This window comes from Pongo abelii, chromosome 10 (genome assembly GCF_028885655.2).
Source record: "Pongo abelii isolate AG06213 chromosome 10, NHGRI_mPonAbe1-v2.0_pri, whole genome shotgun sequence".
Lineage (NCBI taxonomy): Eukaryota > Metazoa > Chordata > Mammalia > Primates > Hominidae > Pongo > Pongo abelii.
The window spans coordinates 124,796,022-124,940,200 of record NC_071995.2 but is presented as its reverse complement, the minus strand read 5'-3'; the positions used below and the strand labels follow the sequence as shown (position 1 = coordinate 124,940,200).

Below are 144,179 nucleotides of genomic sequence, written 5' to 3'. Positions count from 1 at the left end.
CCTTTTCTCTGACCAAGACTGGAGGCTGATTCTGTCTTCGCCTGCTACTTATCTCTAGGCTGCTTCATAGAGATTTTCTCCAATCCCCACAGAGCCAATTTCCTGACAATGACACTAGTAATAGTGGCTAATATGCACTTCATAAAATTGCAGAGTGGATCCCAAGCTGTAAAGATATCATATTCTTTCTTCGTCTTACAGAATAGTTTAAGCTGTGAATCAACCAGAACCCTCAGGGTTCAACAGCGTTCCTGGTGGAAAGTGCCCTTGTGGAATGAAGAATCACTTACAGATTTTTGACAACTTGCAACTGACTCCACTGGGGCCAGAGAATGTCCTTGATATTTATGTTCTTAGACATGGAATAATCATGCCAATAGGATTAGGAATGAGTCCTAATATATGACCCCTTACTATGTGCCAGACATTGGGCATTTTCACCTTTAATCACGGCCTCTGCCCTGTACGGAGATGCTATTATCATTCCCCTATTACCAATGTAACAGCAGCTAGCTGGACTCTGTGCTGGGCATTCTTCTAGTTACTTTTTGTCTTTGAATTTATGTGATCTTCATCATATTCCCGGAAGGTGGGCTCTTGTCATTCCCATTTCACAGATGGGAGATTCATGCTTGCCCATTGTCCAAAAAACAGGATGTAGAAAAGCCAGGGATCTCCATTAAAGACCCTTGCTTCATCTGTGTTGTAAGCAGCTTCATATGATCTAAAATGCTTTAAGATTCCCTTCTAAGTTACTCAGAAATCAGAGTTTAATAAACAACAAAAATGTAAACATGAAGGCTTTGGAATTTTACAAATCCTATAGCAGAACTATTATTTTTCTAATTGGGAGGCTCGTAGATGTTACCTGGAATGGGAAAGATATTGTGCTGATCTTCAAAGAGCTACACCATCAGTCATAGTGTAGCATGAATGTGCAGTCAGGCAGACGTGGAGCTGCACAGGGACTGCAACTCAGTGTTGGAATCTATACTTACACATAACACGGTGAAGATTTGCACATAAACCAAGGGGCGGAATTAATACTCATAGGGATTTCTTTTCTTGTATGATTATTTTTCACAAACTATGAAGACCCCAAGGATCCTATCACCTTACTGAGTGTAAAGGAAGTGAGATGAAGAAATTACAAAAGTATTGGATAGGAAAAGAAAGGGTCGGGGGGAATGCAGAAGAGAGTGGACATAGAGGTGAATACAAGGTTGAGAAAAGAAGAAAACAGCACACACCCACGGGAACCTAGAGTCTATCACTACATTTCCCACCATAAAACTCAACACAGGGCTTCCTGTTAAGCCTTTACGTTAACATGGATATTAATGTAAGCTTTTAGTAACAGAGAAAAATGATCTGAGATTTGTTCCAATATATTATTCATAAGTTGCGCTTAAGCGACCAAAGGAGTGAATGTATTTTCTGTCACAAACAGAAACTCAAGGGCAGAAGAACATTTAGTGAAGCTCTCTCACTGGGCTGAATGGTCACCACACCACTGATAAATGCCATATTAGATAACGTTGGCCTGGCACGGTGGCTCAGGCCTGTAATTCCAACACTTTGAAAAGCCAAGGTGGGAGGATCGCTTGAGGCCAGGAGACCAGCCTGGGCAACACAGTGAGACTCCGTCTCTAGCAAAAAAATTTTTAAAATTAGCCAGGCATGATGGTGCATGCCTGTGGTCCTAGCTACTTGGGAAGCTGAGGTGGGAGGATTGCTTGAGCCTGGGAGTTTGAGGCTGCAGTGAGCTATGCTCACACCCCTGCACTCCAAGCTGGGTAACAAAGCAAGACCTTGTCTCAGAAAACAAACAAACAAACAACAACAAAAAAAAAAAACAACTAAAACCAAACCAAAACAAAAAAAAAAACCACGATAACATGAAATTTCTAGGACACATTGCTCTCCTCCTCCCCGTGTTATCTTACCCCAAGACCCTCTTAATGATTTCAGTTTGAACATGGAACATCTTTTTTTTTCATAAGTTATTGGGGTACAGGTGGTATTTGGTTACATGAGTAAGTTCTTTAGTGGTGATTTGTGAGATTTTGGTGCATCCATCACCCGAGCAGTATACATTGCATCATATCTGTAGTCTTTTGTCCCTCACTCCCTCCCATTCTTCCCCCTAAGTCCCCAAAGTCCACTGCATCATTCTTATGCCTTTGTGTCCTCATAGCTTAGCTCCCACATATCAATGAGAACATATGATGTTTGGTTTTCCATTTCCAAGTTACTTCACTTAGAATAATAGTCTTCAGTCTCATCCAAGTCACTGCAAATGCTGTTAATTCATTCCTTTTTATGGCTGCATAATATTTCATCGCGTGTATATACCACAGTTTCTTTATCCATTCATTGATTAATGGACATTTGGGTTAGTTCCATGATTTTGGAACTGTGAATTGTGCTGCTACAAACATGCATGTGCAAGTATCTTTTTTGAATAATGACTTCTTTTCCTCTGGGTAGATACCCAGTAGGGGGATTGCTGGATCAAATGGTAGTTCTACCTTTAGTTTTTTAAAGAATCTCCACATTGTTTTCCATAGTGGCTGTATTAGTTTACATTCCCAGCAGCAGTGTAGAAGTGTTCTCTGTTCACTGCATCCACACCAACATCAACTGTTTTTTGATTTTTTGATTATGACTACTCTTGCAGGAGTATGTGGTATCACATTGTGGTTTTGAGTTGCGTTTCGCTGATCATTAGTGATGTTGAGCATTCTTTTCAAATATTTGCTGGTCATTTGTATATCTTCTTTCAAGAATTGTCTATTCATGTCCTTAGCCCACTTTTTGATGGGATCGTTTATTTTTTTCTTACTGATGTGTTTGAGTTTGTTGTAGATTCTGGATATTAGTCCCTTGTCAGATGTATAGATTGTGAAGATTTTCTCCCACTCTGTGGGTGGTCTGTTTACTCTGCTGACTATTCCTTTTGCTATGCAAAAGTTCTTTAGTTTAATTAGGTCCCAGCTATTTATCTTTGTTTTTATTGCATTTGCTTTTGTGTTCTTCGTCATGAAATACTTGCCCAAGCCAATGCCTAGAAGGGTTTTTCCAATGTTATCTTCTAGAATTTTTATAGTTTCAGGTCTTAATCCATCTTGAGTTGATTTTTGTATAAGGTGAGAGATGAGGATCCAGTTTCATTCTCTTACATGTGGCTAGCTAATTATCCCATCAACATTTGTTAAAAAGGGTGTCCTTTCCCCACTTTATGATTTTGTTTGCTTTGTTGAAGATCAGTTGGCTGTAAGTATTTGGATTTATTTCTAAGTTCTCTATTCTGTCCCATTGGTCTATGTGCCTATATTTATACCTTTACCAAGCTGTTTTGGTGACTATGGCCTTATAGTGTAGTTTGAAATCAGGTAGTGTGATGCCTTCAGATTTGTTCTTTTTACTTGGTCTTGTTTTGGCTATACGGGCTATTTTTTGGTTCCATATGAATTTTAGAATTGTTTTTTCTAACTCTCTGAAGAATGATCATGGTATTTTGATGTGGATTGTGTTGAATTTGTAGACAGATTGCTTTTGGCAGTATGGTCGTTTTCACAATATTGATTCTACCCATCCATGAGCATGGGATGTGCTTCCATTTGTTTGTGTCATCTATGATTTCTTTCATCAGTGTTTTATAGTTTTCCTTGTAGAGGTCCTTCAACTTCTTGGTTAGATATATTCCTAAGTAGTTTTTTTTTTTCAGCTGTTGTAAAAGGGGTTGAGTTCTTGATTTGATACTCCACTTGGTTGCTGTTGGTATATAGAAAAGCTACTGATTTGTGTACATTATTCTTGTATCCAAAAATTTTGCTGAATTATTTTTTAAGTTCTAGGAGCTTTCTGGAGGAGCCCTTAGGATTTTCAAGGTAAACGATCATATCATTAGCAAACAGTGACAGTTTGACTTCCTATTTAACAATTTGGATGTGCTTTATTTCTTTCTCATGTCTGATTACTTTGGCTAGGACTTCCAGTACTATGTTGAAGAGGAGTGGTGAGAGTGGGCATCCTTTTCTTGTTCCCTTCTCAGAGGGAATGCTTTCAACTTTTCCCCATTCAGTATTATCTTGGCTGTGGGTGAACGTGGGATATCTTATTAGTCATGGAGCATTGGACAAATTGTCTAATTTTCTGTGCCTCTAAGTCAGATAATGTGTGTGATGTATAAGGCCCAGCATATGTTTTAAGCCACTAAAAGTTGTGATATTTTTTATTGCACCAGCAGGAAGCTAACACACATAGTGTCCCTCACTCACAGCCCTCTATGACTCTGACTGTAGCCCTGATAGTTAACAATCCTCACAGTGAGACACCTGTCATCCCAGCAATGATGCCTGCAGTCTGTATGGGGGAAATAAGCAGCCAAATCCATTGTCCAGAGTCATTTTGAATTCATAAGATATTACATTTCTCCATATGCAATCATAGCCATTTATACCTGTATATTACTTCAAAATGTACAGCTTTTATACATAGAATTGCATGTCATATACCCAAGATAAGCAGGGATTTTAATTCCCATTTTACAGGTAAAGTGGTTGAGGCCATGAGAAGTTAAGTGGTTTCCCAACTCAAGTTCAAGCAAGTGGAAATGAAGGGAGACAGATGTGAACCGGGGCTTTCTGACTACAAGTGAACATAGTGGTGTCTCTATAGGAGTGAGAGAGTCAGCAGCATTTATTGCATCTACCTGTATGCAAAGCCAAGGTGTATGAAACATCCAAAGTGTAGGTGCCAAGGTATCATCTCTCAGGAGCTTTCCATGGGTTTGGAGGTTAAATGCAAACATTCTAGGGAAAGACAAGAACACTGTGCAGCCCTACACCATGGGCTCCAAGGCTCTACATGACCTGGTCTCTGCCTTCCTTGTTGACTTCTTCCTGTCCCTCCCTCCCTCTGTTCAATATGCTCCAACCATACCCGACTGATCTTTGGTTCTCAAATATGACTCTTGCTTTGCATTTCGTTTTGCCTGGATCAATATTCATCTATATTTTTGCACAGCTGGGTCCGTCTCAACACTGAGGTTTCAAATCAAATACCATCTCCTCATGGAGATCCTGCCTGACTTCCTATCTAACTAGAGTCAAATATCCTCCACTTATTCTAAATATCTTGGAGATGCTCTCTTCTATTCCATCATCCTGATTTCATGTTTGGAATAATACATCATTTGTTAAAATTATTTTATTTTATGTGTTTGTGTATTGTCTATACACTTTCTGTATTGGAAGATGAGCTACTTGTGTGCAGGGATCTTATATCCCATATTTACTATTGCCCCAGTCACCTGGAACAAGGTTTGGTACAGAAGGTATCTGTATAAAATGCTTGTCAAAATGGGCAAGAAGACAGATGCACAGGACCCTAGGATGTACATTACCCTAGGTAAGGACACTTTAGGAGAGCAAGACATGTATGACTCTGGAGTCAGAAGATAGTTGGGTCCAATTTTCAGCTTTTTCACTGACTAACACTGTGCAGCTCTGGGAATTTGCTTTAAATGCTATGAAGCTCTAACTTCTCATGAATAAATGGTGCTATACATTGTGCTTTGCTCCACTGTTGCTGTGAGGCTACACCAAGATAAACCATGTGCTGTGCTTAGCACAGTATCTGGCCCATATTAAAGGACCAACATGAACTCCTATCACTGCAGGATGCTGTACACAGGGAACGCATGCCAAGCTGGAGAGAATAACACACTGCGGTAGATTGGATCATTGTTCCCAATGCCTCCTGCCCTCTCTGCATTTATTTTGTACACACTAATCCTTTGCCATGTGGCTTTGCAGCTCCTCATGCTAGAGGAGAATTGCCTTTCCCCATCTGATGCCGGACATGGCCATATGGGTTGCTTTGGTGGATGGAATGTGGACAGAGCAGCAGGTTTCTGATCTGGATGAGACTTCAAGAAGCACCACAATCTCAACTCGTGCTTGTTCTCCTGTGATTAACAGAAGAGTTAATCCTGGGTGACAACTGCCCCTTCAGCCTGCATATCCACCAGCATAAACATTACACAAGTCAGTACATACAACATTTCTATCACCCAGGAAGCTGTTCCTTCCCTTTTCCAGAAATAGCCAACTCCTCAGATGCAACCACTTTTTAAATTCTACCATCTTAGATTAACTTTGCATGTCTTTAGACATCATATAAATGAAATCATATTTTTAGTCTTCTCATCCCTAAAGTAAGACATTTCTCTTCACCAACACAAGTCCAGATTTCATGGAAGATGTGGGAAGATGTTACAATTTCTTTCATTTCTATTGCCCTTGAGGAGCATCCATTCTCTGAATCTTAAACATTTCAGGGTTGTATTTTCCTTTCAGTCTTCCATTCTCTTCTTAACTGTAAAAATCTTAAGCAACCTTTGTTGGCAGGAGAGTCTAAGTAAGCCCTCCAGGAAAGTTTGATATGTCAACATTCAAATCATGCACGTGTATGACTTTCCTCATGGTGACTTTGATTTACTGGCAACCTAGTAAAGGAACTAGTTTACAAGCTATGACAGTGTCAGGGACACTTTTGTAGTCTCACACCACTTTCCCGCCACTATACAGCCTATCATAACTTTCGTCTAAGGTAGAGATCTACAAACACAGTCATACCTCTGAAAACAAAGGGATGTTGCTCTCCTTCAAATGCAGCCCCAAGTATGCATGCTGCTATCTGCCTTCTCTGTCACTGATAAATTACACAAGCAGCGCTTATCAGATGAAGCACCTACTTATGTCAGAATGAATGGCAGCTTCCTTAAAAAAAAAGAGATTTGCATTAAAACACTGATACATCTAGAGTTTCCACTGCATGGTAAATGGTTGAACTGGTTGGTATTAGCTGTCATTGGCACCTGTGAGTTCTTCGTGTATTGTTGAATGAAGTTGAAGTGCTAAGTTCTTAGGGATGTTGACAGATTTTTATTCCTGCTCTTTATCATTGGATAGCAAGCTCATGTTTGATATCACTTTTCACCCCCATATTCATTTAACTTGCACTCCCAATTTTCATTAACAGTTAAAAAGTGGCACTTGTGATTATTTTGTGAGGCATACATCCTTCAAATTTAGTTGGAGTGGAAGTCAATATGAAGATGGAGGTGAAAAGTACCTACTTACGTCAGAATGAATTCCAGGTTCTGATGGCAACTTCTTTCCCCCGCCCCCCCAACCACAAAAAAAAAAAAGAGTTGCATTTAAACACTGATACATATAGAGTTTCCATTGCATGGCAAATGGTTGAACTGGTTTGTCTCTAAAGATGCTCATGATTGCAGCTGCACATTTCTTTTAACAATTTGAATGAAACTTTCCTCCAATAAAGTTTCCTTTTCTCCAAGCCTCTTTAGGTCTGAAGAGTTTAGACACTGATATTCTTTGGCCTGCTTGGAATCCTATTTCTCATCCTCTTCTCCTTTTGTAAAAACAGCATTGAGGTTTTTCTTTGAGGATTCCTCTCTCTGCTCCTCTGGGGTTTTGTGGTCTTGGTCAGGAGAACCAGGCATAGGACCCCAATCAGTCAGGGCACTAGGTCCTCTAGGACCACAGTGATGGGTTCAGGATGGACACACAGATCCCAGCTTTGAGATTGTTGTTGCTGGGATGTTGGAAAAGAGGCCACCTTTCTGCTGTGCAAGTCACTTTTGGCTGAAGCAGTTTCTTTCCCCTGGTTTCCGTGAAGCAACATCTGTCTGTCATCCTGTGTGGGCTGCAGGTTTGCCTGTGAAGTCATTTCCGGTGTGTATACCCAAGCACTACCAAAAAGCTCTGTGCTCAAAGCATGCAGTTCTGTGCTTCAAGTCTGCTGGCATCTATCTGAGTACAAAAGACTTTCATAGGTGACCAGCTGTTAGGGACTGAATTGTGGTCCCCGAAAATTCGTATCTTTAAGTCTTAAATTCGAGTAACTCAGAAAGTGACCATGTTTGGAAACAGTTTCATTGCTGAGGTAATTAGTTAAGATGAGGTCGTTAGGGTGGACCCTAATCTAATATGACTGGTGAGACCAGGTGCAGGGGCTCACACCTGTAATCCCAGCACTTTGGGAGGCCAAGGCAGGATTGCCTGAGCCCAGGACCAGCAATGAAGTGGTCCTGAGACCAGCTTGGGTAATATAGTGAGACCCCTTCTCTACAAAAATGAAAATAAAAAAATTAGCCAGGCATGGTGGTGCATGCCTGTAGTCCCAGCTACTCAGGAGGCTGAGGTGGGAAGATTGTTTGAGCCTGGGAGGTCAAGCCTGCAGTAAGCTGTGATCCTGCCACTGCACTGAAGACTGGGCAACAGAGCAAGATCCTGTCTCAAAAAAAAGATGGGGTCGGGGAATGTTGGAGACACACACACACACACACACACACACAGAAAGAGAGAGAGAACACTGTGTAAAGATGAAGGGCAGAGATTGGGGCTGTGCTTCTCTACAAGACAAGGTATTTCAAAGGTTACCAGTGAGACACCAGAAGCTACAAGATTCTCTCTCGAGAAAGAACTAACCCTGTCAACACCATGATCTCGGACTTCTAGCCTCCAGAACTTTGAGATAATAAATTTCTGTTGTTTTAAGCCACCCAGTTTGTGGTGCTTTGTTAAAAGATCCCTAGCAAACTAATACTCAGACGCAAACCTGGCTGTGAGATGAATAAATTCCCAGGGTCAAAGTGCTGACAGTAAATCCAGTGACCACGGTCAATTATCATAAGTCTTTGTTCTCCTGACCCTTGCAGTATATCAGTGGAAACTGGATACAGTGAGGTTATTATACAAGAGCTAGTAACATTTAGCTGCATATCAACTGCCATCGTGTGTCAGTGTTTCTCAAAAATGATTTGTGATTAAGAAAACAATTGGGGGATGTAGGTCAATATGAGCAGCTTACAAAATGAGGGTTTTGCAAAATACCATTAAATTGTCACAGGCCAACTGTTCTCACAATTGTATACGATAATTCTGTGTTGTTAGTCCAAACTGGGAAAAATAATCTCCTTATGCAAAATATATGTGATTAATAAAAGATGAACATTTTTATTCAGAAGTTCTTGCCCTTCCAAATACTAATTATATTTATTCCTTTTTATTCAGCTTTTTTATATAAATGTAATTATTGTTTAGGAAATTCATAAGCATTTGCTGAACAGCAATGCCGATCACATCTCTTCAGTTATGACTTGCAAAGCATTTCATTAAAATGAATTTTGCACCAAGCTTCACCCAGTGAATTTAACTGTGACAACAGAATACAGCCACACATATACCAGGTACTTTAAAAATACTTCTTTACATATTATCAGCCAATGTTGCTGAAAAAATTACTTGTTTCCAAAGAAATGAGGAAAGGAGGTGAGGATGATGATGAACACGGAAACACTTCAGAACGGAATCTACGCAGACTTTGGTTTCAGCTTTTTTCACTTTCTGGTTTGTATGAGAAAAAGTAATGAAAACATCCACCTTACAGAAATAGCTTGGGTGAAAAAAGACGGCTTTTGAAGAACTCTTGTGGGATTTCTTGTTGACATTGCAGTCATTTGGCCAGGTGCAGTGTTTACAAACACTCACCTGCACCAGTTCCTCCCCTGAACTCAGTGGGAGGAAGCACTTGTGAAGAGGGCTGTGAGAGCTGTACAAAAATTGTTTATGATGCATAAAAGCCCTTGTGGAGAAAAATGGTTTACCTGCGGCATCTTACAATGTTTGTGGTGTACACTTCAGCAGAGTGAGGGAACTGTAACATATTCAATTTCCCTGGAAGGAGTGCAGAAAATGCCACCCAAAATATGACACTTTGGTATGACTAATTACTTTGAACCAAGGGAATTTTGTAAACAGCAGGTGCAGGCAGAGGCTTTCTTTTAGCTTGTCTTATCTGCTTAAAAAGGGATCCTCCAAAAGGAACTCAATTGTCTTGAATTCCCTCCCTAGGAAGGAATCTTATCAACCAGAGAAGATTAACTTGGATTACGGGAGAGAACACTGGAGGTCGACAGCAGCCTGGATACTTTTATTACCTGAGAGAATTTTTATCTGCATGATATGGTTTGGCTGTGTCCCCACCCAAATCTCATCTTGAATTGTAGCTCCCGTAATCCCCATGTGTCATGGGAGGGTCTGGATGGGAGTAATTGAATCACGAGGGAGGGTTTTTCCTGTGCTGTTCTCATGACAGTGAATAAGTCTCACAAGATCTGATGATTTTATAAAGGGCAGTTCCCCTGCACACACTCTCTTGCCTGCCACCATATAAGATGTGCCTTTGTTCCTCCTTCCCTTTCCGCCATGATTGCGAGGCCTCCCCAGTCATGTGAAACTGTGAGTCCATTAAACCTCTTTTTCTTTATAAATTAGCCAGTCTCAGGCATTTCTTCATAGCAGTATGAAAATGCACGAATACACTGCATAACAAGATGACCCTACACTTCTTCCTCTCACTCTCCCAGAACTTGTGTCATCACCTCCCTCTAGAAGCCCCAAGCCCCTATTCCTTTCTGTAGCTCAGGATGCTACATAAGCTTCAATCACCTGTCTCTTCTACTCTGATGTTTTGTGGGACTCCCATGCGTACATGCATAGTTCAATATGGTTTTTCTCCTGTTAGTCTGTCTTACATCAGTTTAATTCGTAGCCTAGCTAAGGAACTTACAAGGATGGAAGGTAGCCATGTCTTTTTCTGCTACATTCTCTAGTTTAAAAAATCATTTGCTATTAATTCCTCCAGTTTGACTTTATTCTTTCCAAAGTACAATATTGTGCAAGGAGATCACCAAAGAGCTTTCTCCTTGGAGCCCATCTCTCTAGGAGCCTCGGGGCCTCATTTGAAAGTTTCTTTTTTTGTTTGTTTTTGTTTTTGTTTTTTTTGAGACAGAGTCTCACTGTGTTTGCCCAGGCTGGAGTGCACTGGTGAGATCTTGGCTCACCACAATCTCCGCCACCTATGTTCAAGCAATTCTCCTGCCTCAGCCTCCCAAGTAGCTGGGACTACAGGCGCACACCCTCATGCCTGGCTAATTTTTGTATTTTAACAGAGATGGGGTTCACTCCGCCAGGCTGGTCTCGAACTCCTGACCTCGTGATCCGCCTGCCTCAGCCTCCCAAAGTGCCAGAATTACAGGCGTGAGCCACTGTGCCCAGCCTGGAAAGTTTCTAACTAATTTTTCCCATTCCTGTGCCTACAAGACCCTCCTGAGCAGAAAGTACGCCGGACACTTGCTGATGGAGGAGAGCATTTTTTTCTCTCTCTCTTTGTAGAGAGTGGTGGAAAGCACTAGCTGGCACTGCCTTTTAGAAATGCATCTGATTTACAGGCAGGCCTAAAAAGAGAAACCTCCAGGACAAAGGAGACTTCTGCTTCTGGCTAAAGTCAGGTCATTTACACAGTAGTGAAATTCCAGGATCAAGTCAGCAAGACACACAGTAGGATAACTGTCAACCATCTAGCTTATATCAAACACATTATTCTGCAGAATCCTCTTACCATACTTTTCTCTCACAGACACTTGCACATAATCACAATGTTACAGATCAGCAGATCTTGGCACTACTAAAATAAACACTTTTAATATTCAGAGAATTTATTTGCCCTTCTTAGTAAATAGCTGGAGAGAGCAATTCAATTTTATGTTGATAAGATACAGAACAGGTATAGCTGTGACCTAAGTTTTATGGCATGTAAATATTCACCAAAATTGTCATTCTCTCTCTAAGACAGTGTAAAGTCCAGCCCTGTATTTTCTCCTTTCTTAAGGATTTAACCTAGCAGGCCTGGGACTGCATTTGTCAGTAGACCCTGGCTGGCACCTGCTAAAGGTGGCTCACTATGCCCAGACATTTTGTACAAATAATACAATCCCTGCCATACACCTGCTTTCCTTCTGGAATTTTAGAACCTGCCAGGAAGAGGGTGCCTATGGAATCAGCCCCTAGTAAAAATCCTGGGCATTGAGTCTCTAATGGACTTCTCTGGTATACTTGGCAGATTTCACACACATTGTCACATGTATTTGCTGGGGAATTGTGTCCTGTGTGACTCCATGGGGAGAGGTTGAGGCTTGTCTTCCCCAGACTTCACACCATCCACCTTTTACGTTGGCTGACTGTCCTTCATATCTTTTTGTGGTAGTAAAACTTAGCCATAATTATAAACCAGCAGATCTTGGCACTACTAAAATAAACATTTTTTAATATTTAGAGAATTTATTTGCACTTCTTAGTAAACAGCCTGAGAGAACAACTCGATTTTATGTTGTTAAGGTAACTTCTCAGCATAACACTACTTCTGTTTTTCGTTAAAATTCATAGCCAAGATTAATATAAAGGATGCAGGAGAAGGGGAATTGTAGTTTTCAGTTTCCCACGAAATATTTTCTAAGTTAGTGAAAAACAAAATCCAGCTCACATCTCAGCAAACGTAACCCCACATTTGCAAAATGCCCTGGTACTTGCTGATACAAGGCTTTGTCTTCCTGTGCAGTATCAGGGTCAGGGGCATACACGTGTCATTCAGGTCCTGGCTTCCCTTCTTACCATGCGACCTTGGATCCTAACAATAAATTAGACCATGATGTAAAGGACGTAGCTCACTGCCTCATGCTAGATATCGCTCACTAAAAGTTATTGTGTTGTTGCTATCATTATTATTATTACCTGTCATCTTCCAAGCATACAGCCTCTGGCCCAGGTTTAGTTATCAGAGTGACCTAAAAGGCCTGTGTTCACTGCGGGTGGGCTTCCTAAGCCCAGGTATTAAAAACAAGAGATAAAGACTCCATTATTTGACAACAGAAGTATATTAAATATTTGCAAATAGAATTTCAAAAATCACCTTTTATTTGACAGTTCTTAATTATTCTCAGGGGTTCCATTGAGAAAAGTGCCTGAGAGAATTTCTTGGTTTCTTCTTCTTCTTTTTTTTTTTTTTTTTTTTTTTGAGATAAAGTCTTGCTCTATCGCCCAGGCTGGAGTGCAGTGGCACAAATTGTGCTCACTGCAACCTCCGCCTTCCAGGTTCAAGCAATTCTCCTGCCTCAGCCTCCCGAGTAGTTGGGATTACAGGTGCACACCATGCCCAGCTAATTTTTGTATTTTAGTACAGACGGGGTTTTACCGTGTTGGCCAGGCTGGTCTCGAACTCCTGACCTCAGGTGATCCACCTGCCTCGGCCTCCCAAAGTGCTGGGATTACAGGCCCGAGCCACTGCACCCGGCCGATTTCTTGGTTTCTCAAGAAAAATGGAGGATATGTTAGGCATATTCCTCAAGTTGATAATAGTAATGAATTCAGTGGAGTATGGAGTGAACAACACTGTCACATCTGAGAGCTTGGACAGATCCCATCTAGGGAGAAATTGAAGGAGTACCATGCCCTAAGAAACACCCAACAGGCCTGAAGCAGGAAGGTGCCCCTCCACGTTCAAAAGGAAGGAAAGAGAGCGGCAGATGGTGTCTCTTATTCACTGTGATTGAGAGACAGTGGCAGGTAGCATTCCTCATTCAACATGGTGTAGAGACAGACAGGAGATATCTTTCATCTAATATAGCAGACCATTAAATCTGCTATAAGAATAATCGTTGTTCACGTTTTGGCCCCAGGTCTTACCAAATGAGTGACTTTCACAAATCAGTTCACTTACCCTTAGATCATCATAAAAGATTGATAAATGTGCTAATTAACCTACTATTTGTGAATTTAGTGACTTGATTCTGAAACTTCACTATCTTGTGAATGACCTGACTTACTTGTTGGTATCTTACATAGACTTTTGGTGTATATATGTCACTGGTATTCTGACACATTTTCAAATGATTGCTACCAGTGTTACTTTTCATTCTTAAACGGACTCAAATTTGCCAGGTCTGCCCCGCAAATCCTGGCCAGCAGATGAAATGAGTACTCAGACACAAGTATGTAGCGTTAAGAACAGCTGGGTGACTGCCTGGCTCTAGTGGCCAGAGACCAGCCCCAAGAAGCTGGAGCTGCTTGCTTTTATTCAGTGCAGGCACAATGCCAAAAACCTGGAGCCCACACAACCTGTAGGTAATTAACATTTATTGTTTCCCCTTTCAGGAAGAGTCATGCGCGTGGATGCGCGTGGATGATCAAAGGTCAGTTCCTGGTCAACATAAGTAAACAAGCTTGTTTGAGATAAATTCCCCCACATTCCCTTGTAGCTACTCCTTGCCCTTTGCCTCAGGGTTATAGAACAGCTACCTTCAGCTATTCTCCCCTGGGGGCTCTGCAGAAAGTTCCGACCTTTCAGAAGGTTTGCGTCCTTTCCCTATAGTTTTCCCACCACTCTGAGCAATCCCCCACATCTCCCTCTTTTCTGTTTTTTTGTTTTTTGGGGTTTTTTTATACTACGTTTTGTTGATTGAAGCATACAGATGTGCACAGCAACAGTTTTGACTGGCACAGCAGTTACAGCTTGTGTTCCGGCTTTGCATCCCAGAACCAGTAAATAACATAAGAAAAACATGAGTATAATCGTATTATTCTTTTCCAATTAAGGTGTGATATGTAGTGTTACTTGACACCTCAGTCCAATGTGTGCCATTACTGAGGGACCCCACTGGGGGTATGTCAATCCCTCCTAGCCAATCAGTCACGTTATTAGAGCCTGGGAAGGGAGTGTCTGCCCAAGTAACAGGGCGGAAAAAAGGCAGATGTAGAAGATGGGCCCAATAGAGTGTAGCAGTTACAGGTAGCAGGCAAAGTGAGAGAATAAAAAAGGTTAATACCCTACGAGAGTTGCAATGTACAACAGCATAGCAAGGAACACATTATCTGGAGTGAATGGTGTCTGTGTCTGGAGCAGGATTCACTCAGCCTCCTGAGTTGTCTTCTTCAGCATCCCCCAGGTAATGTCCAGGGCCCGTGTCATCCAAGGAAGCCACATCATCCAGGGTTGTGGGTCCTGCAGGGTCATTTTCTTCATTTCTGGTACCGGGTTGGGTCCTAGCCACACCATGGTATGGTTTGATGCCTCGTGCTGGAATCCAAAGAGGACCTGAGGGGGTGTGAACACAAGCATATCCTCTTCCCCACGTTAGCAAATCATTTGGACCACACCATATATTACTATTTACATCTTTCCATAAAACTGAAAGTTTTATATCTTGAGTGATTTTTGCAAAGCGCTTTTCTATACCTAATTGAAATTTATCATCAAAATTGAAGAAATTAAGGGTAAATAAGGCTTGTGCCAATAGTGTTGCAGGGTCCTTACTCACATTCCGCCTTTTTTGTTTTCTGAGCATATTTTTAAGGGTGGAGTGGGCACATTCTACTATGGCCCGTCCTTGGGGGTTATACGGGATACCCATGGAATGCTGGACTTCCACGTGTGACAAAATTTTGAAATTGTGAGCTAGTGTAAGCCAGACTGTTATCAGTTTCAATCTTTGTGGGCTGTCCCATAAACGTAAAGGTTAAGAGAAGATGTTTAATGACATATTGGGCAGACTCTCTAGGAAGATCATGAGCACTAATTAGGTGGGAATAGATATCAATGGATACATGTACATATCTCAGTTTTCCAAATTCAGGGACGTGCATAACATTTGTTTGCCATAACTGATTAGGTTCTAGTCTTCTAAGGTTAACACCTGTTGAAGGAGGGGATGTGCCTGTGAGCTGGCAATCTGGGCAATGTAAAATAATTTGTTTAGTCTTTGGGTAAGTTGAAATTGTTTAGATAAAGTTCTCCAATTCTGATGAAAAAATAGATGTGATTATGTGGCTTGGTCAAGTAGTGACCTCATGACCTACAAATCTGCTTGATCATTGCCATGAGCCAGTGGGCCAGGCAGCAAGCTGTGGGCCCAAATGTGTGTGATAAAAACAGGATGTGTTTATTGATCCAACAATTGCTGAAATCAGACAAAAAGGGCACACAGGGTAGGCTCAAGAGTGGATTTAATGAGAGCTGTTTCAAGGTTTTGCACTAAATAAACAGAGTAAGCAGAGTCACTAACGATATTGATGGGCTGAACAGAAAAGGTTTCCAGGGACAATATTAGGGCTCCAACCTCAGCTCTCTGGGTGCTAGTAAATCCAGATCGAGTGAGGGAGTTATGCGGTTCCCACCAGATAGCTGCTTTTCCTCTGATTGCCTGCATTGCCTGTAACAGTCTATATTAGCATTTTCATAAGCCAATTGCAACAATAAGATATCAGTGGCCTGGGCATGACTAATTTGTCTCTTAATTGCCTGGGTTAAACGATTGATAAATTCAAAAAATGGCTCCTGAGGCCCTTGTCAAACATTTACAAAAGATCTCTGTTGAACTCCACCTTCGGGAATTTGGTCCCAAGCCCTGCAGTCACATAAGGACACTTGTGCACAGGCTTGGAGGACAAAATATAATTGTTGTACATTGACATAGGGACCCCTCCCCTGGAGCATAGCAGCCATTACATTTTGCCTGGCCAATTTATTTTGGTTGGCTTGTTGTTCACACAACTCATCATATTCTGCCCTCCAGAGGAGGTATTGACTGGCCTTTAAAGTTGTTTTAGCTAGCACTGACCAGTCCCATGGGGTTATATGGAGATTATCTGCTATGGCCTCAATTAATCCTTTCATAAATGGGCTAGCAGCTCTGTTTTCTCTAATGCTTTTCCTTATCTCTTTATAAGTGTTGAGAGTAACAGGTTCACGTAACTGATTCCCTTGTTGATCTCGCATCACCAGGCAGGACAAGAGTTCCCCTTCTAATGCCACTTGCCTAAGACAGGGTCCCATAACTGTAGTGCATCCCTTGCCTTTTTTCCAATTTATTGGAGGAGAGGGCTCAGGGAAAACCTCTCTCTCCTCTGTGGCACCTTTACCCTGTAATGGAGGGGCTGAGGAAGGAGGAGGAGGCAATAAGGTAGATGATGGTTCTTCCTCCCCTCCCTTTTTAGGCTCTTCTGTGTAGAGTGGGGCCAAAGCAGCCCTAACTAAGGCCCATAACATTAAAGATGTTACTGGGACCTGTTGCCCTTGCACATGATGTTGTTTAAGATTTCTTCCCACTTGTTCCCAGAGCACTAGGTGTAACGTGCCTTTTTCTGGGAACCATGGGTTATGGAAAACAACAGTTTGCATTAGGTCCCTTAATTGGGGCTCTGAGACCAAGGCTCTGCTAGCTTTAAGCAGCTGTTTCAATACTTTTATATACTGTTGCTGTTGAGCTGATAATTGTTGTCCCATGATGAAACCCTAGCTTGAAAATCCCCTCGAACTTGGAAATCCCCAGCGGGCACCAATTACTTACTGCTCAGTCACTTCACATTTGTTTTCGAGGGTTCCCTCACAATCCATTGCAGCGTTCCTCACATGGGGCACCGCCTGCCTGGTCTGTCTCACAGACCCTGGCTGATGGATTAAGTGAGTACTCAGACACAGGTATGCAGTGTGAGAGCAGCTAGGTGACTGCCTGGCTCTAGCGGCCAGAGAGCAGCCATGAGAAGCTGGAGCTGCTTGCTTTTATTCAGTGCAGGCACAATGCCAAAAACCTGGAGCAAACACAACCTGTAGGTAATTAACATTTATTGTTCCCCTTTCAGGGAATGTCATGCAGATAATCAAAGGTCAGTTCCTGGTCAACATAAGTAAACAAGCTTGTTTAAGATAAATTCCCCCAAACTCCCTTGTACCTACACCTTGCCCTCTGCCTCAGGGTTATAGAACAGCTGCCTTCAGTTATTGTCCTTCGGGGCTCTGCAGAAACTTCCAAACTTTCAGAAGGTTTGTGTACTTTCTCTATAGTTTTTCCTACCATTCTGACTGATCCCCTACACAAATTGTTGGGCAACTCTCAATAGCAAGCAATTAATGTCACTACAAACAATCATGCCAGAAGGTTAAGTAGTTCTTTCAGCACATTGAGCTCTCCCTTTCCAGAAGTCCCTTATTTAATTCACATACACTTTCACTAAACTTCAACTGAGTGTCTGCTCTCCCCATAACCCTGCAATGGTCAGAGAGTGGAGAGAGGGGCAAGTCATTGCTCTTGTCTTCATGGGACTCTATGGACAAGATCCATAAAAGCTGGCTCAGTTTGTGAGAGGTAGTGGCCAGATGCGGGCTTTTTTGGATAAGGTGCCTACTTATGCTGATATAGCCATATCGCTACATAAGAGACAGGACACACTTTTTCATTTCAATTCAAATAAAACTTTAAATTTTCATATAGGGCTTCCTTTGTTGTAGGAGGAACCATTTGAATATCTTCAGTTACTTTTTAAGTGAAGGAGAAGGAAACACCTATTTTTTCCCAATGCCTGCATTTAGAATTTTTCAGAAGAAATTTAGAAAAAATTTGTATAAGAGCCAAGGAGCCTCCAAAGGGAAACCATTATATAGAAATCCACTTGGATTTTATATTGATCTTATATCCTGAAATCTTATTCAACTTGCTTATTAGTTCTAGTAGCTTTTCTGTTGGTTCCATTTTTAAATAAATAATCATATTATCTGTAAAGACAGTTTTCAATTTGGATATCCTTTTTTTTCTTACCCTACTGTAATGGCTAGAACTCCCAGCACAATATTGAAGAGAAGTAGTGAAAGTGGACATCCTTTTCTCATCCCTGTTTCCAGTGGGAAACAATCCAGATTCTCATCATTTATTATGACATTAGCTGTAGTTTGTCATAGATGCCATTTATCAAGTCGAGGAAGTTACTAGTTTGCTGATGGTTTTGATTAGGAATAGGTGTTGGATTTTCTTAAATACTTTCTGTGCATCCATTGAGATAATCATGTGTCTTTTCTCTTTTAGTCTGTGATATGGTTTGACTCTGTCCCTACCCAGCTCTCTTGTTGAATTATAATTCCCAATGTTGGAGGTGGGACCAGGTGGGAGGTGATTGGATCATGGGGGTGGTTTCTAATGGTTTAGCTCCATCCCCCTAGTGCTATTTCATGATTGAGTTCTCACGAGATCTGGTTGTTTAAAAGTGTGTAGCACCTGCCGCTACTCTCTGCCTCCTGCTCCAGCCATATAGAACGTGCCAGCTTCCCTTTCACTTTCCACTGTGATTCTAAGTTTCCTGAGGCCTCCTGCAGCTCATGCTTCCTGTACAGCCTGAAGAACCATTAGCCAATTAAACCTCTTTTCTTTATAAATTACTCAGTCTCAGGTAGTTCTTCATAGCAATGTTAGAACAAATTAATACAGTTTGTTAATTTATTGCATCACATTGATTGATTTTTTTACTTTAAACCAACCTTGCATTCCCAGAACTTCACTTTGTCATGATGCATTTTTCCTTGATATATATTGTTAGCATTCTATTTGATACATTTTTTTCATCTATCTCTATATTTTTGCATCTGTGAATGACATTTGTTTTGTAATAGACTTTTCTTGTAATATTCTTTTCTTGTAATATTCTTGTATCAGGGTAAATACTGGACTTATGAAGAAGTTCATAAGTATTCTCTCCTCACACACAGGCAGTCATTAGTACTTATCTGTTTACTCTAAGTCTCTTCTCCACAAATCTCCAGCATTCTATATCAGTGTAACTCTCTATACTCTGGTACTGTTCACTGCAATGTCCTCAAGACTCCCAAGTTCTACCTGGGTTCTCCTCTGCACCATGGTCTGGAATCTCTCTGCAAACACTAAGCTAGAGCAATCACAGAGTTCATCTCATGTTCCTTATCTCAGAGATCATTATTCATTGCTTCATGTTCAATAGCTTGAAAACAATCATTTCATATATTTTGTGTGACTTTCCAGCTGTTTCAAGGGAGAGGGTAAATATTACTTTTCTCACTTTATCTTGGCTCCAAGCAGAATTGGGATCCAGAATTTTGAGTCTCAAGTCTTTTCTCTGACTTAACCGTCCTCTCCAAAGCAATGAGTGTGTCAGAATCCAAATCTTCAAATACAAGTAGGATCATGAGATGAAGTGAAATACTTAGAAGAAATATCAGTTAATATTTTTAAGTGTCATACCAACACAAATGCCTTTTATTTTCACACTTCGATATTGATCAGAAAGCCAAGCTATAAACATAGAGATAAGGGGCATTCCTACGATGTTTCCCAGCAATACATATGGGGAAAGCTCTCAATGACTAATGTAGATTTTGCAATAGACTTACACGAATTAAGATTGCTTAGAAAAGTATTGTCCTCTTACCCAACCTGTTCTGTCTTCTGAAGCTGTGCACCTTTGTAGTTCAGAGTTTGAAGAAAGAATTTTCCAAGGTCTTCTTTAGCTTTAACATTATATGACCCTATATTAAGCTCTAATCAGAATTGCTAAGTTACAACAGTTTTAATAAAACCAGGAATACAGACTTAACTGATGCAGTAGACTGAATGGTCTCATAAGATTAACTATGTGTTTCTTATGGAAAGATTCACAAACCTGTGATAATAATCCTAGCATACAAGTGCAGGAGACTTTACTGTGTCAACAGTAAGTTGGGCCAGTGTAGTGACCTTTGTTGGTAACCTTCCCAGCAACGATCATCCTCTTTTGCTCCCAATAAAGTCAAAATTTTGTTCAGATGTCTGCTCCTTTTGCACAGAACCATGAGCCTTGGGGTTATCTTCATGGATGGGTGTGATGGTAATCCATCTCCTTGGCATTGATTGGTTCATACATGGATAGATGACTTAGTATTTTCCAAAAAGAAGGAAGTTCTTCTTCTGGGAAGTACTTAGTGAAAAAAAATTAATTCCATAGAAAGTTATAGGAAAGAAATAACTTCTCTTGTTCCATGTCTAGATGTAATACCTGATACCACTACAACAGTCCTGCTGCCTACTTGAGGTTGAAGGAAATGCCCAGGATGGTAGACCAGAGAAAAGAAAAGAGCCTTAATATCACTGAACTTCTGAATCAATCAACTCGGTGGCCTTTTGTAGGCTGGACTCTGTTATGAAGCAAGAGAAATTTCCTTTTTAAGATGATTTGAGTTGAGATTATATTTCTTTATTTGAAATTATTCAATCATACAAATATTGGTAACATTCTCATTTCTAAAAAATAATCTGAGTTACTTATCTGACCCAACATAACTTCTAAGTGATCAAGCTAGTGACAGAACTTAGTTTTTCTGGCTTCAAGATTATTGGAGGATGGAGGGGAGGAATATCTGAAGTAAAATCTTTAAATAAAATGGGGGTGAATGACTGAAACAAAATTGCATTATGTGCTGGTAAATTTTTTTAGAGCAATGGATAACATCTAATCCTTTATCTTATCTTTTTTCTTAGGCTTCTGTCAGGCTCTCGTTCCAGTTGTTAGATAGAATTTTCAGAAAGGAGGCAAATTGAAAAATGGAATGCTAACACTTTTTTAAAATTTAACTCTCACTGTGTCCTTCTTCTCCTTGATATCTCTGATTATTCGCTGGTTTTTAGGGACTAAGGTTAACTAAGGTTCACGAATGTGACTTATATAACCCCCACATGGTTTCTGGCAACATTAAGCCCTCACTTTTACTTGGAAACAGTTGCCTCTGGTTTAGCCCTGATGTTCCTTCATAGACAGAATGTCAGTTCCCTTGTTCACTCCATTACTCTCTAGAGTCTTCTAAATGGCCCACTCTACTCACTGGCTTCCCTGGGTCCTGTTGCCATTTGAGTTTACTGCTTGTGGATGTCATTTGAAATCACAGTTCAATTTCTCTTTTCCTAATTTTAGAAATTTTCAGGCCAGGCATGGTGGCTCATGCCTGTAATCCCAGCACTTCGGGAGGCCGAGGTGGGTGAATCACCTGAGGCCAGGAGTTTGAGACCAGCCTGACCAACATGGTGAAACCCCATCTCTACTAAAAATACAAAATTAGCTGGGTGTGATTGCACATGCCTGTAAGCCCAGCTACTGGGGAGGCTGAGGCAGGAGAATCACTTGAACACAGGCAGTGGAGGTTGCAGTGAGCTGAGATCACGCCATTGCACTCCAGCCTGGGCAACAAGAGTGAAAATCTGTCTCAAAAAAATAAAAATAAAATAAAATAAAATAAATAAAATTCCAGTCACCAGATAGCCAAGATAGTGAATTCCTGATTATATATGCTCATATATTTGTGAATGGCAAATTCAAATTGTAATAGAGAATTAAGCCAGACGATTCTTTCATTTTTCTCCGTGTAATGGAAAATTCAGAAAGATTCTACATGCACGAGATGAGGGTAGTGGGGGAGAGTTGATTAACATTTTCCTATCCTATTTGCGAATTGACATGTTTTCCATAAAATATTTCTCATTTCTGAAGAAATACTCATATTTGAGCAAAATAAAAAGTTATCTTTTGATTCTTAATCATTTTTACTCTTTAATTTCCTGAAACTATCTTATGTTCATGCTACAAACAATTTAGTTCGTTTTAAGAATACATTTATTTACGGAAGCAGCAAGTACAGAACATTGATTTGCAATTTCAGGAGCTTGAACTGAAAGCTGTTGATTACCAAGCCCTGTTTGTAACCCAGAGGAGAATTTTGAAACCTAATTTTTGGAGCTTTTGAACACAAGTCACTCCCACTAACTTCTACTGCCAGTGAGATGTTGGGAATTAAGTATGCATAGGAGTAATCTAAATTTCCTTCTGATAATGAATAGTAATTTAGTCTGTGTCTTCCGGGTATGGCCCCATGATGTGACTTAAAGCAGAGTTTACAATTCATAAGCACGCCATCTTAAAAGTGTCTTCCCTAAGTTACAAGTTTCTGCTCTTCAGTTCTAATGCGGTCAAACTTGTCTCAAGTGAAAATTCCTTTAACCCGTATTCCACTTTTGTTTGACACTCAGTGACATATGATGGCCCTGACAGGTTTTCCTCAGTAACTGACAGCAGGTAAAAGGGTCTGCATGGAAACTTCTGCTACTTCAAAGTTATAAAGTTCACATGAGGAGGCTGATTAGGGGCATGAGAGGGCCAAACTCCACAATCCAACAAGTCCCCTGAGGTTGAGATTTGGATTCTGAAGGGATTCTCTCAATGCTTATCTGTATACAAAGAATATAGCCACCTGAACTCTAGAAGACAGATGAGAAAAATAAAATTCACCGTAAGTTATTTCTAACTTCAAAGACTATGGAGTGAAAGCCCAAGCATAGAATAATGGGGTTGGAATTGAAAATGTCTTATGTCTAGAAATTTATGCTTTTACTCTAGTTCTTTATTTCTCTTTATTTATTTACTTACTGACTTATTTTTTGAGACAAGGTCTTGCCCTATCACCCAGGCTGGAGTGCAGTGGTGCGATCTTGGCTCACTGCAGCCTTGACCTCCTGGGCTCAAGTGATCTTCTTGCTTTAGTCTCTGCAGTAGCTGGGACTACCTGTGTGCACCACCCTGCATGGCTAATTTTTTAATTTTTCTCTTTTTGCGGGGTGGGGATGGAGTTTCACTCTTGTTGCCCAGGCTGGAGTGCAATGCTGTGATCTTGGCTCACTGCAACCTCCACCTCCAGGGTTTAAGCAATTCTCCTGTCTCAGCCTCCCAAGTAGCTGGGATTACAGGTGCCTGCCACCACGCTTGGCTAATTTTTGTATTTTTTTAGTAGAGACAGGGTTTCACTATGTTGGCCAGGCTGGTCCTGAACTCCTGACCTCAGGTGATCCACCCGCCTTGGCCTCTCAAAGTGCTAGGATAACAGGCATGAGCCACCGCGCCCGGCCTACGTTTTCTTTTGTAGAGACAGGGTCTCACTATGTTGACCAGGCTGGTTTCAAACTCCTGGCCTCAAGAGATCCTCCCGCCTTGGCCTCCAGGGTAGCTGGGACCACAGGCAGGAGCCACCATGCCCAGCTAATTTTTGTGTGTGTCAGGGGCAAGCAGTTTGTAAAGATGGGGTGTCGCTATTTTGCCCAGGCTGCTTTCAAACTCCTGGGCTCAAGTGTTCTTCCTGCTCCGGCCTCCCAAAGTGCTGGGATTAAAGATGTGAGCCTAATTTATTTCTTAAAACAGGAACACTGCATTACACTGTTAATAGAAATCCAGTAGTACCTACCATCATAGGAAGTAACTACAGGAAATAAGTATTGTGCAAATTAATGTGATAAAATGTTACAAAATCACAGCTATTCTTTTCTGCAGAGGCTTCTCAGTCTGGGTTTGGCTCTCTCTCTAAAACGTATTACAAATTCACTGATGCCAAATAGTCTCTCTCTTTTATGTAATCAAAAGGTCTGAAGGACAATTGAAATGGAAATATGTGATTTAATGTTATTTAAAGAGGTATCTGGTGCCACCTAAAACCTAAAATCGCCCAGCATTGATGCAGGTGTGTGTGTCTTCTGCCCTGGGAAAGACTGATATGGTCTATCTAACAGATTCATTTTACTGATGAGATTTTAGCACAGACAGAGGATGTGATTTATTCAAGGTCTTTGGCAAAAGAAGCACCAGAACACAAGTCTTCAGTGTCTAAGTTCACAATCATTTAGCTATACCTCATCAATTTCTAAAAATACCAAGAAGGATGTGAACAGACACTTCTCAAAAGAAGACATTTATGCAGCCAACAAACATGAAAAAAAGCTCATAATCACTGGTCATTAGAGAAATGCAAATCAAAACCACAATGAGATACCATCTCACACCAGGTAGAATGGTGATCATTAAAAAATCAGGAAACAACAGATGCTAGAGAGGATGTGGAGAAATAGGAATGCCTTTACACTGTTGATGGGAGTGGAAATTAGTTCAACCATTATGGAAGACAGCTTGGCAATTCCTCAAGGATCTAGAACCAGAAATACTATTTGACCCAGCAATCCCATTACTGGGTATATACCCAAAGGATTATAAATCATTATAATATAAAGACACATGCACACGTATGTTTATTGCAGCACTATTCACAACAGCAAAGACTTGGAACCAACCCAAATGCCCATCAATGATAGACTGGATAAAGAAAATGTGGCACATATACACCATGGAATACTATGCAGCCATAAAAAATGAGTTCGTGTCCTTTGAAGGACGTGGATGAAGCTGGAAACCATCGTTCTCAGCAACACAGGAACAGAAAACCAAACACCGCATGTTCTCACTCATAAGTGGAAGTTGAATAATGAGAACATATGGACACAGAGAGGGGAACATCACACACTGAGGCCTGTTGGGGGGTGGGGGCTAGGGGAGGGAGAGCATTAAGAGAAATACCTAATGTAGATGACGGATGAATGAGTGCAGCAAACTACCATGGCACATGTATACCTATGTAACAAACCTGCACGTTCTGCACATGTATCCCAGAACTTAAAGTATAATTTTTAAAAAAAGAAAAATGAACTAATAGAAAAAGAAATCCTGAAATCTTGAGATCAGAATACAAATTACATGGATGTGTGCTAGAGCAATCTATGTACCTGAGCATTCTATGTATACCTATGTAACAAACCTGCACATTCTGTACATGTATCCCAGAACTTAAAGTATAATTTAAAAAAAAGAAAAATAAGAAAAATAAATTTATAAAAAAAGAAATTCTGAAATCTTGAGATTAGAATACAAATTACATGGATCTGTGCTACAACCATCTATGTACCTGAGCATTCTATGCCCGGCAATGTGGATAGACATCAGTTTATAGAACAGAAATGGGTTGGCGCTTGTAATCCCAGCACTTTGGGAGGCCAAGGTGAGGGGATCACCTGAGGTCAGGACTTCGAGACCAGTCTGGCCAACATGATGAAACCCTGTCTCTACTAAAAATACAACAACAACAAAAAAGTAGCCGGGCATGGTGGCAGGCCCCTGCAATCCCAACTACTTGGGAGGCTGAGGCAGGAGAATCACTTGCACCCAGGAGGTGGGGGTTGCAATGAGCCAAGATTGCATCATTGTACTCCAGCCTGGGCAACAAGAGTGAAATTCCATCTCAAAAAAAAAAAAAAAGTACAGAAATGGTACATGCCCTTGTGAAGTTTATAACTTCACAACTAGTAAGTTATAAACTTATTACTAAATACATCATTTTAAAACATTGATTTGTTAATTTCAGAAGCTCTAACTGAAAGCTGTTGATTCCTGAACCTGAACTTTGTTTGTAATCCAGAGGAAAATTTTGAAACCTAACGTTTGGAGCTTTTGAACACAAATCACTCTCACTAACTTTTTTTTTCTTTTTTCCTCTCACTGAATAACCAACCACCCTAAACTTCACGGTATAAAACAGGCGACAGCAAAGAAGGCCCCAAACCAAAATCTGATTGGCCGTCAGATTTTGTAAATAAAGTTTTATTGAAACACAGCCACACGCCACACCCATTCATTTACTATTGTATATGGTTGCTTTTTCACTATACTGGCAGAATTAAATAATTGCAGCAGGGACTGAATGACCGACAAAGACTAAAATATTTCCTGGTTCGTCCTTTACAGCAAAAGCTTGCAACCCCTTGGTGGAAAACAATAAAATATGTTTGAGCCAACTTAAGTGCCCAGTACTGTGCCAGGGTAAAGACAGACACTGATATATAAACAGACCTAACGTCCATCCCTGCAAAGTGTACACTCAAAGACCCAGTTTTTGGGGCATTTTTTGTTTGTTCATTATTCTTTTCTTAGCACCATCACCAATAAATACATGCAAAACTAAGAACTTAATTATCTGATGTAGAGAAACATGTTGCTCACTCCAAATGTAATAAAAGTCCATTGCCTGGATGCAAATGCGTCTTGTGGTGTTGATTCATGATTTTCATTCACTAAAATGACCCTGCACCTTTGCCTCAGTTTCTCCACTGTGAAACAGAATCCTTTCTTTCTCTGAACATGTTAGTATTTGGAACTGGCAGATCATGGTAGTACCTGGAGGTGAAGAGAGACTTGCTTCATTTCTGCCTATAGAAAATCGTTGTGTCTTCAAGTAAAACTTGATTTTTTTTCCTTATATTTCCAAACAGACTTTATGAGTGTGTTTAGGATTAGAAGTCATCACATAAAACATTAAAACGATCCTGACTTCCTAGTCTGATACAAAGGCAACTTGTCTATTCATGGACTTTGTTTGCATATATAACTCCAATTAGTTTAATGTGAATGGCGTCCACGCACCATTACTGAATCATGGCCTCCAGCCTTTCTTGGGAGAAAAAAATTATACTTTCTTTTTCCCTATCATTGGTTTCCTTCCTAAAATTGTAATTCAAAGCTGCAGTTTTAATTCCTTGAAGAGCTGAGACATTAGTGGTGGGTGGAAAGGCATCCATCCATCTTAGGCTGATAATGCCCTTAATACGCCGGGGGCTTTGTGAGCCATGGCTTATGATCAATTATGCAAGTTCATTCTTCCACACCTCTAGGTTCAGACGTGAAGTCCATGTCGTAAGTAGTGAGAGCTGGTCCCTATGGTGTTAAGTTGAAAGGTTTGCTGAAAACACTAAGAACCAGCAGCCACTGGCCCACCGAGCCAAAGGCACGGCATGCAGACTACTCCTCTGGAACACGTCAGTGCAGCTCAAATCCCAGATCAAATCTGGAGGTTTTAGCCTGATGTCTGTAGGTTACATTGGTTCTCAAAGTTCTGTTTCTGAGCCTTTTTGCTTCTTTCAGTGTTGATTTACACAATGTTAAAAACTCAATTGAAACAGTTGCTAACATAAAAATAAAGAGATTTCAAATCAAATTTAAGATTTCTGGTATCTCTTGAAAAAATCAGAGTATCTGTTAATACAAGGACCCCACGTCTTAATGATGACAAGGTCGCTCTCCTTTTGCCTTTGACATCCGGCCACTGTCCCTTCCTTTACCTGAAGCTCGCAGACATTTTCATACCCAACGCCTTATTCTAAAGTTGTACACGTGCATAACATTCATACTTACTGATGTGGTTTGGCTGTGTCCCCACCCAAATCTCACCTTGAATTGTAATAATCCCCACTTGTCAAGAGTGGGGCCAGGTGGAAATAATTGAATCATGGAGGCAGTTTCCCCCATACTGTTCTCATGGGAGTGAATAAGTCTCATGAGATCTGATGGTTTTATAAATGGGAGTTCCCCTGCACAAGCTCTCTTGCCTGCCACCATATAAGACATGCCTTTAATGGACTCAAACATCTTTTTCTTTATAAATTATTCAGCCTCAGATATGTCTCTATTAGCAGCATGAGAACAGACTAACACACTTACATATCTAATCAGAGCCCATTTATTTTTCAGTAACATTATTTACAATGCCTTCCTTCAAAAACAAACCAATAAGCAAACATCATTTGGGGATGCCCACAGCCACTGGGCAGTTACTCCCCATGTTGACAGCAAGCATTCTGGGGTCAGCCTGCCTGGTGTAAAACCTGGTCCTGATGCTCGTACATCTGTGTGGCAGCTGGCAAGCCCAGCTGCTTCTCTCTGCATCCGTTTCCTCATCTGGAAAATGGGGATAATATTAATATATACTTTGTAGAGTTACTGCGAGGGATTCATGGGATAATTTGTATGAAGTGCACAGGGCACAGCTTGGAAGAACAGAACCTCATGACACAGGTTGGCAGTTTCTACTATTATAACCACGACTACCTTACCACAAATGACCTCCTGCTGGTGACTGCTGTTCTCAATTCTTCTGTCCCATGACTGACTTTCGCCTGCACTCTGTTGGGCATTGAATCACACTCTAAACTGCTTTATAGACTCTAGCTGAAGTGATTTCACCACAAATAAGATCATGTCATGTAGACACTTCAGCAGCTTTAGGGTCTTTCTTTTGCTCTTTTAATGAAGACAGTGCAACCCAGTGGAGTCCATGATGCCCAGTGTGGTCTGATGCCTGCCCCTCTCCAGCCTCAGCTCCTCCCTGCCCCAGCTCCCTTTGTGTTTCCATCTGCAGGGACCTTCTTTGGGTTCCTGGTATTCACACGGACTCTATGCCCCAGGCCTTTTGCTCATGCTGCACTCCTTTTATGGATGCTCTCCTCTCCCCTCTTCACCTCCTAAACATCTATTTGTTCTTCTCTTGACATCTCAGTAATGTAAGATATTTCTCCTCAGTCCTTTTGAAAGCTGGGGACCTCCAGCTGGCGATGCCTCACCAGGCCCCACTCAGCCATGCTGGCATGCCCCTGCTCACCTGTGTTATAGCTTGTGCCTGCATTCAGTGGTTCCCAAGCTCTTGTCCCACACCCAAGAATAATGAGGTATATGTGGGACATTGAAGGGAGGAGGGCAGAGAAGAATTTTATTGAGTGACAGAACAGCTTTCAATGGAGAAGGCATGTTGGGGATGGTCCCTGACCCCAGCAGTTGGGTGATTCTCACCTCCCCGTGTAGCTGGGTCTGGGGCTTTTTACGGCCCTAGGTAGTATTGGAAAAGGCAACATTCGATTAGTTAAAAGGCATTATTCAGAAAGAACCAATCGGGAAAGGGCAGGCAAACAGGAACAGAAGTTCTCACTCTGGGTCATGGGTTTCATTTGGGATCAGCAGTCTGGGCTTTTGGCCTTCATTCTGTTTTTGGCTTTAAGGTGTGGTTTCAACCGAGATCCATCCCTGTCTGTCTCGGCATTTTGCTGCCTCCTGTCACTATCATTAGTAGACACATTCCCACAGAAGCCTCCTTGACATCCCAAAGGGATGCAATCTTCCCTCTTCTGCTATTAGGGACCATGTGCTGCTCCCTAGAAGCTCTTGTCACTAATAAAAAGATAAGTTTTATGTCTGGCTCTGAGATCGTTTGCTTATTTTTCCTTCATTATACTGGGGCAGAGGCCAAGTCAGGTTTCACACACTCTTATGTCCTCAGGACCCAGCACAGAGCTGGGGCCTAGTAAACATGGGACCAAAGGAACAACTGACAGGGGCTGACTTATATTTAATTAAATCAGTTGAACTCATTTAAATCCTAAAGTGAAGCGCTTTGTAATGCAAATCACTGCCCCTGATTTATTTGTAATGTTAGTTTCATTTTCGCATAGCAAGTTACTAGCAGTGAATTATGTCCCCAATGCTAGTCTTTTGGGAAATAAATGAACTAATTCTAGTTTAGTTGGGGTTTCTCACCTTAAAAATAGCTCCACATTTCATGTGCCACTAACAGTTTTAAACAAAGTAATTTGGTTCTGTGTTTGCCCTGAAGAGAGCAATCTTATTCTACATGACAATCTTCTGGAAGAATGATCCTGGTGAAGTGATTTTTTTTCTCTTTCCCTCCTTACCCCATGTACCCCAAAGCCTAGAGATCTATAATTGAAATGACAAGGGTCCCCCAAAAGTCTTCATGTCCTAATCTCTGGAACCTGTGATTATATTACTTTCAGTGGCAAAATGGGATTAAGGTTGCAGATGGAATTAAGGTTTCTAACCATCTGACCATGGGATGGGGAGATTATCCTAGGATTATTCTAATTAAGACCAGGTGCTGTGGCTCACATCTGTAATCCAGCATTTTCAGAGGCCAAGGTGGGTGGATCACTTGAGGTCAGGAGTTCAAAACCAGGCTGGCCAACATGGTAAAACCCCGTCTCTACTAAAAGTACAAAACAATTAGCTGGACGTGGTGGCAGGCGCCTGTGATCCCATCTACTCAGGAGGCTGATGCAGGAGAATCACTTGAGCCTGGGAGGTGGAGCTGCAGTGAGCCAAGATCTTGCCACTGCACTCCAGCCTGGGTGACAGAGCGAGACTCCATCTCAAAGCAAAAACAAAATGATTATTCAGGCAGTCCCGATGTAATCACAAGGGACCTTACAAGTGGAAAGGGAGGCAGAAGAGAGAGAACAGAGAGATGGCAGCATGAGACGAACTCAGCTAGGAGTTGCTGGCTTTGTAGATGGAAGGGGCCAGCAGCCAAGGAACACAGGCAGCTGCCAGTGTAGCAGCCTTTCTCTCCTTAGCTCAGCTAGGTCCAAGTTCTTGTCTCACGACCAGGAAAATTTAGGCTCATGGACACCAGAGAGTAAGTGGAGTAGAATTTATTAAGCAAAAGGAAAATTTTCAGTGGAGATGGAATAAGAGGGGTGGTTCTCCCACCCAAAGGCAGGAAAGTGCCCCATGTGGCTGCATCTGGGGCCTTTTAAGGACTCAGAATGGAGAGTTTGTGCTGATTTGTTTGTGAGTGTGCAAAAAAGGTTAAACCAAAGACACCATTCAAAAGTGGGCAGAACAGTGTAGAAAACCAATTAGGAAAGGGTAGGTATATGTAAAATAGGTAAAGGGTGGGGATCAATCCGAGGAAAGTTCACCAAATAAGAAGATGAGTTCTCAATCTGGTCTGAGGATTTAACTTGTGGCTTGGTTTTTAGGCCTTACACTGTCTTTGGCTTGGAGATGGGGTTTCACCAAGGACCTGCCCCTATCTGCCTAGGCATTTGGCTGCCTCCTGCCTCTCTCACTACAAGCTGGAAACCCCAAGAAAATGGATTATCCCCTATAATGTCCAGAAAGAAACACAGTCCAGTGGACACCTGAGCTTTAGGCCAATGAGCTCTGTGCAACACTTCTGCCTTTCAGAATTGTAAGTTATAAAGTTAAGTTTTAAGCCACTAAGTTTGCAGAAATTTCTTACAACAGCAATAGGAAAATAATCCAGGTACACCACATGTTAGTGCATCTCACTTTATTATGAGATGTTGTGAGATGGGATATTGTGCATATTCCCAAATATGCATTTTTTACAAATTGAAGGTTGTGGTAATCCTGCTTCAAGCAGTTCTACAAGTGTCATTTTTCCCAACAGTGTGTGCTCACTTCAAACTCTGTGTCACCTTTTGGTAACTCTCACAATATTTCAAACGTTTTCATTATTATTATATCCATTATGGTGAGCTGGGATCAGTGATGTTACTATTGAAATCGTTTTGGGATGCCACAAATGGCACCCATACAAGATGATCAATTTAATTGATAAATGTATATGTTCTGACTGCCTCACCAAGCAGACATGTCCCTGTCTCTCCTCCTCTCCTCAGATCTCTCTATTCCCTGAGAAAAACCAATCCTGAAATTAGGCCAGTTAATAACCCAACAACAGCCTGCCTGCGTTCAAGTGAAAGAAGAGTTGGATGTCTCTCACTTTTAATCAGAAGCTAGAAAAGATTAAGCTTAGTGAGGAAAGCAGGTTGAAAGCCAAGATAGGCTTAAATCTAGGCCTCTTATGCCAAACACTTACCCAAGTTGTAAAACCAAACAAAATGTGTTTGAAGGACATTAAAAGTGCTACTCCAGTGAACACATGAATGATAAGAAAGCAAAACAGCCTCCTTGGTGATATGGGAAAAGTTTTAGTGGTCTGGATAGAAGAACAAACCAGCTACAACATTCCCTTAAACTGAAGCCTAACACAGGGCAAGGCTCTGACTCTCTTAATTCTATGAAGGCTGAGAGAAATGAGGAAGTTACAAAAGAAAAGTTGGAAGCTAGCAGAGGTTAATTCATGAGGTTTAAGGAAAGAAGCCATCTCCAGAACTTAAAGGTGCAAGGTGAAGCAGCAAGTGCTGATGGAGAAGCTGAAGCAAGTTATCCAGAAGATCTAGCTAAGACCATTGATGAAGGCTACATTAAACAACAGATTTTCAATGTAGACAAAACAGCCTGCTATTGTAAGAAGATGTCTTCTAGGACCTTCATAGCTAGAGAGGAGTCAATGCCTGGCTTTGAAGCTTCAAAGTAAAGGCTGATGCTCTTGTTGGGAGCTAATGCAGCTGGTGACTTTATGTTGAAGCCAATATTCCATTCTGAAAATCCTAGGGCCCTTAAGAATTATGTTCAATCGACTCTGCCTGTATTCTATAAATGAAACAACAAAGGCTAGGTGACAGGACATGTATTTACAGCATGCTTGCTGAGTGTTTTAAGCCTATTGTTGAGACCTACTGCTCAGGAACAAAAAGATTCCTTTCATATTACTGCTCATTGGCAATGCACCTGGTCACCCAAGAGCTCTGATGGAGATGTACAAGGAAATTAATGTAGTTTTCATGCCTGCTAATACAACATCCATTCCGCAGCCCATGGATCAAAGAGTAATTTTGGTTTTAAAGTTTTATTATTTAAGAAATACATTTTGTAAGGATATAGGTGGCTTAGATGGTGATTCTTTTGGTGGATCTGGGTAAAGTAAATTGAAAGCCTCTGGAAAGCATGCACCTTTCAAGATGTCATTAAGAACATCTATGATTCATAGGAGGAGGTCCAAATATCAACACTAACAAGAATTTGGAAGAATATGATTCCAACCCTCATGCATGACTTTGAGGGATTCAATACTTCAGTAAAGGAAGTAACTGCAGATGTGGTAGAGATAGCAAGAGGACTAGAATTAGGAGTGGAGCCTGAAGATATGACTGAATTGCTTAAATTTCGTGTTAAAACTGTAACAGATGAGAAAAATTGCTTCTTACAGGCGAACAAAGAAAATGGTTTCTGAGATGGAATCTACTCCTGGGGAAGATGCTATGAATATTGTTGAAGTGACAACAAATAATTTATAATATTATATAAAGTGAATTGATAAAGTAGCTGCAGGGTTTTACAGGATTGACTCCAATTCTGAAATAAGTCCTACTGTGGGTAAAATGTTATCAAACACCAATGCATGCTACAGAGAAATTTTTTGTGTAAAGAAGAGTTGGTCTATGTGGCAAACTTCACTGTGGTCTTATTCCACAAAATTGCAACAGCCACCACCCTGATCAGTCAACCACCATCAACATTTAGGCAAGACCCCCCATCAACAAAAAGATTATGATTGGCTGAAGGCTCAGATGAGCATTAGCATTCCTTTAGCAATAAAGAGATTTTTAAAATTAAGATATATTTATTGGTTTTTTTTGACATAATGCTATTGCACACTTCATAGACTAGAATATAGTGTGAAGACAACTTTTAAATGCACTGAGAAACCAAATAAATTTGTATAACTTGCTTTAATGCAATATTCAGTTGATTGTGGTGGTCTGGAACCAAGCCCACAACATCTCCAAGATATGCCTGTGCAAGGTCTACACCAACAACTCACACAGCAAAGTCATGAAATCCACTCTGTAGGTCAGATTAAGGTTTCCCTGTCACGTGATTGTGCCCAATGAAATTAATTCTTTCTTCCTTTACAAAGGCTTTATAGCACATTGTACATCTAATATAGCAGATTCTCTAAACTGCCTCTCCAACATTCCTCGTCTACTTTTTTATTGGCTTTACAGAACCCATATTTTCTGCTGAACATTATATGCCTAGCTTAATTTTTTTCCATCACCTCATTCTTCCTCGCACATGGGGTGGCCAGTTGATCCCATTCTGGCCCATGAGACACTATCATAAGTTCATGGAAGGGTGGTAGTTCTGGAAACGGTTTTGCTGTCCTAATAAAGGGCAAGACATGACTGTCATTACTCCTTTTACATTCTTCTTCTTTTTTTGGGGGGGATGGGAATGTGATTGCTGGAGCTTCAGCAGCCATTTGCAACTATGAGGAAAATGTCCATAAAACTGAAAAGGCATTCACCTAGATTATACTGAGGAGCTGCTAAAGTAAAGCCAAAAAATCTCTACATTTATTGATATAAGAAAAATAATTCTCTATGTATGCTATTATGGTTATCCAATTGCAATTGTGATTGATACCCAATAGCAAAGTACAATACTCACCACACTGTGCAGTCATTACAGAGAATAATGCAAATGTCCATCTCTTCTAAGTTCTTGGGGGGCATTCTCCATTCCTCTGCATTGCTCGAAGTCCTCAGCACAGTGTCTGCTCTGCTTTCTTAAGTCAATGGTGAGAAATATCCAAGTTGACTATCTATAAGAATACTGAAAATTATCCTAGGAATCTAATTCAACAAGAATTTATAAATTCTTGCTGTGTGCCAATCATTGTTCCTGATTCTGGACTTAACAGGGGAATAAAGTACTGCTCCTACCTTAAAAAATTCACAGTTTCCTGGAGAGAAAAAACAATTTCTCAAATACAAGGTGATAAGTGCTGCAATAAGGATAAGTAAAATATAGCAGCAACACACCATTGACAAAGGTGTTTGTCATTAACTGCTTTCAGCTACAGCAAATGTATTCTCAACATGCTTATACAAAAGAGGTTGATTATGTCCATTAGGAAGACTACAAACCAAGTGGGTCCCCAAGTGTATTGACTCAGTGGCTAAACCACAACAACAGGGGCTGAGGTCCTCAGTTTCTCTATTGAAGTTCATGATGGTTTCCTCTACAGGTTGGTAGCCAGAGGGTGGCAGAAGTTCCAAGAGCTCCATAGAGATATGGCAATATTCACAGAACTGTTTCCTTCTTTCTCTGGCTGTACCTCAGGACAAAGGAACATTCTCCTAGAATTCCATAGCAGAATTCCCCTCCCATCTTATTAATCAGAGTTGGGAGTTGGGTGAGGAAATGGGATTACCTTGGTACAAATCAAACTCATGCTGGTGCCAGATTGAGGGGTCAGGTCCCCAGAGGCACATGGATGGGGTCAGAAAGAAGGGTTGCCTTCAGTTAGGAAGAAAGACAAGAGTGATAGGTTGTGGGAAGGCAACTCACACTTTCCACTATGGACATGCAGTTCCATAGAGATTCAGCATTTGATAGTTGGGTAGTTTGTTTAAATTACAAACATTTAATAGTATACTTACAGACCGGGCATGGTGGCTCACACCTGTAATCCCAGCACTTTGGGAGGCTGGGGTGGGTGGATGACTTGAGGCCGGAAGTTCTAGACCAGCTTGGCCAACATGGTGAAACCCCATCTCTACTAAAAATACAAAAATTAGCTGGGAGTGGTGGTGGTCGCCTGTAATCCCAGCTACTCAGGAGGCTGAGGCAGGAGAATTGCTTGAATCCAGGAGGCCAAATTTGCAGTGACCTGAGATCATGCTACTGCATTCCAGCCTGGGCAACAGAGCAAGATTCTGTCTCAAAACAAACAAATATAGTACATTTACATTTAATAGTTAGATAGTTTGTTTGAACTACAAAACATTAGGGAATGAGTTATAGTGAGTCACCCAAAAGTTACAAAGCTGTCTTTTGTTTATACCTATTTTTTAGTATTTTGGACATTTTTGTGCTGACTCCTCATTTTTCAGTGTTTCTTCTTCTTCTTCTTCTTCTTCTTCTTCTTCTTCTTCTTCTTCTTCTTCTTCTTCTTCTTCTTCTTCTTCTTCTTCTTCTTCTTCTTCTTCTTCTTCTTCTTCTTCTTCTTCTTCTTCTTCTTCTTCTTCTTCTTCTTCTTCTTCTTCTTCTTCTTCTTCTTCTTCTTCTTCTTCTTCTTCTTCTTCTTCTTCTTCTTCTTCTTCTTCTTCTTCTTCTTCTTCTTCTTCTTCTTCTTCTTCTTCTTCTTCTTCTTCTTCTTCTTCTTCTTCTTCTTCTTCTTCTTCTTCTTCTTCTTCTTCTTCGCCTTCTCCTTCTCCTTCTCCTTCTCCTTCTCCTTCTCCTTCTTCTTTCTCTCTTTTTGAGATGGAGTCTTGCTCTGTCACCCAGACTGGAGTGCAGTGGTGCGATCTCAGCTCACTGCAACCTCCGTCTTCCAGGTTCAAGTGATTCTCCTGCCTCAGCCTCCCAAGTAGCTAGGATTACAGGTGTGTGCCACCACACCCAACTAATTTTTGTATTTTCAGTAGAGACTAGGTTTCACCATGGTGGCAAGGCTGGTCTCGAACTCTTGACCTCAAGTGATTTGCCCACCTTGGCCTCCCAAAGTGCTGGGATTACGGGCATGAGCCACTTCGCCAAGCCCTCAGTGTGTTTTTTAATATAATAAAGGACTGAAGATGTACCACAGTTTTTAAGAGAAAAAGCATTTTCAAATGGAAACTAAAGATTATTTCAACATAATCCTGTCTGCTTCTGGAAGAGTGTGAAGATTATTCTAAAAAATTCAATTAAGCAATTCAATTAACCAGTGTGTATTCAGTATTCACTATGTACCAGACAAGTTGGCATTTGAAAATTTAAACATAAGGAAAAGGGTCACGCTGATTGTCATTTCTTCCACATGCACAATTTAGAAAATTGATGCCACTTTATCAAACCACAGCTATTTACTGCATCCCTACTATGTGCACGGCATGTTCCTAGAAGAACTGACAATTTAAGAAATCATTTCAATAGGGATAAATAAAAATGATTTTTAAAATGTATTTGCTTTGATGGATGAGTTGATTATCGATTGAGATCAAGTTATTTAAGATTCAGTTTAAGGAGGAAGCTATAAATATTTAGGATTCTTGAAGTTGAAAGTGCTTGAGCACATGGAATTGAAAGGAAGGATGAGGAGTCATTTAGCTCTTATGTAGGAAAAAATAAGAATTAGACGCTATCCCAGCAGTATCAGTTCTCCCAGGAAAAACTACCAGGCTTGCTCCTTGCCCCTGAGGTTTGTGGTCTCCAAAGTGTTTCTTCATCCCTAATAATTCAATTTCTAAGGGGCTTCCTTTACATAAAACATAATGTGACGATGCCCCTAGAGTCACATAACCAAGTGACCTGCCTCTACCACACCAAAATGCTCTAAATTCACCTCCCTGGTACGGAGGTATTGAAGGAACCTACAATTTGCCACCTGGAATCCCCACAACACCAGACTCGCAGCTAGCCCTGACCTGACCTCATTAAAAACACTCCAGTAAACGGATTCCTCAATCAGCCACCTGACCTAGACCTCAGCGTGCTGCCGTGTCCCTTGTGCTTGCCTCTCCATTTCGTTCGGTTAATGCTAACCGAACGAAAAATCCTAGGCTATACACAACTACGCAAAGGGCCTAACATTGTAGGCCCCTACGGCCTACTACAACCCTTTGCTGACGCCGTAAAACTATTCACCAAAGAACCCCTAAAACCTTCCACATCAACCATCACCCTTTACATCATCTCCCCCACCCTAGCCCTCACCATTGCCCTCTTATTTAAAACCCTGCAAGGACTGCAGCTTTCTAGGAAGGCAGCAGCTTAAATGCTTCCATAGCTTCTCCATTCTGAACCCAATACCAGACACCTCTTTTGCACTTAGCAGCTGTGAGGTCCTCAGGCAGGTGGGTGGAACCCAGAGGGTGCAAGTAGAAACTGAGACTTGTTAGTGTCTGGTTTTAATATTGGGAAAGACCCCAGATGTCATGCAATAGCCTCTCATTCTGATTCAGAGAGGAGACATGGGGAGCCCAACCTCACAGCCTCTGCCTCTGAATTACAATTCGGAATTCTTTCTACTACTGCTGAATTTCCCTATGCAGGTAGGCAGTGGGGGAAGTTCAGGTGTCCTGGGTAAGGGGACATGATATTTTCATTTCAGCCATTGGACAGTTTGTTTTTCAGCAAACATCCTGTGTCTCTGGGACAGAGCACTTGGGCTGTGCTCAGAAGAAGGGCCCAGACCTTCTACACATGGCTTCAGGGAGAGATGACACTATTGATCCGGTCACATTCTGCCTTCTCCTCCCTTTTTCTTTCCTTCTTTCTTTCTTTCTTTTTTTTTTTTTTTGAGATGGAATCTTGCTGTTTCACCCAGGCTAGAGTGCAGTGATGCAATCTCGGCTCACTGCAGCCTCCACCTCCCGGGTTCAAGCGATTCTCCAGCCTCAGCCTCCCGAGTAGCTGGGATTACAGGCATGCACCACCACGCCCAGCTAATTTTGTATTTTTAGTAAGGACAGGGTTTCACCATGTTGGTCAGGCTGGTCTCGAACTCCTGACCTAAGGTGATCCACCCACCTCGGCCTCCCAAAATGTTGAGATTACAGGTATGAGCCACCGCACCTGGCCATCCTTCCTGTTTCTTGAATTTCCACAGAAACAGATTTTATTCAGGTCTTATCTAGGGACTTTTTGAGATATAGAAGATAGGTGATGTCAACAATTAGTTGTGATTTGGATCAGGGACTAGTAAGGTAAAGTGACATTCTCTCAGATTCAAAAAGTGATTCAGAAAAATACACAATTGCAGGTGCTGGGTCTCTAGGCTCTTCCCCAGGTGCCTGGATTCCAACTTTTGTAGCCTAAATGTTCAAATGACAGAACAGGCCATCTCTGTGAAGGTTTGCCAGGGAAGAAAGTACAAAGCCAGGCAAACATTGTGGTTGCTCCCACTTATGTTTTTCCTAAAATAGTATTGCAAACTTAATGTGTATGTGAACCAGGCCCTCCCCCTTCAGCTCCCGGTTCCATTGCTATTGGGGTCTGGGGTTTCTGGCTTGAAAATGAAGTATCTTAGAATTAAACAGGGGCAGTCCAAAAGCTTTTCTTACTAGCAGCCTAAATTAACACCCTGGCCAAAATCATTCTGCTATTTTTCTAATATATGCTTAGATGCCATATTCCAATGTACTCCAAACTCTAGAACCAGACAGTACTAGTCAAATCCCTAACACCAAGGTTTCTTTACTCATATAAATTCACGCAGGTATTGTCAGCATGAGGTTTGATTTTGAACACCTGGGCTGGTGGGGGCAGGGAAGGGGCTTGTGTGACTATTTTCCCTAACTGTCCATTTCAACTAGGTCTTTCTGGATCCTTTAGAGAAATCAACAATTGTTACAGTAGGTGCAGATTGAGAGACACAGGGCACAGAAAGTTCTGGAGAATGTCTAAGTGGAGCCTAGTCATGGACTCTTCAGGAACTAATAACATCAGCCACATGGTGATTAAAAGGCCTTTCCTCTGACACCCGCTCAGTCAAGTAATTCATAACCAACAAATCTCCAAGCTCACTGCAAACACTACTTACTGCTTAATTTTTTAAAAAAAGAAATACTGTGATGGTAGGGAAGATGGAAAATGCAGTCTTATAATAAATATATTCTGTAAACACAGGTTTGTAGCTTTAAAGACTTTTGTAAAAGATCTCACCAGGTGGTGTGGTGGCTCACTCCTGTAATCCCAGCACTTTTGGAGGCCAAGGTGGGGGGACTGCTTGAGCCCAGGAGTTCAAGATCAGCCTGAGAAACATAGTAAGACCCTGTCTCTTCTAAAAATTAAAATTAAAAAAAAAATAGCCAGGCGTAATCGCACATATATGTGGTCCCAGCTACTCGGCAAGCTGAGGTGAGAGGACAGCTTGAGCCCAGGAGGTCAAGGCTGCAGTGAGCCATGATGGCGCCACTGCACTCCAGCCTGGGCAACAGAGCAAGACCCTGTCTAAAAAAAATGTTTATATATATTTATATATAAAATGTGTGTTTATATATATATAAACATTATGTAAGTATGTATGTAAGTATGTATCTAATATGTGTATATATGTGTCTGTGTGTATATATACACACACATATACATATATATGTATATGGCCAGGAGCTGTGACTCACACTTTGGGATCCCGACATTTTGGGAGGCCCAGGCAAGTGGATCCCTTGAGCCCAGGAGTTCAAAGCCAGCTGGGGCAACATAACAAAACCCTACCTGCACAAAAAAAATACAAAAATTAGCCAAGTATGGTGGCACGTACCTGTAGTCTCAGTTACTCTGGGGGCTGAGGTGAGAAGATTGTTTAAGCCTGGGAGGCAGAGGTTGCAGTGAGCTATGATCATGCCGCTGCACTCCAGCCTGGGCCATAGAGTGAGACAATGTCTAAAGAAAAAAAAAATTCACAGTGAAATATAGTAGATGATTACTCTGTTTCCTAAATTTAAAATGAAGTATTTAAAAAGTAATTTCACGTGACTCCAAAGTCAGATCATTACTAGCCACAGAGCAGTTAAAACATCTGTGTCCTCACTCTGAGAATAAGAGAGATAAGTGAGAAGATGTTAACATTCACTGAGTGCTTTATTTGTACCATGCGAGCTACATGTACCATTTCATCAAATTATCACAACAACCCCGTGAATTAAAAACTATTCACCCATTTTACTGATAGAGGAATTGAGGCACAATTAGAGCACCAAACCAGGCCAATCTGACTCCTTAGCCTGCAATGTTGAGATCTGTACCTCCTGTATTTCTAAATATAGGACTGATACAGAAGGGCTCCTGACTGAACCCCACTATTAAGCCTGGAACCGCAGCCCTAAGTGAAAACAGCTGACCCTGTTTTTCCACCCAAATTTTGCCTTTTTGGTCTACCATGCCCCTATCCTGTACCCATAAAAAGACTTCAGCTGACACAGCAACACAAGTGGCTGAGTGTCAGGGATATAAGTGGCTGAGCACTGGGGATACCAGTGGCTCAGCAGCAAGCATACAGGTGGCTGAGTACTGAGGATACAAGTGGCTAAGCAGCAAGCAGAGAAGCAACTGAGTGTCAGAGACTGGATAGACACAGCTAACCTCAGATGGTGCAACTTTGGAGAGGGCCCCAGCCAGAGATGGCTGGACTTCAGGGAAAGATCACCTTCTTCCCGCACCATCCCCTTTCCAACCCCCCCTACTGCTGAGAGCCACTTCCACCATCCAGTAAAATCCTCCACATATGCTACCCATCAATACATTCATGTGACCTGATTCTTCCTAGATGCCGGACAAGAACCCAGGTGCCAACAGGGCAGGGGCTGTCGCCCTGACCCTCCACTGAGCTGGTTGGCACTTGGCCAACCCTGGGTGATAGAGCTGAAAGGGCATTGGTTGTAATACACTTGGATACTGCTGCAGGGCTGCACGGAGCCTGCTCCCACCAGAGAGGAGCGACTGGCTGGTTCCAGTATTCAATCGCTCCAGTTCCCACACTTGCTCCCTCACACATTCCCTCTCAAAAGGGTTTTGAGCGTGTGGCAGCTGAGTAAACGAGCCACACCCCTGTCGCAAGTTCTACAAAGGGATCAAGGGAATTATCCCATCTCAGAAGCAGCCCTTTATGTTTGCTGATGAGCTTTTCTTTTGGTTTGAGTTCTTCAGGAAGCAGGCCCTATGTGAAGGATTGCAGTGCCTGTGATTTATGAAAGGGTTAATCCCAGGACAACAAGAAATAAGAGGGAGAAGAAAAGCAAGGATGTGATTCAAGGTAAAGTCTCAACCCTGTCTGATCCTACAGGATGTATGAAACCACACCTCAGTTTATACTGCCTAGAAACAAAGGGGCCGGGGCTTCTGTATCCCCACACAATTCACCCACTGGCTATGGGTTGCTCCAGGGGTGTGTAAATGCCCAGGTGCTTGTCCTGTCCCAAGGTGAGGCTTCCCTAGTAGCTCAAGGCTCTCCTTGGAGTGCCACTACTCTAAGGCATTCAAAGAGCACAGAATACCAGCAAAGGGAACTCGAGAGGACCTGGGCAGGACACCTGTTCTGAGCACTTTCTATTCATCCTGCTGGTGAGGGAGGGAATCCTCACCCTAAATAGAAGAGGGGTGAACACATAGCACCTGAAACTGCACAGATGAGGTAGACTGTAGTTTATGAGTCACATATACTCACAGAATGGGAGAGGTCAGTGAACACCAGACACCCCTCAGGGGAACACAGAGACTGCAATCAAGAACCCTGCAGCACCACTCACAATAGCAACACATGGACTCAACCTAGATGCCCATCGATGAAGGACTGAATAAAGAAAATGTGATACAGATACACCATGGAATACTATGCACCAGGAAATACTGTGTATCTATGTAGCTATGAGATCATGGCCTTTGCAGCAACATGGATATATCTGAAGGCTGTTATCCTAAATGAACTAAGGCAGGAACAGAAAACAAAATACCACGTTATCACTCAAAGTGGAAGCTAAACATTGCATACACATGGACTCAAATAAGGAAGCAGTACTTACTGGGACCTATTGAGGGTGCAGGATGGGAAAAGGGTGAAGAATGAAAAACTACCTATCAGGTATTATGCTGATTACCTAGGTGACAAAATTCTCTGTACGCCAAACCCCTGAGACATGCAATTTATCCATGTAACAAACCTCCACATGTACCCTTCAAAACTAAAATAAACGTTGGAAAGCAAAAAAAAAAAAAAAAAAAAAAGGATCCAAGTGAACCATCAGGAGCTGTAGGAGGCAGGCTTTGTACTAACAAAAGAATGTGAGAATGTGGTGCCCCTGGTTCTGACAGGAGGATGTGATGACTTGATTCAATGATTCTGTGAAATAGCAGGGAAGTAAAATTGGTTAGGTTGAGGACATGGTGGAGTGCAAGCAGTCCAGCCCATAGATGAACTAGCTGGGTAGGGGGCATATCTTTTCAGCTGGGTAGGAGGCATATCTGATGAGAGTAGAGAACACCCAGTTAGTCTTGGAGGCCCTCCAAGGCCCAAAGATGTCAAGACAACCCATGAAATAATAAGCCCTACACTACAGCATTCCTAATATAAATATAGTCAATTACACAAGAAGTGAGTGGAGGAGAGGAGACTGATGCAGGGGGCATTAGGCTGTTCTTGCATTGCCATAAATAAATACCTCAGACTGAGTAATTTATAAAGAAAACAGATTAAATTGACTCATGGTTCTGCAGGTTATACAGGAAACAGTGCCAATGTACGCTTCTGGGGAGGCCTCAGGAAGCTTTTAGTCATGGCAGAAGGTGAAGCGGGAGTAAGCACTTTACAAGGCAAAAGCAGGAGCCAGAGAGAGAAGATTGGAAAAGGGAGTTGCCACACACTTTCAAATAACCAGATCTCATGAGCACTCACTCACTATATGAAGACAGCACCAAGCCATAAAGGATCCATGCCCATGATCCAGACGTTTCCCATCAGACCCCACCTCCAGTATTGGGGATTACAATTCAACATGATATTTGGGCAGGGACAAATATATAAACTATATCAACCCCAGCCCCTCCCAAATCTCATGTTCTTCTCACATTGCAAAATACGATTATGCCTTACCAACAGTCCCCCAAAGTCTTAACACATTCCAGCATTAACTTACAAGTCCAAAGTCTCATCTGAGACATGGCAAATTCCTTTCACCTATGAGCCTGTAAAATCAAAAAGTAGTTAGTTACTTCCAAGATACCCTGAGGTTATAGGCATTGGGTAAACGTTTCCATTCCAAAAGGGAGAAATTGGCCAAAAGAAAGGGCCACAGGCCCCATGCACATTTAAAACCCAGTAGGGCAGTGATTAAACCTTAAATCTCTGAAATAATCTCCTTTGACTCCACATGTCCCACATCTAGGGCACACTGATGCAAGAAGTGGTGTTCCAGGGCCTTGGGAACCTCCACCCCTGTGGAGTTTTTCCCTGTGAAAAAGCCATGAAAACCCTGTGCCTTTTTCATACTGAAGCTACAAGTTGCCAGTGGATCTACATTTCAGGGTATAGAGGATGGTGGCCCCCTTCTCACAGCTCCTCTAGGCAGTGGTTCCATTAGGGACTCTATGTGGAGGCTCCAACCCCACATTTCGCCACCTCACTGCCTTAGTAGAAGTTCTCTGTGAGGGCTCTTCTCCTACAGCAGACTTTGGTCTGGCCATCCAGGCTTTTCCATACATCCTGTGAAATCTAGGTGGAGCCTGCCAATCCTCAACTTCTGCACTCTGTACACCCACAGGACTAACACCATGTGGAAGCTGCCAAAGCTTATGGCTTGCACCCTCTGGAGCTGCAGCCCCAGCTGTAGCTGAGCCCCATTGACCTGAGGCTGGAGCTAGAGTGGCAGGGATGTTGGGAAGAAATGTCTTGAGATTACACAGGGTAGCAGGGCCCTGGGCCTGATCCATAAAACCATTCTTCCTTCCTAAGATTTTGGACCTGCAATGGGAGAGGCTACCACAAAGTTCTCTGAAATGCCTTGGAGTCTTTTTCCCGATAGTCTTGACTATTAGCACTTGGGTCTCCTTTAGTTATACAAATTTCTCTAGTAAGTGGCTGCTCCACAACCTGCTTGAATTCCTTTCCTGAAAAAGCTTTTTCTTTCTCTGCCATATGGCTGTGCTGCACATTTTCCAAACTCTTACACTCTGCTTCTTGTGTAAATATATGTTCCAACTTTAAGTCATGTATTTGCTCTTGCATCTGAGCATAGGTTGTTAGAAGCAGCCAAGCCACAGCTTGAATGCTTTGTGGCTTAAAAATTCATTCCACTAGATACCCTAAATCTTTAGTCCAAACTTCCACAGATCCCTAAGGCATGGACACAATACAGCCATGTTCTTTGCTAAGGCATAACATGTGTGACCTCTGCTCTAGTTCCCAATAGGTTCTTCATTTCCATCTGCGACCTGTTCAGCCTGAACTTCATGGCCTATATCACTATCAGCATTTTGTCACAACAATTTAAGCAGTCTTTAAGAAATTCCAAACTTTCCCCCATCTTCCTGTCTTCTGAGACCTCCAAAATCTTCCAACCTCTGCCTATTACCCAGTTCCAAAGTCACTTCCACATTTTTAGGTATCTTTATAGCAATGCCCCACTTTTCTGTATTAAGCTGTTCTTGCCTTGCTGTAAATAAATACCTGAGACTGGGTAATTTATCAAGAAAAGAGGTTTAATTGGCTCGTGGTGCTACAGACTGTACAGGAAGCATAATGCCAGCATCTGCTTCTGGGGAGGCATCAGCAAGCTTTTACTAGTGGCAGAAGGTAAAGTGGGAGCAGGCACTAAACCTGGTGAAAGCAGGAACAAGGGCGGGGGGGGTGCCACACATTTTTAAATGACCAGATCTCATACGAACTTGGAGTGAGAGCTCACTTATCACCAAGGAGATGGTCCGAGCCATTCATGAGGGATTCGCCCTCCAGAGGGAAACACCTCCCACAAGACCCCACCTCCAACAATGGGGATTACATCTTACCATGAGATTTGGAGGGTAAATCCAAACTGCATCACAGGGTTTCTCATCTTCCTAATTACAGAGCATCACAGTGGATGGTTTCACCCACCCCTGCCATGATTGCCTTTTCATAATATTAATGCACAAGTCACTGCACTCTCCATATCTAAGTCTGTGGCAGAAAAGCAATATTCAATTAGAGTATTTAATAAAATATAGACACTATTTGTAAGATTCCCTTCGAATAGACCTCAGTGATTTTTCTCCCTCAGTTATAATGACTGACTGAGTTCAGGATTCCCCCAGATCATGAGAGTTTAGAAACTACCATCAACACTCCACACTGTTCCCAGATACTAATGAGGGGCTCCTTGTATTGAGCAATTTGTTATAAATCTGGTATGAATCTGGGAGTAGAGCCAAACAATATGATGAAAGTGAGACAGTGATCAAAGGAAACTTGGGGTGACAGAAGAGCTTTTTCTTATTTCTCTTCATTTACCGAGAAGTCCTGTTAGAATCACTGGGCAGATTTCAATGTGAAATGAAGATTAAAATAAGCAGAAGCATATTATTCACATATCAGTAAGATAAATTGCTGATGATTAAAGTGTAAATCTTGGTGCCCTAAACTGATGATCTCTGCGGGTTTTGTGCACCATTTGTAAATAGCATTATCTTGAAGCCTCAACTTGGATTTTGGGCAATTTCTTTTCTTTCATTGAGCAACAAACAACATGGCTCTTCCAGGCAACTAACTTGCTACCTAGAGAACGCCTTTGTTCTTGAATTCTAGGAACCAGAATTTGGAATGGAAGCACAAAATTGCAGTGTCTAATAGCCCTTTTCCAAGTCTTCATGAAGTCCTGTCACATGAATGAAAGCCCTTTCTTACATTTTCCTCTGAGGCGTTCTCTCCTATCCCTTCTCACAGTTGACCATATAAGTCCAGAACCAGGTAAAGATAATTTAATTGATGAACTTCCCCTTAAGGAGCCAGGGTGAACACTTAGCGGAAAAACAAAACAAAACAAAACAAAAAACCTTGGACTTTGGGTGATAATGATGTGTATCTGATGTAGGTTCATTGATTTTATCAAATGTCCCACTCTCGTAAGGGATGTTGAAATTGGGGTGTTGCATGTGTGTGGGTACAGGGGGTAGATGAGAATTCTCCATACTTTCCATTCATTTTTTTCTGTGAACTTAAAAGTGCTCTAAAAATATAGTCTATTAATCTAAAAAAAAAAAGATTTGACAATGTCTTGTGGACTAATATAAAAAGTGGAGACTAGCCAAAACTTCAAAAATGTAGGAAAGGCTGGGTGCAGTGCCTCATGCCTCTAATCCTAACACCTTGGGAGGCCAAGGAGGAAGGATTGCTTAAGTGTAGGAGTTCAAGGCCAGCCTGGGCAACATAGAAAGACTCTGTCTCTACAAAACAAATTTTAAAAAATTAGCCTGGCATAGTGGAACACACCAGTAGTCCTAGCTACTCAGGGGGCTGAAGTGGGAGGATCGCTTGAGCCCAGGAGGTCAAGGCTGCAGTGAGCTGTGATCACATCACGCACTCAGCCTGGGCTTCAGAGTGAGACCCTATCTAAAAAACGGTCAAAGAATATAGACTAGAAGGAGACTTTCTCAAGAGATGTATGGGAGAGGAAGAAAAATTACTCCGAAAAATGCTATTTGATATAATTTTCTCATTTTTATTTTTGTTGGAACCATCATGACTACAAAAATTCCCCACCCTCATAAAAATAATTATTCATTCACTTGCTCACTCACTCATTCACGAATTGTTTTTGAGAAGCTCCTATGTGTCAGCACTCTTGCAGATACCGGGATTGTTGAGGTGAACAAAACAAATATAGTCCCCACCCTCAGGCAGGTGCATTCTAGTAAGAGAAGACAAGAAAACTAATACATAAACAATAGTTTAGATGCTTGTAAGTGCTGTTACAATCATAAAACTTGGAAATAGCTGTGCAAAGACTAAAAGAAGAGAATTCCAAGCAGAGGGAATGAGAAATGCAAAATTTCTGAAGCTGTCCTTACCTTGACAAGATCATGAAAGAGAAAGGCCAGTCAGGAGTGTGCCAAGCACTGAGCTTTGCATGCACTATCTCATTAAATACTTCCAACAATCCTAGGCAACAGGTATTACTATTATCCTCATCATGTGGTTAGGAACCTGAGGCACAGTGAATGAGTCACAGAAATCTACTAATTTTGAGAGAGACTCTGTCTCAAAATAAATAAATAAAGTCATTCCCACTGGAAGAAGAAGCACTTGAGTCCTTTCTCAAAACTGTTCAGGTTTTTTGTCTAATATCCCAGAGTCGTTTGCACTCTTACACATGACAAACCTGTATTTCAAAAACCATTTAGCTCCCCAAATATCTCAGAACAATAAAAGATACTGGGAGACGTGATGGTGGTCCTTGTCTTGCAAATGCCTCTCTCTTGGTGAGTTTCTGTGCAGCGTGGGCATTCTGGAGGAGGTAAGTTAAACAGAAGTCAACACTTCCCTGACAATTAATAAAAAGATAATTTAGGGACAGAAACAGGCAGGTGTGTACAGAGAAATCATAATTCAGCAGTGGAGAGAAGTGTGTTGATAATTTGAAATTATTTAAAGCAGATAATAGGGAATGATTGGACTAAATTCTTTCCTATTTCCATCTTTTACTCTCTCCCCCAATTCTGTGCAGGGTAAACATGCCCAAGCCCCTTTGTTCACCTAAACTTCATCACTCAGGTTACTAAATGGATAATTTTTGGCCACACACTGGAACACTGTCTATCTGACCTGGGTTTTTATTATCTAGATAACATATTTCCGATCTTCTTAATTTACGGCAGAATATGGCATGAAGGCTCAAGAATGAAAGAAAGAGATGGCTTTTTAACAAAAACTATTAGATTGGTGCAATGATCTAGAATTCTGATGCTGTTTCAGGTTGCCCGAAATTGGCGATCACACTTGTTCTTCTGTCATCCCCACTCGGAGATGCATCTGCCAAGTTGACTTTGGTTTTGTGAGGCATGTGTTTCCAGAGTGTTTTGAATTAAATATCATAAGAATCCAGCAGGGCTTTTAGGAATTCCACATAGATGGAAAGACAAATATTGGGTCCACAGCTGCCAAGGAAGCCAACACTTGAGGGGCCATAATCCCGAAGAGCAAGGAGGTACTGAGAAGTAAACACTACCCTCCAACTTTGTTCTCAAAACATTGCCAGGTTCTTAAACCACACAGGGGAGAGTGCTGTGCATCTAAACAGAAAGCTGCTAAAAAGTAGATCAAAGTTCAAAGCACTCTCAAGGTGCTAAGAAGGCAAAAAATGTGGAGTAGGAGCTTGCCAATTCTAAATGTGAGAGCATCTAATGATGTAGCCTGAAATATATATGAAGCAAAACTGAGAACTAAAAAGAGATATAGACAATTACACATACATAGAGAGAAACTTGAGCACCCATTTTTTTTATGAAATAAATAAGGAGTTATTACCAGATGGGTGCTCTGGGATTCAAGACCAGGTTTGTCTGACCCCAGACCTGAGACATAATAACTCTGAGCATTACTTTGCCAAGTTTACATCATCTTCACCTCTTGAACCTACATCATTCTCTAACTTGGATTTCCTTTGCTTAATTTTCATTTTGTGTTTTCGAGATCACTCTCAGTGAGTGGTTCATCATCACATCCTAAATAACCTATTTTATAGTTCCTGACATACCACAGGTATTCAATAACTATTTGCTGAGTGAACACCATCAATGTCTTATGAAAATAATTTATGAGGGTAAAGTCAGCATTGTTTTGTTGTCTTCCGACATTCAGGCTTGTGGTCTTTGAACCACAATTCTGAGCCCTATTTTAGAGTGAAGTGAAACTTATCACATCTGATATTTTTAAACTGTCACCAGTGCATACGCTTTGACCACTTCTTGCTCCTTTCATTATTATCCTGATAAATTGTTTGTATCCAAATCCGCAACCATTTTTGGCTAAATTGTCTAATTACACAAGTTATACACATCCTTCCAATTTAAATGGTCCTCTTTTATTTGTTCATTTGTCCATGACCCGTTGTTAAGAACATCTTACATTACCTGCAATGTTGATATAGAAGAAAATAAAATCATTAACCCCAGAGCTAAATCTTCTGAGTCCTTTTTTGTACAAGCAAGTCCTTTTTTTGTACATTTATGAGTCATAAATTTATCCTGTTACTAAAGATAAATAAGTTAGGGTATTGGTATTCTCTTCATTCAGCTGCTTAATCAATAGGTCAATCACTCACTAAATAACTTGTATAATTAGTTAATTAAGTCCAAAATGGTTGTGGATTTGGAAACAATGAGTGGAGTCACACAATATTCATTTTAGCCAAGGATTCATCCAATGTATCTTATCTGAATATCAATTATATGATAATATGTAATTTTACTATTGGTCTACAGAATTTTATAGTAGAGATAAGTTATGGATTACGTGATCATTTTCATTCAAACTCAGAAAACCGAAAGCTGCATTTAAGGGATGACAGTATTCCATTAAAGGTTGATGGCTGCTTCCCATTAATAGACTCTGAAACCTTTTAAGAGAAAGTAATTGATATTCAATTTTAAGAAAGGCGAGAAATGTATAAACTCTGAAGCCATTTTCTCAGAAATGGAAGTGATTTTTAGCATCAAAAACTAATATAAAACAAACTATATGGGTACAGAGAAAGATTACCCTTTTTCTCAATTTTAGGAGAGGAAGCATATGAGAATATAAGAGAGAACACATATGGCCCATTTTTGTTGAACTTCTGCAAAGGTTTCTTCTCACCTACCTTAGTTTCACATTAAAGGCAATTCTGAGGAAATCCCTACATTGGATGTAGGGATGTGTAAATTAGAAATTAGGCTGGGCACGGTGGCTCACACCTGTAATCCCAGCACTTTGGGAGGCCAAGATGGGTGGATTACGAGGTCAGGAGTTCAAGACCAGCCTGGCCAAGATGCTGAAACCCCATCTCTACTAAAAATACAAAAATTAGCCGGGCATGGTGGTGCACGCCTGTAATCCCAGCTACTCAGGAGGCTGAGGCAGGAGAATCGCTTGAACCCAGGTGGCAGAGGTTGCAGTGAGCCGAGGTCGCACCACTGCACTCCAGCCTGGGTGACAGAGCAAGACTCCATCTCAAAAAAAAAAAAAAAAAAAGAAAAAGAAGAAAAGAAATTAATGTATGTTCACTTTTCTCTCATAAACACTTCTAGAATTTTTCAGCCAACAATTTTATTTCAGCAAGATATTCAGGTTGGTTGATTACTTTAAAACTTATATCCCATTATGATGTTTTGGGAACAAACAGAATATATGAAGACTGTGATGACAAGATTTGTTGTGAGACAATATCTCACAGTATCTTAAAACCCTCAGGAATTAAGACTGAGAAGGGTGTAGATTTACAATGTGGTTGTACTCTATTGTGAATCTGCTTAATGTCATTGAACTGTTTACTTTAATATAGTTAATTTTATGTTATATGAACGTTACCTCATTTTAAAAAAAAATACACTGTAGCCTTTTTTAAAATTGGATCTAATGTTATTTCATTTATTTTTGAAATTTTTATCTGTCATTTTTTAATTGACACATCATAATTGTACATATTCATGGGATACATAGTGATGTTCAATACATATAATGTATAGTAATCATATCTGGGTAATTTTGTACCCTTTAATGAATCTCTCTCTATCCCTCACTTCACCTAGTCTTCCCAGCCTCTGCTATTCTCTGTTCTACTTCTTACCTCTTTGAAATAAACTTTTATTTTAGCTACCACGTATGAGTGAGAACATGCTGTATTTAACTTTCTGTTTCTGGCTTATTCTGCTTAACATAATGTCCTCCAGTTAGCCAAGTAAGCTCTCCACGCTTCCATTTCTTCGTTTATAAATGTTTCTAAATATCTAACTAAAACATTTTTATGATGAGGTTCAATTGTGATTTAATAGACTACAGCATTTGTAAATGATAAAGCATTACAGAAATACTAGTTGCTGTTTCTGTTTCTGCTCATGTTGTTCTTGATAGAATTGTCACCGTTTCTGCTTTTAGCTAAACTATAGGAAACTGTCCCCTATGAAGCAAGGAAGGGATTGTGCAAGCTATTTTCATCCATTGAGAAGTAGTTAGAAAAGAGTGTGCAACTATATTGGCAATTTTTCCTCTTATTTATTTGTGTTGATTGCATGCCCATTATAGCTGAGTTCATGAAGACGATTGTCCTCTGGGTTAGATAGTTCCTACCTCTCCCTCCAGATGCACTTTTCACCCTTCCCCGCCCTCCTCTGTGCTCTGAAGACTGACTTCTTTGTACAGCATCACCTGGCTTCCCTTTCTCTCGACTTCTGATGAGGTTTAGTCAATGGAGACACCAGCAGAATTGTGGAGGACAAGAGCACAGAGAGATTGGGGAATTTATTTTGCTTACTCCCTCACTGCTGGTCATGGTTTGGTGAAGTCTGTTCATCTGGGGAGGCCCACAGTACCACTGGATAGCCAGTCTCTCATGGCCACCACTTTCATGGGGTGTGACAATCTCGCCCACTTCTGCCCTTCCAGCCCGCATGTGAAGACAGCTCCACTGGAGAAGTTCCAGTGTGTTTTGACCCCTCTCACTGGTTCCCTTAATTTTGTCCACACCTATGTGAGTATTCCCTATATTAACTCACTCCATTTACTGTCTTTGAATGTGCGACTTGTTTTCTGCCCTTCTGACTGATACACCTTCCCTAACAATATTAATAGGCAACATATGCGTGGTCATATGAATTCAGTGCTATTATTATAAACCATTGATTATACGTGAGGGACACGAAGCCCAGTGAGATTAAGTAACTTGCCCAAGGTCATGCAGCTCATAAATTACAAAGTTGATATATGACCTGAGGCAGTTTGGCTGCACCATAAAAGCTTTTACCCTTATGCTTTACTGTCCTCACCTATAAAATTGTTATTGGTGCTGCTTCCAAGTTCCTAAATAAGGGTTGTTCGGGCCACTGACTTTTCCCCTTACACTACCAGTGATATGATTTATTGTACTATTTAGTTTTCATTAGTCACTATTAATTGTGAGAAGTGCTTACTCAAAGTCACAAGCCAATGTCCTCCAATCACCAAGTGATACTTTCAATTAGTCTAGTAAAAGAACCCCTCTTGCTACATCTAATCTGCCCTTGTTAACATGCTATTAGTGTGCAGCATCCAATTTTCTCTTTTCCAGACACTGAAATGAGGCAGGAGCAGCAATAATTTAGATACAATCAGAGTGGGTTATACAACCTCATCTTCAACTTAGTAGGAATGATAAAATACTTCACTACACCACCAAAGACTCCTCCATTTAACAAATAAAAACAGGAAGATATCTCTCACATTTGTTATGTTTTAAAAGCGACCTTTAGTCTGCATGTATGCTTAGGAGTCTAGGGTAGGATTAAAAACAGACAAAAATACTGAAGGGAAACAGGCACCGGTGACCACTCTGGAAGTTTTGGGTATACATATGAGATACATGTGATATTGTACACAAATAACACTGTTTAAAATTACTTGACTGGGGGCCATTTGTTCACATGCTTAGGTTTAATAGTGACCATCATATAATATGAACTTACTGCAGGCAGCAGACTCTCCTAACGTTTCGCATGTCATAATTCATTTAATCCTTACCGAAGCCCCATGTGGTAGGTGCAGATTAATAAACCCATTTTACAGATAAGGAAACTGAGGCACAGAGACATTATTTAACTTGAATAAACTCAGGATTATTTGACGGGCTTCAAAGTCCAGGCTCATATGCCTTTCTTACTTCCCATTTGGTTTCAGTGATAGCTCCTGGATCATCATTTCCAGTTGTGCTATGAACTTACTCAAGCCCAAGTAGAGACACTGTCCCAGGTGGCCAGCTGCGCAACATCAGCTTGAAGTGAAATGACCAAGAACAATATTCTCTTTAGCTTCCTTAATATGTGTCAAGATTTTCCCTAGAATTCACATTCCTGGGCTTCTGAACAAAGCACTGAAGTATCAGACTCAACTCCCTGGTGAGAACTGCAAAACCAAGTAACCTTTGATATATTTTCCTTCCAATATTTAGAACAAAATGAAAGAAAACAAAACCCTGAGACGGGCATTTCAGAATGTGGGTTCCTAAAACCAGCCCTTGAAATACTTCCAGGAATGCCAGCCAGAACAGAAAGACCACTGGCACCAATCTCCGAAGCACACTCAAAAGATCCGCAGGTGGCCAGATGGTGCCATGACACAGTCAAGGCTTCCCTGAGGGCCCCAGGATGGAAGAAAATACCAGGGCTCTGTCAGAGACAAGCCTGCATCTGCCAGTGTAAAGAACCTTTCCTAACCAAGTTATGACAATAGTCATGGGAACACGTTCCTGTCTTCCACTGCCTTTCCTCAGATGTGCACCTAATGTCCAAGACAAGATTTATTGCAAATGCCTTCACAGTCATCAGGATAGAGAGGGAGTACTCAGGGTCTGGGCTTTGCTTTTCTCATAAGAGGAAACTCTGTTAGAAATAGAGCGTTCTACAGGATATTGATTTTCCTCTTTTTTTCTTTGAAAAAAAAAAGACTTTTTCACATTCTTTTAATTTTATGGACATGATGATGCCAGAAGTAACATTTGCCTACTTATTATGTGCTGATCATTGTGTTCCTCATTACATTTGTTTTCTCATTTGATAATATAACAGCCCAAAATAGACTGATGGTAAAGAGAGACAGCCAGACAGAGAGAGAAAGAAAGAAAGAGAGAGTGAGAGAGAGAGAGAGAATAGAAGATAGATAGGATAGATGATAGATAGAGGATAGAGAGAGAGAGAGAGATAGATGATAGATTAGATAGATAGATGATAGATAGATAGATAGATAGATAGACAGATAGATAGATACACTCACAAAGAACTATACATGTACAAAAAAAGGAAGAAAGGGAAAAATAATCTGTAATTCCATCATCCTTAATCTTACAATTTTCTTTTTTGCCTACCATGGTCTGGAATCCCATGTACATATGTGTCTTACTGCATGGACATTGGAAATGTTCTTGGAAACAGAAATGGTCAAAAAAATCCCCCCATGCCTAGAGTTTACTGCAAAGAACGACCCTTCCCCAAATGACTTAGATAAAATTTACAAATGACCCTCTATTTCCCCATGACAAAGACAGACACAGATCCTCCAAATTCCTATTCATTGTCTGGCAAATGATTAGTCAAGTCCTTTGACCCCACCAACCAGTCTGGATAAAATTTCGATTAATTTGACTTGATCAAACTTTAGTCGGGTTTCTCTCCTTCCCCAGGGTCACAAATTTTGGCTCACCTTCAAGCACTGGAACTCAGAACAACCCCTTCTAATATCCCCTCCTGAAACTCAGCTGACCTCAGGAAAAAAGTAATTCCTAATCAATCATCCAATCAATCCACTGGCTCGTCCCACTCCATGACACCTAATTATTTCTAGCCTTGTTTACTCCTCAGTCTAAAACAAGGGTCCCCAACCCCTTGGCCATCCATGGCCTATTAGGAACCAGGTCTCAAAGCAGGAGATGACTGTCAGGTGAGTAAGGGAAGCCGCATCTATATTTATAGCCTCTTTCCATCGCTCACATTGCCACCTGAGCTCCACCTCCTATCAGATCATCAGCAGCATTAGATTCTCACAATAGTGCAAACCCTGTTGTGAAGTGTACATGCAAGGGATCTAGGTTTTGCACTCCCTATGAGAATCTAATGCCTGATGATCTGTCACTGTCTCCATCACCCCAAGATGGGACCATCTAGTTGCAGGAAAGCAAATGCAGGGCTCCCACTGATTCTACATTATGGGAAGTTGTATAATTATTTTATTCTATATTACAAGTAATAATAATAGAATCAAAGCACATAACAAATGTAATGCACTTAAATCATCCCAAAAACATTCCCCCACCCGGGTCAATGGAAAAACTGTTTTCCCCAAAACCAGTCCCTGGCGCCAAAAAGGTTGGGGACCACTGCTCTAAAAGAAAAGCCCCCTTTCTGCCTAGCCTTTTTCTTCTAGCCTTGTTTTCTCCTCCCTTTAAAAGAAAAGTCCCCTTTCTGCCTGGCCTTTGAGATTTGCTTGCAAATCTCATATGGGAAGATCCTCCCTATTGCAATATGCATTTCTCCCTCATCTGGCTGGTTCTTGTTTAAATCCTCATTTTCAGTAAACTCTCTTTCTACCTAAGTTTAGATCTATTTTTATTTGATACTATCTATCTAGAAAAAATAATAGTTGATGAAACTGGGATTGGCCTCTATTGCATATGCTCATTTACAGAGAGGCAGCAGTGTGCCACCTGAAAGTTGTGCAAATTTGGTCGGGTTGCTCACCTTCTCCATACTTCATATGTCATCACCTGTTCAATGCAGATGACAGTACCTGCTTCATGTAACTGTTGTGAAGACTAAAATTTTAATATTAAATGCTAAGAACACTGCCTGACACACCATAAACACCATACTAGTCTTTCCTTTTGCTGTTATTATTATAGATTATTTTTTAATTTAATGGTTTATTTTGAATAAATTCTTAGGTTTTTAAAATTACTTTTCAATAGAGTTTTAATGATGACTAATATTCCATTATGTGCTAAGGTCATAATTTGCTTAATTAATCTCCTATTATATTTTATTCTAATTATTCTCTAAAATATACAATGTTCTTGATAATTTCCAATCTAATATCATTACTCACATCGCTTATTATAGTCCCGGGAATAATTGTTAGATCAAAGGATATGTAAATGTTAACATTTATTTTGAAAATATGTATGATCAAATATCCTCCAGAAACACTGGGCAAATATATAGAACAAGTGGTAGTGTGTAAGAGTACACAATTATTTGCACATTTTTAGCATTTGTCCATTTTTTAACTCATGGACAATTTTAGAATTTAACATTACATGGAATTTTTTCTTAAAATATTTTGATATGGCATAAACATGCAAAAAATGTGTATGAACAAAAATGTATTGTCCAACTTATCACAAAGTGATATTCACAAAGTTTACCCATGTAACATAACGGTGGTGAATATTAGTAGCACCGTAAAATCTCCCAAAGACCACTCCCATTTTTATGGATTTTTATAAACAGCATATAGTTTTTTTGTCTCTTTAACTCACAGTGAAAATCAATATCTTTAAATTGAACAGTTCAGTCAGTTCACAGGTTATATGTTTGCCAATATAAACTTATACTGCTATTTTATTATGTGCTTTGTATCTGTCTAGTCTGTTTTGTTTCGTTTCTTTTTTATCCTTGTTTTATAGGGCAAAATTTTTATTATTCTGTTTCCCGTCTTAATTCTATTGATTCTAATATTCCCTTCTAAGTTCTATTGCTATATTTTTAATTGTTAACCTAGACATTAAAAATCATGTTTGATTTATGGAAGTTGAATATAATTTGATAATTTTCATATCTTCTAGGACCATAAAAGGGTCTTAGAATAGTTTATATCCATGTACTCACCTCCTGACATAAATGCTGTTTATGCCTTGTATTTTAATTCTACATGTATTTAAATCCCACAAGTCATTTTGATTTTTGTTTTACATGGTCAATACTCATTGATATATAGACCTGCATTTTTACCCTTTCTACTCTTTGTTGCTTCTTGCGCCTCTAACCTAAAATCTGGGATCATTTTTCCTTCTGTCTTCAGTACACTTTTCATTACTGTGGGTCTGTGATACATTTTTATCTGTTATTTGTCTAAAATGTGTTCATTTCAAAATTTTTAAGGATATTTTTCACTGGTTACAGAGTTCTTCATCGGTATTTTTTTCAGCCATGTAAAGATATCATCTCACTATTTACTGTCTTTCATTGTTTATGTTGAAAAGTCAGATGTCAAGTCTATTTGTTGTTCCTATGAAGGTAATCTGTCTTTTCCTTTGAAACAAATTTCTTTTGAAATTTTTAATTGTTTCTGAATTTTAGTACTTTTACTGTAATTGACGTAGCTGTGGATCCTTTATAAAAGTATTTTTTCTTGAGTTCATAGGAAATCCTCAGTTTTCTTGATGTCTTTAATCAATTTTGGAAGGTCCTCAGCCATTATCTCTTCAAATATTGCTTCTGACTCATTTTATTGCTTCTGTGCTTTTAAAAATATAAATTCTTAAATGTTAGACCTTCTAACTGTATCCTCTGCAGTTCTTATTTTATCTCCTTTCTTTTTAATCCTGTTGTCTCTTGGTGTTTACTCTGGACTTTTTTCCCTGATGCATCTTCTTGTCCACTAATTTTCTCTTCAATGATTAATTTGTCCGTAAATTAATCCACCAGGTTTTACATTTTGCCTTTTGTTTGTTTGTTTCTTTGTTTTTACTTCTAAAACTTACTTTTATATCATTACGTGCTTTTTTAATAGTTTCCATTCCTCTGCTATAATTTTCAGTCTCATCTTCTATTTCACTTAACATAAATGTATAGTTGTCTTGAAGTCTGTGGGTAGCAATTACAATATGCAGAAGCTTTGTGGATTTAATCTATATGTTTCTATCATGTGTTGGTTTTTGCTGGTTTTCATCTATACTGTTTTGGTTTGTTCATGAGCCTATTTAATTTTTATTTGTGGGGGACTATGTTTCTTCAAAATTGCTTGAAATGCTAGGATGAATTTTTTTTCTTCCAGAGAGAAATTGTATGTGATGTTGTAAGTCACATATGGGCACTTGCAAAATAATATGAACTCTATCTTATTTCTGCAGTTGGGGTGATTTCAAACTGGGATGAGGTCTTTGTGAGGGACTGCCTATTTGTGGCTCACATTTACCCCTAAGGTGTTATCCTGGGGAGATCCAAAATATAGTGTCGGTCCATCAGGCCCCCATCCAGCCACTCCTTAAATACCATTCCTTTTCTCCCTAGTCACACCAGATGTTCAATGCACCTCTCAGACCTCAGCATTCCAGCTGATTCCTCTGGAATTTGCCTCTTCCCTGCAGAATTCAAAGTCCAGAATTCCTTCCCTGGATCTCTCTGTACAACCCTGGATACTAGCCTGGGGATCCTTTATTAATAAACCATTGGCTGCTATTTGCTTTTTTTTGTTGTTGTCCTTAATGGGAGAGTTATCTGAGAATCATCCCAAAATTACCTAACCTGCCATGACTTAGAGTAAAAAGCATTTTTCATTATTCTTTTATTTAGTTTCATCGATTTTTTTGGTCAATGATAAATGATTTTTCATGGGCTTATAAATGATTTTTATTTCTTCTGGGAGTTGCCTTTTTGTATATGATAATAACTTAGTATTAACAAATCTACAAGTATTTTAATCCCTCCTTTGTTATCTCTGAGCTGGTGAAAATACAGCCAAATTATTTTGGCCATGTCAGGAAAAGTTGATGATAAAATATGAGTGTAAGTTCATTTTAGAAAAGATATAAACTTCTAAATTATCAGCAATTCCTGTGCTTTAAACATCTAGTTCCTAGTCATGGACAATGTTGTCTATTTTCAAAGTGTAGAAGACATAACTCTCAGTTTTGCCTGTTAGGAAAGTACTAATATGCAGAATGCAAATGAAACCTACATATAACCAAGCCATTTATTTAACAGTATTTAATACTCTTTCATCACTAAACTATTGAAACAGTTAATAAGCTCTGATGTTGACTTATTTGGGGTTTTGCCTCATTCTTAAAGGTTGAAATGTTAAAAGTTACTGAAGTATCTGTGGGGTTAAAAGGAGGGTAGACTTTATAAAGAGAACAAGTTTTATACCAATTGTCAAGAGAATCTAAATGTAAATGTCTACTCAGAAAAAAACAGCAAAAGCTGAGTTTATGGATCAATAGCCTACCTTAATGCAGTTTGTCTAAGTGCCTTCACACATTTCCTCACAATTGATCTTGACCTTTAGATATGATATCCCTTTCCACAGGAAGAAAACTTGGGTCTAGATTTAGTCAGTGTATTGGACTGCAGACATTGTTTCTTTCATAACTAATGATGACGAGCATTTCCTTCCCATCTCCATCACCTGCTAGATGGAAATCTTTTGATGACTACTTATCAATGCTGTTTCTTGAATAATATGATTGCGCTAATGAAGAAGGCCTTGTTTCCTGGCAGAACTATGAAAAAGATCTGCTGAGATGTACCTAATCAACCACCTAGTGGTGGCTCCCCTCACAGTTAAATCCCAAGTTACCTCACCTAGGACTTAACTGTGAGGAGAGCAACCACTATAAGGCAAAAAATAGGTTCATTGCTAGAACTCCCCCAGAGGCATGAGGTTGTGATGTAAATGCATCATGCAGCCTGGCAGCAGTGGAAAGCCTTTTGTAAGATATTTTTAAATGTTCCCTGGCCCCTTTGGTAGGTACACATCAACCTTTCTGACATAAAAGTGGTTCGCACTTCTCTGAGATCTCTGGAAAGCCAAAGATACAACACTTCCATCACTGGTTTCATAATACTGTCTATTTTCCAGAAAACGTTGATGAAAGGATGTACACCTGTTTACCTCCAACCACCCTTGGATTTCAGAATCTACGAAAAGAAACAATGAATCAGCCAGGCGCAGTAGCTCACGCCTGTAATCCCAGCACTTTGGGAGGCCAAGGCGGGTGCATCACCTGAGGTCAGGAGTTCGAGGCCAGCCAGTTCGAGGCCAGCCTGGCCAACACGGTGAAACCCTGTCTCTACTAAAAATACAAAAATTAGCCAGGCGTGGTGGTGCACAACTACAATCCCAGCTACTTGGGAGGCTGAGGCAGGAGAATCGCTTGAACCTGGGAGGCAGAGGTTGCAATGAGCCAAGATCACGCCACTGCACTCCAGCCTTGGCCACACAGCAAGACTCCATCTCAAAAAAAAAAAAAAAAAAAAAGAGAGAAAGAGAGAGAGACAATGGACCAATGCCAATATTTTCCCCTTTCCTTAGCTCTTATTGTGGAAAAAAAAAATAATTGTACAAGAACATTTGAGGAAATGCTGACAGTCACTTTTTGACAAATAGACCAATAGGCCAGAGGCAACCCAGTAAAACCAACAGACACCCAAATGCTTAGGTATTTGGAGTATTATGTCTTTCTCTAGCTCGCTGGAGTATTATGTCTTTCACTAGCTCAGTGGTTCCCAGCCATTGATAATCTACATCTCACCTACATATGCAGTTTTTGATAGGTGTGTATCACCAGTGTTGGGAAAATACACTTAAAAACAAAATATCTGGCCAACCCAGAAAATCTCCCCATAAAGATAGTAGAGAAAGAAAATGCAGTTTTATCATTTTATTATTGAATAAGTGTTAAATCAGAATGGGATACACATCACAGGCAATCTGCTAAGAGATTGCAAAGATAGAAAGAAATCTCACCCTTGAATATAGTCGAAGCAATACAACTCATTACACATGTTCTCAAGATAAATAATAACTAATTCTGAAGTAAAGGACCTAACAGCACCATTTGTCACACATAGTTCATTCTAAATTCACCAAGTAATTGAGGTTACCATCTGTGTTACCTAATTGGCTTTGTACAGAAAAAAATACACTTTTTCTATCTTTATGACAGGAGATAGTTTTGCAACTTAGAGTAAGGAGACTATGCAAGTTAGACTCCTACCTTTTCACAGAAGCTGGGAGAGAGGGCAGCCATCTTCCTTGAAAACAATATTCCGAAAGGATGAGTCCCAGGTTCATAAGAAAAGACATTTCTGGTCATAAAGCTGGAAAAGACTTCTTTAGCTTTTAAAGAGATTTACATACATTTCAAAGAGACAGAGAAAAACAATTACAATTAGGAAATCTCTAAAGTGCTCCAAGAAAAGGAAGGAGGTATCTCTTTCTTTATTTTTCTTATTTTCAACAGGGAGAAGTAAGTCTCTTATTTTAAAATCGTATTTGCTCTTTACACATGTACTGTTTTTATTTAATTTTTTATTCAATTCACTGATTCTTAAACTTAGCTTCATCCTAAACTGCAATTCATGAAATAATAGTTTTGGTGTATTGAAAATAATTTTAAAACATTTAAAATAAGTGAGTCATCACCAAAGTTTTAGTTTTTATTTTCCCATATAAAATGACTTTACACGACACTAGTGATAGGACCACCACAATCTGGGAAGCACCGTCTAAGCTGAGTTCCATGGCTAAAATTGAAGATGCGATAGTCCTAGAATAACTAAGATGATTTTGCCAATGGAAGACTAAACTCCAGATACCAAAAAAGAAAAGCCTTCGTAGGTTCCAAAATATGTGAAATTTCTCTCTTTCAGGCAAAAGTAGGAGGGGGAGAAATTTTGTTGGGAAATTTGTTAACATTTTAACACAGAGTATCCATGCAGAAATGGATCATTATTTTTAATTACATGCAGTTATTGGAAGAAGGTTCATATTAACAACCAGCACATTGATAACCAAGAGTGGTTCTTAGAAAGGGGAGGGGTGTTGGTTTAAAAGTAAAATAAAAATTGTATGGAATTATAAGTTCATAGGTATAAGCCAGATGTTCCCTATATCTTTCAGCTCTCCTTTCTTCAATGTCTGCACATGGTAGCTCAAGTGAAGAGCTTTTGTAGTGGCAAGCTGAGCACTGCACACACACACCTCCCCACCACACCACCTGCACCTGCTCTGGACCAGCCACGGCTTGCTCCATGCCATGTCCTGGTTCCTGTGATGCTGCCCATTATGCCTTGATGTTTATTGGACATCACTCCTTCCCACTCAGTCACCCAAAGAGCTACTTACCTAATGCTGACCAAACTGGATTTAGTGACAACCTTGGGGCAAAATATAGAGTGAGAGCCCTGGAAATTGAGAGCTAAATACCACTTTCCCAGAGCTTAAGAGAAGACAGCTAGAGTGAGCAAGAGAGAAGCCACTGGCTCTAGTGCCATCATAAATGGGGGCACATCCAGGTCCTCCTCCGTGTTTCTAAGTCCTCCTTGGTTCAAGAGTTTTCTTCTCCATGCCCTCTTGACAGCGCCGTCCCATTCCCTGGGTGTGCTCCCTACTTATTTAAAAAGATGTCTGTATTAGTTTGCTAGGGCTGCCATTTAAAAATGACCACAGACTGGGTAAAACAACATAAATGTATTGTCTCACAGTTCTAGAGGCTGGAAGTGTGAGCTCAGGTGTTGGCAGGGTTGATTTCTTCCGAGACCCCTCATCCTGGCTTGCAGATGGTGTCTTCTCCCTGAGTTTTCACATAGTCTTTCCTCTGTACATGTCTGTGTCCTCATCTCCTCTTAACAAGGATACCAGTCGTATTGGATGAGGGTCCACCCTAACAACCTCATTTTACCTTAATTATCTCTTTAAAGACCTTGTCTCCAAATATATTCACTCTCTAAAGTACTGGGGAATTAGGGCTTCAATACATAAATTGGGGGAGGGGAGTGCAGTTCAGCTCATCACAGTTACTTACTCAACCTAGACTGTGCCCAAAAGTTTATATCTTTTTCAATCAAGATATACAAAGGTGTTTTTCTGAATAAAAACCCTGCAAACTTATGAAATGAATGTTGCCTTTCCCCATAAAACTTAGAGGTAAGACCGATATGTTATCTTCAAAACATTAATCCTCCCAAAATTGTAAGCATCCCTTCTAATTTAATTTTAATTTTATTCTAGATGTAGGCAAAACACACTCCCTTAAACATTAAGCAGTAAAACAGCACAATGCATTTTAAAGGACTGGGTTTTCACACTGGATAGAGGTGGCATGGAATCCCAGCCCATCATCACTAGAGGGGCTTAGAGCGCGTTGCTTAGCCAGGTTGAGCTGCCTTCTTTTCCCCTGTCAACTGGGTATTGTTAAGGTAAGAAGCTTCTCATCTCAACCAGGCTTCCAGTTAAGGTGAAGAAAATAAAAGCTCACTCTCCTCCTCTTCTCCCACTAATTAGAACAAAAATTCCGGCCGGGCGCGGTGGCTCACGCCTGTAATCCCAGCATTTGGGAGGCCGAAGTGGGCGGATCACGAGGTTAGGAGATCGAGACCATCCTGGCTAACACGGTGAAACCCCGTCTCTACTAAAATATACCAAAAAAAAAAAAAAAAAAGTAGCCGGGCGTGGCGGCGGGCGCCTGTAGTCCCAGCTACTGGGGAGGCTGAGGCAGGAGAATGGCCCGAACCCAGAAGGCGGAGCTTGCAGTGATCGCGCCACTGCACTCCAGCCTGGGGGACAGGGCGAGACTCCGTCTCAAAAAAAAGAACAAAAATTCCTGGACATAAAACAGAAAGCAACACACAGAAGGCTCTGAAATGTGGAGATTAGAAGGTGTAGCGGCTAGGGACCTCAGAATTCCAGGGAAGAGGAAGGATGCTGTTTACTTTTGCATTCTAAACACCCTGGCCCTCCAACCTAGGACCACCAAGGAGCACAAAGACAAAAAGCTCCAAGAAAAGATTGTTCTCGGTAGACAGCCGACTGGGAGGAGGGAGGCGCTGCAGATTGATCTCTTTTAACTGTAACCACTCCTCTAACAGTTAAGGAGCGCCACTTCCTCACAGGAGCAGCTGGGCTGATGCCCCTCCCCACCTGAGTCCTCCACCAAGGCGCGTGGGGGGCTGGGCCCAGTCAACCAGCCTTTCCCAGAATTAGGCAAAGAATAGAAGGAGGTGGTGCCCCGCCCCCCGCCACCCCACCAGATACTGATCCCAAGGGGGCTGAGAGGTGGGACCTTGTCCAGCCACCAAGCTCAGCACTAAGCCCCCCAGTAAAGGCGGCAGGCTCCACCCTTTCCTAAACAGCACTTCCTGTAGCCCAGGAGATTGTGGGGTCCAACCCTGGTCCCTGGCCCCAGGGGCACCAAGAGAAAGCCAGCAAAGTGATGGGGCCCCGCCTGAGCAGAGCCTGACAGCCAGCCCTGCCCAGCCCTGAGCAAAAGTTGCAAAGAGAAGTTCCCCCCACAAAGCCCCTCCTACAGGAGCTGCCGCCTGCAGCCTGTGAGTTGGAGGTCTCAGGAGGACAACTAGCCTCTCCCAGCAGAGCAACTGCCCCACAGAGAGGGCACCTTCCCCTACAGCGCCCTGCCCCCGGGGAGCCTAGTGAGGGCCCCTGGCCAGTTTTAAGAAAAAGGCCACACGGGCGTGGGGCCCCTCCCCTTCTTACGGTGGGAGAGGTCTCTCCGTTTGCCACGCCCATCTCTGGTAAACGTCACAAAGAAGTGTGCCCCTCCTCCTCCCTAGAAGCCTGTGGGGCCGAGACCCCCGGACCTGCCCGCCCCGAACTAGGCAAAGTCCCGCGAAGAGGTGAAGAGGTGGTGCCTCCGCCTCTCACGGGGCTGTGCCACTAGGAGTCCAGGAAAAGGGGGTGTCTTGTCCGCTGATGGTTCCCGCTAATAGGCAAACACCAGGAAAGTGTAGCCCCTCCCCTCCGCTTCGCGCTCTTTCTGGGAGGAGCCTGGGGAGGGAGGGTCCTGCCCACTGGCCCCGCCCTGCGCTAGGCGGAAGCCCCCGAAGTGTCAGCGCCGCTTCGTGGAGCCTGGCGACTGTTTTGGGAAGTCCTGCTGGCAGGCACTCTGCCCCTGGGGGTGTGCAAAGCGTTGTCCAGTTACCTCGATCTTCTCACAGCCTCCTCCCCAGGGTACCAGGAGAGACCAGGATTGGAGGACGGTAAAGAACACACTTCCCAGAGGATTCTTGGAGGTGGAGTCAACAGGAAGGGGTGGTGAGACCTGCACAGACCTGCTGTGTCCCCTGGGCCTGGTGACAGATGACCTGGCTGTTGGCTGCAGCTGGGCAGGGACTCCAATTCTGTGTGTCCCTTTTTCTGGGAGCCACAGGAAACCCATGCCCTAATCCACATCAGACTACCACTTGTCCTTATCCTCAAAACGCAGCAAAATATTACACAAGGTCCAGGGCAAGGCAGGATGGCCACCTCGCTCACTCATCACCGCTGTCCTCTGACCTGAGCAGGGCCGTTCTGTCTCAGACCTGGAGACCCCGCACCCAGGGCGCTCAGGAACTCCCCCGACCCACGAGGAGCCTCTCCTGGTGTCTCCCAGGGATTGTCAGTAGTTCCATTTTCCCTGAAGAACTTGTTTTCAGGTATGCACTTCTCTAAACACGTATGCATTATTTTTTCTATTTGAAATTTAACCACGTTGTTTTATTTTTAATCACATCTACATTTTGTAAATTTGGAAATTGGGGGTGATTTTCCATGTTCAGTAATGATAGAAAGCTTCCTTTTAAAATACGTTTTTCTTTTCATCTTTATTTTATTTTATTTTATTTTTGAGATGGGGTCTCACTGTGTCGCCCAGGTTGGAGTGCAGTGGCCGATCTCGGCTCACTGCAACCTCCACCTCCGGAGTTCAAGTGATTCTCCTGCCTCAGCCTCCTAAGTAGCAGGACTGCAGGCACACGCCACCACGCCTGGCTAATTTGTGTATTTTTAGTAGAGACGGGGTTTCACCGTGTTGACCAGGATGGTCTCGATCTCCTGACCTCATGATCCACCCGCCTCGGCCTCCCAAAGTGCTGGGACTACAGGCGTGAACCACCGCACTGGGCCTAAAATATGTTTTTCAAGGAAACAAACAAAAAGCAAGTCAGTGTGATGAGGTAGTAGATACATGACAAAAAATCATGAAGGTGTTTCTCAAATGAGCAAATTAGAAAAAAACCGTATCTCACCTTTCCCCCTACCTTACACATGGGCGACTGGCAAATGTTTATTGAACAATTGCACATGTAAGCACCCTGCCAGGTCGTCTTTACATCCCCAACCACGTTACAAGGCGGATGTTATGATCCCTGTTGTTGGCGAGCACACAGGAGCTCAGGGAAGCCAGCCCAAGGCTACAGAGCCAGCATTGCACAGTCAGATATCAGTGAGGGAGAAGGAAAAGAAAAATCATTTGGGAAAAAGTCAGACTGCAGAGGCAGTCTGCCTGTATAGTCACAGCAACAGACAGAAATAAAACAACCTGGGAAAAAACTCAGGCCGCACCTGGACAGATAAGCAAACAAGGACCAACCCGGAATCCCTTTGTTCTTTGTAATTAGTGAGCTCCCAGGAAATTTCCTCCCCTTTTCCGGCATATATACAATGAGAACTTGCACAGGGGGGAGGGAGCTTACCTAAAACAAACCCACAGTTATACAAACAAGAGAAGCTGTGCTTTGTGCTTGCCTAGAGACATACCCACGGCGGCGTAAGAGAAGGGGAGTTGCACAGACACCTTTACTGATAAGAAAAGTTACCCAAACAATTGCAGGGAGGAGAGCAGTTTCTCGTAAAAAGCTTTTGAGGCCGGGCGCAGTGGCTCATGCCTGTAATCCCAGCACTTCGGAAGGCCGAGGCAGACAGATCACCTGAGGTCAGGAGTTCGAGACCAGCCTGGCCAACATTGTGAAACCCCGTCTCTACTAAAAATACAAAAATTAGCCAGGTGTGGTGGCGCGTACCTGTAATCCCAACTACTCGGGAGGCTGAGGCAGGAGATTCGCTTGAACCGGGGAGATAAAGGTGGCATTGAGCTGAGATGACACCACTGCACTCTAGCCTGGGAGACAAAGCAAGACTCCATGTCAAAAAAAAAAAAAAAAAAGGTTTGAATTCAGCTGTAAACTGGCAATCCACTTGCACTCCCCTCTCCACTGCAGAGAGTTTTCTTCTTTCACTTATTAAATTTTTGCTCCAACCCCAAGTTTGTGTCCAACTTCCTTAATTTTCTCGGATTTAGGACACAGAACCCAGGATACTAGTTCAGACAATGAGAAACGGCTAGGTTAAGGTGCATTGGCGAGACTGCAACATCAGGACCTGGGTTTTCCTGAAGGTTGGAGGCAGAGAGAAGCCAGTTCCCTGGCTTAATCTCTGTGGTCGGCCACCACCCACTTAAGTTTCAAGCCACATCGGATCAAATCCACAGAGACAAAGTTCAGGAATAGAAGCCTGAGCTCAACCACAGCAGTGTGGTGATAGGAATGACAGAGTGGGGAGATGCCACAATATCCAGTCATATGTAGAAAAAGGCTATTGTGTCAGCAGATGTTATAGAAAGGGCTAGAATGAACAGGCTGCCACACACTGTCTCTGCAGGAACAAGATTCACAAGGATACAAACAAATGCGTTTATAGGAACTCACTAGGCAATAGCAATACCATTGCCTTGATAGGTGTGCAGACATGTTTGTGCGGGGAATAGAGAGAGAAGACAGGTAGCCAAGGAGGGAGAACAGCAAATCCCAGTGTTTGTTTCAGCACAACCTCGCAGGAGCTCATAATTAATGCATTAATTCTCACAACCCTGTTTCTGGACTTTTGTGAGTTTCCTCACACTTCCTTTGATCTCATTTTCCAAAGGATAAATGAAGTCTAATGGAGATAAAGCACTGACATTTACAGAGGGTTAGAGACTAATGATATTAATGACATTCTTGTGGTTTGTCCAACATTATTTCTGTGCAGATTTCAATTCATGCTGCACTCATCCTGGGGGCAAAAGTTAAAGGTTTTCTAAAAAGCTACTTAGTAAATATCTTAGTTAATGGAAAAGAAAATAAGTCAATCCTTTTTTTTTCTAAACTTGAAGTTGCAAAGATTGACAATGAGCTCTGTAATGGTGCAGTCTCCTCTTGTGTGGTTTTTGAAAGCTGAGTTATCCTTCCTGTAATGATTCTGCACCTGCAAATTATACGTACCTGTCTCATTTTGTTTCATAATAAGAAATCATAAACAAACCTGAAATAGCTTAGAAAGAAATGTAAGCAATTCATGACTAGAAATAAATAACATCTCTCACATTTCTTCCCTAGAATAAATATCATTGTTTACTCAAGGATGCCAACTATTTGCATGGTGGTGTTTAATTAGTCAAATTCATTTGTTTAATACATGTATACTGGGCTAGTGTCTGGAGACACAGTGGGCTGCAAGGGAAGGGTCTCTTCCATTTTAACCCACTATCAACCTTACAGACAAATATTAGATCAGATATTTGTCTTCTGTAAAGTAGCAGCACAGAGTCAAATCTATGTTTCCCTGGAACAGTGTGTACTTTTTTAAAAAATTGAATCCATCATCAACATTTAAATATCAGAATATTGCATGTAAAAATAGTGTTTCCTTCTTCCTTTTGAAACACAGATTAATTCACACTGAGCCTATATTACTGCATGAAAACAGCTGACTGCAAGTGCTCTGGTTTGGATGCTTTTCCCCCGCTCCCCGCCAACCTCATGTTGAAATTTGATCCCCAGGGTTGGAGATGGAGCCTGTTGGTGTTTAGGTCCTGGGAGCATGATGTGATTTGGCTGTGTCCCCACCCAAATTTGTGGGAGGGGTCTGGTGGGAGATAACTGAATCATGGGGGTGGTTTCGCCCATACTGTTCTTGTGGTAGTGAATAAGTCTCACAAGATCTGATGGTTTTACAAAGGGGAACCCCATTCACTTGGCTCGCATTCTCTCTCATCTGCCACCATGTAAGATGTGACTTTTGCCTTCCACCATGATTGTGAGGCCTCCCCAGCCACATGGAACTGTGAGTCCATTAAACCTCTTTTTCTTTATAAATTACCCAGTCTGGGGAACGTCTTCATCAGCAGTGTGAGAATGGATGAATACAGGGCATATCTCTCATGAATAGATGAATGTCCTCCCTGGGTGGTGGTGAGTGAGTTCTCACTCTTACTTTCCAGGAGAGTCTGCCTTCCTCAGTTTCTGTCTCTTGTCATGCAGTCTCTGCACACACCAGCTCCCCTTCAACTTCCCCCATGAATAGAAGCAGCCTGAGGCCCTTTCCAGATGCAAATGCCCAAGCTTTAACTTTCTAGTCACCAGAATTGTGGGCCCAATAAACCTTTTTATCCTTTATAAACTACCCAGCCTCGGGCATTCCTTTATAGCAACACTAAACTAAGAGCAAGTGAGCGCCAGCCATTCTTTTTAGTTGGGCCACACGCCTTTCAGTTCACTACCATCCCTAACTGACTGCTTCTTTCACTTAATTCACTTTTCAAACTAATATTGTATTTAGATTGCAATTTCTGAAAAAAACTGATTGCACACATTTGTTTAATTATATCAGCAATCCGCATTGCAAAGGAAAAATTAAAGAACATGCTACATGGGGTGGAGAGATCTTCCCTAGTCTCAGGTCCCAGCCCCTGAGACTTCTCCAAAATCAGGCTGCAGGATTCAGTACTGATAGGGCCAGCCAGGTAAAGCTGCTGACCCACACTGAGCTTTATAGATTGAAGTCATTTCAAGCTCCATTAAATAGCTATTCATCTTTGCCTGATAATGTGCATATTATTCTGGCTAAATACATCTGTTACCAGGAGCTGGTCTGCTTCAAAAATTCTTGGCCAGAGTAAGGACCAAGACAACATCTTCTAGTTATTAGGAAGATTCTTTAAGCTGTTGAAAAATGGTTTTGTGGCTAAGAATCATATAAATCTCAATATTTTAACTTGAAGCAAGATGCTGAACTATGACAGTATTCAATTATCTAAATGCTACAATGCTACAAGGCAAATGTTCCCAGGCCTGACATATTAATCTACTTGACATTTAACAAACTACACTGTGTTTTTATAGAGTGACAGCCATTTGAGAAGGCCAGAACACACGTCACCCAGACTGTCCCCTGCCTGCCCTGACCACCTCCATTAACGCACCTATTATTGATATAAAGGGGACACATTTAAATGTTTCCAGAAGAAAAAGCACCTGCAGCTTTTAGGAAAGATACCTCAAGGTCAGGGATTGTGTACATAAGGCTAAATCTGCCATGCCTTTCGTCTTGAACAGATGAATTTTGGTACAATAACAGAATTACTTCATGTTCTGTAAAATTCCAGCCCATAGTCACTTCTCAGCTAAGTAAGCCTTCTCTGTTCACTTTCCTTTACGAAAACAAAGGAGCAAGGACATTGGGACCTATGATCCATCTTTGCCAAGCCACATGTGACAGTCTTATATGACACATGCAAAAGGCTCTATCTCATAACCACAATCTGTTAAACACCTTCTCCATGTAAGGCACAGCAAGAGGTATTTTGAATGTATTATCTCGTTATCATCATCATAAAAGTAACAACAGCTCACTTTATTAAGGGCTTAGGGTGTTCAGGCATGTACAACCCATGGATCATTGTGTTTAACATTTACAACTACCCTGCAAGGTGGCTGCTCTTACTATTCTATTTATTAACTTTTACTACTCATTTACCAATGAAGAAACTGAGGCTACAAGAAGTTAATTTTCCCCAAACCCAAACGTTTATAAACTAGAACTAGGGAATAAAACATTGTAGGACCACGGGTCAGCATCAACTGCCATGTCTGTGAGCTACAGTGGACATCAACCCAGCCCAGCCTTCAGATGAAGGCAGACTTAGCCACCATCAGTTAAGAAATATCTGCAATTGAGCTTGCGGTGAGCCGCGATCACGCCACTGCACTCCAGCTTGGGTGACAGAGACTCTGTCTCGAAAAAAGAAAAAAGAAAAAAGAAAAAGAAAAGAAACATCTGCAATCACATAAGACTCAAACTAAAGAAGAATCTGGGTGGCTGAGCCCAGACAGCCCGCAGAACCAAGGGAGACAATAAATGATCATTTTAAGCCATTACATTTTGAGCAGTTGAATAAACTAGATACTACTAATATACCAGTTTTACCCATAAGGAAACTGGGGCTCTGGAGAGTTAATTTGTCTAACATCAAAGACTTGTCCATGGAAGACCCAGGAAACGGTTTCAGGTTCCTCTGACTCAATGGCCCTTATTCACGTAGGTGCAACCTACGGGCCACTCTTCTTTGCCAAATGTATTTGAACATTGTATGCCAAATACATGGGATGTGTCTCCAAGATCATCAGCCACTAAGCATGCATTATATGTAGGCATATGATAATATACACATAAGAGTTTTGATATGTGGACATTTTGATCCAGCCTTATATAATTTCTAACTAGGAATTTATCACACCTGTGTTCATGTAAAAAAAATGTAAAATCAGCTTATTAATGATAATGTTCAATGAAGACAGCACAAACACTATCTTCCATAAATCTCCAACCTGCTGCACTGATTAAAATTAATTTTAAAAACATCCATGCATCACAGAAGTTTTAATCTGCAGAGCAGGGGATTATTTTTCTTCATTGGGTAAAAATCATGCCTCTCTCCAGTTATCAGAAGGAACAGACGGTGCATAGCACAGTAAAAATGAGCACAAACCACAGCCTGATTGCCAGCTCCAAATCCAAGAACTGTCACTGCCTCTGTGACTTTGAACACGTTTCTTTCATTTTTGAGTAATGACTTTATTGAGATATAATTCATATGTCATAAGGCTCTCCCCCTTGAAGTATACAATTTGATGGTTTTTGTTATATGCACAGAGTTGTAAAACCATCACCACTAATTCCAGATCATTTTCATAACTCCCAAAAGAAGCCCTGTACCCAGTAGCAGTCACTCTCCATTTCTGCAGTCCCCCAAGACCCTGCAAGCACTAATCTCCTTTCTGTCTGTATGGATGCGGTTATTCTGAAGTTTACATATAAGTGGAATCATACGATATCATTCTGTGTCTGGCTTTTTTCACTTAGTGTGATGTTTTCAAGGTTCATTCGTATTCTAGCATGCATCAGAATTTTATTCCTTTATATGGCTAAATAATATCTCATTGTTTGGATGATTATCCAGGCCATATGGGTTGTTTGCATTTTTTGGCTATTGTGAATAATGCTGCTATAAACATTTGTGTACAAGCTTTGTGTGAACACCCTTTTGATTCTACCACGTATAGTGCTGCGTTATCGCTAGTTTAGGCATGTTTCTTACTCTCTGAGAACCTCCATTTCCTTGTCTGCAATGGGGCACAATAACAGTGCCTCCTTCATGAGGTTGTTGTGAAGATTAAATGCATTAAATCTAGAGAAAGCATGTTAGGACCTTTTTCTATGATGGTAAACATTGTAGCATTTTCTCCCCTACAGGTCTAGCATGGCCTAAGCTGTGCCTCCACTTCACACACTTTCATGCCTTTCCCCATCGGCACACACAAGCCACACTGACTACTGGAACTTTCCAGTTGTCTCTAGTCTCTGAGCTCTTTTGTTATTCCCTTGTCCTGAAACATCTTTTTTTACTGCTCTATTCTTGGCTGAATTTTCTCATCCTTTACGTCTCAGACTAAAGACACTAACTGCCTCCTAGGTGGGCCCATCTCTGAGCACCCTGAGAACAATAGGCTTTTCTTTCTTGTTCTCTGATTATTTTCACTATAGCCCTATAAGGGCTGTCATATTCATTTCACCTGTTCTCCTGTTTATTGTCGACCTCTCCACTGCACCAGAAGCATCAGAGTTAGAATATATGCCTTTCTCACTATAGGCATTCTAGCCAAGGTGAGGACGCATATTTCATGCTTAAGAAATATTTGTTGAACGAGTAAATTAGTGAATTAAAAATTTTAGGTGGCCGGGCACGGTGGCTCACACCTGTAATCCCAGCACTTTGGGAGACTGAAGCAGGCGGATCACAAGGTCAGAAGTTTGAGACCAGCCTGCCCAACATGGCGAAACCCCATCTCTACTAAAAATACAAAAAAAAAAAAAAAATTAGCCTAGTGTGATGGCAGGCACCTGTAATCCCAGCTACTTGGGAGGCTGAGACAGGAGAATCGCTTGAACCTGGGAGGCAGAGGTGCAGTGAGCCGAGATTGTGCCACTGAACTCCAGCCTGGGCAACAAGAGCAAGACTCCGTCTCCAAAAAAAAAGAAAGAAAAAAAAATCTGGTGACCTCTTATTGCGGGATCTGGCCAGCAGCCCGCAATGCAACGGGGCTCTCTCTTTGTTCCTAGGCGGATCGGCAGGTTGAGAAATAACAGACACACACAAGATAGTGAAAGCTGGGTCCAGGGGGGTCACCGCCTTCTGGCCCTGCAGTGCCAACAATGCACTGGATATACTAGCATTTATTATTAAGTTTAGTGAGGGCGGGGGTAGGTTAGTGAGGGATTTAGGGTCATTTGATTATGAGGTGAGATGGTCACATGGGGATGAAGTAATTCTTTAACATAACATTTGCATTTAGAAGTACAGTATACAGAGATAAGAATTTACAATATAGTGTGTGCATCAGTAATTTCTAACAGAGCCTTAGAACAGAAACACAGTCTTTCCATAATCTGTGATTAGCAAGATATTAATCAGCAGTAACAATTGCAACAAAAGCTGGTTACAAACAATCCATGGAAACAGGACGTGAAGCTAGACAACCGGTTAGACCAGAAATTCTCAGAAGGGAGTACGCTTTAACCCTAAAGAGGCCTAGAAGAGCTGCGGCAAGATGAGGGCGTTTATAGCCCTATCTTATCCGTATGGACAGGTGCCCCCCATGCATCCGTTTATAGGCTCCCTACAAGGGTCACATTCCATTCCCAGAGCTATGAACATCTGCTTTTCTGGGATAGGAATCTTGGTGATGTGGAACCTCCCTGACTGCACGTCCATTCATAGGCTCTCCACAGGGGGAAGCACATCACACGCTGTTGGCTCATTCTGTCGTCCAACCTGGCATTGTCTTTACACAATCCTGCATGCGATTTTGTATTTACAATAATCAGGAGCATTTCATCTTTTATTCCATAGCAATAGTTTCAGGGGGTCTCCCTACAACTGCATAATATTTTGTTAGATATAAGGTCTTACCAATTTTAACAATTATTTTACATTTATTATTGCTTTTTGGTGATTCTATCTATTATAAATATAACAAAGTATTTTGAATGGACCTGTGCTGAGAGTCATAGAGGTCCATGCACACACTTGGGTAGCACACACGCACTCACTTTAGTGATTCACAGAGAGGTGGAAGAAAGGCAAAAAGTCTTAAGCTCATGCAGCATGGCAGGCGCGAGCTATGGGCTCACTGCACCCAGGGACAAGCTGGTCCTGGGACCCACAAACTCATGGGACCTCAGAGAAGTTTCCAGTATACCTGTAAGGCCTATTAGAAATTCTGAGAAATAAGTGAGTCACCCTAGAATATTGGCTATTATTATTATGTTAATATTAAGCCTGTGGATCTATACTAATGCTAAGAGAAGTTTCCAGTACACTTGTAAGGCCTATTAGAAATTCTGAGAACTAACTGAGTCACCCTAGAATATAGGCTATTATTATTATATTAATGTTAAACCCCATGGATCTATACTAATGCTAAATTAACATTACCCAAGTAGTGGCTTTTCTCTTTTCTAATATAAATATTGCCTATATATGGAACAAGCCTTAGAAAAGTGAATTTCTTTTTCTTTTTTTTTTTTTGAGATGGAGTCTTGCTCTGTCACCCAGGCTGGAGTGCAGTGGTGCGATCTTGGCTCACTGCAACCTCCGCCTCCCGGGTTCAAGCAATTCTCTGCCTCAGCCTCCCAAAATAGGCGCTGGCCACCGCACCTGGCTAATTTTTGTGTTTTAATAGAGATGGGGTTTCACCATGTTGGCCAGGCCGGTCTCGAACTCCTGACCTTGTGATCCACCCACCTCGGCCTCCCAAAGTGCCGGGATTACAGGTGTGAGCCACTGCACTTTTGACTAGAATTCAGAGTAAGAAATTCATCTTACATTACACAAGTACACACAAATAATTCAAGTAGCATTTCAAAAATCTGAATTTATCTTAGTACCTGTGATAAGGTAGTAAGGTATTCTAATTCTCTGAGCTATTCTATTCCATCCTATCCCACTACTTTTTTTTTTTTTTTTTTTTTCCTTGAGGTAAGGTTCTGCTTTGTCACCCATGCTGGAGTACAGTAACACAATCATAGCTCACTGTAGCCTCAATCTACTGGGCTCAGGTGATGCTTCTGCCTTAGCCTCCCAAATAGCTGGGACTGCAGGGGCGCACCACCATGCCTGGCTAATATTTCAAATTTGTTTTTGTAGAGACGGGGTCTCACTGTGTTGCCCAGGCTGGTCTCTAACTCCTGGGCTCAAGAAATCCTCCTGCCTTGGCCTCTTAAAGTGTTGGGATTACAAGTGTCAGCCACCATGCCCACTACATTTTTTTCTTTTAATGTTAGTCTCAACATTTATTTCATACCACAAATGCATCATGACTTGCAGCTTATTAAAACACTGCCTTGAAGACAGATCCCAGCCTAGAAGCTGTACAACCCTTTGCATAAACATGCCTAAAAGCAGATCTTCCTAGCTGAGGGGGCCCAGGAAGAGCCCTCCTGGGTATGTGTTGGACACACCCACTACCCAAAAAACACACTATTTTCCTGGCACCTTTCCAACCTTGTGGATTACACAGTAAAGTCTCCCTTGGAAACATACCACCTGGGGGCTGCATGTGGTGGCTCATGCCTGTAATCCCAGTGCTTTGAGAGGCCAAGGCTGGCAGATCACCTGAGGTCAGGAGTTCGAGACCAGCCTGGCCAATATGGGGAAACCCTGTCTCTACTAAAAATACAAAAATTAGCCGGGCATGGTGGCAGGAAACTGTAATCCCAGCTACTAGGGATGCTGAGGCAGGAGAATCGCTTGAACCCGAGAGGCGGAGGTTGCAGTGAGTGGAGATCATGCCACTGCACTCCAGCCTGGACAACAGAGCAAGATTGTGTCTCAAAAAAAAAAAAAAAAAGAAGAGAGAGAGAAAGAAAGAAGAAAGAAACGGAAGGAAGGAAGGAAGGAAGGAAGGAAGGAAGGAACCACCTGGGAAGCTGGGCTTCTAGAGCCTTCAAAATGTGCCCGCCTCATTAATAATACTACATACAGCAAAAGCAAGTTCCAAAATTAGAAATAACACAAAGAAACAAAAAGATTTGTACACAACATTTATTACGATTTATAATATTGGGAGAAAGAACAAACAGTATTGGCAAAAGATCTGAACCAATTTTAATGTGATCGATAAAAATAATTCACTGACGAGCTGATGTTCCCCTTGTCCTTCACCACTCACCAGTTCAATCGCCCCTCCAAAAAAAGAATGGAAGGAAGGCACGAAAACCCTACTGTAAGTGCAACATGCCTGAGTTCCTATGAAGCCTGCAGTTGAGAGAACAAAGCCTCCCTGGTCTCTCCAGGTGGAGTAAGGCACTGGTTCAGAGGAAACTTTAGCAGCCTCTCTGGGGGCAGTTACACTGAGAAGTCCTTTCCTGCTGGAGGTTCCCAGCCTGAATCCACTATTCCAGTGGTTTGGTGGGAAGCAGGAGTCACCATATAAACATATCCTTAAAAAATAGGAGAGGTGAACACAAGACAGGCAGGAAAGACACAGATGGAGGCAGTGTGAGTGACAAAAACTCTGAACTCTTTTTTGTTTTTTAACTTCTACAAACTTTTCTATATACTCTGTCCCAGGTGGCTGGGCAAATACTTCAGCCTTGAAATGAAATCTTGGAGTATTCAGTAACTCACACCAGCTAAATCAATCGTGAGTTGTGTAATAAACTTCAGCCTTTGGCATTTCAGAATTTCAAGACTTTTATTGCGGCAGCTGTTCTTATAGTTTATCTTCTAAGTTATTTGTGTTTTCTTTATAATCTGTGTATACTTTTTATAAAAGGAGTAATACATGAACCTCTGAGTGAGGGAATAGAGCTAGAATTGTATGTTTTTTGTTATATGTAAATGATAATTTACTTTGTTTCATATTTTTATTTTCAAAATTATTTTTAAAAGGTAGTATTTCAGATAGATGATATAGTATTTAATTACTGTTTAACAAACATCATTGCTGTATGATATCTCCCAGGAAACTTGTAATCATGCAAACATTGTTTTTGTAAACTTTTAAAAATAAAATTTACCTTCATACTTGTTTAGCAATTATCAATATGTGGGCAAAGGACTCACACAGAAGATCTATTAATGAAAAACTAAATATATTGAACAAAATTAGACAATAGAATCAGTCTTTCTACAATATGACTACTCCAAACCTGAATATTACTAAATTTATTGTTTTTCTCATCTTGCTCCACATATTTCAATTTTTTAAAATGAGTTTCTCTAAGGACTTCTGTGAGTGAGAAGAGTTTTATATGTTTCTTTAACATTTTCATTTCTTTTTTTATGTTCAAATGCTCTGACCATTTTTCTTTGAGTTGTCTATATTGTTATTTCTGAAATATATTAGTTCTTTAGATGTGTGAATGTTAATCATATCTGGTAAATATATTATAGATATAATTCCTAATTTATCGCAATTATTTTAACTTTATTATTCATTTTAATTTTTAATATTAAAATTTATGAAAATATTTAGTAATAACTTTTATAGCTCATTAATTACTAAGTAGGAATATTCTTCTTCTTATCTAATATGTAGTCTTATATAATTCTTAAAAATATTTTTGCAGTCGCATTGTGCTTAGCTCTGCATTTCATCAGGAGTTTATTTTTCTAAGGCATGGGGTAGGAACCTAAATTTTTTTCCTGAAGTAGCAAAGCATCATTTATTGAACGGTCATCGGTCTATTCACACCCCATTTCCCACTGACTTGAATATTGTCTTAATTGTGTGCTAAATTTATGAGTCTGTGGATCTGCTGAATTCTGTGATATTGACCAGTCTATCAAGATCCATATTGGCATGATACTGTTTTAATTGCTGTAAATTTATAGAAATATACGTTATGATATGTAGCAAATCAACGATCCCTCACTGTTATTTTTGTATTCTTAAAGTAGTGCTGGATTGCAAGAATAAATATATCTCCAAATTTCAGTGTCTGAACCAAGCAGAAGTTTGTTTCTCATCCATGTAACCAAGGCAAATGCTCCTGATTGACAGGTGGCTTCCTCCAGGCAGTAAATCTACAGCCCAGGCTCCCTGCACCTTGTGGCTCCAATCAGTTTGGATCTCATTGTCGCCTGCACATCGCCATACACAGGGAAGGAGAGAAGATGGAGAAGGCAAAGACTTTCTGAAAGCCGTGGCTAAAAACTGGCATGTGTCACATCAGCTCACATTCCATTGGTGAGAACATAGAATATGTAAGGCAAAGAGAAACCCAGGAAACTACCGCGTGCTGTTCTTAGATCTCTCCATCCCTAGCTGGTCTGCCTTCTTCTCTCCACATTTCTGAGTTTTTCTTCTTTGCTTAATTTACAATGTCCAGGGTGTTTTAGTGAGAGAGATCTTCCCTAACACACCCTGCACAGCAGTTGCTCCATATCCTTTTAATATATTCCTTTTTTTGTGGTTAGAATTGAAATAATTAATGGTTACTACTACCAAAACCCCTAAATATTAGGTACCTTGATGGAAGGGAAAAATGCAAATGACAGACTTGTAGCAAAAGTTAAAAACAAAAATAAGAAAGAAAGAAAGAAAAAATAGGAAAGAAGGAAAGAAGAAAGAAAGGAGGAAAGAAAGGAAGGAAGGAAGGTAGGAAGGAAGGAAGGAGCTGTGTGTGGTGGTACAAAGAGGAAATCCCATCTTGGGATGAGAATTTGAGTCTTAATTTGCTCCCTTATAGAACTCAAGTCATGAGCCCTCAGTGGTTAAACTTTGAGGAACATGACATCTAATTATCAAAGTATTAGCATTCCAGGTCTCTCTTGTAGCTTTAACAACTACAAAGTACAGACACAGACATGGCCCAGTGTTGTCATCTGAAGGCAGGTGGTGCATGAGTATGAATTGGTAACTTGGGAAGAGGAGCCAAGTAGAACCCTAAATGAAAAGGTGTAGCATCTCCTGTAATCGTGCACAAGGCAGAATGTGGCAGCTTCATTCTCTACCTCCATTCTTAACCCAATTTCAACAATTTCTAAAGCTGATGGGCCTGTGAGGAAAATATATGATCTGGACAGATGGGATGAGGATATCTGGGAGGAGCCCCAATTCTCTGAGATTACCCCTATACCTCACTCCGTGCCCCCAGCCACATCAGTGAGATGTTTCTTCTCATTTTCAAGCCCATTTAACTAGGATATGGTTGAGATATCAGGGACAGTTTTCTAAAGCAGATTAAAAATCCTCTCTGCCTGTTATTTCCAATCTGTGCTCTGAGGACCCAGGATTAATTGGAGAGCTGGGCAGGTGGCAGATCTCAGAATTAGTGACATCACAGCAGGCCCAAGAATTCACAGCAAAGCCCAAAATAATTTTTTTTGCACTGCTTATCAGTAGATTCCAAGTGAAATGAAATTAACTTAGTTGATTAGGTTTTCAAGGGTTTTGGTGACAGAACCCACCCCTTCCTCCATATTTACTGATGAAGAACCTATAATTTTTTAGCCTCTGAGGATTTAGTCTCTGACAGGGACCAGGTATAGGAATCAACAGGAAGGAGGCATGTGTGTGATGTCTCTAAGGGTGTGTTTTGAAGAAGTCAGGATTGGAGTTCCCCAACTGCTCTTCCTCTTTTTAAAATTTCCAAGTGCAATGGCCCTGTCAGTACTGGATAAGTAAAGGAAATTTCCCTCGCAAGGTGAAACCAGATTAGTGAACTCAACACTTCTAGGAAATATGAACAAATGGGGTCCCACAATCTCAATGATCTTTCTAGCCTAATAAAGAATAATGTGTACCCCAGGGAAGGAGACCCTAGATGCTTATAAATAAGCCAAATAGAAGGTGAGATCCTCTTCCTTCGTGAGACCGAATGAACAGCTCAACATTCCACAGCCAGCCACATATTCCCAACCACCTGCTGCAAGCCAGAATAGCAGCAGAATATATAATTTAAGTAAAGAGAGAAAAAAGTCGAAAAAAGTCAAAAAAAGTAAAAAAAAAAGTCAAAGAGACAGAGATAGTGAGAATTAGAGCTATATAAATCACCAAGATATTCAATATAATCTTTTTATTGGAGAGGTAATTCAACCCTTTTCCCGTTTAGAAAAAAAGAAAAGTACAGCTCACTGCCAGCACTCATTTAATTTTACATAAACACATTCTTTGAGGCTGAAGCCAATCTGACTGATTTTCAATGTGAAAATAGAATATAAAAACTGTTATTGAAGCTATTTCTAAACAGAACTAACATCAGAATCGTCTGAATAATCAGAATCGTCTATTTCAGAAAACTCAGATTCATCAAATAATATTCGGCCAACAACTGTTCCAGAGTGATGTTAACTTCACGTGTAGAAATGCTACATTTTCTGGGATTTGATATTTTCAGCGATCAAGAATTACTATATTTTGTAAATGGAAATACCACTACTAAAAACAGAATGCTATAAATCAATGCTGTCTTTTTTCCCCAAAGTTGATATACCAGAGCAATGCGAAAATAATAAAAGCGAGATATTTTGTGGCAGTTATCTCGGAGTAAAGGCTGCAGCCGCAAGCACCACTGGCAAGCATTCTTTTTTTTTTTTGAGGCGGAGTCTCGCTCTGTCGCCCAGGCTGGAGTGCAGTGGCGCGATCTCGGCTCACTGCAAACTCCGCCTCCCGGGTTCAGGCCTTTCTGCCTCAGCCTCCCGAGTAGCTGGGACTACAGGCGCCCACCACCACGCCCGGCTAATTTTTTTTTTTTTTTTTCTGTAGAGACGGGGTTTCACCGTGTTAGCCAGGATGGTCTTGATCTCCTGACCTCGTGATCCGCCCGCCTTGGCCTCCCAAAGTGCTAGGATTACAGGCATGAGCCACCGCGCCCGGCCTGGCAGGCATTCTTGAGGCAGACGGGAAATGGGGTAAGTTACACAATCGATACAGCTCCGTCATCGTGGTTTAATTACTTTTCCACCTACCGTGTATCCTGACAGGTAGAACGATCAGCCTGGGCCTCTGTTTTTCATTCTACAAAGAATGAATTACATGAACTGTCCTCTATAGAATTGTGGAAAAAGTTGTTTTTATTGAGTTGTGGTTATCTTTGTCTTCACGGTCTAATTACGGAAATAAATGCTTTTCCGAGTCTCCGAGGATGGTCTGCCGTAGTCCAGCTCTCTGGAGTATCTTTCTGGGTTTTTCCTCAGTGAATGGGAGGAGCATAGGCAGCACATGTGGTCTGCACCGAGAACTGAATCGAATTTCCATGTGTTATTGAATGTTCACAAAGACCTTGTACAGCGAGTGTTACTACCTCTGGTCAATGATTCATCTCAAGGCTCAGAAAAGTCAAGTGTCTTGTCCAGGGACACTTAGTCAGAAGTGAATCGAAGGGTTAAGCTCAAGTCTGCCTAACTCTGAATTTCACAGCCTTTTGCTACATATGGCGAAAAATACATCCCTGAGCACTAAAGACAGACTCCAAGGATCTTGTCTCTGCAATCATCATTCTGGCCATAATTTATGAAAAGCAACCCAAAGTACGTGATGTAATAAAAAGTACTATCTATGAGTTAACCCTTCCAAAAATTGAACTGAATTTTGAGCTCTAAATTTGGAATCAAAAGAACTTTTCTCTGCACTAATCGTTTGGAACATCACTTAAAGAAAACAACCAAAAACTGGTACCCCCTGAGAGAAAGCAATAGAAAACATTATGCATAAAGTAGTCCTTCCAAAAAATAAACCAAATCCAGTCAAATCTCAAGTTTTGACTCCTAGCTTACCGGAAATACGTGATGGGAAAAAAATGAAATGACAGCACCATGATTCAATCAGCCAAATCCAGCATATGAAAATTTCTACCAGACAAATGGTTTAGTTTCTTCCACAAACAAATGGCACAAGGAAACGCAGGTAAGAATGGGATGCTGTTATAGATTTAAAAAGATTTAAGAATGTATGAACTAAATACACTGTGTGCATCCTCTCTGAACATGATTCAAACATATCAAGGGGTCAACGATCAGTTTTGAAACAATCAGGGAATTTGAACACTGAGTGGTTGTCAGAAGATATTAAGAAATCATTATTAATTTTATTAGACATAATGATGCTCTGGTTATGTTTATTTTTAAAAGGAGTGTTATTTCCTTTATAGATACGTCATATAGTATTAACTAATGAAATGCTTTGATATCTGGAAGGTTTAAAAAATATTCCCGATGGAGTAAGTGCAAAGAAACAGGTAAGCAAAGTGCTGATAATTGCTCAAACACATGATGTGTACCTGGAGCTTCATTTACTATCTCTTCATTTTCTATTTTGATATTTGTTGGACATTCTCATAAAAAGGAAAGTTATGTTTTATTTTTTCATAAGCTAGTAATGAAATAGCCCTAAGTAACTGATATATGAGACAAGAATAGGTGTAATAGAGCTTAAGGTTTTCATTTAAAAAACTATCTGTAGACTTCAATGGATCTTAGGTGGCATCCATGCAATAACACTCATGGAATATGCAGGACAGGTGTGGAGCTCCGTCTTCACGCAGTGACATTTTTTATGCTTCCGTTTGCCCTAAGAGTGGAGTGAGAGGATGATTATTTTATATCATAGACTCCTCCCCTGCTATACTTTTTTTATTATTTTACTTTCACTTCTGGGATACATGTGCTGAGCGTGCAGGTTTGTTTACATAGGTATACATCTGCCATGGTGGTTTGCTGCACCTATCAACACATCATATAGGTTTTAAGCCCTGCATGCATTAGGTATTTGCCCTAACGCTCTCCCTCGCCTTTCCCCCCACCCCCTGATAGCCCCCAGTGTGTGATATTCCCCTCCCTGTTTCCATGTGTTCTCATTGTTCAACTCCCATTTATGAGTGAGAATATGCGGTGTTTGGTTTTCTATTCCTGTGTTAGTTTGCTGAGAATGATGGTTTCCAGCTTCATCCATGTCCCTGAAAAGGACATGAACTCATTCTTTTTTATGGCTGCATAGTATTCCGTGGTGTATATGTGCCACATTTTCTTAATCCAGTCTATCATTGATGGACATTTGGGTTATTTCCAAGTCTTTGCTATTGTAAATAGTGCTGCAATAAACATATGTGTGCATGTGTCTTTGTAGTAGAATGATTTATAATCCTTTGGGTATATACCCAGTAATGGGACTGCTGGGTCAAATGGTATTTCTGGTTCTAGATCCTTGAGGAATTGCCACACTGTCTTCCACAATGGTTGAACTAGTTTACACTCCCACCAACAGTGTAAAAACATTGCTATTTCTCCATATCCTCTCCAGAATCTGTTGTTTCCAAATGTTTTAATGATTGCCATTCTACCTGGCGTGAGATGGTATCTCATTGTGGTTTTGATTTTCATTTCTCTAATGACCAGTGATGATGAGCTTTTTTTCATGTTTCTTGGCCGCATAAATGTCTTCTTTTGACTTTTGTGTGGAAACAAATTTAACTGCACAGACAGGTGAAAATTAATTAATAACTTTTAAAGTAATTCCCTAAGTTTCTAAGGATCTATATGTTTCCATTTGACTTTATTTTATTTAAGCTCTTGATTGATGCTGCATTTAGAGCAGGTTCATGAACATGAATAGAGTTAATCTGGGACAGATTTCCCTCATTTGATTTTTTCACTGTTTCCATCACAGAACTTATTTCATGCTCACCATGTTTGCAGGCATTGAGCTTGGTACTGGAGCCACAGAGCTGGATCAGACAGACTTGTGCAAATATTTCAGGTTTTTTTTGTGGGGGAGTCATATTTATAGATAAATAACAGTAAAGAGTGACGGGTTCTTATGAAAATGCATACACGGTGAAGTAGAGGGTGAAAAGGAGGGATATGTTCTATGAGGAGGAAGAGTGATAAGAAAGTGTAAGGGTGTGTGTCTGTGTCTAGACATATGTGTGTTCACGTGTGTACATGCTTGTGTGTACTGCATGTGTATATGTGTGGCCATGCACCTGTGTGCATGTTCATGTGTGTGTGTGTATGTGTCTGTGTTGAGGACTAAATTAATTGGGCTTATGGAAGCAGGGAGCCACTGATAGCTTTAATTAGAGACTGACATGATATGATAGCTTAGGTGGATTTCTCTGGGGGCTGTGTTGAGGGACAGTGGGGAGGAGAGCTAGAAGGAAGAAAAGGACACATGCATAACAAGCAATATCTGTCTATGGAATGGTGGAAAGAATCAGAAAAGACTTAATAGAACATGTGACACTTTAACTGAATCTTGAAATAGACAAATGTTGGAGGAGGGAGTTGGACCAGATACTTCATGCAAAGGGAAGAAAAGTGCACAAACAAAGTATGAGAAACAAGGCAGACAGGCATTTTTTTTTAATTTTCACACCCACTGATAGACCAGTGATGCACTCACATCCTCTGCATTCATGATCAACAAAAGTGCTTTCCTAGAACATGAACCTCAACCCAAGTGTCGCCTCAAGTAGTGTATGCATGAACTCAAGCATTAAATTAGAATTGATTTTTTAAAAAACTCACACAAACAGATGTATTATTTAAAAATCTTTAAAGCAGGTTTAAACAGTTTTCAGGATTAAAAGCAGCCACTATTAGAAGGAATAAAAATACATTTGACATAAATATAAGGATCCTCAATAGAACCTCCTGTACCCAGTCATTGTCAATGCCACATCCATTCATTTACCAGCCCTTATATCAATGCTTGCTGGGCTCACTTACCACGATTAGCACCTGCATGTCCTTACCTGAAAGCTTGCCACTCAAATGTGCTCAGTCTTACCTGTGTGGCTGGGAGTGTTGGGGATTTAATGTCAAGGGAAACAATCTTCCATCAATGAATGATGAAAGTTAGTTTTCACAACTTCCGGTCCCCTTAGCCCTCATCAAAGGGCTTCAGGAGACGAGGTTTGGGCTCCTTGCTGTCCTCCAAGTTTCCACAGTAGTTTTAAGCACCATTGCCCGTGGTAATGGCTGACATTGATACTACACATTTTTTTTGTTGTTGAGATGGAGTTTCCCTCTGTCACCCAGACTGGAGTACAGTGGCGCGATCCTGGCCATCGCAACCTCCGCCTCCCAGGTTCAAGTGATTCTCCTGCCTCAGTCTCTCAAGTAGCTGGGATATAGGCACCTGTCACCATGCCCAGCTAATATTTTTTTAATTTATTTTTAGTAGAGATGGGGTTTCACCATGTTGGCCAGGCTGGTCTCGAACTCCTAACCTCAGGTGATCCACCCACACTTTTTATTGTTTGCCTACACTTTCTAGACTTGCTTCATCAGTCTACTCCCTTTCTGGTTGATATGGTTTGGTTGTTCCCCCACTCAAATCTTATCTAGAATTGTAATCCCCACGTTTCAAGGGAAGGACCTGGTGGGAGGTGATTGGATTGGGGGTGGTTCCCCCCATGCTGTTCTCATGATAGTGACTGAGTTCTCATGGGATCTGATGGTGTTATAAGGCAGTTTTCCCTATTCTTGCTCATTCTTCTCTCTCCTTCTGCCATTTGAAGAAGGTCCTTGCTTCCCCTTCACCTTCCACCATGATTGTAAGTTTCCTGAGGCCTCACCTCAGCCATGCACAACTGTGAGTCAATTAAACCTCTTTCCTTTATAAATTACTCAGTCTCAGGTTGTATCTTTATAGCAGTACGAGAATGGACTAATACACTGGTCTATCCTTCATCCAAATTAACTACCTGCACTGCAGTCCTTTTCTCAGGCTCTGCTTTGAGGGACCCCAACTATGACAGCCGCATTAGAATGCATCACATACTGCAGTGAAATTCTAGAGTGGGTGTTGTCAGGTGGTGATGATTGTTAGATATGTTAGTCTGTTTTCAGGCTGCTGATAAAGACATACCTGAGACTGGGTAATTTATAAAGGAAAAGGAGGTTTAATGGATTCACGGTTCCACATGGCTAGGGAGGCCTCACAATCATGGCAGAAGGTGAAAGGCACAGCTTACAGGGTGGCAGCAAGAGAGGAAATGAGAACCAAGTGAAAAGGTTTCCGTTTATAAAACCATCAGCTCTTGTGAGACTTATTCATTACAATGAGAACAATATGGGGGAAACTGCCCCCACGATTCAGTTATCTCCCACCAGATCCCTCCTACAACACATGAGAATTGTGGGTGCTACAATTCAAGATGAGATTTGAGTGGGGACAAAGCCAAATCATATCATTAGATAGGACACTGGAGAAAGGCAAGAAAGAAAAGACATCTGAAGAATGAAGGGAGCCAAAGAAATGCCAACATTTTGTTTTTTGAAGAAAAGCTAAATTAAAGTCAAAATGGATTTATCAATTTCCTTGGGTTCGTGAATGTAGAGAACTTTATTAAGGTAAGTCAAAACTTCTTTTTTTTATGCTTAACCCAACTCCAATTGGCTTATGTAGGGGAAACAAGAAATCAAAACCCAAAGGAACATGCCAGTTCAGGAATATACAGTTAGCTAAGCTTCTTACTGAACAAATGAAATCACAAAGCATGCATGCAGATAGACCACAAGTGACTATAGTGCGGTAGTTTATTTCAGCTCTATTTATCTGGAATTAATGCTACACCATCTGACATATTAAGCAGTTATGCATCATGTATTGGTAGTTACATCTTCCAGTGCCTCCTACAGTTGCCCCCGATGGTATATCTACTCGAAAGTATGTAAGTGCACTCACATTCTTCAACATTTCCTCATTAAAGCCAGATGGAATTGGTCTTCTTATACTTGCTGTTCATTCATTTAATATTATTAGAGTGTCTACCATGTAGTAGGCATTTCTGTAAATGCTGGGGATATCTTGATAACAAAGACAAAACCTTTCCCCACATAGATCTTAAATTTTAGTGCGAAGAGAAAGACAATGACTATTTTGAAGTTACGAAGGGGATTTGCTGACTTGAATGCCTACTTAGGAGATTCAGAAGTGGTTGGATTTAGGTGCTTAGATTAAGTCATCAGGAATTTCCACCTTCTACCCATAACAGTGAGCATCTGAAACTTACAAAACAATATTTCCTGTTTTATTTTACTTCATTTTATTTTAGAGACAGGGTCTTGCCTGTTGCTCAGGCTGGAATGCAGTGGCACAATCACAGCTCACTGCAGCCTCAATTTCCTGGGCTCAAAGGATTCTCCCAAAGTGCTGGGATTACAGGTGTAAGCCACCATGCCCAGCCAAGATTCCCTATTTTTAGTTTACGGTTTATATCAAGACACTGAGCCAGGGGAATTTGAAGTTACCCATACAGTGGTCTTAGCATCTTTGCTCACACACTGAATGACTTGATGTAAATGACTGAATCAGATTTGTTTGCTTATAGCTGACACCACCAAGCTAACATATTCTCTCTTTCTCTGGGACAACACCTGATATGGTCTGGCTCTGTGTCCCCACCCACATCTCATCTTAAATTGTAATCCAAATTGTAATCCCCACGTGTTGGGGGAGGGACCTCATGGGAAGTGATTGGATCATGGCGGTGGTTCCCCCCATGCTGTTCTGGTGATAGTGAGTGAGTTCTCATGAGATCTGATGGTTTTATAAGGGGCTCTTCCCCCTTCATTTTGCACTTCTGCCTCCTGCTGCCTTGTGAAGAAGGACATGTTTGCTTCCCCTTCCACCATGATTGTAAGTTTCCTGAGGCCTCCCTAGCCATGCTGAACTGTGAGTTAATTAAACCTCTTTCCTTTATAAATTATCCAGTCTCGGGTATTTCTTTATAGCAGCATGAAAATGGACTAATACAGCACCTATCTCCCAGTATTATATTTTCACAATGGAAGTTTTAATCCAGGGATGTCTAATCTTGTGGCTTCCTAGGCAATACTGGAAGAAGAAGAATTGTCTTGGGCCACACATAAAATACACTAACACTAATGATAGCTGATAAGCTAAAGAAAAATCACAAATAAATCTTACAATGTTTCAAGAAAGTTTATGAATTTGTATTGGGCTATCCTGGGCTGCATGCAGCTGTAGGCTATGGATTGGACGAGCTTGGTTTAATCCATAGTTGGAGCATTCTACACACCTCCCTTAAAGATGTTCTAGAAGGGCTGACCCTGTGTCAGGCACGGTGTTCACCACTTAGATGTTCATTTAATCCTTGCAAAAAAGCCATGGAGCACGGACTGTTATTGTGGCAGATGTGTTAGCCTCCTGTGGTTGCCATAACAAAATACTACAAACTGCGTGGCTTAAAACACCAGGAATTTATTCTCACTGTTCTAAAAGACAGAAGTCTGAAATCCAGGAGTCAACAGGGCTGTGCTCCTTTTTGAGGCTCTAGGGAAGAATACTTCCTCCCCTCTTCCAGCTTCTACTGGCCACAGGTGTTCCTCGGCTTGTGGCCACATCACTCCAATTGCTGCCTCCATCCCACATAGCCTTCTTCCCTATGTGTGTGTTCTCACGTGGTCTTTGTATAAGGATATCAGTTATGGGATTTAGATCCTACCGTAATCCGTCATGAACTCTACTGCACTAATTACGTCTGCAAAGGCCCTATTGCCAAATAAGGTCACGTTCTGGGGTTTCAGGTGAATATAAATTTTGGAAGGACACTATTCAACCCAGTACAACAGGTAAAATTTTAAAAGGCACCCTTTTACCTTTGCATGTTATCTCACTTGATTTTTATAACAGCCCTGTAGAATAAACAGATAATATGTTATATTCCCATTTCTAGATATCATCACCCATTATTTGAGAGAATGGAAATGAAGTTCAGGGCTGTTAACACTCCTGCCACTGAAACATCCCAGGCCAGTGACCTTTTCATGTCTGACCTAACAGGTGGTTTCCAACCACAGTTACTTGTGACATCATTCCATCACTCCCCATACACATTCCCTGTAGACCAACTTATCTGGCCCTACAATTATAGTTACAGGGAATTTTACATTCCTCATCTTCCACAGGCAACTGAATCTTCTGGGACAAAAAGCATATGTTCTCCCATAGTAATAAAATTTCTCGTTTTTAGCCTGGCATGTGACTGCCAATAATAACACTTCCCAGACTCTCAGGTGTCCATGTCTATCCAAAGGGAAATATAGTCAGTGATAACTTCCAGACATAGATGAAACATGCCACACCTTATAGTCACTTTATGTTGTTCGTTCTCCCTTCCCATAGACTGTCATGCTGTCATCATGGCTGGATCTGATACGGCCACCGTATCAGATGTGACCTTGGGAATGGAGGTGACATTGGGAAGGGAGACAGTGCATGGGAGAGAATCACATTGGAAGGGGCCTGGGTTCCTGAAGACCCCGTGAGACAGATCTCCTTGCAGCCCTGACTGCCCACATTAGGGCTTTTATGTTAGGGTGAAATTACTTTGCATTGTCATGTAAGCAATTGCTATTTGTGGTGTCTTGCAAATAAACCTATTTTGATCGAGTATATTTCCTAAAAAACAAAAGTTTGAACCCAGCTCTTTACGTGTTACATGTTTTGAATACAAAAATAAGACCCAGTTTCTGCCCCCTAGCAGGACCCAGAACCCCTCAATGAAGGCATACACCATAGGAATAATCTCACAAGTACTTTAGCCCCCTACCTAATGCAAACCTACTGTTCATAGCTGGGTTTTCTGAGAGTGGAGACCAACCCAACTGCACCCTATTTAAGACTGGAACCAACAGACAGTAAAAACAAAGTTAAATTTGTATCAAAAACAATACCTTTATTGCTGCCTCTGCAGAATTGAAGAAACATGATTGGATCTGAGGTAAAGATTGTCTTCCTGATACTTCACACAAAAACTTGACCTGTGGGTCCACTCACATGGCAGACCGAGCTGTCTCTTATCTGGACAAGCACTGAGAGTAGAAGTCTGCCAACAGAAGCCACTTGTGACCCCAACATACAGATATTAACCCTGCCCAACAGGGGACTATGGGCAAATGTCTGTCATCATCCTGCCCTGCCCTCAATACACGTCCCTCCCCCACCTGCAAGGATGAATGAACACAGAAGCAGTTGGATGATGGCGAGTCTGTGGAGAAATAGGAACGCTTTTACACTGTTGTGGGAATGTAAATTAGTTCAACCATTGTAGAAGACAGTATGGCAATTCCCCAAAGGCCTAGAACCAGAAATACCATTTGACCCAGCAATCCCATTACTGGGTATATACCCAAAGGAATATAAATCATTCTGTTATAAAGATACCTGCAAGCATATGTTCATTGCAGCAATATTCACAATAGCAAAGACATGGAATCAACTCAAATCCCCATCAATGATAAACTGGATAAATAAAATGTGGTACATACACACCATGGAATACTATGCAGCCACAAAAATGAACAAGTTAATGTCCTTTGCAGGGACATGGATGGAGCTGGAAGCCATTATCCTCAGCAAACTAACACAGGAACAGAAAACCAAACACTACATGTTCTCACTTATAAGTGGGAGCTGAACAATGAGAACACATGAACACAAAGAGAGGAACAATACATGTTGGGGCTTGTCGTGGGGGCAGGGAGACAGACTGCATCAAGATAAATAGCTAATGCATATGGGGCTTAATACCTCGGTGATGGGCTGGTAGGTGCAGCAAACCACCATGGCACACTTTCACCTGTGTAACAAACCTGCACGTCCTGCACATGTATCCTGGAACTTAAAATTTAATTTAATTTAATTTAATTTAATTTAATTTAATTTTTAAAAAAGTTTGCATTTAAGGCAAAAAAAAAAAAAAAAAAAAAGAAGAGACAGTCGATCCCAACACTCCTGACAGGGAAAAACTTCCTATTTTCCGGGTCCAGGCAGAATAAGCTGGAGCTGCTGTCGGGGAGGATAAAGCAGAAATGATGTCTTTAATAAAGATGAGGCCAGGCACCATGGCTAACACCTGTAATCCCATCACTTTGGGTGGCTCAGGCAGGAGGATCACTTGAGGCCAGGAGTACAAGACCAACCTAGGCAACATATCAAGACCCTGTCTCTTACAAAAAATAAAACTAAAAAAATTATCCAAGTGTGGTGGTGCCGGCCTGTAGTCCCAGCAACTTAGGAGGCTGGGGCAGGAGGATTGCTTGAGCTCAGGAGTTCAAGGCTGAAGTGAGCTATGGCTGCACCACTGCACTCCAGCCTGGGCAACATAACGAGACCTTGTCTCAAAAGATAACATAAAATAAAATAAAAATAAAAAATAAAGATGAGCAAACCATGGGACCCATGATTTGAAATGGTGAAGTAATGACAAGTGGAGGATTCTGAGTAACTACCATGAGATTGATCCATGGATGAGTTCACAAGGAATATGGTCCTTGTCTGTGTCTCCTACTCCGCATTATTATTAATATTATTATATGAATTGATGACATTCTCTTCTCTTCCTCCTCCTCATTATTATTTTATTGGTGGCAAGGTCTGTTTCCATTACTTATTTAATATAATAATTCCCTGCAATCCAAGCAAGCAAAATGTATGTATTTTTTTAAAAAGCTAAACAGCCTAGAATTCACACACACATTTCTTTTGCTGGGGTGTACACATGCTCCGGGGAGCACCACTCTGCCATGCGTCCTGCTGTCAGCAACACCAAGCCCACTTCTCAGCGCCAGTCCGCACCGTGGGCATCTCTCTGGGCAAAGAGCTGTATCTAATACAAAAGGGGCTTCCATCAGAGAAACAGATGAGCTTATTAATGAAGGGGATGAAAATTGGAGCAGTAATGAGTTACTGTATCGTAAATGAATGCAAATTACATTGTCAGTGCTATTTACAATTTCACACGGCACAGAGCCTTGTAATTATGTCTATTCAATTATTCCATTCAGAGAAATGTTCAGTAAGGGCTTCTCACCATGGCCAAAACCCATTTGGAAGCTTCGGTTGTACGTGGAAGTTAGAACTGGCTCTGAAAGGATTAATCACCACATACTCAGTAATAAAAACATGGGTGAAGGATCTAAGATGGGTCTGTACCTGAGAAATAGATGCTTAAGGGTTTAGAGACAGCATGTAATGACTGTGGGCTGTGTGGTCACGGAGTTGAAGCATTGAGTTGAACTCTAAATATCAAAGTGGGTCAGGTCAGCAAAAGCTTCTGCAGAAGCAAAACATTGCAAATAAACTGTGACGACAGATTTCTGCAAGGTTTAAAAATCCCTTCAGGCTGGGTGCGGTGGCTCACACCTGTAATTCCAGCACTTTGGGAGGCCGAGGCAGGTGGATCATGAGGTCAGAAGTTCAAGAGCAGCCTAGCCATGATGGTGAAACCTCGCCTCTACTAAAAATACAAAAACTAGCTAGGCATGGTGAGGGGCACCTGTAATCCCAGCTACTCAGGAGGCTGAGGCAGAGAATTGCTTGAATCCAGGAGGTGGAGGTTGCAGTGAGCCGAGATCGCACCACTGCCCTCCAGCCTGGGTGACTGAACGAGACTCTGTCTCAAAAAAAAAAAAAAAAACCTTCAAACGTAGATTTTTTTTTTTTTTTTCATAAAATCTGTAAGGGGGCTGGGTGCAGTAACTCATGCCTAAAATCCCTGCGACTCTGGGGGCTGAGACTGGAGGATCCCTTAAGCCCAGGAGTTCAAGATTAGCCTGGGCAACACAGTGAGACACCTTCTTTTAAGAAAATAACTAAAAGTAGAAAACAATCTGTAAATATTTTAGTTTATTTCTTTGAAAAGGACATTTTTCAAACATGATCACAAGACCATATCTTGTCTAAAATGATAAAAAAATTTATATTATCACAGGCTTAATAAGCACTTGTTTTTGCAAATATGTGAACCTATTTTAAATCTCTTCTATATATGTGGGATTTTATATTTTATATTTATAAATCATTGTATCAGCCTTTCATTTCACTTTGCTTCCTTTAAACCCAGCAAATTCCATATTTAGAACCACCTTCACTAAACTGTCCACAGCTCCTTCTGATTGGGCTTGGTTTCCTGCAAGATGTAAGCTAAATTGCTCAACAGACAGAAGAAGACGTAGTTTGTCCTAAAAGCAGAGTTTAGTTACCATCCTGGTGGAAAATTAAAGCATTGACTGACATAAGTAAAATCTGCTTTTACTATGTTATAAATAAAGTTTTTGGCTACTATAACGAAGGTCAGAATTGCAACTGCACAGAGGACAATAGTAAGCACCAGGATTATCTTAATCTATAGAATTTTCAGGGCAATGTTGGACAACTCCAGACGCCATCAGGCATTTTTAATGTAGAAGTGCGGATGTCACGTGCTTGCTCTACAAAAGCTCCAATTCTGTCCTGGCACCATAGCGCCTGTGCTTGGAAAGTCTTAGCAGAATCCTGACTGGACACAGTGGCTTCAATCCTTCATTGATATGAGTCGGGGGCACAGGGGAGCAGCTTCCTTCCTGCCATGAGAGGTGGTTGGAAAAGAGCTATAAACCGAAACATCTCCAAAGACCATCCTTATTCTTCAGCCTATTTGGAATCAGAATTTAGAATCTGTTGCTTCCAAACCTGCCTTCTATGGTCTTGTTGCCATGCGGCCACTTAGTAAACACTCGCACATGCTGGCCACCCACGTCCATCTCTGTTTCTGAAACAAGCCAAGCCCGTTCCTGCCTGCGGGCTGTGCCCTGGAGTGTCCTGTGCCTGGAGCTCCTCCTCCTGTTCTGGCTGTTTTGGATCTTTCCTCCTTACAGAACAGCACCCCACGCCTTAACCTAGAGGAGCCTTCCCTGTCCTCATTGTCTCAGGCAGCTCCGTCACTTCCATTCTAGTCTCCCTCCATCAAGCCACCTTGTTTAGTACCTTTATAGCATTTTATCACAACTTGAAGTGGTATGTTTATTAGTTGCCTTGTGCGTTGTCTAACCCCTCCATTGTATGTGGCTATCCTGAAGGCAGGAATTTGATTGTCATGGTCACCATGGTGCCACCAGGGACCACATCAGTGTCTGGCATGAGGGAGGTGCTCATGGACAAATGGTACATGAACGAGTGAGTGAAGACCCTGCACTGGGGTCAAGGCAGATTGATATAGTTTGGCTGTGTCCCCACTCAAATCTTATCTTGAATTGTAGCTCCCATAATTCCTACATGTTGTGGGAGGGACCTAGTGGGAGATAATTGAATTATGGGGACACCCTCTCCCATACTGTTCTTGTGGTAGTGAATAAATCTCATGAGATCTGATGATTTTACAAGAGGAAACCCCTTTCATTTGGCTCTCATTCTCTTTGCCTGCCACCATGTAAGACGTGCCTTGGTTCTTTCCTCACCTTCCACAGTGATTGTGAGGCCTCCCCAGCCATGTGGAACTGTGAGTCCATTAAACCTCTTTCTTTATGAATTACCTAGTCTTGGGTATGTCTTTAACAGCAGTGTGAAAACAGACTAATGCAGCAGACCTACCTTCATCTGATCCCCCAGTACAACCCACACCATGGGGAAGTTCCAGAAAATTTGTCTTCAAGGAGTCAGGTCTTTGGCTTAAAATCAGTGAGAACATGGGGAAACCTTTTCTCTTTGATTTCCAACCAAGGACATGTTAAAATAGCAGCAGTTTTAACATAAAAGTAGGGTGGGCTTTGAATATTAACGTGACCCAAGAGCCGAGCTATGTGAAAAGGGCACCAAGCAGTGTCCTATTCTTGCCAGCACTGATGACATCTGCCACATCAAAATGCAGGGATTGTGACAATCTCAGTATGTTCGAAGTAGCAACTTGCTGCATTTGAATTCTCTCTCTGGTCTCACACACGTAATATTCAGGAATATCTGTGTTCATAAGGGGAGCATGATTTGTGTCTTCTGGAATCCTCCTTCATGTCTGTTCCAACTCTGTGGTGTCTTTCTGAACAATTGTCCTCAGTCCTTCAAAGACTCAACTCTGCCAAACTCCTAAATAATGTCCTTCTGGAAATGGCACTTATTCCCATCATGATGACAGAAAAAAATAAAGCAGAAAAACAAGATCCACATGGCAATAAGGCCTTCATCAAAAATGTGTGATGCCCTTTGATTGAGTTTCATAATGATGTTTGAATTAAAAATGCTTGAGCATCACACATGTCATCAATGAAGTACATTTCTTGGAGAGGCTGTGTTGGAAATAGATGCTCGTTATGGATCTCAAAATGTTTTATTTTGTTGGAATCGGAGCTGGGGTCACGTGAAAATCACCACAGGCTTCCTCACATTATCACATAGGCCCACAAGTGTGCTGGTAGCATCAATTTCCCTGTAGGTCCATACAGATAAGTTCTCTCCACTCCAAGTGTGTGGAGATGGGTCCGCACAATCCACTTCCCCGTTTTGTGGAGGCAGGTGTGCTCAGGCACTAAGCTCTGGGGTCCAGCATCCTGTGTCCTGGCAGAGCTGGCCCTAGAGCCTGGAGACCAGAAGTGGCCCATGCCACTTGGGCAGGAGACCTGTCTGCTGGTCTCCATCTCACTATCCTGATGATGTTAGTTTTCTAGTACCAGGCAAGCCATCCTCTTCTTCCTCAGCTTCCTCTCCACCTGATGCTCTGAAGACTGGTTCAGCATGGTGTGCAGCCACCTCACCCAGCACCTGCCTCAGGTGCAAATGACCACAGGACCCTGAGTTGGGGTGTGAGTGACCACAGGACTCTAAGCTCTAGGAAACCAAAGGGCTCTATGGTTAGGGTAGTCACCTACTTAAAATTAGGAGAGAGCCGCCTTTACACAAGATGAACCTGCACTTGATGTTCCAGACCTGGAGGGCTGGGCTATCGAGGGCTTGACTCACGTGTGAAGGGCCAGGCTGCCTCACTCAGGCTGAACCTCCAAGCAGTGCACAGACATTAAAATGCTAATTAATAAGCTTGGCACCCATCATGAGATTCATCTCCACAAGGGCCATGTTCCATGGAAGGTGTGGTGTGCCCCGCCTCAGTGAGCACAAATCAAAGCATCTGTGAGCACTATATCTGTGCCCTCATAGTCACGCCTCTTGGAAGTTTCTCTCTGCTTTCTGAATTGCAGTGGGATCTTTGCTCTTAGTGCTAAAGTTCGTGGGCCTTGCTCGGTGTCATCCATGGACGTAAATCAGACACATCTGCAGCCACAGCAGGATGACACCCTGCTCTGGGAATATCTCACCACAGTTTATATTAAGTCAGACCAAGGGGAGATGCTGGACATATACTTACAACAGCCAGAGATAGAAATGTGTATGTGTGTGTGTGTTTGTGTGTGTGTGTGTTTGTGTGTGTGTGTGTGTCTGGTAGGAAATGGGAGAAAGGAAAACGGGATTATTGAATATCATCTAGTCCAGGCATGGTGGCTTATGCCTGTAATCCCAACACTGGGAGGCTGTGGCAGGAGAAACACTTGAGCCCAGGAGTTCAAGACCAGCCTGAGCAATATGGATAAACCCAATCTCTACCAAAAATAAATAAATAAAAAGCAATAATTAGCCAGGTGTGGTGGCATGTGGCTACAATCCCAGCTACTCAGGAGGCTGAAGTGGGAGAATCACCTGAGCCCAGGAGGCAGAAATTGTAGTGAGCTGAGAAAACACCACTGCACTGTAGCCCAGGCAACAGAGCAAGACCCTGTCTCAAAAACAAAAGAAAGGAAAAAAGAATCATTTTGGAATTATTAAATATCATTATTGCAGGGAGAATAACCTAGTTACATCTAGATGCATCTTAAATACACTATGTCCAAAAGTTTAAAATTATTCTTAGGGCACAAATGTAGACGTTTTATCCCACTGAGTTTGAGAGTCAGACACTGCTATAGGACTTATTATCTTCATTTTGGAGGTAGGAAACTGAGGCACACAGGGGCTGAGATCCTGCCAGGATCCCCAAGCTGATAAGCGAGCTGGAATTCAGATCCTGGCAGTTTGACTGTAGAGTCTGAGCCCTTGTTCACTATTTGACTCAAGATTTTTGCCTGGAATCTAGTTCTCAGGGGACCGTAATAAACCATGTTTCCTCTGAACCTCATTTTGCTCCTGCATAAAATGGGATCACACTATTAATACTTAACTTGTGAGCATCATTGAGATAGAACATGGTAAGGAAGGTTACAAGATGTAACATCCTGGGCACTACAGGTTACTCATTGATTCATGTCAGGCGGAGGGATACATCTTCCTGTCCTGACCACAACTGGCCAGTCTTGTGCTTTCTGTCCTCTTCTCTGTGGACCCAGATCAAATTTCTCACTTGGAGAAGCTGCGTCCTCACTATTCACTCCTCACCAGGTGCATGCCAATACCTTCATTCACTGTTTCTGCCACCTGCAATATCCCCTCGGAGAACCCGTAAGTACCCCATTCTCAAAGGGGCCAATCAACTCCACCACATCCATAAAACCAGCTGGCTCCAAACTACAATGGCAGACACAGTCTACTCTACATGATCTAACCCTTATGTCCTGGCCACATCTTCTATGTGCTATGTCTTGTCTTCCCAGCCAAACTGCAAGCTTCCTAGAAGGTAACTAGTAAGTTTTTTAAAACTTACATCCCCTAGTATATAACACACCCAACATAGAGCTGGGTACACCGTGAGTGCCGTCTACTCTAGGCAGGCTATTGATCAGCCTGGCTATATCACTCAAAGATGTCCCAGCCAACTGGACTGAAATTACTTGTCATACAACCCAATGCTGGTATACATAGAGCTTTACGTTTTGCTTGGTAACTGTTATCGATTCACCCTGCCCTTATTTTCAATTTCTTAAATGTGTACCCAAGACTAAATCTGTCTTCCTTAACATAAGGACTGTAGGAATAATCCACCAGGTTGAGTTTGGGGTTAGACAAAGTCATATGTACCCCTGTGGGCTCCTTAAATTTTGCTAACTGGCAAGAGGCTGCACTGAAAACTATATCTCTCCATGCGTTAAATCCAGGATTTAACTTCAGGGTATTTATATTCAGTATGAAGAGGCACATAGGTGAGAGAGGGAATATAATATAGTTTTGGGGTTTTTTTTTTTTTTTTTTGAGACTGAGTCTTGCTCTGTCACCCAGGCTGGAGTGCAATAGAGTGATCTTGGTTCACTGCGTCCTCTGCCTCCTGCATTCCAGTGATTCTCCTGCCTCAGCATCCCAAGTAGCTGGGATTACAGGTGTGCGCTACCACCCTGGCTAATTTTTGCATTTTTAGTAGAGACAGGGTTTCATCATGTTAGCCAAGCTGGACTTGAACTCCTGACCTCAGGTGATCCACCCACCTCGGCCTCCCAGTGTGCTGGGATTACAGGCATAAGCCACCACACCCAGCCTGCGTATAATATAGTTTTAATGAAATGAAAAATAGTTGAGGAAAAAAATAAGTACACAGAAACAACAGATATTGTATTCCAGCATCACATCGCAGCCCATCTCCTGAAACCGTGGTGCGTGCAGTTCAGATTCTCCAGCAAGACATTCAGTTGTTAGTGTAGGGATATATTTTGCCATCAGAATTCTTTTTCTTTGCTTCCGCAACACTTATATTCCAATTTTCACCAACAGAAGTAAGTAATCTTCCCATCAGCACTGCTGCAGTGGCAGAGTAATAGCTGTCCCACACATTGATTCCTCTTTCTTCCTCGCTATTCATGTTCTCAGAAGACTCGTGAGAAACAGGGCTCACATTTTTCCTTGACAGTGCTGTGTGGAATAAACAACAATTCCAGGGAAAAAACAAGAGAAATTAGTAAAGCCCAAATCTTCAAAAAATAATTACTTAATAGATCTGAGGAACAGTTTGTAATGATGAAATTTGGAGGAGACAAGAGTTTTTAATTAAAAATGATGTTTATCACAAACTTCTTATTTATCTCCTGGAAACTGAAAAAATCATCCATCCTAGAAAAGGAGTTTTGTTAAATTTTGAGGTCTTTTTTTCTTTACTACCAAACAAGAAAAGACTCACCAACTGTATAGTTGTGTTAACAGCAACTTTATTTGTAATAGCCACAAAATGAGAATTAGCTCAGATGTCTTTCACCAGGTGAATGACTCAACTAGCAGTAGTACACTCACACAATGGAAGACCACTCCATAGTTAAAAATAAATGGAATATTGATATACATAACAACTCGAGCAAATCTCCAGGGAATTATATTGAAAAAAATAATTTTATGGAAAGATACTCTAATACCAAAAAGCCAGATTTGTGATTCTATATATACAATGTTATTTAAAGGGGAAAATTGTTTAGGAAAGGAGTAGCTGCCAGAGATTAGGGAATGGTGGGCTATAATGGAAGGTAGCTGGGAGATGGGTTTAGTTAGAAAAGGGCAACAAAGGGATGCTTGTGGTGTTGAAACTGTTCAGTACCTTGACTTGGCAGGGGATATAGGAACCTACACAGGTAAGAAAACCGTATACAACTTAGTACACACATAAAAATGAGGGTACATATAACTGGTGAAATCAAAATAAGATCTGGGGCTGGGCATAGTGGCTCATGCTTGTAATCCCAGCATTTTGGGAGGCTGAGGCAGGAAGATCACTGTAGGCTAGGAGTTCACGACCAGCCTGGGCAACATACTGAGACCCCCACCCTCCCATCTGTATGAAAAATAAGAAAAGTAGCTAAGCAGGTGGCACACACCTGTTGTCCCAGCTACTCAAGAAGCTGAGGGGTGGAAGGATCTCTCAAGTGCAGGAGGTCAAGGCTACAGTGAGCTATGATCACACCACTGCCCTCCACCCTGGGCAACAGAGCAAGACTCTGTCACACACACACACAAAAATCTATGGATTATACTTATGCACTTATGTCAATATCCTGGTTATGGTATTATGATATAGTTTTACAAATGTTACCATTGTGGACATTTGGCAAAGGGGATCAAGGGATCTGTGTGCATTATTTCTTGCAACTGCCTGTGAGTTATCTCAAAAAAATTTTAACCACTCCCCAAAACAAAAAATAACCCCACATCTAACCACGAGAAAAACGACACCCAAATAGAAGGGCATTTTATAAAATGTCTGACTCGTTTTCTCAAAACTGTCAAGATCATCAAAAAAGTTGAATAGTGGATACAATTCACTACAAAGTATGAGAAACTGTCCCAGCTAAGAAAAGTTTAAGGAGACGTGATGACTGAATACAACGTGGTCTCTTGGATCCCAGGACGGAAAAAGCACAATGGGTGAAAACTAAGGACATCTGAATAAATATGGACTTTAGTTAATAATAATATATCAATATTTGTTCATGCATTGTGACAAATGTACCATGGACATGGACTATTTTTAACTATAGGGAAAAATTGGGTATGGGGTATATAAGAAGTCTCTATATTGTCTTGACAACTATTCTGTAAATTCAAAACTATCATCAAATACATAAATAATTGAATAAATGTTGGTAGTTCATTTAATAGTTAATTATTAAATAAAACACTGTTGTCCATCCAAGGGTCATGTCAAAAGGCAGGGGCCAGTTTTGTCCCAACAATACAGAGAATTCCTTTCCCAGCTCCCATGAAAGGCATCTGCAGCCGTGGCAGGCTTTGAAATCTCCTCCGTGGAACTGACACTTTGCTTCTATCACATAAGAGCACCATCTGCAGTGCTGTGCAGGAAAGCCACCAACCAGAACTCTGGATCTGTGTTCCAGGACCGGCAACATAAGCGCCTTCAAGATGGCCCATGAGAAGTGGCTAAGGCATTCTCGGTGTGAGCTATTATTTATTTACTAATGAAAAACTATAAGCTAAAACATTTACTCTAAGCACGAAGGCAGCGTGATACATTTAGCTAACAATGTCCTCAATATACAGCCCTCTGGCATTGCAGTGACATTTTCTAGGGATGGAAATTATATTTTGCTTTCATACCTACGTGATTCAGGACCTGAAAAGTGGGGAAAGCAAAACAGTAATAGAACAAATAAGAAGGTGGTTACAGCCTGGCTGTCTTTAGTATTAACTAGGTCGGACTTGAAAGTGGTAGGGCATAATTCTAAATTTCCCCAAGCTCAAGACCTGAACCTGTCAGGACTACAGTAAATGTGTGTCCTTGGAGAATACAGGTGACTACATTTAGATGGACTATGGAAACCTTTTGAAATTTACTGGGAAAACAGACTGAAATGAGATTCGTTTTTCAAGTCCTGCTTTCTTTTGTGATATATTTGCCTGTGTAGTCCCCAATAAAATAAGAGAGGATTGTTTTAACACACTATGAATTTTCTTTGGGAGTCTATCAGCAAATAGCAAATATAAAAATGCATTAATAAAGGTATATCTGTAAGTACCAACTGCATGTAATGCCCTTTAATATATTGGCCATTAAAACTTTATTTGTTCATATTTTTCATAACATTTTCTCAGAGGGAGGGCTAGTCTGCCAACAACTATTTCATCGTGGTCAGAAACAATAGCCTCATGTTTGTTATTTCTGTCTCTGCAAGTAAAGGAGTCAGACTCTTGTAAAAATGAATTGATTGCAGGTATTTTACCTTCTTTGCCTTTCTGTCTCCACTTCTAGGCCAAATATATTGAATCAATTTAGTTCAAGAATTATCTGGGCTTATGCCAGGGACTGAAGTTCAAAGAATATATAACAGGACAATACCTAGCTCTTGCTTTGAGAGAATTTTTTTTCTAGCTTGAAGCAAAGACTAACCTGAAATAATTATATTTGACTTAGCACCTTCTTTTACTGAGTGCAAAACATATGCCAAAACAATAAGTACTATATCTATCCTATGAAATATACAGTATGCAATTAGCCTTAATATTATAACGAAATATTATTCAAATTTGGCACTTTACAAATTCTCTGTATTTAATCTGGTCAGGTGTGGTCCTAAAATACTGACAAGAATACTAGCAATAAAGAAAAATATAGATTACTCGGTAAACTGGTAATTTTATTATTACCAGTTTACCGAGTAATCTATATTTACTAAACTGGAAACTATATTATTTTCATTCCTCTAAATTAGGTGTTAGAGCACATTGTCATATTGGACTTGGACTTGCATGAAGATTTACCAGGGAATCCTTTGGAATGTGATAAATGTAATAGAAGAAAATAATTTTTTATTTACAGCCTCTATTGTTTGACACTTTATTTATTCCTGGCTTTGACTCCCAGAATTACCTGGAAAGTTAATTGCCTGTTGTTTCTAAATATGAATGCCTTCGTTACTTGGGTTTCCTTTTACTCTGGATCCCCTTTGAGTCTCACATGGTGGCATACAATTTTGATGAAATTGTTGTGGATGTGATTTCCAGTGAAGCAGAATTTATCCAGAACAGAATGCTGACCTTAACATCAGCAGGAAAACCTTTTGGATAGCTGCAAGTTCAGGAATGCCAAAATATCCAGGAATAGGAAAACATCAGCTTCTTTGGGAAAAAAGTGACAATGAGTGTCTGAGAGCCATGGTTTAAAAGCTTGAGCTTGCATCTAGAAAGCCACACCCAGCCAAAGAAACGTCCGCGTATTTCTGAAAAGTGCTATTTTTTAAATGTGATCTATCCTTTCTGTCAGAGACAAAAATAAAATTAAAAAGGAAAATGTGATCTATCCATATTTCTAATTAATTTTAGTTTCACAAATAAGTAAAAAATAAGATTTAACTTAATTCTTTGAACATAGAAAATACAGTCACTCTATTTTACTTTTCTTATTTGCCAACTGCAATAACTGTCCATTCTAGGTTGGTTTGATTGATTGATTCATTGATTGGTCTCCTCATGACCTACTTTGCACGGTTAATAATATCAAACATTGAAATTTTACCTTGCTGACTGCAGGACATTTTTTTATTCTTAGAAATGTTCTTGAGTTTTGTTCTGGGATTCATCGAAGTTAATGGGAAGCAGTTTGAGCCTCTTTGGTTCTGCTTTTAAGAATTGTTTGGCTGAACAGGACTAGTACTCAGTTTAGAGTTGATTATTCCTACTGAAAAAGAAAGACCTTTCTAAGTACTTTCACCAATGCCCCACTGATCTTGAAGATTTCTAATATGGCTAATGATACAGGACCACACCTGTAATCCCAGCATTTTGAGAGGCTGAGGTGGGATGATAGCTTGAGCCCAGGAGATCAATACCAGCCAGGTCAACATAGCAAGACCCCATCTCTACAAAAAATTAAAAAAAAATAGCCAGGCATGGTGGCTTGCACTTGTAGTCTCAGCTACTCGGGAGGCTGAGGCAGGAAGATTACTTGAGCAGTGGAGGTCGAGGCTGCAGTGAGCTATGATCACATCATTGCACTCCAGCTTGGGTGATAGAGCGAGACCCTGTCTCTAAATATATATGTGTATTTACATAGGCAGTATCCCCAGCACTATGTGTGTCCCAGGCCCTGGGACTCTAATTCTTTCTGGTAGTTCTTGTCCAGGCCTCAGGTAGTTTTCTCACACACATCTGTTAATCAGTACTGAGCTGAGATACTCAACACATCTTTGCATCTCTATCTCTGCACAGCTCTATTCTGCCTGGTCCTTTGTCCTCCAGGCTGTAGCTGCCTTGGTCTTTCTTAGCTGTTAGCTCCATCTCTCAAGATAGGGAACCTGCCAGGCCCCACCTCAGCCCCGCCCTGCACCACAGTCCAGAAACCCAAGGCAGGAAACTGAATCACTCACTTCATTTGTTCCTCATCTTTCTGTCCTTTGTTGATTTATTGCGGGTATATTACAAGTTATTTTTTCATTTATTTTTCTCTGTTTTTTGTTGTTGTTGTTTTAGGCTGGAGGCTAAATCTTGTCCCTGCAACTCCATTTTTGCTAAGAGCAAAATGTTCACCCCAGACTTTTTTTCAAGAAGTCTCTTCATTTGTTTAGGCAGAGATTTTACTACCAAAAAACATTAAATGAAACTCTTCTACTGAGGACCAGTTTAAAAGATGCACTTATTTGAAACTCAAAGATATGGAATTTTCAACAACCAAGATTGAAATATGCTTTTTGATTCATTATAGATTTCACCAAACTGGCAAGGATTATCAACAAGCAGCACCCTTTAGTGGCCTGTATTCTTGATCAGAATTGCCAATGAACTGTTTGCTAAACAGTCTATTCTAATGGATAACATCTCCCTATGGAAGTAAGGTAGGCTTCAAAATGCAAGCAGAGTATCGCTGATCTAAATCCCAAAATAGCAATAATTGTAAGAATTAACATGATCAATAATGTATATAAATATGAGCCAATCACCAATGCTAAGTGCTTTTAAAGTATAATATTACCTAATTTAAGCATTGCAGCAGCATTAAGAAGTGGATCTTATCATTATTCCCACCTATAGATGACAAAACTGGGGTTTAAAAAGATTAGGTGAACTGTCTATGGTTACTCAGGTATCAAGTTCTAGAGGTGAGTTTTCAATTCAGCTTTTTCTGACTGCAGAGTCCATGTGAGGCCTTTCTCCTCCATTCTGCCTCCCTGTGTAAAGAGAACCTTTTAGTCCATAAAATGTGTTGTATCTAGCTTCTTAGCGTATGTGTTATTCTTTGCAAAAGGACAAAAGCACTTCAACTTGCTTCTTAGATATCCTTAAAGTTGCCTATGGAAATCTATGCTAAGGAGGCACAAGTAAGCAGCAGCTGTTATGCCAAAATAGATATTTACTATAGATTATGCAACGTAAACATTGGGTAGTCTGTTAGGATAAAGTGTGAGCTGTCATAATGCTTGTACTATGGGGAAATTATTATGGCAAAATAGGCTCAGTAAATATTTACTAGGGCAACTTATCCAGACCTGTGTCCACTATTATATCCTGACTCTTGTATTAGCCAGGGTTCTCCAGAGAAACAGAACTAGTAGGCTATATATGAATATTTAAGAGGAAATTTATTATGTGAATTGGCTCTTGCAATTTTGGAGGCCAAGAAGTCTCATCATTTGCATCAACAAGCTGGAGAACTGGGAAAGACAGTGGTGTAATTCAGTCCAAGTTTGAAGACCTGAGAATGGAGTGGGGAATGGAGCTGGGGGTGGTGGCTGTTGTAAGTCCCAGAGTCCAAAGAGCCAAAACTAGGAGCTCCAATGTCCAAAGGCAAGAGAAGATGGATGTTTCAGCTCAAGAAGAAAGAGAGAGAGGGAGAATTCACCCTCCATCATTTTGCTCTATTCAAGCCCTCAAGGGATCTTTACTCAGTCTACTGATTCCAGTGTCAATCTCTTCCAAAAACACCCCCAGAAATAATGTTCCACCCACCATCTGGGCATCCCTTAGCCCAGTCAAGCTGACACATAAAATTAACCAATGCAACTAAATCCTTAAAAATTTTTAGTTCATTTCTGGCAACTCACTAAGGCATCTAAAAGTGTGATCCTCTTTCTTTATGTTAGAAATATGAAGAGGGATAAACAGAAGATGAAGGGAGGGAAGAGAATATGGACTTCAAGTTATTTGGAACAGAGTTATATAAGTTTGACATGGTTCATATAATCTAAACAGAAATAATTATTCAAGACCATGTCTCTTTTATTCTTATTTTGCATTCTAAAGAAAAAAGCAACATTTTAACTAATATCATCAAGAAAGATCCTGTTATTCACTATTCTCAGTCTATATTAATTCAGATAGTATTTGGATTCACTCCAGGACTAGGAAACGTAAAAATTTCTGCACAAACTTCTCCACGGGATAAAAATTCTCAGCGATATCCCACAATAAACCCTGCTTAGAAGCTATCAAGAGTGCTTTTGCCAACATACCTTCCCCAGGAAGCATCTCTGGGGCACACAGCTTCAACACCTTTCTAAATATATGCAACTGTTTTAAAATTGGTTTTGCCATGAAAGATCGAGGTGTGCCCATGAGACATTGACTTTAAGTGCATAAAAACGTCAATGTAGAAAAGTTGAAAAAGCAGTTGGATTAATGAGCCTCTCCCTTTAATTAACTCATTAAGTTGACAAGTATTTACTGAGTACGTGTTCTATGCCTAGTGCTATTCTGGCACTGTGGATGCAGTCATGACCATAACAGGCAAGTACACACTCTCAGGAGCTCACATCCTAACACAGCAACTGACACTGGAAAGACAGGGAACTTTGCCACTGTCAAAGACAGAGATGGATAATATGGAAAAGCGGCAGAATTGAAATACCTTAGGTAACTTTATAAACAAGTGTGCCACCTCTGCTCTAAGCCCCTGTCCCCACACCCAATGCACACACTCACACAAACACACATTTTAAAACATGGGAACTGTCACAGACACTCACACACACACACACCCTTCAAAGGATTTAAAAATCCTCCAAGATCTACTGAGGTTTTAGATGGCTTCATTTATCAGAAAGGGCTTCCTCACAGTTAATGAAAATCTCCTTTTCTTGATGATTCCACTGTTAAAATATTCCTTATTCTTTTTAGTGCCTAAGGGTCTTGTTACCAAAGTGTCTCCAAACACATTAAAACCATAGGCAATTTCGATCCTGATACATTTACAGGTAGAGAAAAATAGATGCAAATTGAAGACAATCATCCACAAACATTGGCTGTGTCCTTCATTGACATCCCAAGAGGTTAGAACTTACCAGAAAAATTCTACAGTGATTCTTTAAAAAATGTTTTATTTTAATTACTGTGGATACATAGCAGGTATATATATTTATGGGGTACATGAGATGTTTTGATACAGGCATACAATATGTAGTAATCACATCAGGAAAAATGGGGTATCCATCCCCTCAAGCATTTATCCTTTGTGGTACAAACAATACCATCATATTCTTTTAATTATTTTAAAATGCACAATTAAATTATTATTGATGATAGTCGCCCTGTTGTGCTATCAAATACTAGGTCTTCTTCATTCTTCCTATTTTTTTGGAACCCATTAACTATCCTCACCTCTCCCACAGCTCCCACTACCCTTCCCAGCCTCTGGTAACTACTCTTCTACACTCTACTTTCATAAATTCAATTGTTTTGATTTTTAGATCCCACAAATAAGTGAGAATATGCAATGTTTGTTTTTCTGTGCCTGACTTATTTCACTTAACATAATTGTCTCCAGTTCCATCCATGTTGTTGCAAATGACAGGTTGTCATTCCTTTCTATGGTTGGATAGTACTCCATTGTGTATAAATACCACATTTCCTTTATTCACTCATCTGTTGATGGACACATAGATTGCATCCAAATCTTTGCTATTGTGAACAGTACTCTGCAGCAACTCTTGATCAGGGGCAACTCCCAACCTACATCTATAAGAGGTTTTTCTGATGCCCCACAACACAAAAGGTAAGTGCAAGCTGGCCCAAATAAAAGTGAATTCTTTCCATACATTATGATGAGGCTGTGGCCATATTAGGTGTTGTTGCAAGAACTACATTAAAACATAGCATTTAATGGGCCAGGCGTGGTGGCTCATGCCTGTAATCCCAGCATTTTGGGAGGCCGAGGCGGGCGGATCACAAGGTCAGGAGATGGAGACCATCCTGGCTAACATGGTGAAACCCCGTCTGTACTAAAAATACAACAAATTAGCCGGGTGTGGTGGCGGATGCCTGTAGTCTCAGCTACTCCAGAGGCTGAGGCAGGAGAATGGCATGAACCTGGGAGGCAGAGCTTGCAGTGAGCTGAGATCGCGCCACTGCACTCCAGCCTGGGCGACAGAGTGAGACTCCATCTCAAAAAACAAACAAAAGCATAGCATTTATTTTTAGTACTAGTACTATCTAGTAGATATCTATTAGTACTACTGGAGTATTAGTGCTAGAGTATTAGTAGTGCCACAAGTACTATCTAGTAGATACCGAGCCTAATGCTACACACATTGCATGCGGTATCTCATTTAGCTCTCAGCAGAGCCAGGAGGGGTGGGTATTGTCACCACCCCTGTTTTATACATAAGGACAGTGGTAAGGCTCAGGGAGGTGAAGTACCCTGAGGGCAGGCATCCTGTACAATCTGTAGCATGTACAGGTTGTGTTCCTCAATATTTAATTGTTGATTAAAAATAAGGACTGCACACAAGTTATTTTCACTGAAAGCCAGCCTGTTACTGGGTATGTGTATCTTTATTCCTTTTCAAATTTTATTTCTATTTTGCTTGAGAAAAGCCAGCCAGATTTATGATGTGGTATGACCCAGGATACCATGGCCCCACTTTTCTCAAGATATCCACTCTGACTCAACAAAAGAACCTTCCTGATAACTCTGCTGACACTGTGACTGGGCTAAGGGCACAACATTTATCAAAACAAATGACCATTCCGCATTCTGCTCCTGTACACATAACAAAATAAGTCTGGAGACTGGGGGAAGGGAGGGAAATTTGGATACCACTTGTGGGGGCCACGTTTTCTCTCCTGTGACTTGAATTCTTCCAGGGTGAAAAATATGAGTCTATCTTAGCCTCAGGAAGATGCAGGACCAAAGGGAATAAATGCCTCTCTTCCCACCTGTCTTGGGTGAGTTGGACTTTTGCACAGAAATCTCAAAGGACCTGAGACATCAATGCATCTTCCATCCAACTTGCTGTGTAGCAAGATGACAAGCCACTGGAACACAACAGAAAACTGAAAAGTGCAGTTAGAATATTTGACATTTCCCCATTGCCCTCTGACAGTAGAGGTGGAGAATTTCAGAGGTGGCCTGTTAATTCATTTTGTGTCCGTATCGCCGTACAGGGTACTGTCCAGAAGCCTCCAGCCCTAAAGACTTTGTCCAGGCAGCTTTTATGAGGTTCCAGAATAAGGAAAGAAGAGACTTTAGGGATTCAGAAAAACAGGGAAAAAAAATCTCAGATTCACAGATGATGCCTCATTTTCTCTTTTGCAGTGGGAGCATGGGAGATACCTTTTAAGAGGTCAGGCTTTCATTTATAAAGTCATACCCAGCAACAGCAAACTTATCAGGAGTTCTGAAAATTTGCATATTAGCAAATATGATCTGTCCACAGTTCTAATTAATTATATTCTGACAATTAAGAAGAAAGGACTTAGTTTGAAATGACTTCCATTGGGTAGAGTGAAATATAAAGAACAGTGCAATTTACAAATCTTTGTTTCTGGATAAAATACATTAAAATATTAAGCTATGGTAGCAAAACCAGCATTAAACATAATCTCTGTATGTGTCCCTTTGGGTTAAATGGGTTTTTGGAAAGAACAATAAATTCAGAATTGTCCCTGAATTCCAGAATGAACATGAACAGATTCCTTCAGAAAACTTAGCTCCAATATGCTGCCAGCTGATGATTTTGCCTTCATCTGCCAGCTAAAATTGTGGCTTTCAAAGCATCTCTTATTTTTACTCATTTGTAATTGCCACGGCATGTCAATCTAACTTTTACTGTGTTTTACTTAGTTAGATATTGGTTAAGTTAAAATTATTTTTACCCACAGCAACAGTAAAACATGAATATAATTAATAGAGATCAAATTCCAGATTATTTATTTCAAATAGATCACCTGGGGAAGGATCCATGCTGCATAAACTGGTAAGAACATGCACGTTTCAATCTGTACAGAACCTTGATTTCCAAGGTTAATCTCATTCATGGCCCTAGGCCAATAATGTCCCAATACTTTCTTAAATAAAACCATAACTTTTTTCCCCCAAGTACAAAAGCCATCTATATTCACAGTAGAAAATTCATGGAGGAAAAAAGAAAAACGATTTCCAATCTACCAATCCTGCCACCCACTGTGGTTAACCACTTTTGGTGAACGTTGTTTCACTCTTTCTTTTCTTTTTTTCTTATGAAAACATATGCATTAAAGAAGCACACTGAACATCACATTCTAAGGACGATGTAGAGAAACTGGATCACTGGGTCATCCATACATTGCTGGTGCGAATGGAAAATGGAAAAGCTGCTCTGAAAAATAGTTTGGTGGTTCATCTTTAAATTGAATGTAGACTTACCATATGACCTGGCAATTGCATTCTTGAGTGTTTTGGGTTTTTTTTTTTTTTTTCAAAGAAATGCAAACTGATTTCTATGCAGAAACTTGTACACTAGTGTTCATAGCAGCTTTATTCATAATAGCCCCAGACTGAAAACTACCCAGATGTCCTTTAATGGGTGAATGGTTGATTAATCTGTGGCACAGCCATACTATAGAACACAATTCAGAAATAAAAAGAAATAAATTACTGACACATTCAACAACTTGGATGAACATCAAGGAAATTACTGTGAGTGAAAAAGCCAGTCTCAAAAGGACACATACTGCATGACTCCATCTATATTTGTGAATAACATAATTATAAAGATGAGAACAGATTAGTGATTGCCAGGGGTAAGGGATGCAGGGATAAGAGAGGAAGGGTCTGAGGACTAGCAAGAGGGCGCCCTGTGGCAAGGTACATTTATGTACTGTGATCAATTGTGGTGGTGAGTATACGAAAGTATACATGTGATAAAATTTCAGGCACACACATGCACACATCTGCAGAATGCATGTATAACTTGTGAAACCTGAATAAACTGAATTAGACCAATGTCAGCTATTTTATTTTGGTGCTGTATTATAGTTGTACAATTATCCTAATACCAGGGCGGGCTGGGTGAAGGTTGTCTGGGACCTCCCTCTATGTTTCTTTAAAACTTTCTACAAGTCTATAATTATCTTTAAATCTTGTTTTTTTTAAGAATAAGGAAGTAAGCTTGCTTTAATAAGAAACATATAAAATATATATAATTATAATATATATAATAAATTATATATAGCTTCAGTCATTATTTTTTCTAAAACCATCATGCTGCTCTAGTACAATTTTAAGGTTAAAGTATGAATCAATATGATATATAAAGAACACTCTATCTCATTCAAAAATATATTAAAGTAGGGAGCTAAGCTATGAGGATGCAAAGACATAAGAATGATACAGTGGACTTTGGGTACTTGAGGGAAAGGGTGAGGGCGGGGTGAGGGATAAAAGACTACACATTGGATACCGTGTACATTGCTTGGGTGATGAGTCAACCAGCATCTCAGAAATCACCACTAAAGAACTTATTCATGTAACCAAACACCACTTGTTATCCAAAACCGTGTATATATATATATGTATATATGTATATATATGCTATAGATTTTTTTTTTTTTTTTTTTGAGACAGAGTCTCACTCTGTCACCCAGGCTGGAGTGCAGTGGCGCAATCTCGGCTCACTGAAAGCTCCACCTCCTGGGTTCACGCCGTTCTCCTGCCTCAGCCTGCTATAGATTTTTTAAGCATGCTATGCGTGTTATACTGTAGCCTGATTTAACTTTAACTATATGTAATTGCCATTTCTCCATATCATTAAATATATTTTTTCAGCATTTTGTAAGCGTCTTCATTATATTCCCATGTAGAGCTAGACTATATTTGACTATTTAGCTATTGGATATTTAAGCTGTTTCATACCTGTCACTATTACTACGACTACTACTGTGATATGCATCTTTTTGGATATCATGGTTGATAACTTTTCTAATTACTTCCAGGATAATTTCCTAGAAGTAAAATTTCTGGCTCAAAGGTTTTCCAAAATGTGTAAGGCTTATAATGGATATTTACCATTTCCACGTCAAAAGAGGCTGCACACATTTCCTCTCCTAGAAGCATTTATGAGAGACTGTGGTTGACTCATCCTCCTCCCCTACAAACTGATCTGAGCAGAAATTTCTCTCCCCAGCTGCCTCCTGGGTTGCAGATTAGCACTCACAGAAAACCCACAGGCTGGAAACCCCAAACCTGTTACAAGGCTGTGGACCCATGAGAAGGATTCCCTGGTGGGCACTGGTTAGGAGTCAGCCCCAGCATCAGCTGCAGTAGGGTGATGAGGGCTCCTGCCAGATGATGAGACACGCTGTGATACCCTGAGCAACAGCAGAACTAGAAAACAGAAGAGCATCTCCCTCCCCACTGACTCTTCTCTATGCTGCATCCCAACAGAGTTCTTCCCTCTCAGGCCACAGGAGTTCACCCTCATAAAACATCAATGAGTGTTTCCAAGGTGACAATTAGTCTATTACCACCAAAAAAAATTTTTTTGAGGAAGAACATTTAAAATATATACATATAGGCTGGGCATGGTGGCTCACGCCTGTAATTCCAGCACTTTGGGAGGCCAAGGCAGGTGGACCACTAGAGGCCAGGAATTCGAGACCAGCCTGGCCAACATAGGGAAACCCAAAATACCAAAAAAAAAAAAAAAAAGTTAGCCAGGTGTGGTGGCATGTGCCTGTAATCCCAGATGCTTCAGAGGCTGAAGCAGGAGAATTGTTTGAACCTGGGAGGCAGAGGCTGCAGTGAGCCAAGATTGTGCCACTCCACTCCAGCCTGGGCAACAGAGCAAGACTTCATCTCAAAAGTATATATATACACACATTTGTATATATATACACACATATGTGTATATATATATTTATATACACACGTATGTGTATACATATATTTATATACACACATATGTATATATATATTTATATACACACATATGTATATATATTTATATACACACATATGTATATATATATACACATGTGTATATACATTTATATACATATAAAAAATAACTATTTTAGATATCCTTGCATTTTCAAGAAGGGAATCAGAAAAAAAAAGTACTAAACAAAGTTGAAGGCTATGACAGAGTTAAAGCCAGGCAGAGCCAAGTCACCAGAGAGACCTTGGATTTCTTGGATTTTATCTCACGTTCTAATGATGCCATTGACCTGGGGTGCTGGGAGCACGATCTCCTTTACTGTGAGTTTCTGATGCATTTTCTACTGTCAGCTCAGCCTTTGGTTGCAAAGAAAGGATGAAATAAACTAGCAAACAGAATCCATAAAGTTTGGTAGGTGACGGAAGTGGAGATTTAAACTGCAAATAAGGTCACTTCAAGAATTCATATTTTCCTGAATAGCATCACTGGCCCAAGGTGAGTGAAATCGTAAGAAGAAGAGCAGGTGAATTCACAGATGTTTGACTCGGTCCATGGAGTTTATACCCCCCTTTTCCGCTTGTTGAAGTCAAAAAGCAAATGTAGAGATGAATCTCTAAATTTAATGCTTTATTGGGAAAGAAAGAATTGCAATTCCAGGCATACACATAGACTGTGCAGTCTTCCATATGTCCAAAGAACAAAGGTTACAGGTTTGTTTGTTTTTGTTTGTTTTTTAAAGAAATGTTACACGTTGCTCTTTGAGAGTGAGTTTGTTGGAACCAGTGTATTAGTCCGTTCTCACACTGCTATAAAGAACTCCCTGAGACTGGGTAATTTATGAGGAAAAGAGATTGAATTAGTTCACAGTTCCACAGGGTTTACAAGGAGGCATGGCTAGGGAGGCCTCAGGAAACTTAAAATCATGGCAGAGGGTGAAGGGGAAGCAGGCATGTCTTCTCATGGCCAGGAGGAGAGAGAGAGAGTGAAAGAGAAAGTGCTACACACTTTTAAACAACCAGATCTCGTGAGAATTCACTCACTATCATGAGAACAGCAAGAGGAAAATCCACCCTCATGACCCAATCACCTCCCACCAGGTCCCTCCTCTAACACTGGGAATTACAATTCAACATGAGATTTGGGTGGGGACACAGAGCCAAACCATGTCAACTAGTAAGGATTTGGGAAACTAGTAAGCTCCAATTGGTGAGCAAGGGTGGTGGGCAAAATTAGTCCTGAAGTTGCAGCAGGTTATCTCAGAAGCTATAGATGAAACACTTCAGGTTACAACAGGAAGTTTTAGCAGTTTTATCAGTCAGGCTTGCAGAGAATTATATTCTCAGAGCAATATTTTGTATGCTGCATGCTTTTCCCCCTAGCTTTTCAATTCTATTTTAGTTGAACATGACAAGAATGACCCGATTTTTATAATCAACTTTCACACACTGCCAAGGCTGAGAGTGGATTCAAGACTGCAGGTCACACCCAGGGTTTCTCTCCTTATAAATGACTTTGGTGAGAGCAAAAAGCACTTCTACTAGATTGGACCAGACTTCTGCTATCCTCCTTTAGTTTTAGGAAAAGGAAAAATAAAAATAAAAATGACAGCTAAAGATGTATTCACAACAGAATGTGTCCCTAACAAGCCTTTTCTTTAAAGATAATTTATAAAGATGCATTTTGCAAAAGGTGATTCGGAGGACTCATCCCAGGCAGAGCAGGTGCTTTTTGCCTCAAGGCCTATAGTCTTCTGCAAGTTTGCTCTGGCCTGGTTCACTGTTCCCTGTTTCTCTCCAACCTATTGCTGCCTGAGAATTTGTCCTCATGATAGCTGCTCCTGGGTATTTATTTCCAGTTTTGTATTTTTGATTGCTTTGATCAATATGCTACATTTTAATGTCTTGCTCATCCTATGTGCACTGCAATTTATGTTTAATTTAAAGTGCATCTGTGTTTTCTGGGGTGGCCTTTGTTTGAATTCATAAAGTGGTAATCTAGGGGAAGATAAATGGTGCTCTACTCTCCAGAGTAAAGAAACAACCTATAATTGTTTTAATCGTTGGTTAGGGACATCGCTTGCCACTCACTCGTTAGACTTGAGGGATGTGGCTACACTCTCGAAATGCAAAGTTGTGTAGGGCAAATAGGAACAGCGTTTGCAGAAATTCCTCCACCTGTGGGGATTTGCAACATAACAAAAGCACCTATGGAGAGTAGAATGATGATGATCAGAGGGTGGGAAGTGTATCAGGGAAGAAGGGAGATAGTGGGGATGGTCAATGGGTACAAAAATAAAGTTAAATGGAATCAATAAGATCCAGTATGCAGTAGCAAAATAGGGTGACTATAGTTAACAATAATTTATTGTGTGTTTTAAAATAACTAAAAAAATGGAATTGGAATGTTCCTAACACAAAGAAATGATAAATGCCTGAGGGGATGGATACCCCAGTTACCCTGGTCTGATCATTATACATTGTATGCTTGTATCAAAACATCACATGGACCTCATAAACATATACAACTGTTATGTACCCGTAATAATTAATTTAAAAAATGTAATGCCTGAGGACCCTTTTCTACCTGGGTGCTTAATAATCACTTTTCCAAAGATCCAGTATGTCTCATGCTTCTGGAGAAGTTGGCAAGTTGGCAAATAGTTTCTAACAGCTCTATCAATTCAGAGATTTATGTATCTGTATAGAGTGAATTCTAAAACTTTGTACCATCTCACTATGAATACTGTAATAGATTAATAAAGCATGCTGTGGACATTCAATAGAAAATTACACCAAACTTGCCTGGAATGAAGGGAGATGGAAGCAATTCCAAAGGTCAGTAGATGGGGTCTCAATGCTTAGATCAATGTCTGAATAGGCCACCTATTCACTGGGCCAAAGCCAAGCCAGTTTTGTTAGTTAGGTGAGTATACAGTTAGGGGTGCTTAAAATATTTTAGAATCTATTTATTCACTCATATGTTTATTCACTCCACACAATATGTTATAATACCTATTATTGTCTAAGAACTATCCTTGGCCAACAGTTTATAGAAACTTATTAGAGAAGCCAAGTCCCCTGCCCTTGGAGAACTTACACTTAGGAAGAATATATCAGTTTCTTATTGCTGCTGTAACAAATGACCACAAGCACAGAAGCTTACAACAACACAAATATATTATTTCACAGATCTGGAAGTCAGAAGTCTTAAATGGGTCACCTAGAGCTAAAAGCAAGGTGTTGATGGGGCTGCATTCCTTCTGGAGGCTCCAGATGAGGATCCATTTCCTTTCCTTTTCCAGCTTCTAGAGACACTCACATTCCTTGGCCCATGGCAGCATCATTCCAACCTCTGCTTCCATTATCACATCTCTGTCTCTAGTTCTTACATGCCTCCCTCTTTCACTTATAAGAGCCCTATGATTATATTGGACTTGCCAAGATAATACAGAATAATCTTCCCATCTCGAGATCCTTGTTTAATCACATTTGCAAAGTCCCTCTTGCAATGTAAGGTCACATTTTGACAGGTTGCAGAGATTAGGATGTAGACATCTTTGGGGCATCCAAAATATGGACATTCATTATTCTACCTACCACAGGAGATGACACAACATCAATTGATTACAACTGTGGAAAGTGCAAAAAAAAATGAGGACTTTCTGGGTGCTTTAAATCAACATTAATGTTTGTGCCAAACCCTTTTCTTACAGCATAGATTCTGTTTTAACCTGATGAATTAAGTCTGCTTACTCTCTATCCTACAATTATCTCATTTTTATGTGAAGGTAACCTATTCCTCACCACTTTTGTTGAATTTATGATGCATTTTCATCCTAGGTATTAATATGTAAGCGTGCTGATAAACTTCATTAGGGAATCTTTAATGAACAGCCGATGGCTGCAATTTGGCTCTTTATGACTAGGGAGACAAAATGCACTCTATGCAACCGATGAAATTAATAACATATTGACATAGTACATCAAAGGGAAATTTCTGGAGACTGTAATGAGGGAGCTGAAAGAGAAAAATGCCCTTTATGTCTGTCTGGGGGAGAGGCCCATGGTGAGACTATATCCTCAAGACAAGCAAAGGCAAAAAGGATGCCAGGGTGCTTGTTTATGGCTCAGGGATTGAAACCTGGCCTCTGAGCTAGGGATTCTGGGTTAGAATCCTGGCACCATTACTGTATTAGTCTGTTCTCACACTGCTAATAAAGACATACCCGAGACTGGGTAATTTACAACAGAAAGAGGTTTGACTCACAGTTCACATGGCTGGGAAGGCCTCACAGTCACGGTGTAAGGCAAAGGAGGAACAAAGTTATATCTTACATGGCAGCAGGCAAGACAGCTTGTGCAGGGGGACTCTCATTTATAAAACCACCAGATCTCATGAGACTTATTCACTACCACTACAACAGTATGGGAGAAAGCCACTCCCATGATTCAATTTTCTCCACCTGGCCCCGCCCTTGACACATGGAAATTATTACAATTCAATGTGAGATTTGGGTGGGGACACAGCCAAAGCATATCAATTACATCCTACTCGCAAGTTGCGGACACAATACCTACCTTCTCATTGGTAAGATGGGCACCATGACAACAACAACCAGCTCACAGGCTCATCACCATTAAAAGAGGAGTGACACATAACCAATGCTAAGTGTTGATGTTATCATCATGATTATCATGTGGAAGATGCTAAGAGGGTGTTAAAGTCAACCTCTTTCCTTACATGAAAAATATCATGGCATATCGTCGTAGTGCCAGGGACATCTGTGTTTTTAGTGCCCTTCCCCTTTGCTGTGTTTAAGGACACCTCTGACTTAGGCGAGGTATACTGCCTCTCACATTAGGGGACCTACCTCCGCCAGCTCTCCTCAAACCAGGGCATAGGTCCAGGAGCCGGACTCCTTGCCAGATATGACCCTGTAAGCTTTCAGCCAGAAGCTGGGGACATAATGAAGTGACTCCAAAATGGCAGTGGGGCAGCCTCATCCAAGGGGCAGATATGGAAGTGATAATAGTTCCTGAAGCAGCATCAGGGCTGGGGATGTCAGCAATGCATCCCTGGTTTCTGAGCCTGACTTTGCCTCTTATGTGCTGTGAGAACCTGGGAAAGTTACTATATTAGTTTGTTCTCACATTGCTATAAGGGAATACCTGAGACTGGGTAATTTATAAAGAAAAGAGATTTCATTGACTCACAATTCTGCATGTCTGGGGAGGCCTCAGGAAACCTACAATCAAGGCAGAAGACACCTATTCACAGGGCAGCAGGAGAGAGAATGAGTGCCAGCAGAGGAAATGCCAGATGCATATAAAACCATCAAATCTCACGAGAACTCACTATCATGAAAACAGCATGCGGGAGCCACCCCCATGATTCAATTACCTCCCATCAGGTCCACAACATGTGGGAATTATGGGGACTAAAATTCAAGATGAGATTTGGGTGGGGGCATAGCCAACCATATCAGTTATTTAACCTCTCTGTGCCTCAGTTATTCATTACTCCTAGAGAACAAAGCTCGTAACAGTATCTCATGCGCTGTTGTGAAAATTAAATAACTTTGGAGTGCTTAGTTTCTGGAACACAGTGAGTGCTGTATAAATGTATGCTATTATTAGAATGGAAAGGATAGTTGAGGTCTAAAAGAATCATTAAATACAACCAAAGTACGATAATTTTCTCACTTTGAATCTGCAGATTCTTTCAAAGCATCCTAGGGCAAGTTGGGAGAAAGGAGTCCTTTGGAAATCATTTGATCAGGTAGGATAACAGCTGTAGCTCCCACACTCCCAAATCCACTCTCTTTGGCCTCCTGTTTTGACCTGCTCTTCAAAGATCTGAGACTCTTTTGCCATATTTATCATCGCTGACACCTAAAAGAAGCATTGCCAGAGTCTCATCTAACCAGAGTCCTCTAGGATCCAGGTAGCAAATATTAAATGTGACTGTCACTACCCAGATTGAAGATGGCAAACAAGATTAAAATAGTCATCTTTTCCTGCATTTTTCCTGCATTGAGTAAATAGAAAAAGATAGGGTTAGGAATCAGAGATTATTCAAAGTTGTTCCCAGAAAACAAAATAAGCTGAGTTGCTTTTGGTCCTTCTTGAAAAATCACGGTTTCTTAAATTAAAAATTTCCATTAGGAAAAGTATATGTGTCACGTGTGTATCCATATTACACACATAGGTGTAAAGGCATATGCATATATATACAGTTAACTCTTGAACAATGCAGTGGCGCTGACCCCCAGCACAGTCAAAAATTCTCAAAAACTTAACTACCAATAGCCTACTGTTGACCAGAAGTCTTACCAATAACATAAACAGTAAATTAACACATATTTTGTATATGTATTATACACTGTATTCTTAACACAAAATAAACTTGAGAAAAAAGTTCTTAAGAAAATTATAAAAAAGAGAAATAATACATTTTTATATTCATTAAGTGGAAGTGGATCATTATAAAGGTCTTCACATTGAGTAGACTGGGGAAGAAGAGGAGGGGTTGGTCTTGCTGTCTCAGGATGGCAGAGATGGAAGAAAATCCACGTATAAGTGGACCCGTGCAGTTCAAACCTGTGTTGTTCAAGGTCAAATGTATATGAATCTTCTTGCTTCAGAAAAATACGTACTTTGTATACATATGTAACAAACCTGCACGTTGTGCACATGTACCCTAAAACTTAAAGTGTAATAAGAATAAATAAATAAATAAATAATTTTTAAAAAAAGTACTTTGCAAAACTATGGAGATGCAGTCTAGAAAGAGCATTTGCAAATATTATGGCTTACGTGCATATGGAATAAAAAATTTATTGACTTCAGTGAGAACTATTCAGGATCTTCTGTGAAATAAATAAAGATAAGTAGTAAATTGGTTCAAACAAAGCATTATAAATTAAGTAATATTGTACTCTCAGTTTAGGGATAAACAGAACAAGACTCCTGGTTGAAAGCTGATAAGTGTGCTTCAAAGCGTGGGACCTGGTATTAGATAGATCAGACTGGAAAGGATATTCCAGTAATATCCAATGATAATACCCATCCCTTGCCTAAAACCCAAACTACAGCAAACCAGCACGAACTGAAACCCATGCATTTTGCTAGGGCTTTGGAATGTGTCTGTATCAAAGCAAGAGGGAAGCTACATCTTTGACTCTTACGTTGCTCAAGCTCTGAGCATGGCACGGTACACTCTGCTACAACAAAACCCCCATTGTGTTCCTTTTATTTTATAGAAGACAAGACAAGATGGCTATGTGATTTATTCCCTGCAGAGGGCACACCTAACAATCTTTGTCCTTAAAAGTCAGCTATAGAGGTCCAATTTTGCAAGATGCAATTCTCCACCCAAAGGCAAAGTGGCTGCATTGGGATCTGCTACCCATGACCTCTTCCAGGGATGCTGTTCTGTGAAGTATTTCTTATCTAACTTGGACCACTCACTTCTGCTCTTGGTGAATTTGTTATGATGACACCTGTGCTTGGTTATTTATTTCCTGCTTTTCACTTTTGATTGCCTCTATTAACGTAGCACATCATAATAACCTTGCTCATTTACGTGACTGAATACTTATGTTTAATGGAGGGCAATTGTTTTCTGGATGGTTTTTATTTGAGTCAATAAAAAGGTAATATAAGGGGGAAAGTGTATTCTTCTCCATTCTAGTAATAGAAACAGTATTTAAAATAATTAACACTGTTGTATCACCTGCTTGCTTGCCAGACCAGGAGTGTGGTTATACCCAGGGAAATGCAAACTGATTTTGAGCAATGAAGAAATCATCTTGCAGAATGATCCCAACTTTGGAGGTTTGAAGCACAATGAAGAAGCCCCAGAGCCCTCCCTTCTTCTGCTGATTTACCTAGCAGTCACCTTCTCCAAATTCGCTCTCTGCCTCTTGCCTCTAGAGAGGGTGTCCGGCTACCCTGTTAACTCTGATAAATTGGTTGTATCAACATGGGCTCAGGTGTTCACAGGGAGTCTGAGACCTGGTCCCACCTCAGTGAGAATGCTGTGATTGATTAGTGATGATGCAAGCAAACCCCCAAATTGGGGCTCATCTCAGCGGGTTCTTAGGTTTGCTCAGGAAAGAATTCAAGAGCAAGCCAACAGTGAAAGAAAGCAAGTTTATTAGAGTGACAGTGTACAGTTAAGTGCCTGCTGCATAGGCAGAGCAGGGATACCCCATAGGCAGAGTAGCACTCAGGGATTGCTGGCTAGCTATGTTCATAGCTACTCCTAAGTATATGCTAAATAAGGGGCAGGTTATTCACAAAGTTTCTAGAAAGGGGGCGGAGATTTCCAGAACCATATAAGGTAACATCCAGGCATTGTCATCACATCTGTAAACTGTCACGGTGCTGGTGGCAGTGTCCCATAGCATGCAAATGCATTATCATTCCTAGTCCAAGCTGGTTTTAGCTGGTGTCTTTGCTACATTCTGTCATGAAAACACATCCTACTGATCTTCTACCTCAATGATGCCTGCTGGGGACACAGAGTGGGAACAGACACAACATTGCCTTTGCCTAAATGAAAGAGGATGGAGTCTTAGTATCCAGGTTGATTTCTGATATTAATAACCCTAATATGGTAGCCCACACGCAGGACCAGAGCTAAGTCATCACGGAAAAGTAATGGAGCTTGCATTTACTGGTTTTCAAGATAACCTATCTGACTAGATCTATGTTTATTCATCCATTTGTTTATTCCTCCAACAAGTATTGCTGATGCCTCTGATGTTCCAAACACTGGTCTGTGCTATGAGAGCATGAAAATAAATAAAAAATTTCAGTCCTTGCCCTCAGAATTTACAATTCAGTAGGGATGATACAAAATCTGTTAGTTACAACTGTGACACGTGGCTACAAGGAAAACATTAGAGTGCTTGAAGCCCACATCACAGGATATGTTCCTTACACCAGGCAATGGTTTCACCTGACGAACTATTTACTCTCCTTCCTACGTTTCAATCTACTTTTTATGTAAATGTGAGTTAATAATGTATTCTTCACTACTTCTGTTCCAGTACTTTCAATGCTTCTCATCCAAGTTATTAAAAATAAAAAGGGGCTGTTAAACACTTTCAAGGAAGATTTAATGAAGCTAAACAAATGCAATGAGTCCTTCTGTAGGTTGGATGCATGTAATTTACCAAACAATACGAAGATATCAATACCTACTGGCAGAGCAATTAAAGGGAAATTCCTGGATACAGCAACTAAGAATCTGAGACAGAGAAAGAGAGAGAGAGAGAGAAAGAGAGAGAGAGACTGGCTGATGCCACTTGGGTGGAAAGAGGTGAAGTTAATGGTGAGATTTTATTCCCTGTGCCTCTCCAAACAATAAACACACCCAGGCATACAAAACACATGTATGTAACATAGAACACACACACACATAGTGCACACACACACAAAATCCTCACAGCACAGAGTTTGTTGCTATTATCATCATCTCCATCTCAGAGATAAACTTAAACACAGAGGCGCTAAATTGAACCAAGTTTGCACACAGAGCACGTGGAAGACAGAACAGTGCCAGGCAGTAGTTAGAGCACAGGCGCTGGGGCCACAAAGCCAGATGTTCTGAATTTGAATCCTGGTTCCACCTTTCACCACTCTCCAACTACAAGAATAAAGAAATTGTGTAGGTGACTCCTCTGTTAAAAGACAAAATTACAATGAATCTAGTTTTGTAGATCTTCATTGGGTTTAACTGCAGTTCTAGAATCAGGCTACAACCCAAACAGAAAATGGTTGGGAAAACTTCCCCCACCGGCGCAGGTCCCATTTATAGCCAGAGGAAAGGAAGTGACAAATGGAAAAGCCTGATTGGCTGTAGCCCGCATTTGCCTAACTGGTCATGTTCTGGCAGGCTCAGTCTCTGATTGGCTGGAGGTTCAGCCGCTGTGATTAGCTGAGACTCGGGTACTTGTTACAAGCGTGTAATTCCAAGTTAAGTTGGAGTCTGTTTACGTATCAGGTTAGGTTACATTTCACTGTGTACCGAGAACCCTTTAAGGACAAACTTAACACATGCATGGGGCAGCTTTAGGCCAAACTTCATTCAGTGTAACACCTCTGTGTCTTAAGTTCATCTCTGAAACAGGGATGATAATAATAGCAACAAATTCAGGCTTGTGAAGATTGTGTGTGCACTGCATATATGAGTGTGTTATATGTTATATGTATATGTTTTATGTGGGTGTGGGTATGTGTAGTCGAAGAGTACTTGGCACATTGTATCTGCTCTCTACGTGCTAGACTTTCTTATTATTTTCAGCCGTTTAAAGGAAGCAAAATTCAGAGAGAGTTAAGGAAATGATGTTCAGCCGTACTATATATTTTGCAAATTTTGTCCTTAAATAAAGAACAGATGGCACAGCGCCAGTCACAGCGTTGGAACATCCACATCACCTGTATCCCACCAACGTCTGAAACCCTTTGCTCTGCCTGGGGACACTTCAGATACTCCCACCGGAAGCTGAAACGTCTCTTGTGTCTCCCTCACATCAGGACCCAGACCAGTGCACTGGGCTGCCCTATTTCGATGCCCCTGTGTGGGGCTTTAAGCAGAAACCAGTGGAACCATAAAGGGGCCACACAGAATCTATCCTGGCAACTGGCAGCTACATCCAATGCCCTGACTCAGAAGTGGCAACTGCTCCAGAGGCAGTGCCCAGGACTGGTGATGTCTGACGCTCCATGCACTATGTCTGTGCTTGTATCCAGCTGTGCTTCTTACAAACTGTGAGGTCTTGGGCAAGTAGCTTTATCCCTGTCTCTGCCTCAATTCTCTCATCTGGAAAATGGGCACAATTGCACCTTCCCCTTAAGATTCTTAGGATGACCGTGTGGGGTGGCTCAAGCCTGTCATCCCAGCACTTTGGGAGGCTGAGGAGGGCGGATCACCTGAGGTCAGGAGTTCGAACCCAGTCTGGCCAACATGGCAAAACCCATCTCTACTAAAAATACAAAAATTAGCCAGGCGTGGTGGCAGGGGCCTGTAATCCCAGCTACTCAGGAGGCTGAGGCAGGAGAATCGCTTGAACGTAGCAGGCGGAGGCTGTGGTGAGCCAAAATCATGCCACTGCACTCCAGCCTGGGCAACAGAGTGAGACTCCATCTCAAAAAAAAAAAAAAAAAAAAAAAGATTCTTAGGTGATTAAATGGGAACATAGGTGTAAAGGTGCTCAGGCAGTTTCTGGACCGCAGTGAGTGCGACATAAGGCCACATTGTCACAGATACAGGAAAAAGACATGAGAGAACTAGAAGAATAAGGGTCTGGGAAAGGGGTTATTGGGCTTCATCCTCTCCCTGTGCAGTTTCAGTGAGAGTCCAGCCACTGAGCAACCTTCAGGTTATGGGCAGGAATGCCTGCAGCTCCTGCACACCCCAGGCCCTGCCCTCCCATCCACCCTGGCCGGCTCCTCTGGCTCCTGCTGACTCTCATCACATTTGCAATCACAGAATCCTGGGAATATCATTGAGCATTGTCTCATCCAACTAGACTGGACTCTTCTAGAATTCAGACAGGAATAATTAAACTTGATTGTCTCAACACATTTTGGTGATGATAAAAAAATAAAATCAAGACACCAATATTTCCTCTGAATTTTGGATCTAGAAAAGGGTTGAGGGAAATCAGAGATTATTCAAACTTGTCGCTGATAAACTGTGTTGTTTATGATTCTAACAATCACATGGGAAACAGTGATCTCTGAATTTTCTGTCTTTTTTTTTTTTTTTTTGGAGACAGACTCTTGCTCTGTTGCCCAGGTTGGAGTGCAGTGGCACGATCTCGGCTCACTGCAAGCTCTGCCTCCTGGGTTCACACCATTCTCCTGCCTCAGGCTCCCGAGTAGCTGGGACTACAGGCGCCCGCCACCACGCCCAGCTAATTTTTTTCTATTTTTTAGTAGAGACAGGGTTTCACCGTGTTAGCCAGGATGGTCTCAATCTCCTGACCTCGTGATCTGCCCGCCTCGGCCTCCCAAAGTGCTGGGATTACAGACGTGAGCCACCACGCCCGGCCTGAATTTTCTGTCTTAAGACATAGAGAAAGTGTTTTAAAACAGTGGAAACTCAGTAGAGGATAAATATTTGTACATGTTTATTAATAGATGCATATACATGATACTAAAGGCTCAGCAGCTCTAATAAGGGGAGTTTAGGAACATCTGTGAAATAAATAAAGGGAAATTAGGACAATAGGTGATGGATCAAACAAGGTAGCACAACTCACATTAATTATTGTACAATTATACAATTAGAACAAATCTCCTGATTTACGGTTTATATTTGTGACTAGAAGCATCTAACATTTTCCTCTGAGGACCCTAATATATTACATTGAGTGAATGGATATTCCGATTCCAAATCTTAATCACTTTAAACACCAAACTGTATCACACTGAAATCCACTACTAGCAATGCATTGTGCTGGAATGAGAATCACTACAGCTTTAGATGTGCGTATTTTGAAAAACATATAGCATTGCTTTTATCCAACTTCAAAACAAGAGCACCAATAAAATCTTGACTCATCCTGCTGGATGCCTGAGCATGAGAGCCCTGGATTCAGCTGGAATCCGGCACAGCCTGGGCCGGCCTCCATTCTCAGTGATAGTGCCATCGAGCCTCAGACCCTGGGGATTTGAAGTCTGTGCCATTTTGACCATTTCGTGAGCTGAAAATTAGAAAACTCTCAGTCATCCAATCAAAGTTTATGAAAGGTACTAAGTTCTCCACTGTAAGTCTATAAGGTATTTAAGAAATGACCGTGATTGTGCTAATGGTCTCCATTTTAATTTGGGAGGGCAGTACATCTTCTCTAGTCTGTGGGAAACTGGGATGTTGGTCACCACTTGACTAACATTGGCAGCATGTTCCCATTTTGTAGATGGGCAAGATGAGGGCAGACAGGTTAAGTGCCTGCCACAAGGCAATAGCACTCAGAAGTGTGATTTGATGCTGTCTCTCCATTGCTGATCAGGGCTTTATCTACTTATCCACAGAAATAATTAGGATCTGATATGGTTTGGCTGTGTCCCCATCCATATCTCACCTTGAATTGTAGCTCCCACAATTCCCACATGTTGTGGGAGGTACCCAGTGGGAGGTAATTGAATCATGGGGGCGGGTCTTTCCCATGCCGTTCTTGTGATAGTGAAGAAGTCTCATGAGAACTGATGGTTTTATAAGGGCGAGTTTCCCTGCACAAGCTCTCTCTTTGCCTGTTGCCATCCACGGAGGACATGACTTGCTCCTCCTTGCCTTCCACCATGATTGTGAGGCCTCTCCAGCCACGTGGAGCTGTGAATCTATTAAACCTCTTTCCTGCATAAATTATCCAGTCTTGGGTATGTCTTTATTAGCAGTATGAAAACGGACTGATACAGGATCATAATAATAACAATGATCAAACTAATTAATATTTAGTATAAATGTTTATACAACCCATGTTGTGGACAGTTGCATGCCAAATTTATCTGATTGTCTTATAATTAATATTATTTGGCCACATGTAGAACAATATGAGACAAAAAACATACCTTGGATCTAATTCCAGGGTACAAGTAGAGGCATATTTCGTGCTTAATCATCCCACATCACAATTAGAATTTTGTGAAAAATATAAAAGAGTAACATGTAATTTAGCATCATGCAAAGTAAATGTAAGTTCTATATATGAGGCCATGTACTAATTAATTGTATTTATTGCAAAGCATAGAATCAGCCATTGAGGAAAACAAGCTTTGAATTACAGAAGTAAAACAGATGATGGGCGACTATTTAATCTGAAAGACAAGGAATCGTGAAACTCACTAATTATGTGATCTTGATCAATTACTCAAACTCTCTGAAGAAGGCTCTACTCTACATTCTAGCAAAGGCAGCTTTGCATATAAGGGCCATTGAATAGGGGGAAGTGGATGGTCTGAAAGTGACTGACTGGTCAGATGTTGGTAGAGCACAAACCTGGGACACAAACAGGTGTCAATCCACTTGGTTGCCCTATGGGGCACTAATGACATCTTGGATGGGTGGGTCTTTATATTATGGAAAAGTCCAACATATTGTAGGGAATTTAACATCCCTCAGTTCCATAGACAGTAGATGCCACAACACCCTCCATTCATTGTGACAACTACAAATGCCCCCACACCCTTACAAATGCTCCTTAGGGATGCCGTATGCTCTGCAATTGAGAATCACTTATGGTCAATGCATTGGTCTTTGTGATGGGCAGTTCTACCAGATGGCATAAAAACAAATAGCTAAAGTAGGTTCTTGGTATAGGTTGATCCATGTGTTCGCTGGAATGGAGAAGGGAAAGTTATCAGAGACTGAGTTAGCTTCTACACATCTTTGAAACTGACAGTGGATGCCACATACTTTGACAGAGCTTAGGGGTCTTTCAAAATAAATGTGTCTCCTGTCCACATGATGCCTTCCCTCAGTCCATAAAAACTAGATTTTTAAAATTTTCTGGGGAAAAGAAAACTCAAAACAGTTCCAGGCCACATATCTTCTGGAACTTTCCTATTTTATACTTAGATGAATTAAAGTTGTTAAAATTAAAAGTCAAGGATTTACTGTCTTCATTCGCTGGATCCCCATGACAATGTGAACCTTCAGACAATGTCTACATTTGAGAGAGAAGCCTGATGCGGTGAGTCCAGGAGGGAGCAGCAGGAGGAGCACCTCTGTTGACTCATAACCATGTTATCTTTCCCCATGTTTCCTGTTTTCCCAAGTTTTATGCCTTAAATAAGAAAAAGTAAGTAGATAACATATAAGACAGAGCAGATACATAGCAAATAAATATATGAAATTATTGAATAAAGCCTGCCAACACAGCCTTCTGAGTAAATGCAAATTTAAAAGTACGTGTATCAAGAAAAGTTGCAGCCCTAGGTTTCAGAGACAAGAGCCACTCCAAATAACTGAGGCACCATGCTCATGATGTGCTTATGACAAGTGTCAGGGAAAACTGCTGGAAGTCTTCAAAAACTTTAGCCAAGACACAGAAACTCCACTACTCAGGGTGCATTTCCTTTTGTGACATCTTTAAAGACATATAAATGGACACTATTATTGGCAACATCTGCTATCACCTGTGAAAAACATGTATACATTATTTTATTCAACAAAAATGTAGTATGTGTATATTTGTGTATGTTTGCACATTAATCAGTACACACAAAACTTTTTTTTTTTAAGACAAAGTCTCGCTCTGCCACCCAGGCTGGAGCGCAGTGGCACAATCTTGGCTCACTGAAACCTCTGTCTCCTGGATTCAAGCAATTCTCTGTCTCAGCCTCCCAAGTAGCTAGGATTACAGGTGGCCACCACCATGCCCAGCTAATTTTTGTATTTTTAGTAGAGACAAGGTTTCACCATGTTGGCCAGGCTGGTCTTGAACTCCTGAACTCAAATGATGCACCCACCTCAGCCACCCAAAGTGTTGGGATTACAGGCATGAGCCACTACTCCCGGCCCAACAAAATTACCTGAAAATTATTTTTCTCTCACTGTGGGAGGAAAATCATGTTCAGAAGGGTTTACAGTCAATTGCAGCAACCTGGCAGAGTTTCCGTCAAGCATTATTTATAAAATACTAAGTATCAGTAAAAAACTAAAATTCAAATATATTATTTCAAGCTGATTTGTGATTAAAATATATGTACGATAAAATACAATTATAAAGTGTGTTGGTGTAAAATTAAAAATGAGTAATGTATGTACTTACCATGTGACTCACCAATTGCACCCCTGGGTATTTATTCCAGAGAAATGAAAACAGGTTCACACACAAACCTGTGTATAAATTTTCATAGCAACTATGTTGGTCCGTTCTTGCATTGCTATAAAAAAATACCTGGCTGGGCATGGTGGCTCATGCCTGTAATCTCAGCACTTTGGGAGGCCAAGGTGGGTGGATCACGAGGTCAAGAGATTGAGATCATCCTAGTCAACATGGTGAAACCCCATCTCTACTAAAAATACAAAAATTAACTAGGCGTGGTGGTGCACACCTGCAGTCCCAGCTACTCAGGAGGCTGAGGCAGGAGAATCGCTTGAACCTGGGATGTGTGGAGGTTGCAGTGAGCCGAGATCGTGCCAGTGCACTCCAGCCTGGCGATAGAGTGAATCTCTGTCTGAAAGAAAGAAAGATGGGAAGAAAGAGAGGAAGAAAAAGAAAGAAAGAAAAGAAAGAAAGGAAGGAACGAAGGAAGGAAGGAACAAAGGAACGAAGGAAGGAAGGAAAGAAGGAAGAAAGCAAGGAAGGAAGGGGAAAGAAGGAAGGAGGGAAGGAAGGAAAGGAAGGAAGGAAGGAAGAAAGGAAGAAAGAAAGAAAGAAAGAAAGAGAAAGAAACAAAGAAAGAAACAAGAGAGAAAGAAACAAGGAAAGAAACAAGAAAGAAAGAAACAGAAAGAAAGAAAGAAAGAAAGAAAAAGAAAGACCTGAAACTAAGTAATGTATTAAGCAAAGAGTCTTTATTGGCTCATGGTTCTGCAGGTTGTACAAGTCTGATGCTAGGCATCTGCTTGGCTTCCGGGAGGCCTCAGGGAGCTTTTACTCACATTGAAAGGCAAAACAAAAGCAGGCATATCACAGGGAGAGAGCAGAAGCAACAGAGCAGGAGAGGGAGGTGCTTCACGCGAGTAAACAACCAGGTCTCCAAGAACTCACTCACTCTCTCCAGAACAGCAGCAAGAGGATGGTGCTAAACCACTCATGAGAAACCCATCCCTAATGACCCAGTCACCTCCCACCAGGCCCCACCTCCAACACTGGGGGTTACATTTTAATATGAGATTTGGAGGGGACATCCAAACAGTATCAGCAGCTTTATTGATAATTGCCAAAACCTGGAAATAGATCAGATATCCTTCAATGGAAAAAAATGGTTAAACAAACTGCAACACATCCACAGCATGGACTATTACTCAGGATTAAAAAGGAACAAACACACACTCCCCCTCCCTACTTTCCATCCTTTCTCTCTCCCTCCCTCCATCATTTCCTCTCTCCATTCCTTCTTCCATTTCATCCTTAGTTCCTCTCTTCTTTTCTCTTCTCTCCTTTCTCTCTTCTGCCCTATATCTTCCTCTGTCCCTTCTCCTCTCCCTCCCTTCACCTCTCCCTTTTCCTTCCTTCCTTGTCCTCCTCCATCCATCATCTCTTCTCCCTCTCTCTCTCTTCTTTTTCCCTCTTCTTTCTCTCCTGTATGCTCCCCACTCGTTCCTCTCTGCTCCCTCCTTCTGTAACACTCTTCTCTCCTTCTTCCCGTCCTCCCTCCTTTCTTTCCTTTCCTCCCACTCTGGCTTCCCTGATGCTTTTCAGACACACAGAATGCACTCCCACCTCCTAGCCTGTGCAGGGGTCGTTGATCCCTCTGCCTGTGTAAAAGTAAAATGATGAAATTATCTTTAATGAGAAAGGAACTGCCTCCCCACCCTCCCGAGGGCATCTCCTTGAAATATCATCCATCCAGGAGGCACCAGGTCTTTTGATTTCACAACCCAAGGATCCCGAGCTCCTGACCTCGGAGCTGTGGGCACGTGCCTCTGGAATTAGCTCAGGTGTCTCCCACAAGGAATACCAGAAACAATCCCAGGGTACATCTATTTACCTCTTAAAAAGAAGAGAATTTTTCATTGTTCTCTCTTCCACTTTATTATACAAAGTTGAATGAAACTCTGTCCAGACCTTATACACATATTCAAGGTACTTTTACATGCATGAGGATTAGTAATGCCTACTCGCTAATAAATTCTCCCTCTCTCTCTCCCCTCTGCCCTCTCCATCTCTCTCCCTCTCCCTCTCCCTCTTTCTTTCTCCCTCTCCCTCTTTCTTTCTCCCTCTCCCTCATTTGTAGGAAGAAAACTTTTTTTTCACTCCCTTCATTCAGGCCTCTCTCTGTGAGTGGTCACCCTCCCCGACTCAGTATGAAGAACGTTTCATTTCTCTTCACAGCATTTACTACGACCTATTTTATTTTAATACGTTAATTTGCTTATTGCATTTATTCCTCATCATTACTATCTAAGCTCCTTAGAGGAGGAACTTTTTTTTTTCACAGCTGCATCCTGAATTCCTAGAGCAATTTGCTGTAGTCAGCAAATATTGTTGAGCACATTTTTTTCACAGCTATTTACTGAGCAGTTACAAGATGCTGGGCACTTAAAATACCAGATGAGACCTGCTAAGCCTTTTGGATAGCTCAGGGGACCTACTACATAGCAATAACTTCCAGAGCTTATGCACAAACCGTATTCTAGAATACAGAATCGAATACCCTTCCTTCAGTACATTAAGCCACCTGTATTATTAGAAATCAAGATATAAATGGCAAACAATATGTTGAGTTAATGACAAAAAGTAGTTTACAAAACCCTGTGTTATAAGAAACTTCCAGGTTTTTTTGTTTGTTTGTTTGTTTGTTTGTTTGACAGAGTCTCCTTCTGTTGCCCAGGCTGCAGTACAGTGGTATGATCTTGGCTCACTGCAACCTCCACCTCCCGGGTTCAAGCGATTCTCCTGCCTCAGTCTCCTGAGGAGTTGGGATTACAGGGGCCTGCCATCACACCCGGCTGAATTTTGTTATTTTTAGTAAAGATGGGGTTTCACCATGTTGGCCAGGCTGGTCTCAAACTCCTGACCTCAAGTCATCCACCCGCCTTGGCCTCTCAAAGTGTGGGATGACAGGCATGATTCCTGTTGGAATCATGTATTTTCTGCCAGCAGCTTTTGAGCCACTTAAGCAGGTGACAGCTGACATCTAGAAGAACATATATAGGGAAATAGTCACCACACCCAGCCTAGGTTCTTTAAATTATGTGTCTTAACTTTCATTATCAGAAATAGTGCAGCCTTTTGAAAATATTCTTATTTTTGCAAGCCAATTTTAGACTCATCTCTGAAGTTCCTAAGCCTTTGAAAGATAAAAATTCTTCTGGTTTGTACATGCAAATCCTCTGCGGTCATCTTACCTCTGTGCTGTTTGAGCATTACTTTCTGGGTCTCTCCTGGCTCTAACCTGCCTGAAAGACCCCAGAGAACAGGCCCCACATCTTTACTTTCTGGAAGGCCCCACTTCACTCTTCAAGGGAGACGTACACACGACCTGTGCAATGGGGCATGCAGAAAGAAGACATGGCTCCGCACAGAGGATGAGACAGGGGTTGGGGTCAGATACACCAGAATGAGATGTCTTCTTCCTGTGCCACTGAGTAATTGTGTGACCGTGAGCAGGATCCTCGCGCTCTGTGCGTCAGTTTCCACACTAGCCAAATGGAGATAGTAATAGCAGCAACACCCTCCCTGACTTCTATAAGGAACAAATGAGGTCAGGTCTGCAAAGCGTGTAGTCAAAATGGTCAGGGCATGGCCATTCCTTAGGGGTGGGGCTGGGAGGGTGAGGGATGGAGGGGGTGGATGGAGTCGGGGAGGATTCTATTGGATACATCAGATTTTGGAAAGTTCTATCCAGTGTTCAGGTCACTAGGGTGGAAGAAGGGAGGAGTGAATTAGAGAAAAAAGAACGGGAGCTGAGTGAGTGAAAACATTTCACTCTATTTTAGGCTCTAGCAAAAAACAATAATTGATTGAGGAGTTAAAAGGAAGATTCTCATAAGAGATTCTTATCTTTGCATGGAGAACTGTAGTAATTTTGTCCTGTGAAGGAATTAAAGTTTAACTCTAATTTACTAACTCTAATTTAATCTAAACTTAGAGAGATCACTATATAACAAGACCCAAAATTTATAACAGTCACCATTTTTTATCACAAAGTCATCCCAAGAAGTGTATTGAACACAAATTACATCCATCTATCATGCTTAGTCATATGACATTGTAATCGTATCGGTGAAAGTGATCAGATATCAGCCCTTTCACATGGGTCAATTTAGTAAGAGTCACCAAACTAAACAGATAGAGCCACCCAAATATTGACTAAAATCCACGTTAATATAATTAATGTACACTCTCTTCAAATCGGATTCCAAAACTTACTTCATCTTCGAATATTCGCCCTGGCCCTGACCTTGGTTTTGCTCAAATAAAATAGTCCGAAAGCATCCTCCGAGCAGTCACCTAAACCGAGGCTTCTCATTCAAACTGCCTAATCTCCTCCATTTAGAAACATCTGATACCCCTGGGGGCTATTTCCTTGAGATGAATTTAGAAGACTGCTTAGCTATTAGGCATTTCTGTTTTGCTCTAAATACCCATTTATAAGTGCAAATTTGCCGGCGAGCCCCAGCGCCTTGTATGACTGAGTCATAAACTACACATGGTTCCGTTGCTCTAACACAATTCGCTGCAGGGCTCAATACCGTGCATCTGTCGGAATCATGTATTTTCTGCCAGCAGCTTTTGAGCCACTTAAGCAGGTGACAGCCGACACCTAGAAGAACATATATAGGGAAATAGTCACAAAAGATTGTAATGTGAAATGTTAGGACCATTTAAACACCAGAATGTGGAAGGGCTATAGACTTTTCTCTCTCTCCAAGGGATACAGGTCAAGGGGTTCCTGTTATAATGGGCAGAATTCCCCGCAAGCTGCTGCATTAATTAATGAGACCTGTGCCAACTGAGAGAATCACGTCCTGCCCCAGGCACATTTTGCTTCCGCTGACTTTTCCTGAGCTCTCATTCAGCTTCTATTCATCCTGCTGGCTGCCCCAGTACACTGTCAGTGTTAGGGTGACATTGTTCCCAGCACGGCCCCCTCTGCACAGCCCTCAAAAAGGTTCCAGGCCGGCTCTCCATCCTGCGTGGGCAGATGACCACAAGCCCCTGTTTGCCCAGGGCAGTTGTGGGATAATTAGTAATAGCAACTGTTTTATTCATAAAAGCATCCCTGTTTGGAGAATAAAGCATGCGGTTGCACTAGCATGGTCCACACCTGCTAACAGAGACACTCAACATCCTCAGCTACAACACACTCCGGTCATGTAGCCCCTTCCCATAGAGCAACCCCCAGCAACCCTGCCACCTGGGCAGGTAGACAGCCCCCACCCAGAGACCTGCAGACTTCCTGGGTGTCACCATCCATGTCACCATCCATGGTGCCCCCAAGTTTTAAGCTCTCCATGGAAGGGTTACAAAGTGGCAGAGCTAGGATTCAAATTCAACAAGTCAGTTCCACAGCCAAGAGCTGGTAGTAGAGGTCCCCATCTGTTGCTGGGGGAGTCTATAAGGAGCCAGCCAGTTTGGAGAAAGGGCGCGGGGTTGGAATCAAAGCAAGCTTGGCTTTGCAGATGATGCAAAAGATGATACAGAGGGCGCTTCTGGGCAGAAAGAACGCCAGGGGTCTGGTGAACACACAGGGCCGTCTCTTTGGGGGATAGTCGCTGGTGAGTGGCCTGTGTACTCCTCATTCATTCCACAAACGTGCCTGAGGACATAGGCTGTGTCATGCTGGCTTCTAGGTTCTGCAGCAGCAGCCAGCAAGGTCTCTCTGCTCAGGAAACTTACATGTTAGTGAGTGAGACAGAAAGCAAATAAATACATCCTCACTATTATTTCAGATTGTAAGGAGTGTTTTGAAGGACAGGAAACAGAAGGATCTTACAGTGCAGTGGACATGAGGATGCAGGCCCAGCGTTTCCACTGCTCCTGCCTCGGGACATCTGCCCCATCTCTCTTCTTTGTCTTCTTCTCCCTCAGGTCTCTCTGAGCTCACATGTCACCTCCTCGCTGAACTGTTTCCCAACAATGCTGTCTACACAGGCTTAGGGTGTCATGGTCAGGAGCAAGCCAGTGTAGCCAAGTGCTAGCGACGGTGGTAGGTGGGAGGCAGGTAGGGTCTTTTGGGGTTCTGTGGGTCATGATGAGGGTCTCAGATGTTCCTCTGAGCCTCCAATGGTGAGGGATTTGGCAGGGAAGTGACAGAATATAATCTATGTTCTGAAAGATTTCTCCGCCTGCTCCGTGGAGAATGGATGGCGGGAGATAAATGTGAGTGAACCTGAAAGCTTTGGAAGAGGTTGGATAGATGGTCTTAATTCATGTTCGGTGTGTGCCAGGGCTCTGCTTCCACTCTTCTCCAGAAGCCAACACCACGGGGCCCTCCTGAGATGGATGTGACTAAACTCTAATAAATATAAATATACTAGTTGACTCGGTAGGATTTAAAATCAGACAGGAAGAATTCCAGGACACATTTCCAATTCTCCAGGTGTTAATTCCGTGGCCAATCAATATACTTCCTCCGGTGTGAAAGAACAGCCCAGAAGCTAATTTTGAGAACCCATGAACTTGTACCCACATATAAGACCCGCACACGAAACTTGTGGAAAACCTTCCTGAATACGGCTCTGGAAAAATCAGCTGCCTCTGACCACCATTTCTTGCCCACATAGGAAATATTTTTGAAACTGAAATGCAAAGGAACTCTTTGGTGTTATTATTTTCCTTACATTAGCCAGCAAAAGAAAAATTAAAATTGATGTAATTCTTTTCTTTTCTTTCTTTCTTTCTTTTTTTTTTTTTTTTTTTTTGAGACAGAGTCTCACGCTGTCACCCAGGCTGGAGTACAGTGGTGCAATCTCGGCTCACTGCAACCTCCACCTCCCTGGTTCAAGAGATTTTTCTGCCACAGCCTACTGAGTAGCTGGGACTACAGGTGTGCACCACCATGCCCAGCTGATTTTTTGTATTTTTAGTAGAAACGGGGTTTCACCATGTTGGCCAGGCTAGTCTCAAACTCCTGACCTCGTGATCCGTCACCTCAGCCTCCCAAAGTGCTGGGATTATGGGCGTGAGCCACCTCGCCTAGCCCAATGTGATTCTATAAATAAAATAAATAGAACAGTCCTAACATGAGAAGCTGTGGTCATATTAAATCAACCCTGTGCCTAAGCCTGTCCAAGATGCAGGCCCAGAGATTCCACCCCTCCTCCCTCAGGACATCTTCCTCTCTCTATTCTTTATTTGATTCTCTTTCAGGTCTCTCTCCGCGCACATGCCACCTCCTTGCAGAACTCTTTCCCAAAGATGCTGTCTCCAGTGGCACAGGGCGTCATGGTCAGGAGTAAGCCAGTGTAACCCAAGATGAGGAACTCACCATCTTAGTCACTTGGGGCGGCTACAACAAAGTCCTGTGGACTGGGTGGCTTATAAACAACAGAAATGTATTTCTCGTGCTTCTGGAGGATGGAGGGCTGGGATCAAGTTGCCTGTGTGATAGGGTTCTGGAAGGGTCCTTGTCTGGATTGCCAGCTTGTCCCTGTGTCCTCAAATGGTGGAAAGAGGGCTAGAGAGCTGTCTGGGGTTCCCTTTTGAAGGGCACTAATCCTATTCATGAGGGCTCCACCCTCATGGCCTCATTACCTCCCAAGGCCCCAATCCCTCATAACATCAAACCAGGCATCAGGATTTTGACATAGGAAAGTTGAAGGGACACAAACATTCAGTCCATTGCACTTGTCCCTCACCCTGGAACTTCCCCCTCACCCTGGAACTTCCCCCAACGTGCAGTCCTTTTGTTTCTATCTAGCTCCAATTCAGCTTCCTGGGTGAATGTGCTAATCTTAGGACATGATTCTCTCTGGGGCTGTGCGAGTCTCATTAATTGATTCAGGAGCTTGCAGAGAATTCTACCCACTGAAATGTGAGCAGGGAACCTTCACAGGGCCCAAAGAAGGAGGAAACTTCTGCCAGGGCCCAGAGAATGCAGCCAGCTTGAGAAGGCGAGGGGTTCACTTATCATCTTTCCTGCCGCTTTCCTTCTGTGTCTCTATTCCAGTCTGCAGTATGAGAACCTAGCTGGCGGGCAGGGGCTGAGTGACAGCAGAAAGAGAGAAGAAATCCTTTTCACTGCAGATTTCCAGGCTGAAGATAATCACTTGATATTTCATAATATTTAGAATTTTGATTAATAGTCTAATGGTGTATTAGGGTTCTCCGGAGGGACAGAACTAATAGGATGTACGTATATATGCAAGGGAGTTTATTAGGGAGAATTGGTTCACAGGATCACAGGATCACAAGGCAAAGTCCCAGCATAGGCTGTCTGTAATCTGGGGATGAGAGAAGCCGATAGTAGCTCAGTTGGTATCAGAAAGCCTCAAAACTAGGGAAGCTGACGGTGCCACCTTCTGTCTGTGGCAGAAGGCCCGAGAGCCCCTGGGAAGCCACTGGTACAAGTCCCAGAGTCCAAAGGTCTTAGAACCCGGAATCTGATACCCAAGGGCAGGAGGATTGGGAGGAAGCATCTAACACAGAAGAAAGAAGGAAACCAGGGGACCCAGCAAGCAAGGTCATCCCATCCTCCTCCACCTGCCTTGTTTCAGCCACGCTGGCAGCTGAGTGGATGGTGCCCACCAACATTGAGGGAGGGTCTTCCTCTCCCAGTCCACTGACTCAAATGTCCATCTCCTCTGGTAACACCCTCTCAGACACACCCAGAAACAATACTCTACCAGCCATCTAGGCATCCTTCAAGCCAATCAAGTTGACATCTAGTATCAACCATCACAGATGTGCTGTTTTAATTTAGGAAAGACCACTGGACTTTTTTTTTTAAACCAATATTGAGGTGACTGGTCCTGGGCTGGCTAACATTTTCAACCAGGGAGAGGGAAGGCTTACCCCTCTGAACACATTTTCATTGCATTCCAGGGGCTGGCCCATCAACAGAACTACTACACGTGTTTCTTCCTCCTTTACTCTTCCTTTCAAAAGAGATTGGTAGAGGAATGAAAAGATCCTGCTGTGGAAGGAACACAATTGTGATAAACCGCAGCTTTCTTACCTCCTTTCTTTAAAAGTTCAAACATTTCCTGAAATGCTCTCATTTATTCACTTTGACTTTTGTTTTGAGTAGAAATGTTCCCCCTAAACTGAATGTGTGGACCACTTTTCTTCAGACATATTGAATATGTGCAAATGCCAGCCGTGCATTAATAGTCCTGGTCTTCCTACACCTCTGCCTGAAAGGTCCCTTATGTATTTTTTTAAAGCATCTGGTTGTGAAATGATGTCACCTGGAGAAGGGGCCAGATCATGGTCCCACCTCTTAGCGGCAGCAGACTTCGGGGTTTCATCAAGGATGCATCCTAGAAAGACTAGACTTTGGAGATGGGTACAGTTCATTAGAAGTCCTGTGAGTACCAGGGGGCATGTCTTGTTCATTTTCTGATCACCACAATTGGCTTACACACCACCTTGAAAATTGTTAACACTAAGATGTTGGTTCAACTTCATTCTAATTTTCAAGTTTGTTCTGTTATAAGGGACAGAAACAGAGTCAGAAGCCACTAAGAACCTAAGAAGTGGCTTTGAGCACATGTATCTTGGAGGAAAACTACGGATTTTCATGGTCTTGGGGAGAAGAAGGGGAGCCATAGGGACCAGCACCCTGGATATGGGAGAGGGATTCAGAGTTGTCCTATCTTTGCAGGTCCAATGCTTCACTGCTGGCCTCTGTGTGGCCTCTGTGTTTCTCACAACAGCCAGACCTTTACCATGAGGTAGACCCAATGCCCAGAGGCCCCAACTCCCTCCTCCTAGCCTATGACTCCAAAAGTACAATTGCAACTGTAAAGTCCCAGATAAATCAGAGAGGCCAGGCCTGGGTCTCATACCCACATGATTGGCCCTAGTAGGGCCATGTGCCCTCTTTGGCCAGGGGAGGGAATTCTTACCCTCTTTATCAGAAAAATGGGAAAAGGAAAGTTTTCTGAGCAGAAAAAATAAAATTAAAATAAAATCTAGCAGCACCTTCAAGCCCTAGGTATATACCCAGAAAAATTGAAAGCATATGTCCATATAAAAACCTACATATCAGTGTTCAATAGAAGCATTATCTAAAATAGCCAAAAAGTGGTCAGGCATGGTGGTTCACACCTGTAATCCAAGCACTTTGGGAGGTCGAGGCAGGTGGATCACTTGAGGAGAGGAGTTTGAGACCAGCATGGCCAACATGGTGAAACCCTTTCTTTACAAAAAATTACATAAATTAGCTGGAAAGGGTGGTGCATGCCTGTAATACCGGCTACCCAGGAGGCTGAGGCAGGAGAATTGCTTGAACCTGGGAGGTGGAGGTTGCAGTGAGCCAAGATCGCACCACTGCACTCCAACCTGGGCAACAGAGCAAGACTCCATCAAAAAAAAAAAAAAAAGCCAAAAAGTGGAAGCATCCCATGTCCATCAACTTATGAATGAATAAATAAAATGTGATCTATATGACAGAATATTATTCACCCATATAAAGGAATGAGGTACTGATCCATGCTATAATGCAGATGAACCTTGAAAACATGATGCTGAGTGACAGAAGACAGACACAAAAGGCCAAGTATTGTATGAGTCTATTTATATAAAATTTCCATCACAGGCAAATCTATAGAGACCTAGTCAATTAGTGGTTTCCTAGGGCTTGGAGGAGAGAAAATGGAGGAGGAACTGCTAACAGGTACAGAGTTTCTTTTTCAGTGACAAAAATGTTCTAAAATTTATTATAGTGAAAGTTGCCCAGTTCTGTGAATACTAAAAGCCATTGAGTGGTACGGTTTAACAGTTGAATCTTAGAGTATGTAAATTATAGTGCCATAAATGTATTAAAAACAAAATAACATGGACTATGAGATAGGGGCAAAATCAATGGAGCCTAATGTCATTCATTCAATAGGCATTGTAGTATCGACACATGGCAGGCACTGTCATCTGCTCAGAAGCCAAGGAGGACTAAGATGTGAATATTCCCCTGAGAGCTCGCAGGCTTTACAAGAAACAGACTTCTCACCCAACAGAGTCCATCAAGAGAGGAGTGCAACAAGGAGAACTGCCAGGGACCAAAGCAGTTTAGAGAATGTGGTGATGAACTCTACCCAGTGGCAGGGGGTCGGGGAGGAGATCAGAAAAGCTTCACAGCAGAGATCACGCCTGAGTGGGGTCTTGAAGTGTAAGGCTGTCCCAAAAACAAGCTGGGGAAAGAGCGCTCCAGGCTGAAGCAGCATAACAAAGCCATGACGGCAAGGAGGAGCTGGATGCCTGAGGAGCTAAGGAATGGGTTGGGGGGGACCGAATGGGAGTGTGACTGGGGAAGGACATACAGGGAGCCACATATGCGCGGTCTCCACCAAGAGGCCTCGTCCACCCTGATAAGGAAGGAACCAATTATGCTGATGAGAAGCTCTTTTTTATTGTTAATTAAAGGAAGGGTCTGATGGTCCCTAAATAAGGACAATGACTCAAAGCTACAAGGCTCTTGCCATGTGGAGGGCTCTGTGCAAAGGGTGTCATTTAATCCCCTAACCACCCCATGGGGCATGTGCTGTTCCTGTTCATATAACAGGTAAAGAAACTGAGGCTCATGGAGTTTGCATATCTAGCCAGTGATTTCTCAGTGGTAGGCAGTGGATCTGAACTTCAAATGCAACAATATTAGTCCATTCTCACACTGCTAATGAAGACATACCCAAGACTGGGTAATTTATAAGGGAAAGAGGTGTAATTGGCTCACAGTTCATCATGGCTGGGGAGGCCTCAGGAAACTTAACAATCATGGAGGAAGGGGAAGCAAACCTGTCCTTCTTCACATGGTGGCAGGAAGGAGAAGTGCTGAGCAAAGGGGGAATAGCCCCTTATAAAACCATCAGATCTCGTGAGAACTCACTCACTATCATGAGAACAGCGTGAGGATAACCACCCCCCTTATTCAATTACCTCCCGCCTGGTCCCTTTCATGACACGTGTGGGGATTATGGGAACTACAATTCAAGATGAGATTTGGGGGGGGGACAGAGCCAACCCATATCAGTAACTTTTCACTCCCCAAGTCTGATATTTAGCCACTATATTATACTGCTTCTCCTAACAACAACAAAAAAGTAATTTATATTGGCAATGGGAAATTTTTACAATTCTTAAACCCAAAGCATTATTACTACAAAGCTAATATCTGAAGAGTTGATACTTGTGTAGAAATCATTAACATTGTATGCTCCCAACCTGATTTCAGTAAATGAGAGCATTTTTCTCAAAACTCAAAGTTTCTGCCAGAATGAAGTGGTCTAGTAGTTCATTGTGTATTCACAATGATTGCTAGGTACTCTGCATGGAAACTCAAATGATTCTGGATTGGGGAGTCCTAAACAAACCACATCAGGAGAAGGCCAATCTTCACATTCCTGCCAGAAAGGGCTGTTTTTAATGCATACATGTATTTTAAAAACAGCAAAAATTTATTGAGCACATACAGTAAGTCAAAACTATTCTAAGCACGTTGCACATATTGCCCCAGGTAATTGCACAGTCATCTATAAGTTGTGCATGATTATCTTCATTTTACATATGAGGACACCATGGTATTAGAAGACTAAATTACTTGCTCAAGGTCACACAGTGAAACAGTAAGTCCAGCTTCACAGTGTGTGTGTTTAACCATTATGCTACTCTCTCCACTACTCACCTGGAAAATCTGGTCTGACCCTATTTGACATAAAGAAGAATTAGGCTTGTAATCCTCCCAGCCTGGGCAACACAGTGAGACCCCGATCTCTACCAAAAAAAAAAAAATCAGGGAAAGGGATGTTTCAACTTGGATCCTTCTCAAAAGAGCTTGGTTATTAATGTGTCACCTGAAATACTTTGGCCGAAGATAAAAATACCTGATACAAAAATTAGCTGGGTGTGGTGGCACACACCTATAGTCCCAGCTATTCAGGAGGCTGAGGCAGGAGAATCACTTGAACCCAGGAGACAGAGGTTGCAGTGAGCTGTGACTGCCCCACTGCACTCCAGCCTGGCGACAGAGTGAGACTCTGTCTAAACAACAACAACAACAAAAAAAAACCTGATAATTGGTCCCACTACATAATTCCCAAGATAATTAATTGTAAATGAATTGTAAGTAAAGTCGATGTATATCAATGTCCCAAAAGATTTGATAAATAAAAATCTGAATTAGGGTAGATGATTATAGCTTTTATTACCTGTTCTGCATTATGAGTTGAAGATACTGTGTTAATTTCCTATCACTACTATAATCGATGACTACAAACTCAGTGGCTTAAAACAACACAGATTTATTATCTTATGGTTCTGGAGGTCTGAAGTCTTGAATCAAGGTATCAACCTTCATCTCCAGGTCTGCATTCCTCTTGCAGGCTCTAGTTGATCATATGTTTCCATATCTTGTCTAGCTTCCAGAAAACACAGAAATTTCTTTCCCATGGCCTTTCCCACAATCTTCAAAGCCAGTCGTGTAGCTATCTTCTCTCTTCCGTGACCTCTGCTTCATGATCACATTTCTTTCTTTGATGCTAACCTTCCTTAAATAAATCCTGAAATATCCAGATAATACACAATGTCAGGATTTGCAAAATACCTTTTGCCATGTACAGTAACATATTCACTGATTCCAGGGATTAGGACACGGTAATAGTTCATTTTATGTGTCACCTTGACTAGTCTATGGGGTGCTCAGTTATTTGACCCACATTATTCTGTGTGTGTCTGTGTGTTTTTAGGTAAAATTAACTCTTAAATTGGTAAACTATGTAAAGCAGATTGTCTATGCTTATCCAATCCATTGAAGGCCTGGATAGAACAAAAAGGCTGATTTCCCTGAGTAAGACAGAATTCTCCAGCCTTTTGACCTTCAACCAGGACATAGGCTTTCTCCTCCCTTTAGACTTAAAATGAAATATTGACTCTTCTTGAATCTCAAGCTGGTCAGCCTTGGAGCTGGAATTGCAGCATTCCCTCTCCTGGTCCTCAGGCCTCTGGACTGGAACAAGAACAAAATCATTGGCTCTCTTCTATCTCCATCTTGCCAGCTCAGTCTGCAGATCTTAGGGCTTGGCAGCCTCCATAATTGTATAAGCCAATTCCTTGCCATAAATCTCATGCCTGTGCGTATGTATATATATTTACACAGACATATGTGTGTATATATATTTATATACACACGTATGTGTGCAGTATATATGTGTACACATGCATGTATGTGTGCATATATACATGCGTGTGTATACATATATACGTGTGTGTGTGTGTGTGTGTCTCCTTTTGGTTTTGTTTCACTGGAGAACCCTAATACAGATGTAAACATCTTTTGTGGGCCATTATTCAGCCTACTTATCACAGGTACAAATATGTTCACACCTTTTCTGTTTTCTAATTTATTATTTTTGCACCCACTAGAATAATGTCTCTTGCATGAATCCAAGTTGCTGAAAGTGTGACCATCAAATCCCCTGGGGTCCTTAAAAATGTAGCCCTTTGGGATCTATGCTGGACCTCCTGTGGGGGATACTGTGAAGGGCTGTCCAGATCCTCCTTCAACACAACACCTATTGCACAGATGTTGGGAGGGATGTCAGCAAATAGCCTTAAGCTATAGCCTAAGACCACAGAAGCTACCTTCCCCAAGGTACACCCTTCCCAGAGCATACTTCATCCAGTGATTGATCTATTCAGCCCCATAAAGTTCTGGCCATCTCTGTCTGATTTTGAGCACCTCTGAAGTTTCATCCTGGTGCCAGAGCACCCCATGGATGCAGTTGCACTTACAATGGCCTTGACTTCTCCTTCTGCCCACTCTTGCTTCCTTTCCTTCCCTTCCTGGGTGATGAGGGACTTCTTAATAAACATGTTTACAAAGGAGACCTCAAGTGACTCTTTCTAGAATCTAGGAAATCTGTTCCTAGAGCACTGTGCTGAGCCCTGCATAGGTAAGCTTAACTCTATTCCGGAGTCTATTTCCTGGAAACCCTACCTGAGATATCTACTGTATTCATTTCCTATTTCTTCGGTAACAAATCACCAGAAACTTAGTGGCTTCAACCAATGCAAAATTATTCTTAGAGTTCCGAAAGTCAACATTCTAAAATCAAGGAGTCAGCAGGGCTACATTCTTTTTGGAGACCTGAAGGGGAAATCCATTTTATTGCTTTTATAGCATCTAAAGGACACCTGCATTCCCTGGCTAGTGGCCCCTTCCTCATATCACTCCCATGTTTTGCCTCTGACATCACATTTCCTGCTGCTAAGGCTAAACATCCTGCCTCTCTCTTAATGAGGACTCTGTGATTACAGTGGGTGATTACAGACTCTCCAGTACAGTCTCCCCATTTCAAGACCCTTCATGGCATCTGCAAAGGCCTTTCTGCAATATAAGGCAATATATTTGCAGGTTATGAGATCTAGGACTTAGACATCTCTGGGGGACAGTTCTTGGGCCTACCATACCCACTGAATCAGAATCTCAGAAGTGGAGTTGTATTAGTCCGTTTTCACACTGCTATGAAGACATACCTGAGAGTGGGTAATCTGTAAAGGAAAGAGCTTTAATTGACTCACAGTTCAGCATGGCTGAGGAGGCCTCAGGAAACTAACAGTCATGGCAGAAGGGGAAGCAGTATGTCCTTCTTCACTTGGTGGCAGGCAGAAGAAGAATGAGTAAAAGGGGTAACGCCC

At 41.3% G+C, this 144,179-nt stretch overlaps 2 long non-coding RNA genes across 7 annotated transcripts; one reads left to right on the top strand and one right to left on the bottom strand.

Annotated features, from left to right (window-relative positions):
* Window positions 1-28,121: 28,121 nt before the first annotated feature.
* On the bottom strand, window positions 28,122-63,712 carry LOC129049263 (uncharacterized). Of its 3 annotated transcripts, XR_008512210.1 has the most exons (7): window positions 62,773-63,706; window positions 62,416-62,677; window positions 61,286-61,407; window positions 40,369-40,490; window positions 35,564-35,839; window positions 34,569-34,722; window positions 28,122-28,355 (listed from the first exon to the last, which is right to left on the bottom strand). It is a non-coding gene; the product is annotated as an uncharacterized LOC129049263 (long non-coding RNA). The 3 variants fall into 3 exon arrangements; XR_008512209.1 differs by having other exon boundaries at window positions 61,286-62,677; window positions 62,773-63,712; XR_008512211.1 differs by having other exon boundaries at window positions 34,569-35,238; window positions 61,286-62,677.
* Window positions 63,713-64,816: 1,104 nt separating this feature from the next.
* LOC103892156 (uncharacterized) lies at window positions 64,817-118,480 on the top strand. 4 transcript variants are annotated; one of them, XR_008512206.1, is made up of 5 exons: window positions 64,817-65,723; window positions 78,450-78,635; window positions 81,156-81,301; window positions 104,278-104,407; window positions 118,418-118,480. It is a non-coding gene; the product is annotated as an uncharacterized LOC103892156 (long non-coding RNA). The 4 variants fall into 4 exon arrangements; XR_008512205.1 differs by lacking the exon at window positions 118,418-118,480 and adding an exon at window positions 105,653-105,773; XR_008512204.2 differs by lacking the exons at window positions 104,278-104,407; window positions 118,418-118,480 and having other exon boundaries at window positions 64,819-65,318; window positions 65,592-65,723; window positions 81,156-83,805.
* The last annotated feature ends 25,699 nt before the right edge of the window (window positions 118,481-144,179 follow it).